At 43.3% G+C, this 120,970-nt stretch overlaps 2 protein-coding genes and 1 long non-coding RNA gene across 5 annotated transcripts; 1 reads left to right on the forward strand and 2 right to left on the reverse strand.

The window, feature by feature from the left end:
- Positions 1 to 15,846: 15,846 nt before the first annotated feature.
- LOC126986750 (snurportin-1-like) lies at positions 15,847 to 98,362 on the reverse strand. Of its 3 annotated transcripts, none has more exons than XM_050843129.1 (9): positions 98,342 to 98,362; positions 82,317 to 82,478; positions 80,403 to 80,496; positions 51,831 to 51,977; positions 36,448 to 36,636; positions 36,080 to 36,165; positions 35,622 to 35,803; positions 25,903 to 26,015; positions 15,847 to 15,974 (listed from the first exon to the last, which is right to left on the reverse strand). In XM_050843129.1, the coding sequence occupies exons 2-9, from the start codon at positions 82,469 to 82,471 to the stop codon at positions 15,879 to 15,881; spliced, it is 1,062 nt and encodes a 353-aa protein (XP_050699086.1). In that variant the 5' UTR covers positions 82,472 to 82,478; positions 98,342 to 98,362; the 3' UTR covers positions 15,847 to 15,878. The 3 variants fall into 3 exon arrangements, with proteins under 3 accessions (XP_050699086.1, XP_050699084.1, XP_050699085.1); XM_050843127.1 differs by lacking the exon at positions 98,342 to 98,362 and adding an exon at positions 97,691 to 97,867; XM_050843128.1 differs by lacking the exon at positions 98,342 to 98,362 and adding an exon at positions 85,427 to 85,449.
- On the reverse strand, positions 41,638 to 42,203 carry LOC126986752 (uncharacterized). The gene is made up of 3 exons (XR_007739931.1): positions 42,091 to 42,203; positions 41,915 to 42,046; positions 41,638 to 41,741 (listed from the first exon to the last, which is right to left on the reverse strand). It is a non-coding gene; the product is annotated as an uncharacterized LOC126986752 (long non-coding RNA).
- An 8,970-nt stretch (positions 98,363 to 107,332) lies between the features above and the next one.
- LOC126986753 (zinc finger protein 714-like) lies at positions 107,333 to 109,058 on the forward strand. Its single transcript, XM_050843130.1, has one exon. It carries the CDS (start codon positions 107,654 to 107,656, stop codon positions 108,563 to 108,565), a length of 912 nt encoding a protein of 303 aa, XP_050699087.1. The 5' UTR covers positions 107,333 to 107,653; the 3' UTR covers positions 108,566 to 109,058.
- Positions 109,059 to 120,970: the final 11,912 nt, after the last annotated feature.

Genomic DNA, 120,970 nt, shown 5'->3' on the forward strand with positions numbered 1-120,970 from the left:
GCAATGTAACTAGAGAATCAGTGATGAAATGTTGGCAACCTGTGACGGTGGAAGGGTGGTTATGTGTGTGTGTGTGTGTGTGTGTGTGTTGGCAAAGTGAGTGGTGGCGTCATGCGGTATCAACAGCACGAGGCCAGGGAAAAAAAAAAGTGGCTGTAGTGGTGTGATCGTGTTGTGGCGGTTGACGTCATGATGTCAATAAGGAGGTACATCTGTAAGGAGATGCTTCCTGCCCATTATTCTCCTTTACGGCTTACTGTCTTTGTTCTAACTTGGGCAGCCTATAACAAAATAAGGATTTAATATTACACGAACATAATTTTAAGAATAAGGGGCTCTTATTGGCAGGAAGACGAAGTATAGGACGGAAAAAAAAAATAATATATATATATATATATATATATATATATATATATATATATATATATATATATATATATATATATATACATATATATATATATATATATATATATATATATATATATATATATATATATATATATATATATATATATATATATATATATATATATATATATATATATATATATATATATATATATGTGTGTGTGTGTGTGTGTGTGTGTGTATTAAATGGATATCATATTAACAGGGGGCCTTGGGTACATAAAAAAAAAAAAAACTTATTAAATAAGGAGGCGTTATGACAAGCGGACTGCGGGATGAGTCACGGGGAGGGGAGGAGCAGTGTTTCGTGCAACAAAGTGGTGCAAGGGAAAGCAAGTGGGTGGAGTTGAGACTGTCTGCGGCGGGTGATGTCATGATGGGCGGAAGTCGGATGCGTTTTTCGTGGGGAGGCATAAGTCAATGCCACCGCAGAGAGAGGCTGCTGAGTAAACGGAGGCAGGCGTCTGGGGGAAGCTTGGTGTTGAGGATGACGTGGTGGGGTAGTAGCGTGGTGTGCCTCAGAAGAGGGAGACACTCACCTTTGTCAGCGGCAGCCAGCACACCGGAGCACCTTAGAGAGTAGTCGAGGGCGAGGTCTAGGTCGTTGCCATATATGAGTCTCACCACTACCACCCAGCGGGAGTTCCGCCGCACTACACACGCGCCAGCCATCACCACGGTGCTTCACTCCGTCCTCCTGCCGGATCCAGCAGGGGCTTGCGGGCCCACAGTCACCGCATCACCGCCTGCTGGCGTCCCAGTGAACGCCAACCGATCTTAGCTGTGCTCGCCGGAGGGCGGCGATGGAACACAGACTGCAGTAACACTGGCAAGGAGAACGGGAGTGCTCACCGACCAGCCACCACCACAACACTGAGAGTGAGAACACACCAGCAGGCAACCAATCGCTCCACCTCTCAAGTCCTCTACCACTCCCCTTGAGTGCCAAAGGCTGCTGGCGCCATCGAATGCCAACATCACGAGCCACACATTCTCATTCATTAACCCATAAATATCCCCATCAGCTCAGTTACAGAGGTTAGGGGATGACTATGTGAGTGAGGCAAGACCTGCCAGGATGCATGACCATGCCACCAAGCAGAACCACACAGGCCTATGTACATGTAGTTATGAGGCCCAGAGGGACACGTACAGGAGTGGGGACCGTGACGGTAACTCTCCGGGGAGGGGGTGATTGGCTCTGAATTAGCCGGTCGTCACTGTACGTCATGCCTCGGTATTGAATTGTTCAGTAGTTTGTTCTTGCTGTCTTTGGCGTATGTATTTGAATGTATCGCGTTACAGTGGAGGACGAAGAAAAAAAAGTGAAAAGTGTCATTTGCAAATTATTCGGTGCGCACCTCAACTACCAGCAACAATATTTGTCTACGAACATCAGCAAAACTAGAGTATTTCTTTCACAACTCCTTGAACAAAAATAACGCAATGCCACATAAAGAAAACATGGCGCTATGACATTTACAACTTATCATGACACTGCCACTCACTAGTTTATCATCCATTACTAGCTGTGAGGTATAACGGATTAATATCGAGCAACGAAGTCATGAGGACCGTGGATCTTCCTAACGGGGCTCTACAGTACGATTCTTCAAAACAGACCTACGTGCCGCTCCTCAGCATGGCTGTGCCGATGCCAAAAGCGTGACGCAGAGTGACGTTCGTCCGCTTGACAGCACTATTTATGAGTTGTTCTCCCACCCACCCCATATGCAGGCACGTGATAATCAAGGGGTCACGCCGTCACGATGCCAGGCACCCCCTGCCCCTTTCTTGCCTCAGGGTGGTTCAACATATGCCCGCCACTAAGCCAGCCTTGGAAACAACACAAGGGCAATGAGACGATGTGTGTGTGTGTGTGTGTGAGAGAGAGAGAGAGAGAGAGAGAGAGAGAGAGAGAGAGAGAGAGAGAGAGAATTTACGTAGATATTCAAACCACATGGGTCTTAAGGCCGGTCCAGACCGGAATCTTTGTATGACAACAGTGTATCCCAGACATTTCCCAAGTGTTTCGGGAAACCACTGGGATACATTTGTTGTTGTTAAAGATTTATCCGGGACAATTAAAATTACCCCTAGTATCACTAGGGGAACGGGCCCTTGCCCGTTCACACTGTGCCGACTCTGGGCCACGACAACACATGACTCTAGTCTAGGGTACACGAAGTCTTGGGTGTTGATGTGAAAGGGTCGAACATGTCTTGAAAGAGGTCTTGAGACTGTTGCCGAATGCTGCGCCGACGTCGTGACGGGAGTCTGGAGTCGTGAGGGTTAGCACGACATATGCTGGCAACTAGTTGGCCGAATGTCCCAGACAGTCGGCAAGACACCAAGACACCAACCCCCCCCGCCTTCTTGGAGCATGGGAACCAACTTGTCAAATGGAAAAGTCGCTGGGTTGTTCACAGTGTGAACGGGCCCGTTCACACTGTTAACAACCCAGCGACTTTGCCTTCTTAAGCCCGGGCTTAAGAAGGCAAAAATGCTCCCTCCCTGCGTGGGGGAGCACGGGCCGACTCTGGGCCACGACAACCCAGCGACTTTTGCTCCAAGAAGTGGGGGGGGGGAGGTTTTATTGGGGTCTTGGTGTGTGTGTGTGTGTGTGTGTGGGGGGGGGAGATTACTCCCTCGTGCACGAGGGAGCACGGGCCTTTGCCACAGGCGGCCCGTAGCAGGGAGCCGACAGACCGACTCTATCGGCGATCGAAATCTAGCCGACCAAGTCGGTCCGTCGACGAGGACTGGCGTGTCTCTCCGGGGTCTTGGTGTCTTGCCGACTGTCTTGGACATTCGGCCAACTAGTTGCCAGCATGTGCTAACCCTCACGACACCAGACCCGTCACGACTTCAGCGCAGCATTCGGCAACAGTCTCAAGACCTCTTTCAAGACATGCCCAACCTTTTCACATCAACACCCAAGACCTCGTGTACCCTAGAGTCGTGGGTAGTCGTGGCCCAGAGTCGGCACAGTGTGAACGGGGCTTTAGCCTAATAGCGGCCCGTAGCAGGATGCCGAGAGACCGACTCTATTGGCGATCGAAATCTAGCCGACAGAGTCGGTCTGTCGACGAGGACTGGCGTGTCTCTGGGGATACATTTGAATACCCTCGGGAAATGATGTTTCCTGTCCACACCTCAGGGTTGTTCTCAGTATGTCGGTGTGTGTGGAGATTGCTGCAATGGCCTCTGTATTTTACTTATTATTGCACTCAGGGGCGTAGCCAGGATTGCAGTTAGAGGGGCGGGCACAATTTTTACCAGAGTCTCTCAATACTGATAAGGATCTACACCAGTGGTTCTTAACCTTTTTCATCGTATGACCCCCTGAGACTCTCCAGGGTATTGCCGTGACTCCTGTAATAAATTTTGTAATGGTGACCTTTGTGTAAAGGTAAGGTAAAACAAAACTATATGAAGATCCTGATTTATAGAAAATATTACAAATAAAAGACCTTGAAAAATGCCACAGATCCCCTACAAGTGCTATTTAAAAAATCCATGAAACTAATGCACATAAAATAAAACCTACTTATTCAATCAGTGGAAGGATTTACATTGTTTTGCAGCCATAAGTAACATCAAAGCGAGGAGCCGTGCTCAACAGGCAACACCTCATGTCGCAGTCAATCACAAGTCTACTGCGTGCCTTCGTTTTCAGTGCCATCATTGATGAGAATCCAGCCTCACAGCGATAAGTCGAAGTCCAGTATGGTCAGTGCACGCACCGAAAGAAGAGGATAGTCGTCATTCAGTGTCGCCCAAAATGTCGATCGGAAGCTCTTGTTCAGAAAAATCGACTTTCAACTGAGTATCCTCACGAATTTGAAGAAATTCTACCTTCGCAGCAACATCAGTATCACAGACGGCACTGTCCTCCACTGAGAAGGGCCTGGAGATCCACGCATCAGTACAGCGGTCATTCAGTCCTGGAAAGAAACTTTCGATGGCGTCATTCACCGCTAGAAGATGAGCTGAGATCTCATCACGGAACCTGCATTCAGCTTCTGCCATAGAATCTAGGATAGTTGTCATCCGAGGGAAGAAAGTTGTGTCACTGTCCAGAGCTGAACTCTTTTCACGTAAAGTTGAATCTTACACTTGAATACTGTCAATTTGTCACGAACTGTGTGCAGCATTGCAAGGTTTCCTTGGAGTGAAATATTCAGGGAATTCACTTCAGAGAAGAAATCAGCCAGGTAGGCAACCTTTGTTACGAAACAGTCATCTTGCATCATTTCATGAAGATTTTCTTTCGAGGTACGACCTTGTTGCAACAGCATCGTTATTTCCTCTCGAAGTTGCAACACGCGATTCAGAACTTTGCCACGTGAGAGCCAATGTACCTCCGTGTGAAACAGGAGAACAGAGAAGTCAGAGCCCATTTCTTCACAAAGCACTTTAAAAATCTTTGAAGTTGTTGCGCTCCCTCGGATCTGGTTCACAATCTTCACAACGTCTGTGAGCACTTCTTGAAGTCCAGGTGGGATAGTCTTCATCACCAAAGCATAAAGATGAATCATGCAATGAGTGAAGGAGACATGCGGAGCGACATTCTTCACCAATCATGGAAGAAGCCCCATCTGTACACAGACCGACAAGTGCTTCCCAACTCAGCCCATGTTTAATAAGGAGAAAGGCTTCCAGGATTTTGAAAATATCCTCTCCACGAGTTGTTGTGGCCACTGGCTCAGAGTACAAGTAGCACCCTCTCGAGTTTCGCGCTATCCGAGTTTCGCGATCCACGAGTTTCGCGGTTAGTCCTAAATTCTTACCATCCCGACTTTCGCGCATTATCACCCCGAGTTTCGCGCTGCTTTAACACGTACGGGTCACGTCTACTTACCATCGGCGTCGCGCACGCTACCTTTAAAGGTAGTATATCACACTGGACGTTTCCTCCAAACATTGTGGCTATGGCAAGAGAGAGAGAGAGAGAGAGAGAGAGAGAGAGAGAGAGAGAGAGAGAGAGAGAGAGAGAGAGAGAGAGAGAGAGAGAGAGAGAGAGAGAGAGAGAGAGAGAGAGAGAGAGAGAGAGAGAGAGAGAGAGAGAGAGAGAACGGGAAGAGAGAATTAACGGGTCGTTTTGAAGCCACAGTTGAAGGCGGCTGCCTTACGATTGACTGACAGTTCTGAAAACATGCTTGTGATTCGCTGGGAGTCCAATGCCGTCATCGCCGACGCTCACCCTATCAGTGGCTTCACTGCCTTAAGGCGGTGTCACACTGGCCGTTTTCGTCCAACTGTTGGGGCTACGGGCAACGCCCGTACGCCCAACCGGGAGCGAGTTCACGGTTATCCGTAAGCTGGTGTCACACAGGGCTTTTTTCTTCCCACCGCGTTGGCGCCAGCTTGGGAAACCGGCAACTCCAACTTTTCCGGGTGTGCGTCACACACGGCCAAGGTCGGTTGCCCGTTTCCATATCCACAACGTAAACAAAGCACTTGCCCTGTATCAACATGGTGTTGTCTGCTAAAGTAAGGGCTTGCGCTGCCATTACCCAAGTTATGGACTTGCTGCTACAGTTAAATGGAAGAAAGAAACAGCTGTGGGTGTGGCGTGCCTGTGGGTCCTCCATGCCAGTTCTCATTGTCACCACCGCACGTGAGCGGCCAACATACCCATCTTGACTTCGACCACATAAACACGTGGATCGAGTAACAACACACACACACACACACACACACACACACACACACACACACACATATGCACGCACACACCATACTCATTAGGAACCATGGCAGATGTTTCTGACAAACAGAAATGACTTCACCATTTCTTGAGTGTGTTAGAACGTATATGGGATGTGGCTCACATGAACCAAACCTAGCTTTTGGCAAGAAGAGAGCAGTCGTCTTTAACACTGCTCTCTTCTTGCCACTGGGTGTGTTTGGTTTGTATGAACCACTCACCAAATAAGATCTAACACACTCTTGGAAACGGCGAAGCCATTTTTGTTTGTGAAAAACATCTGCCATGGTTCATGATGAGTCTGGTGTGTGTGTGTGTGTGTGTGTTGTTACTCGATGCACATATTTATATGGTGGGAGTCAAGATGGGTGGGTTGGCCGCTCACGCGCAGTGGTGACAATGAGAACTGGCACGGAGGAACCATAGACACGCCACACCCACAACAGCTTCTTTCTTCCATTTAACTGCAGCAACACGTCCATAACTTGAGTAATGGCAGCACAAGCCGCGGCAGCCCTTACTTTAGCAGACGACGCCATGTTGATACAGGGCAAGTGCTTTGTTTACATTGTGGATGTAGATATGGGCAACCGACCTTGGCCGTGTGTGACGCACACCCGGAAAAGTTGGATTTGCCGGCTGCCCAAGCTGGCGCCAACGTGGTGGGAAGAAAAAAAGAAAAAAACTCCACGGGTCGGAACAGATAAGCACTTTTTCAGTGTTTTCAATACCTCGAGTTTCGCGATCCTCGAGTTTAGCGCTATAACTTCGGAACGAAGCGAGCGCGAAACTCGAGAGGGTACTGCACTCATCCTTCATACCTTCCTTGTCAGGGTAGCGAGCATAAACAATAAGTTGGGAACATATGAACGCAGGAGTCTGCAAGAGGCCGGTAGGCCTGTACGAGGCAGCTCCTTTGACCCTAAGCTCCCCTGTATCTAACCCCACCTAACATCGCTGTCCATGAATTAATCTAGTCTATTTTTTAATGTGACAATTGTATTGGCACTCACCACGTGACTGCTAAGCCTATTCCACTCATCCACCACCCTGTTTGTATACCAATTTTTGCCTGTGTCCCTGTTGAATCAGAATTTATCCAGTTTAAACCCATTACTTCGTATCCTACCCGGTTCTCTTACCAACAAAACCTTATGAATGTCTCCTTTATTAAAGCCCTTCATCCATTTATAAGCCTCGGTCATGTCTGCACACACCCTTCGCCTTTCTAGAAAATGCAAGTTTAACTGTTTGAGTCTTTCCTCGTATGGCAAGTTTCTCAACCCATGAATCATCTTAGTCATCCTCCTCTGCACCGATTCTAACATTTTGATATGCATTCTATAGTAAGGTGACCAGAACTGAACCGCATAGTCAAGATGAGGTCTAACTAATGCTAAATATAGTTTGAGGAAGACTTCGGGGCTTCTGTTGCTTACGCTCCTTGAAATAAATCCCAGTACCCTATTTGCTCGATTTCTAGCTTTAATGCATTGTGCCCTTGGAGGGAGATCAGAGCTCACTAAGACCCCTAAATCCCTCTAACATCAAGACCTGCTTATGAGAGTGTCATTTAAGCAATAGTTATGTGAGGGGTTGTTCCTACCTACACTCAGAATACTGCACTTCCCTACATTGAACTCCATCTACCATTTATCAGCCCAGTCATACAATCTGTTGAGTTCACCCTGGAGAATACTAGCGTCCTGATCCGACTCAATTACTCTACCGATCTTGGTATCATCTGCAAATTTACTAACATCACTACTAATTCCTGTATCCAAGTCATTGATATAAATTATAAACAAAAGTGGACCTTACTGAACCTTGTGGGACCCCACTAGTAACACATCCCCAGTCAGATTGCTGTTCTTCAAGAATCATCTTCGTTGCTTCCAGAATGCAAGGCTTAATCAGATTTTCACCAATGCTATGAGGATGCTTGGTCTGCGCAATTTTTAGAGTAATTCTGTATGAAGCCTCCAGCGCGCTGCTTTGTTCTGACGAGCGAACTGACCAGTGGAATCGATGCGATTGGCCTTCAGAGCAGCTTCTTTTCGCTTTAAGTAGTCCAAGCTTTTGTCCATCAGTTGGCTATGGTAAGACTCAAAATGAACCTTCAGTTTGCTTGGCCTCATACTGTCATGACTCAAAACCTTGGTGCAACTGCTGCGCCTTGGGAGTCACAGCCAGGAGCGGAGACGATACAGAACACCCAACCTCGAGGAAGCTGATTTAGTGAGAGAGGGGATGTGAAGTTTCCAGTTGAGATTTTGAGTTAAGGATAGACTGAGGATGTTTAGTGTTGAAGAAGGTGACAGCTGAGTGTTGTCGAAGAATAGGGGATAGGTGTTTGGAAGATTGTGTCGAGTTGATAGGTGGAGAAATTGAGTTTTTGAGGCATTGAAGGACACAAGGTTCCTTCTGCCCCAATCGGAAATGATAGCAAGGTCTGAGGTTAAGCATTCTGCAGCCTCCAGTCTGGAGTCGTGTACTTCCTGCTGGGATGGCCTTCTTTTGAAAGAAGTTGAATAATGCAGAGTGGAGTCGTCGGCATATGAGTGGACAGGACAGTTTGTTATGAAAAGAAGATCATTGATGAATAACAGGAAGAGAGTGGGTGATAGGACAGAGCCCTGTGGAACACCACTGTTGATAGGTTTAGGGGAAGAACAGTGACTGTCTACCACCGCAAAGATAAAACAGCCGGAAAGGAAACTGGAGATAAAGGAACAGAGAGAGGGATAGAATCTGATAGAGGGCAGTTTAGAGAGCAAAGACTGGTGCCAGACTCTATCGAAGGCTTTCGATATGTCTAGCACAACAGAGAAAGTTTCACCGAAACAGCTAAGAGAGGATGACCAAGAGTCAGTTAAAAGAGCAAGAAGATCGCTCCATCCTAGGAGATTTCAATGTTCACCACCAGCTTTGGCTTTCATCCTCTTTCACTGACCAGCCTGCTGAACAAGCCTACAACTTTGCTATCCTCAACGATCTAGAGCAGTTGGTCCAGCACCCTACACGTATTCCCAACCGCCTTGGAGACAGGCCGAACATTCTAGACCTCTTCCTTACCTCTAACCCTTGTGCTCCTTCTGTCAAACTGTTCTCTCCGTTGGGCTCCTCTGATCCAACCTTATTTCTGTATCCTGTCCTATCGCTCCTGTACACCCTTTGGACCCACCGAAGAGGCGATGCTTCTGGCATTTTGCTTCAGCTCGGTGGGACGACCTGATGATGTACTTTTCCAATTTCCCATGGAATGATTATTGCTTCCAGGATAGAGACCCCTCTGTGTGTGCTCAGCGCATCACAGAGGTGATTGTCTCTGGAATGGAGGCATACATTCCACGTACTTTCTCTACTCCTCATGCTAAAAAGCCTTGGTTTAATCACGCTTGTTCTCATGCTGTCAATGACAGAGAGGCAGCTCACAAAAGGTACCAGAGCCTTCAAACTAATGCAAATTATGAACTTTACATTTCTGCCCATAATTATGCCAAATATATTCTCCGACTAACCAAAAACTCTTTCATTGATAGAAAATGCCAAAACCTTGCTTTCTCTAACTCTTCGTGTGACTTCTGGCATCTAGCCAAAACCATCTCCTCCAACTTCACTTCTTCATCTTTCCCTCCACTCCTCAGTCCTGATGGCAACACTGCCGTCTCATCTATCTCTAAGGCTGAACTCTTCTCTCAAACTTTTTCTAAAAACTCCACTCTGGACGATTCTGGGCATATCCCTCCTACTCATTCCCCCTCTGACTCTTTTATGCCTGTTATAAAGATTCTTCAAAATGATGTTTTCTATGCCCTCTCTGGCCTCAGTCCTCAGAAGGCTTATGGACCTGATGGAGTGCCTCCTATTGTCCTTAAAAACTGTGCTTCCGTGCTGTCACCCTGCCTGGTCAAACTCTTTCGCCTCTGCCTGTCAACATCTACCTTTCCTTCCTGCTGGAAGTATGCCTTCATACAGCCTGTGCCTAAGAAGGGTGACCGTTCCAATCCCTCAAACTACCGTCCTATAGCTTTACTTTCTTGTCTATCTAAAACTTTTGAATCAATCCTTAACCGGAAGATTCAAAAGCACCTTTCCACTTCTGACCTATCTGATCGCCAGTATGGGTTCCACAAGGGGCGTTCTACTGGTGATCTCCTTGCCTTCCTAACTGACTCTTGGTCATCCTCTCTTAGCCGTTTCGGTGAAACCTTTGCTATTGCGCTGGACATATCAAAAGCTTTTGATAGGGTCTGGCACAAATCTTTGCTTTCCAAACTACCCTCCTACGGTTTCTATCCTTCTCTCTGTACCTTTATCTCCAGTTTCCTTTCTGACCGTTCTATTTCTGCTGTGGTAGACGGTCACTGTTCTTCCCCTAAACCTATTAACAGTGGTGTCCCACAGGGTTCTGTCCTATCTCCCACTCTCTTTCTGTTGTTCATTGATGATCTTCTTTCCAAAATGAACTGTCCTATCCATTCCTACGCCGATGATTCCACTCTGCATTACTCAACTTCTTTTAATAGAAGACCCACCCTACAGGAACTTAACGATTCAAGGCTGGAGGCAATAGAACACATAGCCTCAGACCTTGCTATCATTTCCGATTGGGGCAAGAGGAACCTGGTGTCCTTCAATGCCTCAAAAACACAGTTTCTCCATCTATCCACTCGACACAATCTTCCAAACAACTATCCCCTATTCTTTGACAACACTCAGCTATCACCTTCCTCAACACTAAACATCCTCGGTCTATCCTTAACTCAAAATCTCAACTGGAAACTTCATATCTCATCTCTTACTAAATCAGCTTCCTTAAGGCTGGGCGTTCTGTACCGTCTCCGCCAGTTCTTCTCCCCCACACAGTTGCTATCCATTTACAGGGACCTTGTCCACCCTCGTATGGAGTATGCATCTCATGTGTGGGGGGGGTCCACTCACACAGCTCTCCTTGACAGAGTGGAGTCAAAGGCTCTTCGTCTCATCAGCTCTCTTCCTCATACTGATAGTCTTCTACCTCTCAAATTCCGCCGCCATGTTGCCTCTTTCTATCTTCTATCGATATTTTCATGCTGACTGCTCTTCTGAACTTGCTAACTGCATGCCTCCTCTCCTCCCGCGGCCCTGCTGCACACGACTTTCTACTCATGCTCATCCCTATACTGTCCAAACCCCTTATGCAAGAGTCAACCAGCATCTTCACTCTTTCATCTCTCACGCTGGTAAACTCTGGAACAATCTTCCTTCATCTGTATTTCCTCCTGCCTACGACTTGAACTCTTTCAAGAGGAGGGTATCAGGACACCTCCCCTCCCGAAATTGACCTCTGTTTTTGGACACTCCTTTGACCTCTGTTCAGGAGCAGTGAGTAGCAGGCCTTTCTTAATTTTTTTTATTCACACACTTGAACTGTCTCCTTAGATGTAAAAAAAAAAAAAAAAAAAAAAAAAAAAAGAATGCCCCTTGCGGAACCCATACTGGCAATCAGATAGAAGGTTAGAAGTGGAAAGGTGCTTTTGAATCTTCCGCTTAAGGATTGATTCAAAAGCTTTAGATAGACAGGAAAGTAAAGCTATAGGGCGGTAGTTTGAGAGATTGGAACGGTCACCCTTCTTAGGCACAGGCTGTACAAAGGCATACTTCCAGCAGGAAGGAAAGGTAGATGTTGATAGGCAGAGACAAAAGAGTTTGACCAGGCAGGGTGTCAGCATGGAAGCACAGTTTTTAAGGACAATAGGAGGCACTCCAACAGGTCCATAAGCCTTCTGAGAGTTGAGGCCAGAGAGGGCATAGAAAACATCATTTGGAAGAATCTTAATAACAGGCATAAAGGAGTCAGAGGGGGGATGAGTAGGAGGAATATGCCCAGAATTGTCCAGAGTGGAGTTCTTACAGAAAGTTTGAGCGAAGAGGTCAGCCTTAGAGACAGATGAGATGGCAGTGCTGCCATCAGGGTTAAGGAGAGGAGGGAAAGAGGAAGAAGTTAAATTGGAGGAGATATTTTTGGATAGATGCCAGAAGTCACGGGAAGAATTAGAAGAAGCAAGGTGTTGACATTTTCTATCGATAAAAGAAGTTTTGGTAAGTCGGAGAATAGATTTGGCACGATTCTGGGCTGAAATGTAAAGGTCAAAGTTAGCGGGAGTTCGAAGGCTCTGGAACCTTTTGTGAGCTGCATCTCTATCTTTAATAGCACGAGAACAAGCATGATTAAACCAAGGCTTTTTAGCATGAGGAGTAGAGAAAGAACATAGAATATATGCCTCCATTCCAGAGACAATCACTTCTGTGATGCGCTGGGCACACACAGAGGAGTCTCTCTCCTGGAAACAGTAAGCATTCAACGGGAAATTGGAAAAGTACATCCTCAGGTTGTCCCACCGAGCTGCAGCAAAATGCCAGAAGCATCGCCTCTTCGGTGGGTCCAGAGGATGTACAGGAGCGATAGGACAGGATACAGAAATAAGGTTATGATCAGAGGAGCCCAACAGAGAGAACAGTTTGACAGAGTAAGCAGAAGGATTAGAGGTAAGGAAGAGGTCTAGAATGTTGGGCCTAGTCTCCAAGACGGTCGGGAATACGAGTAGGGTGCTGGACTAACTGCTCTAGATCGTTGAGGAGAGCAAAGTTGTAGGCTTGTTCATGTATATATATATATATATATATATATATATATATATATATATATATATATATATATATATATATAGATATATATATATATATATATTTATATATATATATATATATATATATATATATATATATATATATATATATATATATATATATATATGAGGAGGCGGTGGCTGAACGGATAGCGAGACGGCCCCGCGTTTCAATCCCCGACCGGTGCCACCAAGCTCGGATTTTTCAGCCGCCGCCGAGTGGCTAAAAACTACCCACATGCTGTCCAGAAGACCACCTATCAACCCGGACTCTAGATTCTAGGATTAAAGATGAGCTCCGGGGAGGCAGCATGAGCCAATGCAAGATGGCGCCACTATAAACAGTCGCCTGCGCCAGAACGGGCTGGGCCGACCATCAGGCCCCACCGGGAAGAAGCCTTGGACCGACCATCAGGAATTCAGAATCCACCGGGAAGAAGCCTACCGGCGCAATAGGCCGAGACGTAAAAAAAAATATATATATATATATATATATATATATATATATATATATATATATATATATATATATATATATATATATATATATATATATATATATATATATATATATTTGGTATCAAAAGAAAGCAAATTAAATGTATTATTCATAAATAGGATGAAATAGGGTTGAATACTAAGTAAAATAAAAATAACATGTATAATAAGGCGCTTAATATAGGTTGATTTATATAGTGAAATGATTATATAAAAATAGCAACTTTTTATATAGATATCTTTCAATGGTTTTAATACAAGATAGTCAACATATTGAAGTCTTAATATATGAATTTTTATGCAGGTATATATTAATTTTTGTGGCGTCAGGAAGGTTTTTCATTGCGGCGCATGAAATGAGTTAGATTCAGCGATTGTTTATAGCGACTTATGGTCAAGCTCGAGCAAAAACTACTGAAGCTAGGAAGGCGTGCTTGGTGGCAAATGAGAGCTCTGTTAATACAGATCAATAATAAGAAAAAATGGAAAGCACTAAATAAATAAAAAAGTTATAAGCAAAAAACTAGGACGTGTCCAAATCGCAGGAAAATTGGCGAAAAACAAGCTATATTGTGACAGCTCGACGACAAACTTGGAATCGAGCTATCAAAAAATCCTTCGAGCTGGTCAAACTACATTGCAAAGAGGGGCTACATGCCAAATTACAGCCTTCTAGAGGCAATAGCAATGCCACACTAAACAAAAATGGCAGTGTCTGGAGTTCGTTAAAATCGCTCTCAAAAGGGTTTACCTTTTGAGCTCTAGCAACGAAACTACTGGGAGTAGGGAAATGTCATGCATCATATTGGAAAGCACATTGGTAGGGCTAAAGAATTTGTTAAATAAGTTTTTTGAAATTCCCCAAAAATGAGTGGGTTGCAAGGTTAGGAACTCAAAAAGTTTTTTTTCAGAGTTGTTTTTTTGCGAATTTATTCAATTTTTTAACCCTTTCGAGTTGTTTTTAGAGTCCGGTCGCTTATTAAAAAATATAGCCCTTTCATTTTGCCGTCGATTGATACCAAAAACATTTCTGTATCCCTAGAAATAAGGGAGTTATGGTGGTTCGCACCAAAGTGGTTGATTTTCCAAAATTCGAGGCTTCATGACAGGGCTGGGGCAAATTTCCGTCCATAGTGTAGGGTTCACTGTTATAGCATATAATCCTTGGTTCCATCATATTTCCGCCGCTCCAAACCACATGCCGAATTAATTTAAACTAACCAAACCTATCTTATTCTAACCTAACCTAGGGCAACAACCACTTAAGCTGTGTCAATACCGACACTCACAACCACTTGGCTACCTTCCATTACATTTACGTCCTGGGTTGATGCATAAGACCTTCTTGTGGTGTAAATACGTTCTTCATTTGAATGGGAACCACAAGGAAGAAAATATTTCATCAGCTGAGTTGAAAAAAAGACTACAATAACCAAAGGATGCGACAGTAGATAAAGGGAGGAGGGCGAGGTGGCTAGCAGATGCTTTGATACTTACCAGGCGCGGTTCATTCAAAAAACATTCTCGGTCGGTCCCCGTGGATTTCTGACCCTCTAACCTTGTCCGTTACATCTAAATCCGTTATAATTGGGTCTGTTATATCGAGGGTTTACTGTATATATATATATATATATATATATATATATATATATATATATATATATATATATATATATATATATATATATATATATATATATATATATATATATATATATATATATATATATATATATATATATATCTCTCTCTCTCTCATTACCATTGTTACGAATACAGCCCAGTAATAATATTCCTTCTGTTTAATAAATGAATGGTGTAAATGAAACACACTTTTTTTTACAGATTTAATAAGAGAAGGGGGTGGCAGCAATAGGGAGCCTAAAGAGCTAGAACTAATGACGGTTCACACATTCACATACTGGCAGAGGGGGATCAGAAAAATACCATGTGACTTCATTCTTGTCCTGCCATCCAATAGTCCAGCACATTTGATGATCCAGCACAAGGCTGACCAGCTGCAAACTGGATTAATGGACTTCTACTGTTATAATAATAACAGTAATAATAATAATAATAATAATAATAATAATAATAATAATAATAATAATAATAATAATAATAATAATAATAATATTACCAAGCACTGGAATTGAACCAATGCATTGGCACCATTGTCTGCCTCACCACCCAAGGGCCTAAAAGAAAGGAGGCAACTCACCCAGTTAACCTCCCTCCCTGGCCCAGCCCTTTTGGGATAACTATGACATTAATCTATCTGGTGTGGGCAGGTGACATACCAGTCAAGAACAAGTCAAGATGAATGTTACCCAGCACCGAAACTGAACCAATGCATTGGCGCCAATGCCAATGCATTGGTTTGATTCTGATGCTAGGTAACACTCAACTTGTCTTGTTCTTGACTTAATAATAATAATATAATATATATATATATATATATATATATATATATATATATATATATATATATATATATATATATATATATATATATATATATATATATATATATATATATATATATATATATATATATATATATATATATATATAATTCAAATAACTTAAGACCCTGATACCTCCATTTTACTTTCTTGTAATTTACTCTTAGTGGTTTTCTTATTTTTTTTCTTTTGGCCTTGAGCTGAAGAGACCTCCATCTATGAAACAAAATTCATAAAATCAATTAGAATAATATTCATAAATTTGCTACATATTGGTATATATACAATGATTAGTAGTTATGAGAACTGACAAATGAGGTTCCTAATTTTTTTTACAGCAAAGCAAGCAGCTTAGGGGAAAAGGCCTACTAAACATTGCTCCAGTAAAAGACAGCTAGAGTGATCAGAAGAGAGGGTCACACTCAGTTAAAGAGGTACAGTTGCGATCAGATGACAGTGGCAGCTGTGAACTGGTCTCCAGACAATATAATGTATGTAAACGTATTATACTGATAATGATAAACGTGTCACACCCATTGTGGATATATTACAGCCACACTACCTATTACAACACATATCGAAAGAATGATTCGTTCATTCATGTGAGACACACCAGTGTCTACCATACCCCTCGATGAACGTTCACACTCTAGATGATCAATAATGCGTCCTCGGAAGATTAAATGTTGTTCCCACTGTTCGTAAAAATATTGCCTGTGGCAAGACCTTGGCTCATGGAGCTGCCTCCTTCCTGAGTGTGAAGGTCCAACCACATCTCAGGTTAGTCACCCCCCTTTAATTACCACAACCACCCCCTTATTATCCCTGCTGTAGTGGGAACCTTTATCCCTCCCACCTGACTAGGATTTAGATATTGACGGAAGGTGAGGGATGATTGGCGTAACGGTTTATCTGTGATATTAAGGCTAGGTTACAGATATGCTGATAACCGTATGGTATATCTTGTAAATTGGCAAAGGATGTTCGGTTCACGATGATAAACAACAATAACAATAATCAAACAGAACACTGCATCAGTTTTGATACCCGTGTGTCTCACATGAATGAACGGATCATTTTTCAGATGTGTTGTAATAGGTTATTGTGGTTGTAATATATCCACAATGGGTGTAATATGTTAATCATTATCAGTATAACACGTTTACATGTATTACATTGTCTGGAAACCAGTTAGTCTGATTATTGACAATTTATCACTGGGTTTGTTTCGTCCAAGCAGATGACTGAATCTCGGTCCAGTTCACAGCTACCGCTGTTGTCATATACAACACCAGCATGTTGGTGGACGTGGTGGCCTTGATTCATCTGATCGCAACTGTACCTTGATACTCTCCTCTTGAGACCAAAATTAACCTAGTCATAGTAGAGTAACTGACCTCAAAATTGAATTATTTCTGTACTTGGTACCTGCTAAAATAGCCTGTATGGCACAGGAGAAAATACCAGTAGCCTAGGCCAGAGTAAGGCATACTGGAGGCAGATGGAGGATGAGTAACAAGAATATGCCCTGCATCATCAAGTGTGGAATTTTCAGAGCAGCTTGAGAGATGTGACAGCTGTAGAGGTATCAGAATTAGAGACGAAGGAAGAAATGAAACTAAAATTGTTGATATTTTTGGCTAAATGCTAGAAGTCTTTTGAAAAATTTGAGTAGGCGGCGGCTGAGTGGTTAGCTTGCTGGGCTCGCATTCACCACGCCTCGGACAACGTCGGTTCGAATCCCCACGCTACCACCTGGGATTTTTCAGTCACCGCCGAATGGCCTAAGACTACCCACATGCTGTCCAGAAGACCACCCATCAACCCGGACTCTAGAAGAAACCGTCCAGTGAATCAAGAATGAGTTCCGGGGGCAGCATGAGCCAAGCATAACTGGCGCCACCATAAAAAAAAAAAATTGCCTCCGCCACAACGGGCTTGGGCTGACATCTGGCCCCTGAAGAAAGCCTAATGGCGCTATAGGCGGGGATATATATAAAAAAAAAGACAAATTTTTATATTTCTCTATTATCCCTTTCTGCATGGTGGCACCTACAGTACCCGCAAAAAAGTATGTGGAAAATGCACGGTTTGTGGCATATGAGTGACCTTCCATGATAAGATAATAGAAGGCGGTCACTCATAGCATGGACCCACATTTGCCGCGTGATGCACTTTTGAGCCTCACGGTACCACTGATTTTTGTCACCGCCGAGTGATGCTTAAAGTGATGTCTATATCGGGGCATCATGAGGCCTGCTAGCCTCCTAGTTTACCCTAAAAGCAACAGGCTCTTTAAAATTCCTGTGAATTTGTTTGGGGATTGTTGGAGAGGGTAGCCTTCTCATTTCGAGACACTGACTACTCTTTCTGGGCAAAATGTGATGCTTTTTATTAACCTTTTCATTGCGAAGCGCTCACAATGAGACTATCCCCTCAGGCGCTCTCAGGAACTCCAGCGGGGGAAGGGGATCTATTTTAGCCGCTATATCTCAAAAAATATTCATCACACTTACAAAACAAAAACACCATTGGAAAGAGGAGGCCAAGATCTATAAGATTCGGTTATGTAAGCCTCTCCTGCGAACATACAGGCACGTTCAGGGGGTGTTTTTTGCTGTGAGTGTGCCTGGCGGTCGCAGCGGGCTTTTAGCACCACCAGCAAGTGACGCTAGTGCTCGCTCTTTTAACCTCTGTATCTCAAAATCTATTCATCAGCTAAAAAACAAAAAACACCATTGGAAAGAGATCTATACAATTCAGTAATGTAAGCCTCTCCTGCGAAAGTACAGGCACGTTCAGGGGGTGTTGCCTGTGAAGACGTACATTTATATGTGCGTGACGGTCAGCTGTAAGGCAACTACTGTAGATCTCTTGATGATGGGGTGCTGGCAGGGCAGTATTGCCAACTGCAAAATTTACAACTATTTGGTCAAAATATCAGTCATGTGATAGGTGAAGCTATGCAAAAATGTCGCTATATTGGTCAACAACATCCACCAGTTGCTCGTCCGTAGATTTTCCGTGCTGGGCTGACATGATTTTCCACCATATTTAGTGAAGAACCCACTCAATTGGCAATCCTGTGTTGTGAGAATTAGTGTTGGAACACTCTCATATGCAGGAGATTTGAGTGCGGCTGGAGCTCGCAGCGAGCGTTTAGCACCACCAGCAAATACACCTAACGCTCGCTGCGAGCGTTTAGCGATGAAAGGGTTAAGGAGATAGTTTTATTTTCCAGAAATGACTAAATGATTGACTTTTCAATGCTTGAGGTGCACACGCCACCACCACACCCCTACCCGTTTTGACCAGCCAGCACAGAGGACCCACCCCTTCCACCACCTTGTCCCATCCAACGCTGCGTATTTCCGCCAGCCAACACTGCGTGCTGAATAAATTTAAACTAAGCTAACCTAAATTAACCTACTTAATGAAGGGGCTTCACCCCCCTCCACCCCCCTTGTATTTTCCAAAAGTTAATCGTTACTGCGGGGACCCAAAAAAATCCATATTGTACTGTATTTGATGGTTTATAAGTTGCCCCCCCCCCCCCCCCCCCCTTTGGGCAGGCATTTAAAAAAAGATAAATAAACGGGTTTAAACTGCGAGTTTCTGGTGAAGATTTTTCGGCTGACATTCGTTGCCCTCCCCACTATCAAGTCCTTTTTAAAGTTTCATATGTACCCAGATCCTTATTAACCCTTTCCTTGCGTGCAGTGTGGACACGACTATCCCCTCAGGCGCAGTCGGGGAGCCCAATGGGGGGTCTCTTTTAACCTCTGAATCTCAAAAACTATTCATCACAGCTAAAAAGCAAAAACACCATTGGAAAGAGGAGGTCCAGATCTATAGGAGTCGGATATGTATGCCTCTCTTGCGAATGTACATGCACGTTCAGGGAGTGTTGAATGTTAACACTTAGGTCGGTGCGTGCGGGATGATCAGCCATATCGAGGGAACTGCGGACATCACTCCTTCAGATTCTGGCAAGGGAGCATTGCCAACTGCAATATTTACAACTATTTGGTCAAAGAATCAGTCAGGTGATAGGTGAAGCTATGCAAAAATGCCGCTATATTGGGCAAGAACATCCACCGGTTACTCGTCCGTAGATTTGCCAAGCTGGGCTGATATGATTTTCCACCAAATTTAGTGAAGAACCCACTCAATTGGCAATGTGTGTGTGAGATAAAGATATGTCTGCAACAAAAGACTGCAAAAGTTCTCACAGTAGAATTTCTTCTTCGTTACCGTATAATTTTGTTACCCATATTGTTTTCTCTAAAACCATCCATGTCCCAGAAAACGTATCCCTAACAACCTGCAGGGTTTACCGAAGTGCTGAGTTCTTTGCAACTGACCACAGGCTTGTTGTTGCAACACTCAAGCTTCATGTCAGGTCAAGAAGAATCTCGAGACACAACACTACTGTGTTCCATCTCAAGAGGCTGAAGGACCTGGCCTGTGCTCAGGAGTATGCAGTGACAGTCTCAAATCGGTATGAAGTGCTTGGCACCCTGGAGGACCCTGCAGAACTGTGGGATACCTTCAAACGTGAGACTCTGCAAGCTGCCAAGGAGTGCATTGGAGAGTGCCCGAGATCTAGGAGTGGCTTTGCCTCGGTGGAGACACTGGAGGATATTGAGGAGAGTTGCGCTGCCAGACTTGCTGGGAACCGGGACCAATACAGGGCTCTGTCACGTAGGACTAGAGCTCTCCTGAAGAGAGACAAGGAGAGGTATTTCAGGAGTCTCGCTGAGAAAGTTGAGGGCCATTTAAATGCGAATGACCTTCAACCTGCTTACCGAGCCCTGAAGAAGCTCCGCTCTAAGTCTCCCTCTCTGGTGAGCGCTATCCGAACAGCTGACAGCTGCCTCGTGTCAGACATGGATGGGCAGAGGGCTCGTTGGGCTGAGTACTTTGAGCAGCTGTACATGGCAGACCCTCCACGTGGGCAGCTTCCAGTTGCTGGGTTGCAGGTGGCGGATGCTGACCCACCCATTGAGGAAAGCCAACCCTCTCTGGTTGAGGTCAGAGAGGCTGTGGCCAAGTTGAGGGGTGGGAAGGCACCTGGCACCTGTAACATCAGTGCGGAGCTGCTCAAAGTTGGAGGTGAGGCCATGATCCGCAGGTTGCATGCTATCTTGACTGCCGTATGGCAGTCCGGTACCATTCCCCCTGACTGGAAGAGGGGGTTGGTTGTCCCTATCTGGAGAGGGAAAGGGGACCGCCAGGACTGCAACAACTACCGTGGTATTACACTGCTCAGTGTGCCAGGCAAGGTGCTTGCCCACCTATTGCTGATGCGAATTCGCAGCCAGCTGCTGAAGCTGCAGAGACCTAAACAGTCTGGGTTCATGCCTGGTAAGTCAACAACTGACTGTATCCTAGCGCTTCGCATACTGGTGGAGCACCGACGCGAGTTTCGACAGGGGATGCTTCCAGACTATGTCGATCTCAAGAAGGCGTTTGATTCAGTGCATCGTGAGGCATTCTGGGATCTTCTGCATATCCGTGGGATTCCTGCGAGGACTATTGGTCTGCTGACTGGCCTGTATTCTGGGACAGAGAGTGCTGTGAAGTGTGGGGGGGCTTGTCCAGCTTCTTTCCCATGAATGCGGAAGTGAGGCAGGGCTGTGTCCTTGCCCCATCACTTTTCAACACTTGTATGGACTGGGTACTGGGCAGAGTTGCAGGCCAGAGTCATTGCGGAGCATCCATTGGCAATACCAGGGTCACTGACCTTGTTTTTGCTGATGATGCAGTAATCCTGGTGGAGTCGCTGGAGGTTTTGGTGATGGCTCTCGATAACACAGTACAGTCTGTACATGCATGTGGCGAGGACGTTGAGATCTCAGAAAGTTTCACGTATCTTGGTAGCGTAGTTCATAACAACGGTGAGTCTGGCCAGGAAGTCTTACGACGGATTGGTCTGGCCCACAGTGTTTTGGACTCGCTCAACACGAGTATATGGCGTTGTCGGTACCTGTGCAGAAGGACAAAGACCCAGATCTTCAAGTCCCTTGTGCTCCCTGTCTTACTCTATGGTTGTGAGACATGGACACTAAATGGGGACTTGGAGAGGCGGATTGATGCCTTTGGTAACAAGTGTCTACGCAGCATCATGGGATATCGCTGGAATGACTTTGTGTCAAACCGGCGACTACTCCGTGAGACTGATTCGACATATATTACCTGCATAGTCCGTCAACGCCAACTCCGGCTATACGGGCACGTGGCACATTTTCCGGAAGCTGATCCTGCTCATTGGGTTGTCTCTGTAAGAGACAATCCTGAGTGGAGGAGGCCAAGGGGACACCCACAGAGTTCGTGGCTGGACCAAGTCGATAGATCCTGCCAGGAGGTACTCGGGTTGGGAAGGGGGCCTGCATGGAGACTCGCCCGGAGGGACCCCCGGGCTTGGCGTCATAGTGTGGGCGGGGCGACGCGGCCCCCGGCGTATGCCCCCATTGATTGATTGATTGATTGACAACCTTATCCCCTTGTAACATTGTCTGAAGGGCTGGGGGACCAGCATCTTGTGAGACCTGCGTGGGGGCATCCAGGCCTCAGAGGTCATCGACTCTGAGGTCTATACCAGCCTGGAGAAATCTAATCCAGGGGGTGAGATCACTTGAGACAATGCCTCATATTTTGCTGGGCCCCAGCTGTGGAAATTAATTTGTCTGTATATTTACTAGTATTGCACTATATTCTTATTATTATTGATTTAATGATATTCAATAAGAATTAAGAAACAGATTTAAAGACTTTAAAGTGGTTTGGTCACATGGAGCAAATGGAGGAGAGTAAGATGACCAGAAGGGTGTATGTGAGTGAGACAGAGGGAGGGAATGTCAGAGGACGACCTCCAGTGAAATGGAGGAATAGGGTGCAAGAGTACGTTACGGAGAGGGGTGAAAGATCCTTGAGAAACTTTGAGCAGGCAAGGAGGGAGTGTATGACTAGAGAGAGATGGAAACTCTTCTGCCATGGCCATCTCCTGGTGGGAGCTCCTAGGAGCAGGTGTCGATGAAATAATGATGATTAAGAGAAGATGGTGCCACTATAAACACTTGCCTGCGCCATGACAGGTTGGGGCCGACTATACCATCCAGGCCCCTCAAGCAAGCCTATCGGCGCTATAAGCGTAGACGTAAAAATAAAAAAAAAATAAATAAAAAAAATAAAAAAAAGTGGTAGTAATCAATACCACAGAATAATTAGAAGCGGTGTGAAGAGCGTTTCAAACATTATCAGAGGCTCAATTGATAATGTGGCATCCGCTGATGTGGCACCACTGGTTGACTTGGAGAAGCTGGAATCGCCAGCATGCTCTCTCTGATACTAGACTTTATAGTGAGAACTTCACGCCTACACAGTCAGTATAGTTGTTCTCATGTCTTGTGAAGTAGACCAGTTAAGTTAAGTTAAGTGACTGAACTCAGACCAAGCCTGGTCCTGCACCACAGCCTTCCACAAAATCGATCCAGAACCGCATGGACCAGAATCAACCGCCACCACCTCAGCATCTACCTACCTAATACCTCCAAGCCTTTCTCCTGGCACTCTGTGACTCAAAGCCAAGTACCAAACTAGTATTGGCCAATTCTATTTGGCTAAGCCTGAGGTAGGAGTTTGGGAGTCTAAAAGGTAAGTCACTTCCTTTGATTTCAAGAGGTGCTTCCTGCAAATTCAACTTAAAATTTTCTCCCATCTCCCTCCGCTCTGACTGCTTTCAGCCATTCAAAGTCTACCACACTGTTGTGTCCCATATTATCTTTTATCACTATTTTGATGCTTACTGGCCTTCTAAACTTGATAACTGAAGGCCTCCACCACTTCTGAACTAGACTTTCAACTCAAGCTCATTTCTTGCTGTCCAACTTACTAACAAATTTCAAGTTGTGAATTTATTTTTAGCAACACACTGGTAAGGCCAGAATCTTACAAACACCAACTCACCTGCGAAGTGCAAAAACCTTCCTCCCAAGAAATACCTTAGATATCCCTCCCCTTAGGCCTAAAGGTACATTATTTAAGGTATACTTATGTTTGGAGGGGTTTCAGTTAAGGTCGACTGAAGTGCTGGCGTTGCAAGCCAGCCAGTAGTAGAGTTAATATGTTATTGGCCACGTTGCTTGCTCCGTTCGACAGCAGACTGAGTAATGACTGAGGTGTTGCCACGACCGCGTCTCACAGCTGACTGAACCGCGGGGCAGCTCTGCTTGCCCTTACTTTACTGGACATTCCGAAATATTCTTTACAAGGTTAGAAGCAAGTTCCAATACCAACTGCTAATATCACTAAGTTATTTTACTTAATGGCGTATATTAATCTCGCTTTATCAGTCATGCCTTTCGGGTAAATTACTAAAGAGTTGATTACTAATGCAACCTCTGGGCAGTGAAGTATTGCCGTTATTGTGGAACAACTCAACCACCCAATTACCCATGTCTGCTCAGCTTCGCTTTCAGACCCCAGTTCATTTCCTAGACAACCCTTAATTCCTAAAAATCATTACTTTTCATCACTTTCACAACAACTCAACAGACTCAACAGAAACAGAATTTATATTAGTGTATTTTCTACTGTCAACAACATGGAACCAAAATAATAAAATTTCTTATTTGGTAATTCTAACTTTTGTTTTCTATGTTGGGGCAGCACATTGCAGGCATTGTATTCCTCTCACTTTTGTACCTGAACTGTCTCTGTATGCTATGATAAAAATATCCCTTTATCAATAGAAACTGTCATGTTTTCTTAAAATAATCCACATACAGTAATCCCTCGTCTATCGCTGGGGTTAGGTTCCAGAACCCCCTGCAATAGGCGAAAATCCGCGAAGTAGCGACCTTATATTTTTGTATTATTTATATATATTTTAAGGCTTTATAAACCCTCCCCACACTCTTACACACCTTTCCCACACTCCTATTGACCTTTCCCACACTCTTTTAAACACTTCCTACGATGTTTCGTCATTATGACGCAGTCCCAAAAAATGATTCGATAATTCTTGTTTCGACTTTCGACATTTGCTTCGTAAATACGAACTTCGCGCAGGAATTATAGTTTGTTGAGCGGGGCGGAAGAATACTCAGAGGACAATATGAGCGTAGCTCACTTCCTTTTTATCACAACTAGGTAAATACAGGAAAGGGGAAAGGGAGGAGAGGGACAGAGTGAGTCATGAAAAAATACAGATAGAGGACGTGAGAAGGGAGAACAAGGAAAAGTAGTGGAGGAAACAGGGAGAGATAGAGAGGATGAAAACAAGAAGAAAGGAGAAGGGTGTGGGGAGGGAGGGACAGTGGGGAGAGTCAGGTGAGGTCCTGAGGGAAAGTCAGGTGAGGTCCTGAGGGAGAGTCAGATCAGGACTTCAGTCAGGACATGACCTGACTCTCACTTCCGCCCCTCCTTCCTCACACCCTTCCCATTTCCCCTTCATATAATCTAATGGGGAAGGAGAAAGGGAGGAAGAGAGTGATAGAGGGTGTGATAAAGGGGGAAACAAGGGAAATGAGTGGAGGAATTGGGACAGGAAAAGAAGAGAGGTAGGGAGGGAGGGTCAGGTAAAGGTGAGGTAAAAGGGAGAGAGAAAAGGTGTGAGTGGGAGGGAAAGAGATTAAAAGAGAAAAACTGGGAGGGAGGTGAAAGGAAAAGATGAAAGAAATGAGAAGGAAGGAGAAAAATACGGGGACGGAGAGGGAGAAGAAAGAAAGGAAGTGGGAGAGGAGTGAACCAGGGAAAAGACTAACGGCGCAACAGGTGGCGACGGAAAAATGAAAAATAGGTAGGTGACGTAGGTGCTTATTTAGGTGTGTTCCGACTTACGTTGATTTATATCGTTTTCATTTTTTAGGCTAGAAAATGCTTATTATACCGCAAAAATATTTGAAATAATAAATATATAAAAATACCTATAAACTGCAAAATCCCATGATATAGCGAAAAATCCGCGATACAATACAATTTAAAAATCCGCGATACAATACAATTTAAAAATCCGCGATACAATACAATTTCAAAATCCGCGATACAATACAATTTAAAAATCCGCGATACAGCGAGACCGTGATAAGTGAACCGTGATATGGCGAGGGATTACTGTGTTATCAAAATGAACAATACTCACTTTCTCTTCATTCTTCTTGGCATTTCTTTTTTCTTCCCCATATTGTATGTGACTAGGGAGGTTAACATACTTCAGTGGCTTTTCCATTAGAACAGACTCAGGAACAGGAATACCTGAAAGAGGAAGTAGAAGCATCAACCTATTGCCATTATTAACCTCAAGTCAGTCCAAATAAACTCTAAGGGGAAAAAAAAAAAAAAAAAAAAAAGTCTTTTCCCCTTTGAAGCCTTGCTTTAAGAACCTTCTCATACAGTAAAGTCGCTAGTATCCGGCAACTGCAGGGAATCAGAGGAGCCGGATAAGTGGATCATATTTCTCTGTTCATCAAGTAATTCCTCAACTAGTTCCTTATACTTCCTCCCACTCTTCCTCTATGTCCCAATTTCCATAGTAATCAACGTATTATGTGGTACTTTGTCGAATGCTTTTTTAAATCAAGATATAGGCAACCCGCCCATCCATTTTTCTCCTGCACTATGTCAATTACTCTCGAGTAAAATCAGACCAAGTGGGTAACACATGATCTTCCTTGTCAAAAAACAAATTGGCTGTCACTTTTTAACTTTTCATTTTCTGGTTGGTCACCTCATTTCTTTTTGATTACTCTTTCGCATAATTTACAAACAACACTTGAGAGTGAGATTGGTCACTAATTTAGTAGTTTTCTCTGTCTCCATTTTTATGTATGGGAATCCCATTGGCCCTTTTCCATTCTCTTGGAACTGCGCCAGTCCTAACCGAGCAATTTATTCTGCCGTTAGTTGGATCTATCAGTTCTTCAATACATTCCTTTAGTACTTGGCCCACTATATCATCTGGTTCCACTGCCTTTCTGCCATCCAGTGACTTCATAGTTTAATAAATCATTTCTGTCTCTGTCTATGTTTCCCAATTTTTTAACTGTTCTTTCTCCTGTTGTCATGGGTTCAAAATCAGACTCTTTATTGAATACCTTTTGGAAACTTCTGTTTAACACTTCGCTGATCTTTTTCCCCTTGTCATATACCTGCTCATCATCCCTGATCCTTATTACACTCTCATTCTTCTTTAGTTTACTTTCAAGGTATTTAAAGAGCAATTTTGGCTTGTCCTTACATTTATCCAATGTGTTCTTTTCATAATTTTTGTTTTCCTCTCTTTTCTCATTCTTGTATATTCATTTCTAAGATGCTTTGCTCAGTGGCAGTATTGTAACCAATGAGGTTGGAGGTGTCACTGCGCAAAGCTAAGACGTTAGATTATTGGGAACCAGCAGCATCTCGCTGGACTACCACAGACACACTTGTAGTAGCCAAGCCCTACCCCGCCTTCATGTGGTGACCTCGTTAGTACACCACATTTTTCTTTATCTTAGTATTGTTTTGATGGTGTTTTTTGTTTTTGTTTTTGTTTTTGTTTTTTTGTTTTTTGTGGTGGTGGAACTGAAACAAAGTACCTCTGGTACTTTGTTTTAATGGGACTTTTTATTTCATCTTTCTAGCATTAATATGAATGGGATGAATGAGGAAGGGAAGAGAAGGGAGATAAACGAATTCCAGAAAGGAAAGATTGATGTATTAGGTGTGGGACACATTTGAAAGGATGTGGTGTGTGGGAGTGAGTGCAGGGAGAGGCTGTGGGAGGGTGTGGAGAGGGAGTAGTGTGGGCAGGGGTCGAGGGGGGAAGAGGGAGACAGGGATGTGCGTTATTGGCCTCGCCACGTGTGTGGGCAGGAGTGGATGGTGTTCATGACAGGGAGGATAGGGATAGTAAGGTATGCATGGTTGTGTGTATATGCACCAGTAAATGATAGAAGGATAGGTAGGAGTGAAATTAAGAGATTCTGGAAGGACTTAGGACAGTGTCTAAAAACCTTTGTAAATGAAAGAATTCTTGTGGTAGGAGATATGAATGCAAAAGTTGGAAGCAGGGAGATTGGTGGTGTGGTTGGGAAATGGGGTGTGGATGGAGTGAAGAAAAATGGACAATATCTTGTGGATGTTTGTGCTGAGTTGTTCTTGGCAAACACCTTCATCCAGCACAAACTACATCAGAGGTATACATGGGCAAGAGAGACATGAGGAGTGTTATAGATTATATAGCTGTGGGTACAAGGTTGAGGCAGGATGTAGTAGATGGCGGCAATGCAAAGGTTGTGAGAGGAATGTATGGTAGATCTGATCACTTTGTGGTAGTAACCAAAAGTAGGATGAAAGAGAAATGGGAATTCAGAGAGAGTGGGAAGAGGGAAAAGGGTAGGAAGGAACCAGCAAGTGAGGAATTGCGTGACAGTGACCACAGGGAGATGTATAGGAGGAAAGTGGAGGAAATACTTGGAAGAGCAAGAGCACAGATAGAAGAGAGTGTAGGAGTGCATGAGGTTTATGAGGTATATTAGAGTTCAGTGGTCAGGCCAACTGATGAAGTAGTCGGGTATAGGTCGTGTGGAAAAGGAAAGAAAGGGAGTGCGTGGTAGACAGATGAGATAAACGAGGCAGTTGAGCAGAAAAGAAGGAACCACAAGAAAATGCTAGAGAAATATGACAGAGGAGGTGTGAGAGAGAGAGAGAGAGAGAGATGGGAAAGGAAGCACAGGGATAGTAAGACGTTGGTAAAGAGGCGGCTTTGGGAAAGTAAAGAGAGAGTGGATGAGGTTTGTGGCAGGAAAATTTCAGCAAAATACCAGAACAAAAAACTTTTCTGGAGGCAAGTTAAATGAGAAATGGGGGGAGGAAAGAGTGACATTTGTAGCATTTAGAGGAAAGATGGGGTGCTTGTGAGAGGGAATGAGGAGGTAAGGGAGGTATGGAAGCAGCACTTTGAAACTGTAATGAATGAGAGTGTGGAAGGGAGAGCAGAAGTGACTAGTGTAGGAATAAAGATCAATGTGGGGCAGCCAGATCCACAGGGGAGGGTGGAGAGAGGTGAGATAGAGGAGGCAATGAAGAAGATAAAAGCAGGAAAGGCCCCTGGAGCTGATGGCAAAACAACAGAAATGCTGAAGTATGGAGGTGTAGTTGTGGAATGGATATCCTGGATATGTAACCTGGCATGGGAACAGAGTGAGGTGCCAGAGGACTGGAGAAAGGCTATTGTTGTGCCGCTGTACAAAAGGAAAGGGAGCAGAGGTGATTGTAATAGTTACAGGGGAATAAGTCTACTGAGTGTGGCAGGAAAAGTGTATGGAAGGGTTTTAAATCAGAGGATGAAGAAAATAACTGAGAAAAGTGTAGGCGATGAACAAGGGGGTTTAAGGAAAGGGAGGGGGTGTGTAGGCCAAATATTTGCACTCAAAATGTTAGTTGAAAAATACATAGAGAAGGATAGGAAGCTGTTTGCTGCATTCATGGACCTGGAGAAGACGTATGACAGGGTTGACAGGAAGGGGTTATGGGATGTTCTACGGATATATGGTGTGGGAAGGCATTTGCTGGAGGGGATCAGATCCTTCTATAATGATGCAAGTGCCTCTGTACCCGTGAATGGTAAGTTGAGTGAAAGTTTTAGTGCTGGTGAGGGTGTGAGACAGGGGTGTGTGATGTCACACACCCCTGTCTTAATGTGTACATGGATGGTTGTATGAGAGAAATGAAAGCCAGAGTGGGGGAGCTTGGTCCAAGGCTGAAAGTGAGAGGTACGGAGGAGTCATTGGTGGCAGGCGTGTGTGCAGATGATACAGTATTGTTGGCAGAGAATGAGGGGATGCTTCAGAGGATAGTGGATGAGTTTGACAGGGTGTGTAAGAGGAGAAAGCTGAGAGTGAATGCTGAAAAGAGTAAGGTTATGGTATTTGAGAATGCATGAGAGCAGGTCACTGATTTTGCAAATTCATACAGTTAGAGCAAAGAGCAGAACGAAGTGAAGGATAAGGCTGGGGGAGGAGGGAATGGAGAAGGTAACTGAATTTAAATATTTAGGGACTGTTTTATGTAAGCATAGAAGTATGGAAGGTGAGGTGAGGGCAAGAGCAGTGAAGGGCAGACAGGTGGTGGGTGCATTGGAGAGAGTTATGAAAAGGAAGAAGTGTGAGCATGGAGGTAAAGAGGGGAATAAAGAATAGTATTATCCTGCCAACTCTGTCATATGCGTCAGAGACGTGGACATGGAATGCAGCACAGCAATCGAGAATATGTGCAATGTAAATTATTTATATAAGAGGTGTGTGTGGTGTTTCAGGATGGGATGGAGAAAGTGATGAAAGCGTGTATGAGCAGTTTGTCATGGGTGTGACAGCAAAAGGAGTGGATTGTGGAGTGGTGGAGTGGGTGCGCTGAGATGGTTTAGACACGTGATAAGAATGGGGGAGAATGAATTTGTGAAAAGTGTATGTGGGGAGGATTGAGGGAGGGGGTGTCAGTGGAAGATCACCAGTGAAGTGGATCAATAGAGTGAGTGAGTATTGGAGCGAGAGTTGGAAGTAGCAGGATCGAGTGGGCTGAGAAGTGCCAGAAAAAGGGAGAAATGGAGACACTTCTGCCACGGCCACCCCCTGGAGGGAAGTTCCCGCGAGGGAGCAAGGAGATGGAGATATAGGATAAATAGATTTATATTTTTCTCTGTTGATTTTATTCTTTCTTCTTTTCCAAATTCTCCATGCTCTATCTCTATTGTGTTTGGCCTCAAAACCTCTTGCATTGAACCATTCCTTGTTCCCTTCTTCTTTACTACATAGAATGGCACACATTCATTTACTCCATTATACACCTAAAAGAAATACAGCCATACCTTGGTTTATGAGCTCAATTCGTAACAGGATTTTGACTGCAAACCAAAAATCTCATAACCCTAAAAGAACAAACACTGTAGTGCTGAAAACATAAAGATTGCACACTAGAGCACAAACATAAGTGGATACAAGGATGTGAGTGCTACCTCTGCAGGTGTACAACGTAGACTGAAACCAAATTCCCATTGTTTTCTGCTCTGAGCGCTCTCGTCTTACGGCGAACAAAGGGAACCCACGCTTGCGTCTTCGACTCACACAAACAGGATGCTCATACATTAAGTCATCGCTCATAAACCAAGGCATTTTTAGTGATTTTTTTTGCTCGTAAATTAACACTTGTAAAGTAAGGCACTCATAAACTGAGGTATTACTGAAGTTGTACTTCTCATGCACACACTTAAATTGGTTCATCGCCATCCAGTTTCTACTACTTAAAAGAGCTATTAATTCTTCATACTTTGCCTTGTTATATTTTCTCTTCTTATTTTTATGTTCTTTAACTCCCTGGGTGCCAAGCATTTTTTGCAAAAACCTTCCCCTGGTGCCAAGCATTTTTTGCAAAAACCTTCCCCTGGTGCCAAGCATTTTTTGCAAAAACCTTCCCCTGGTGCCAAGCAAATTTTGATTTTTTTTTCTTTTTTTTTTGCAGAAGAGTGTTCAGAATGATTAGACAACACATAATTGATACATTTTACTACTCACCTCTTATATTTTTCATGATTTCTAGGCACCAGAAGTTTATATTTGGAGTGTTACATCCCGTAGACTTACTCACCCCAGGGAGCTCGTCTATCACCATCACCATATAGATGTGCCTTTTGGCCTGAGAGGCAGCAGAGGGTTCTAAAACCCTCCTTGCTTGGGCATAATGTGAGTGACGAGGAGTCGGCACCTCACTTTCCTCACCACTCGAGCGACCACTCTGACTATATATATATAATCTTTATCAAGGTCAGTATCAGACTCAGTCACTCACATCACTATCCGTGAAGTCACTAGGGGCCTCCTCAAGGGCACGAACAAAGTTGGGCGTTCGTAAAATATGCTTTACGCGGTGAGACATCCTCCCTGCACTGCAGTCAGGTCAGGAAAGGGTGTAATGTGTATATTATAATGTATATGTGAATGTACCCGTACCCTCGGGATCCCTAGAGGCTTGGTGGGGGGATGAAGATCAGTGACTGGGAGGGGTAAAGGATGAAAAGTGTCCTGACAAAGTAGAAAAGCTTCTCAGTCAAAATAAGTCCACGGCAATTTTTCTAAATTGCCACCATAAATAAACAGTGCTGGCACACAGCATGCGCCTACCCACAGCCATAAATAAACAGTGCTGGCACACAGCATAAATAAACGGCGCTGGCACACAGCATCGCCTACAACACAGTCGAAATAAACGCGCTGGCACACACCATGCGCCTACCACAGCCATAAATAAACGGCGCTGGCACACAGCATGCGCCTACCACAGCCATAAATAAACGGCGCTGGCACACAGCATGCGCCTACCACAGCCGTAAATAAACGGCGATGGCACCCAGCATGCGCTACCACAGCCGTAAATAAACGGCGCTGGCACACAGCATGCGCCTACCACAGCCGTAAATAAACGGCGCTGGCACACAGCATGCGCCTACCACAGCCATAAATAAACGGCGCTGGCACACAGCATGCGCCTACCACAGCCGTAAATAAACGGCGCTGGCACACAGCATGCGCCTACCACAGCCATAAATAAACGGCGCTGGCACACACCATGCGCCTACCACAGCCATAAATAAACGGCGCTGGCACAGCATGCGCCTACCACAGCATAATAAACGGGCGCTGGCACACTGCTTGCGCATCCCACAGCCTTAAATAAACGGCGCTGGCACACAGCATGCGCCTACCACAGCCGTAAATAAACGGCGCTGGCACACCATGCGCCTACCACAGCCATAAATAAGCGCGCTGGCACACAGCATGCGCCTACCACAGCCTTAAATAAACGGCGCTGGCACACAGCATGCGCCTACCACAGCCATAAATAAACGGCGCTGGCACACAGCATGCGCCTACCACAGCCATAAATAAACGGCGCTGGCACACACCATGCGCCTACCACAGCCGTAAATAAACGGCGCTGGCACACACCATGCGCCTACCACAGCCGTAAATAAACGGCGCTGGCACACAGCATGCGCCTACCACAGGCGTAAATAAATGGCGCTGGCACACAGCATGCGCCTACCACAGGCGTAAATAAATGGCACACAGCATGCCTACCACAGGCGTAAATAAATGGCGCTGGCACAGCATGCGCCTACCACAGTAAATAAATGGCTGGCACACAGCATGCGCCTACCACAGCCGTAAATAAATGGCGCTGGCACACAGCATGCGCCTACCACAGTCAGAATAAATGGCGCTGGCACACCGCATGCGCCTACCACAGCCGTAAATAAATGGCGCTGGCACACAGCATGCGCCTACCACAGGCGTAAATAAATGGCGCTGGCACACAGCATGCGCCTACCACAGGCGTAAATAAATGGCGCTGGCACACAGCATGCGCCTACCACAGCCGTAAATAAACGGCGCTGGCACACAGCATGCGCCTACCACAGCTGTAAATAAACGGCGCTGGCACACAGCATGCGCCTACCACAGCTGTAAATAAACGGCGCTGGCACACACCATGCGCCTACCACAGCCGTAAATAAATGGCGCTGGCACACACCATGCGCCTACCACAGCCGTAAATAAACGGCGCTGGCACACAGCATGCGCCTACCACAGCCGTAAATAAACGGCGCTGGCACACAGCATGCGCCTACCACAGCCGTAAATAAACGGCGCTGGCACAGCATGCGCCTACCACAGCTGTAAATAAACGGCGCTGGCACACACCATGCGCCTACCACAGCCGTAAATAAACGGCGCTGGCACACAGCATGCGCCTACCACAGCCGTAAATAAACGGCGCTGGCACACAGCATGCGCCTACCACAGCTGTAAATAAATGGCGCTGGCACACAGCATGCGCCTACCACAGCTGTAAATAAATGGCGCTGGCACACAGCATGCGCCTACCCACAGCTGTAAATAAATGGCGCCTGCACCCTGGGGGTTACTATATTGACATTTTTCAGCTTGGTCAACTTCCAGAATTTCATGGTCACTTTTCCAAATGGGCATTCATGTTTTACCTCTCCTGATATCTTGATCCCTTTCGTAGTGTGTGTATTTTATTTACCTATTTGTAGTATACAGGGCCTGAGCTCAAGCTCAAACAGTCCTGTCTCCCAATCTATATTTGTCCAGCTTTTCCTTCATTTTATGGACACTGCCCACTTCAAATGTCTTTGCCAAGTCCATTCCTTGTATCCACACTCCTGTATGGAAAACTGAACTTCTTTAGGTCTTTCAAACAAGTCCCCTTTCTCAATTTCTTGCTGTGTCCTCTTGGTTGCCTCCTCTCTTCCATCTCTATTAAATAATTTCTATCCAACACGTCCACTGCACTCATATTCCTGTACAACGCTATCAGGTCTCCTCTTTCTCTTCTTTCTTCCAGTGTTGGTAAGCCCAGTTCCCCCAATCTAGTCTCATTTGACAGACCTAATAGTTCTGGTACTATTTTAGTCGAAATCTTTTGAATCCTTTCAAGTTTCCTTATGTCCTCTTTCTTGTGAGGTGACCAGACAACTGCTGCAGACTCTAGCCTTAGTCTAATCAATGTTGTTATTATTTTCTTCATCACGTCCCCATCCAAGTAGTGCGAGAGCAACTCTAATATTTTGCAGTGGAGTATATGTTTCTCCAAATATCTTGTATATACTTCTCAGGTGTCAGTGGATCTTGTATTATAATTCTTAAGTCTTTTTCTTCCTTCACTGTGTTGATGACTGTCCCTTCCATCTTAAACACTCCACTGGGTCTATTTTTACTCTTGCTCATTTTCATTGTGTGACACTTCATTGAACTCCATTTCCCATTTTTTACTCCATTCATGAATCTCATTTAAATCTTTCTGCAGTTTATTACAATCATCATCATCTCTTATTTTTTTAAGCAGTTTGGTGTCACTGCAAACATACTCATGTAACTCTACTTTTTCGGCATATCATTTATATATATTAAAAACATTATTGACACTAACACTGATCCCTTTGGCACTCAACTTGTGACCTTTCTCCAATCCAATTTTTCATCTTTTAACATGGTTTTCATTTCTCTGTTTGTCAAGTAATTTTTCATCCATTCTGTCATTTTTCTCCCCAATCCTCCTCTATGTTCTAGTTTCCACAGCAGTCTATTATGTGGAACTTTATCGAATGCCTTTTTAGGTCCAAAAATATACAGTCTGCCCATTCGTCTCTCTCCTGCACTATATCTATTACTCTTGGGTAAAAACATATTAGATTTGTGACACAAAATTTACCTTATCTGAATCCAAATTGACTTTCATGTATTATCTTCTCTCTTTCCAGATGGTCTACCTACTGTTTTTTAATTACCTTCTTGCACAGTTTGCACATTACAGAAACCGGTCTATAGTTCAGCGGCTTTTGTTTCTTTCCGCTCTTATATGATGGGATCACATGTCCCCTCTTCCATTACACTGGGACTTTTTTGTCTTAATCGAACAACTTATAATGTCATAAATTGGTTCTAGTAACTGTCCACTGCACTCTTTCAGTACTTTGTGTGTGTGTGTGTGTGTGTGTGTGTGTTGCTAACCTGATGTGGATACATTGAAGCAGTCAGATTCCCCAGCAGAACTATATTGAAGTCGAGGCTCACACCGCAACCTGAACTTTAATCTTTTCTTTTGTTAGTGGCAAAGGTAAGTTTTCTGAAGAGGAGATGTAGGTCCCTCCCTAACCAACCCATATCAGGGATTGAACTTGCTAGCAGTAGGCAGGGACACAGGGCCCCTGAGGATAAATTCCCCAACCACACATAAAACAGGAAGTATTAATAGGAGGGAGAAAAAAAGAGAAAAGGGGTGTAGGGTGAAGGAATCACTCACCAAGAATCTCTGGAAACATGTAGCCCTTGAGCCAGCCTACGAGTGGTGTTGTGCCATGTGTATAATGGCTTTCCTTATGGTAGAATAGGATGCCATCCAATGGCACTGAGAAGGGCATCTCCTCTGCCATCAGCCTCTGTAAAGTCTCTGGGGAACAGTCATAATAAGGCACTCTTTGAAACCTGAAATAAAGAAAAATCAATTAGTACCTAAAGGTGATAATTATCAGAAAATAAGTATATTCCGCACACAAACTACCTACTATTGAGAGTAAAATTCTGCTATTGAGACATACAGTGAGATGATACGTATGTATATCTGAAAAGATTATGTGTTATGGAAGTAGCCTCAGGTATTCCTCAATGGATTGTGTATAGAGATAAATGGTTTAATTAAAAAGAATTACTTCTTTGGTTAACAGATCAAAATATGATTAATAAGACCATCAAGCAATCCACCTAAAAGGGTTGAGGCGAGAAGTTTCCTGCACCTCCTGGGCCTCCTCTTCCATCCTTGACTTCAGCCACTCAAGTCGAAACTGTGTCTGTGAGAGGTGAACGTGGGAAATCAATGAACACTGGATAGAAAAACAGCAAAGAAGCAGCAATAAAAGTTGTTGCAACTATGAACACTAGGGATGCTCATGGTTATCTTTAGTTCTTATTTTTTCAGTTAAGATGAAACAACAACAAAATAAATAACACACATCACAAAAGTTCATCAGTGTTTGCCAAGTCAATCAGTTTTATTTCTACTGAGAACAATTCCTGTTGATATTACTATATAGACAGAAAGAAAGTAACTAAGAATCTAAGAAACTATTCACCTCACTTTCTAAGATGGATTGGTTGAGCCACATGATGAGGTCTAGGACATAGTAAGTCTTGTTCACCTCAGACCAGATGCAGTCAAGGAGAGCAAAGCCTCGATTGCATATGTGGCGGTTCCCTCCAGGAAGCATAGTTGGAAACTCCCTCACCATCACACCTGACTTGGCATATGCCCGAGTCCTGCCCTGCCAAAAAGGAATACACTCAGGTTATTATCAATTCTATCATAATAACCTTGTAAACTAAGTTCCACTGTAGAAAATGAAAAATCATGACAACAATCTCCACTTTACAAAAATTAACTGGCTCCTGAAGGTATTTTGGAATAAAATGTTTTCCCAGGTCCATCTTTATTCTATGCTGACACTGCATCATTTAACAAGATTAACCCTTCCATTTTAAGGCGAGCGATCAGTTCATAAAGTCAGAAATCTGAGCATCCTAACATTTTCTATTTTCTTGCATCATGTTATAGGGGGTCGGGAAACCACTTGTCATCCTCTGTGTATTGAAGAAGTCCCAAGAAAATACTTTTTATTAGAATAAATAACCAAAAGATAAATCAGAAAAGAAAGCGTGTGTTGGTTTGTGAGTGGTTAACTCGAAGACAAAGGGAGAGTGTGTTACAGATTGCTACCATTAACCCTTTCTTTGCGCGTGGTGCAAGATGTGACTATCCCCTCAGGCACAGTCAGGCAGCCCAATGGGGGATCTCTTTTAACCTCTGTATCTCAAAAAAAAATTCATCACAGCTAAAAATCAAAAACACCATTGGAAAGAGGAGGTCAAGATCTATAGGAGTCGGTTATGTATGCCTCTTGTGAACGTACATGCACGTTCAGGTTGTGTTGAATGTTAACACTTACGTCGGTGCGTGTGCAATGATCAGCCATATTGAGGGAACTGCGGACATCACTCCTTCAGATTCTGGCAAGGGAGTATTGCCAACTGCAATATTTACAACTATTTGGTCAAAGAATCAGTCAGGTGATAGGTGAAGCTATGCAAAAATGCCGCTATATTGGGCAAGAACATCCACCGGTTACTCGTCCGTAGATTTGCCGCTCTGGGCTGATATGATTTTCCACATAAATTTAGTGAAGAACCCACTCCATTGGCAATCCTGTGTTATGAGAAATAGTGTTGGAACACTCTCATATGTGGGAGATTTGAGTGTGGTTGGAGCTTGCAGCGAGCGTTTAGCACCACCAGCAAATACGCCTAATGCTCGCTGTGAGCATTCAGCAATGAAAGGGTTAAATGCTACAAGAACATACATAACAGTGAGGACCCAGACAGGATGAGGCAGTGGCTACACTTGGACAAGACTCAAGTCCAAGACCTGCTCAACCTGATTACTCCAAGCTTATCTAGCTTTGTGGAACTCATTGTGGTACTGGAATAAATACGCAGATAGCTACTGAACCTATCAGTTGACACACTCTTCTTCTTCTTGTGACCACTACTTACCGACCTCACGAGAAAATAACCAACATGCTGGTGACTGAGTTTTGCCTAGAATTTTTATGAGTTTCCCATGAAATGCAGCCAACTTTAAATCTCTGTACAAAATTCTTGAGAAACTAGCGGTTGGGTGGATCGATTTTACACTTTTTTCGATTTCCCTATTCTAATAGTGACAAAAACTTGCGCATGCATGAGAAAATAGCCTCTGCAAAATCTTAGCTTAATTGGTAATCATCTTCTGCCCCCGGCAGAGCGATGAAAATCATACTTTAGTAGTAAAAACGTCTTTTCTTTAAATTTTAAAAATATTTCAAAATGCATCAAAATTATTTCTAATAGCTACGAAGTTGATGAAAAAGAACTCATATGATCGTTTTTCCAAGCACGTTGTCCTACGTTAATATCTTATGCCCCCGGCAACAACGTCAAATGTGGAAAAAAAAGGTAATTCTTTGTAATTTCCAGATCGACTCTTTGGCTTAAATAATGCATTTATATATTTCCCACAGCATTTATATTATTGCATAGGCAGGAAAATATATGCATGTACGTCGAGCTTTACCTTTTACAGCCCCAACCACCACCATTCTTTTGGCGACATTCAGAAGAGCTGACCTTGAAACGCACGCACTGAGCTGCGCTCCTTCAGTTACCCTTTCATTACGTTGGAAGCAGGCGGGTGATTTGCAGCTGTCTCCTTGAGTACTTAGAGTGCATGTGTGTGTGTGTGTGTGTTCATTGGCTTACTCTCTCTGCTCGTATCTTCGTTTGTTTTTCTCATAACTTTTTATTTTGTTACGTAGCAGAATAATACATTATTCCTTAATCTTTTCAGGATGGCTACCGCTTCAACTAGGACATCAGTTACATGTCCAATATTTGGAGCAGGAAAAGATTTGCAACTGCAATGTTGTCCCACAAGTGAAGATGTGATGCAATACTACCATCATGTGAGACTTGAGTTGAGATCATCCGAAAAGGAACCTACATTCAAAGACATCGGTGCAGTGGTCACGGAGAGACTGGAATACTTATGGAAATTAGCTTCCATTCCAGCACTTTCGAACATTCCTCTTACTACCTTTGGATCACAAATTTCTTTTTTAAGCCTTTCATCTACTGCCACAAAATCAATCAATCCTTTTTGTTCATTATCTTCTCCCCTCCTCCATGTGTATCGGTGGATATTCTTGTGCTGAAAGAAGGTGTTCGCTAGGAACATTCCCCTCTCAGCACAGACATCCACCAGGCACTCTCCATTTTCATTCTTCCCAGGTATCCCCCATTTTCCCACCACATCCATCACACATTCATCACCCACTTTAGCATTCATATCTCACATCATAATAAGTTTCCTTTCTTTCTCAAAACTCTTCAAACATGCATTCACTTCTCCCCAAAAAGCTTCCCTTTCTCTCAGTCCTTTTTTACTTTTCACATTTACTGGTGCATAAATACACATCCATGCATACTTTTCTAAACCTACTTTTCCTTTCACCCACACAATTCTTGATCCCTTCCAACCATAATCAGTCACACCATTCCACACTCTTTCAGACATCACAATAGCACATCCTTCCTTACTCCTGCCTCTATACTAATGTCAGGACCCAGAAAACGAGGAAACAGAGGAGTGAGATATACAACTGTGTAAACACCTGACAGGACAAACACTAACAAAAAGGGTGACATATATATAAGTGTAAACATCTCAAGTACAAAAGAGGGGAAACAACGAGGGTAAAGGAAAACAGATACCCAGAGAGGAAAGGCAGGTATACAACTGTGTAGACATCTGACAGGACAAACACTAACAAAAAAAGTGACATATATAACAGTGTAAGCATCTCAAGTACCAAAGAGGGGAAACAACGAGGGTAAAGGAAAACAGATACCCAGACTCAGATATAGAAAACAGATGCCCAGTGGGCGTGGTCAGAAAGTGTGAACAACCATTGAAAAAGACTCTGACCCGTGACGTCAGTTGTGGCGACATGTTATGAGCCAATAATTTAACAGAAAAATCACTGTGGGAGTGTCTTAAGACTGACTCACGAATAGCAGGAGAAGTAAAATAATACAACATAATGAGCGAGCAGATGGGTGTGACAGGAAGTATTGGCCATTGGTTATGTAAAGAATTAAGGGCGTGTCAAGGATGTAAGTCCGCCTAAAGCAAAGAAAAATGTGGCCTAGAAATCAGTGGTATGGGTAGACCGAGCTTGGTTCTCGCCTCAAGCAGACCTCCTGCTCACCCAGCTGAGAATGGCTGTTGTGATCTTAATCGTGAGTAGAAATTCGAGAATCTAAGGGAAACCGATTGTATTGTCCTGGAGATTATAATGTAGGAGATGTGAAGTAGGATTGTGAGTGGGACAGGATTGTGATTATTTGTTTGCGATGTAAAGCAAAGGTAAAACCACTGGGTGTGGTAAAATTGGGTGTTTCCATGACTTGTAGTAGATTATACTATAGGAATGTGTTATTAGGATTTTGTGAAGAGAGTACATAATGATTGTGATGTAAGCAGAGAGATACAAAACACTGCTTGTGGAACGACGAGTGTTATTATTATTGGCAACAACTGAGCACATATTGTAGTATTATGTTTAAGACATGTCGTTTGTCATATGTTGCATCCATTGCTGAATATGCCAGTGTTATGATCGTCTGAGCATAGACTATTGCGTAAGGCAATTACTTTCATTTAATTTTAAATAAATGTATATTTACTTTTTCCCTTGTTTATCCCCGAACACCAGTCTCCAATAACAACTTAAGCCGGATCACGCTACCAGGGATACGAGACGGTGAGATCATTTATGGAGTAATTAATGAGTGATAAAAGAGTTGATTTAATACAAGAAAAGAAGGGTCTAAAACTGGCGGCAGCGGTATAGGGATAAATAGGGACATGTGCTTACAGTGCTTTTGTTTAATTTACTCTGACGAGAAAACGCCTCTTATTTTCATTAAGCTTTGCTCGTTTTAAGTGGCGGAAATAATAGTGACGATTTAATTATATAATTAATGGTTCTTCCGGAGGACATGGACTTTGACGATATGGTAATGGAAACTCTGGCCAACCACTGTTGTTCTGTAGTGCAATGGGTAGCACACGCGACTCAACCGAGAATTCATGAGTTCCTTCCCGGGCGGAGTGGAGAGGGATGGGCAGTCTCTCTCCACCCGCGCCGTGATCCACTCCTCAGTGAGAGGGTGTCAGGTGACAGGCAGCGGCAGCGTCCCGCCTCTCAGGTTTGTTTGTTTTAGGATTGTTACCCCAGGATGGAGGGGAGCACGGGGCTCTACGCCTCACAGGGTGGGGGTGTGCCGCGGCGGGCATGCAACCATAGAGTGACTTTATAAAGGCCTAACCCGCGTCCCCCAGGTAGGAAGTGTAGAGTATGATCTAGAAAAAATGTGAAATACTTAGAAAAGTGTGAGGTATGGATAAAAAGTCATGAATGAAAAATAAATAAATGAAGCATATGGACAATAGTGTGAAGTATTAAGATAAATGTGTGAAGTAAGAGAATCAGAGGAAGAGGAGGCCAGGGTAGTGCCCCCCTCAGTTAACTCCTACAAATAACATTAAATAAACAAATGAAAATAAATAAATAAATAAATAAATATGCACACTTGCAGTGGAAAAAACGGAAAATGAGCGAAGAACAAAACAGGGAGTAACCTTTAATATAATAAGATGAAAGCTATAACGAAGAAGGGAGTAACCTTTAATATAATAAGATGAAGGCTATAACGAACAAGGGAGTAACCTTTAATATAATAAGATGAAGGCTATAACGAACAAGGGAGTAACCTTTAATATAATAAGATGAAGGCTATAACGAACAAGGTAGTAACCTTTAATATAATAAGATGAAGGCTATAACGAACATGGCGTAACCTTTAATATAATAAGATGAAGGCTATAACGAACAAGGAGTAACCTTTAATATAATAAGATGAAGGCTATAACGAACAAGGAGTAACCTTTAATATAATAAGATGAAGGCTATAACGAACAAGGGAGTAACCTTTAATATAATAAGATGAAGGCTATAACGAACAAGGGAGTAACCTTTAATATAATAAGATGAAGGCTATAACGAACAAGGGAGTAACCTTTAATATAATAAGATGAAGGGTTTAACGAACAAGGGAGTAACCTTTAATATAATAAGATGAAGGCTATAACGAACAAGGGAGTAACCTTTAATATAATAAGATGAAGGCTATAACGAACAAGGGAGTAACCTTTAATATAATAAGATGAAGGCTATAACGAACAAGGGAGTAGCCGCCTCACATAAATATAAGGAAAAGAAGGCTATAACGAACAAGGGAGTGACCTTAAAAATAATGAAAAGAAGGCTATAATCAACATAACTCAAGAGTAACTTTGTTAGGCAGATCGCACTACTCATGATAATACATATGCAAAAGTGGCAGCACTCCTAGAAACAGGAGCGTGTGTGAGTTTTTAACGGATGAATTTATTAAAGAATTAGGGCTCGCAGTAAATAACTGTGAAGCGAAACCCGTGAATATTGTCTCTGTGCAAAAATACCATATTGAAAATGACGGTAAAAGACAAGTTAATATGGAAGGAAAAAGTAGTTTCCAAGACTTATTGATAACACGCGATGTAGATTTGCCGACTCATATTGTGTTGAGTACTGATTTGTCGTGTAGCACGAGATTATTTTGAAAACATTGCAACTAAATGAGGAACAAAAGAACGAAGCTTAAAACTGATAATAGAAGGGGAAACCATACAATTATGCCAGGAAAAATATGTCTTATATCTAGAGGTGAAGGATCTTAGCTAAATGTAGATGAAAATGAAGAAGGTCTCACTGAAAATAAGGCCGAACGTTGCCAAGCAGCGGAACCTTTGCAACTGCATGCATCTGTTGCAGGTTACATAACGCTAGTGACGCAACTACAGGCAAATGAAGCTTTATTTGAGCCTTGTGTTAGTACTCCTCAGGCTAGAGTCTTGTGCTCAGGGATAGTAAAGTTAGCCCCTTCATCTGACAATCAAAGATCTTATGTCACTGTGCCGTATTTGAATATTGAAAGTGAGTGTAAGGATAGATGATAATGCAACGTTAAGATTTGTGAAGCCTGTCACTCATGAGCTATACGCTGATCTGCCACAAGTATCTAGTGTACAGACCGCTGACACAGCTAAAACAGACTTGAAGCCCACAGAGCTTGAAGTAAGGAAGAAAAGCCTCTATCAAATTGTTGACGCTAAATTCCCAAGTGAAGAGAGAGAATTAGGTTTTAAAGTCCTTAATAGATAAATATATAACAGTGTTTTCCACAGAACAAGAACCATTAACAGTAACGCCCTATTTTTTTAAGCACCATCAAGCAAAACACTGATGAAGTAGTGTACAGGCGTTCATATAACATTCCTATCAGTTATCATGACAGAGTAAATAAACAACTTATATCGCTCCAGCAACAGGGTGTAATTCGCCCTTCGCGATCACCCTATAATGCCCCACTTATCCCAGTGCAAAAAAACATGGAGTACTACGACTTTGTCTGGACTTCCGGCACTTAATAAAACAATACGGGACGACCGGTACTCTCCTAATATAATTACCATACTCAATCAATTGGGAGATAGTAAGTTTTTTTTTATGCCTAGACTTGAAACAGGGTTACCATCAAATCCCCCAAGATGAAATCAGCAGAGAAAAGACGGCATTTTCTTCTCCAGCAGGACATTGAAATTTACTTCCTCCCTTTGGCCTTAAAACAGCCCCGTCCTGCTTCAAGAAAATAATAAACACTGTCCTTACAGGACTATTAAGCAACAAGGTTCAGGTGTACCTTGATGACATAATTATCCTGGGCGATATATTTTCTAATCACGCAGATAACTTAGAACAAATTCTGGATCGCTTAAAGGAAGCCAAACTGACTCTTAAGATGGAGAAGTGTAACTTTTTTAAGGACAAAGTAGATTACCTGGGCCATGCCATCCGCTCAGAGGGAATAAGACCTCAGTCTAGCAAGCTGGAGGCCATACAAAACGTCCTGGCCCCCCAAACTGTTCATGATTTACAGTCATTTCTTGGATTGACTAATTATTATCGCAAATTTATTGCAAATTATTCACAAATTGTTGCTCCTTTTCTAAAGATTTACAAAGGGAAGAAAGGTACACAAAAAATAAATAAATAAATAATTAAAACTCCACTCATATGGACGGATGAAACAAAAATTGCGTTCTCAACCCTTAAGGATAGAATGCTTGGTACAGTCACTCTACGCATCCTACTACAATACTGGTGGAGTATTGCAATAACAGGATAATGATGATAAACTAAGACCTGTATCTTTTTTTGTGAGAAATTGAATACGGCAGAACAGCGGTACAGTATAGTTGAACGAGAGGCTTTAACTGTAATTTATGGGTTACACGTAAACCGCCCATTAATACTGGGTTACCCTGTTGAGATCCACACGGGTCACAGACCTTTAGTCTGGTTGTTACAGGTAGCTAGTCCCAACGGCAGGATAGCTAGATGGCAGACTCTCATGAGTGAGTATGGTTTCACAATCAATCATCTGCCTGGCGAGGAAAATAAAGTAGCAGATTTTTACCAAGGAAGAAGGCTCAACAGGACACTGAAATTGAATTAGAAGGACACGCGATAATGTTTGTGGATGGGGAACAACAAAACCGTGGAACACGTGGATAATGAGGGCAAGGTATTGCACTAGTGCAGAAAAGACACAGGCGCCGAAAAATTAGAAAATAAAATACATGATATGTATGGACCTGAATAGTGAGTGTATTGGCCACACACTTGACTGGAGTATTCAGGAGATTAGTGAGCTGCATGATGAGCAGCCAGCATATAAGTATGCTAAAAGAAGGAAGCCCCAAGAATGAAAATTGAGCAAAGACTCAGAGAAAAAAGGCATAATGTGAGATGCCGCCCCTGTTAGAGGTACAGGTGGAAAATGTGTTATATTGTATTGAAGATGGGCATAATCTGAGATGCCGCCCCTGTTAGAGGTACAGGTGGAAAATGTGTTATATTGTGTTGAAGATGGGCATAATGTGAGATGCCGCCCCTGTCAGAGTTACAGGTGGAAATAAATTATGTGTTTTAGTGAGTCCGTACGGAGAAGCCACTTAGGTGGTGATTCTACCCCCCAAGTATTTCCAAGGCGATAACTCTGGCTCATTCGTCGCCACTGCAGGGCACGGAGGAACCAAAGTTACGTTATGTCGGTGTAGAAAGTTCGCTTTCTGGCCTGGAATGAAACGGGATGTAGAAAATTATGTAAGGAAGTGCGTCATGGTAGTCGTTTTAAAAGTGAGTTGGGAACTTGCACCCTGCTCCTTGGCGGCAATATCCAGACGTCACCGCTCCTTTTGGAAGAATACACATGGACCTTGTGGGTCCCATGGGTGTATCGGACAATGGGGTTCGATACGTAATGCCCATAGTTGATGTTTTTAAAAGGTATTTGATTATAGTACCCTTACGGAGTAAGGAAGCCCGCGAAATGGCAAGGGCGTTGTACGTGGATGTTGTTTGTGTACACGGTGTTCCTCAGACAGTTGTTACAGGTCAAGGTTCAGAGTTCGTTAATTCCGTGATGCAGGAGATAAATTGGAAGCTACCTGTGCGACACGCGAATAACGGCTTACCATACAAATGGAAATGGAATAATAAAGCGCGCAAATTATATTGTTGTTAACATTTTGAGGAGAATGTTCTAGGAAATGTGTCCGATTGGGATATAATGCTACTTATAGACATCTTGGCCTATAATGCTGCGTATTATCGCACCATAAAGGAGTCCCCATTTTATCGAGAGAGACAGAGAGAGGATTTTTAGAGATCCTCCTGTACCTACACTGTTAGAAAAAAATTCAGCAGCCCTGGTATGATATTTACTCCTATAAAGAGGAAATGGCTGTATTTGCAAGGAACGTTTATGATACTTACTCCTATAAAGAGGAAATGGTTGCAATTGCAAGGAAAGTTTATGATATTTACTCCTATAAATAGGAAATGGTTGTAATTGCAAGGAAAGTTTATGATATTACTCCTATAAATAGGAAATGGTTGCAATTGCAAGGAAAGTTTATGATATTACTCCTATAAATAGGAAATGGTTGCAATTGCAAGGAAAGTTTATGATATTGACTCCTATAAAGAGGAAATGGTTGCAATTGCAAGGAAAGTTTATGATATTGACTCCTATAAAGAGGAAATGGCTGCAATTGTAAGGAAAGTTTATGATATTGACTCCTATGAAGAGGAAATGGATGTAATGCAAGGAAAGTTTATGATATTGACTCCTATGAAGAGGAAATGGCTGCAGTTGCAAAGAAAGTTTATGATAGATGCCAGGTTTACATTGAAAAAGGTAGAGAAGAAATAGAAAAGTAATACAAAGCTACAAAATCAAAACTATCAACGTTGGAGACAGTGTTCCTAAAATGAGACCACAAAGAAAAGTAAATAAAAAGTTGTAACCTGTTTTTGATGGAGTCTACAGGGTAATAGAGAAGATCAGTGATATAATGGTAAAAATTAGGAACCTCAGGACTAGTAAGGTTTCAACGGTCCCCACAGATAGAGTAAAAGTCCTTCATGAAGATTGCATCGACGTGCAGCAATGTCCAACGATTAGGCGAGCATACCCTTTAAATCCAGAGACAGACACTGATCTATTCTTTGCATTGCTCAACCCTGAAATCGCTGAGAAAACTTCTTCCGAAAATAATGACTCGTAGCGGAGAGGTGACTGCTACTCATGACACATTAAATAATGTTCGTTCTACAACAGCAATAAACAGCTGATGCACAGGCCCTACCTTCTCAGGTTACTCCCAAACTTTCAGAGCCACCTCGGCATAGATAAAGCCTTCGCTCTTCGACGGTACAAGAGTTGCCTAATGTAATGTCAAAACTAATACGATATAGAACAGGAATAATGTATAAGGATAAAAATGCAATAATTGAGCGGAAATATGACGAAATAAACAACAGATTGATTTGACTCTTTCGGTGTACGACTCATTGACACAACAGGAGTCCCCAACACGTGCTGGCCAAAGTTTCACACCAACATACTCTCTATATTATAGTCCTCACAGACAGAGACTATAGTACCGTTTAGCCTCACAGAAGATGTTTTAGCTGCATTATATAAAGCACGGATTTTAACTGCTTCGTTACTTGAAATGTTATTCAAATGTCACCTGAGTATCCAGCTGTAAAAGCAATAAAATACACACTCTTTAATTTTGAAAACGAATTCAGTTCATTGTTGCATCATCTAAAAAAAGTTTTAGGCTATGTGATGACTACTATTCAAAACAAGCTCATGCTTCTATGAATTATAGAGAAAAGAAAAAAACGGGAAATAATTTTTTTGAGGATCCTTGTCTAATAACCTATTTGGTACCGCGACCCAGGCTCAAGTTGATGCTATTCATGAAAAAATAGAGGACTAGAGTCATTAACTGAGAAAGATTTTATATAGTTAAATGTTTATTATGGAAAACTCAACATCATTAAATAATATGCATGTCATGCAATCTGCCTTTAACAGGCTATATTCAGCTGTAGATGTATTGAACCAAGTTGTGCGCCATTTTAGTATAGACTATGGCATTAGGAAGAGAAAAAAGCTCCTACAAGAATTGTTATATTTTGACTTAGCATTGAGACACATAAGACCAGGTATACAAGATTTATATTTGAGTCTGCAGGCTCCCCTGCAAACATACATAACTCCAACCATTATGTGAAACAAACAGTTGTTCAGTACATTAAAGGAAGCCTAGGATCGGCCTCCAGGTCTTTTGTGCCTTGCAGTTCTTGATTTTTTAGCTCTATATAGGGATGTAATAACTGTGTCCTCCAGGACAACGGCTTTGCACGATTCTCGTAATTTCTATTTCACCAAACCTTTGCGAGGAGATCCGATTGACACCTTTGATGTCTTTCGAATCGACTCCCTTCCATTTTCTGTGCAGAATAGCACTTACTTTCTTATGTATAGTGTTGATTCAAGATGTATTGCCTTCAGTGAGAATAGGAAAATATATTTTATGCTTTCTAGTATAAACCACTGTAACAAGAATAACCATATGTTAGTTTGTCCTCCCACAGGCCCCGTCCATGAGGCTAGTGACGCAGCCTCTTGTGAATCGGCTGCTTTCTTGAAACATGAGTCAGTGATCAACCTCTGCCACACAATAATCTTGAAAACATTTCCCCATATGTTTATAAAAGGTCCTGGCTACTGGACCTGTTCACTTGCCTCCCCCATCACTCTGACACTCACATGCCATAACCTGTAAACAGACATACTGTCAGCCTGACGGATAATGGGATATTGATGCTTCGGCAAGGTTCTCTTCGCAGTGCTGAGTCCATCCCCCTACAGGAGCTAACAGCTGGCTTGCAGCCCCTAAATTCTGTGGTCGAGCCGGATCAGCCTTTCCAATCCGCAATCCATTGGTGGATTGTCTTCGCCATTGTCGTGATCCTGGTTCTTCTGCTGGTAACGTCTGCCGTGGGGTATTCCTATGTCCTACGCTACGCACGACGCCGCCTAATTCCAGACTCGAACCAACTGCAGACATTGCAAGGCGTATCTTCTCCACCAACACCTGTGAGATCTCAGGGGCGAGATCTTCCGGAAGGGGAAGTAATGTCAGGACCCAGAAAACGAGGAAACAGAGGAGTGAGATATACAACTGTGTAAACACCTGACAGGACAAACACTAACAAAAAGGGTGACATATATATAAGTGTAAACATCTCAAGTACAAAGAGGGAAACAACGAGGGTAAAGGAAAACAGATACCCAGAGAGGAAAGGCAGGTATACAACTGTGTAGACATCTGACAGGACAAACACTAACAAAAAAGTGACATATATAACAGTGTAAGCATCTCAAGTACCAAAGAGGAAACAACGAGGATAAAGGAAAACAGATACCCAGACTCAGATAGAAAACAGATGCCCAGTGGGCGTGGTCAGAAAGTGTGAACAACCATTGAAAAGACTCTGACCCGTGGCGTCAGTTGTGGCGACATGTTATGAGCCAATAATTTAACAGAAAAATCACTGTGGGAGTGTCTTAAGACTGACTCACGAATAGCAGGAGAAGTAAAATAATACAACATAATGAGCGAGCAGATGGGTGTGACAGGAAGTATTGGCCATTGGTTATGTAAAGAATTAAGGGCGTGTCAAGGATGTAAGTCCGCCTAAAGCAAGAAAAATGTGGCCTAGAAATCAGTGGTATGGGTAGACCGAGCTTGGTTCTCGCCTCAAGCAGACCTCCTGCTCACCCAGCTGAGAATGGCTGTTGTGATCTTAATCGTGAGTAGAAATTGAGAATCTAAGGAAACCGATTGTATTGTCCTGGAGATTATAATGTAGGAGATGTGAAGTAGGATTGTGAGTGGGACAGGATTGTGATTATTTGTTTGCGATGTAAAGCAAAGGTAAAACCACTGGGTGTGGTAAAATTGGGTGTTTCCATGACTTGTAGTAGATTATACTATAGGAATGTGTTATTAGGATTTTGTGAAGAGAGTACATAATGATTGTGATGTAAGCAGAGAGATACAAAACACTGCTTGTGGAACGACGAGTGTTATTATTATTGGCAACAACTGAACACATATTGTAGTATTATGTTTAAGACATGTCGTTTGTCATATGTTGCATCCATTGCTGAATATGCCAGTGTTATGATCGTCTGAGCATAGACTATTGCGTAAGGCAATTACTTTCATTTAATTTTAAATAAATGTATATTTACTTTTTCCCTTGTTTATCCCCGAACACCAGTCTCCAATAACAACTTAAGCCGGATCACGCTACCAGGGATACGAGACGGTGAGATCATTTATGGAGTAATTAATGAGTGATAAAAGAGTTGATTTAATACAAGAAAAGAAGGGTCTAAAACTTCTCATCTATCCCCGTCCAAACAACCCCCCCCAGGCACACCCTCCCACGTGCCCTCTCTACCATCACTCACACCAGTTCCTCGAATATGTGTTTCGCTCACTCCCAACACATCCACTCTACCATTTACAAAATTTTCAATCATCACTCTCCTCTATTCTTCACCACCTAAACCATTCACATTAATAGACACCAGTCTCATACATTCCTTTCTCTTCTGCTGCCCTCTGGCCATCGCTCCTGCCTCTAAAAACTCGATAAAAGTATTAGAGGCCACCAATGGGTGGCCAGTCCAATGTGGTGTTATGGAGGCTAAAAGGATTAAAACAAAGCAGCCGATGGTCACTGCCCCCCTCCCCGCTGGTTCTACCCCGCAAGGTATACTAACAGTGCGCACCATGTGAAGGTGAGGATGGGGTAGGCTACCTTCCCAGTCAGAGGGTAGCCGTATTGCTCCTTTCCCAACACCCTAAAGAAAGGAGCTCTACGCATAGGCAGCAGAAACGCACCTCGGATGAACCTCATTGGTTACGATACTGCCACTGTGCAAACATCAACATCATTGATGTAAATCAAAATCAGCACTGGGCCAAGAACTGAGCCCTGAGGGACACTACTAGTGACAGACACTTAAAATACTATGACCACATGGCATATCACAGAGAGGCCACAAGTGAAATGGATAGCAGAGTTGATGAGTGTTGACAGGCAAGGGATTGAATGTGTGGAATTGGAGAGCTGGAGAAGGTAGAATGGGGGGCCTTCCAAACCCCCTGTAAGTAGGGAGTAGTGCTGTATCATCCAGTTCCCTGGCATGGAGATGGAAATACAATATCTTATTTGGTCCTTTAACCCCCATGGCGTCGGAACATTTCCCACCCGTGACCCCCCCCAGCGTCGGCACTTTTCAAATTATTTTTTTTTGCCCATTATGTAAGAAATGCTGAAAAAACATATGTTTAAGTCATGAAAAGTGTCAAAAATGACATCTGAGTCACGGTGTGTGTCGTAAATTGTCGCGTCGTATATGTACGACGCCGACGCTGGGAAGGTGACTCAGCCTGTGTCGTACATGTACGACGCCGACGCTGTGAGGGTTAAAAGGGCCATGAGGCAAAGTACTGATATATCACTCAAATAATTGAAATAATTTTGTATGAAAATATAGCGGAAAAGAAAGCATTCCTCACTTTATCCTATTCCTTGGAAAATAGAGCCATTGTTGGGAAAAGCTGGCAACTCCAATTTCTGCTCATTCTCTATTTATAAACATAATGCAAATGCAAATGAAATCTGGCTCCCAGTGATGTCTGTGTGACTGCAGACTGTATAAATAACAACTATCTTTTGTCTGTGTGATCATACCCTCCTGTCTTTGAGGGTGGGGCTTGGCCTTGTTAACACAGGACTGTTTCTGAGTTACCAAGTACAAACATTCATTTAAAATATATTTTCACCAAAAGATGAAAGTGACTCAGTCAATATACACACTTTGTTAAATCACTAAAATGGTCACACATCACTGGATGCCTGATTTCACACACCTTTGCATCATTAACAGAGGGCTACCAGAAATTGAGGTTGCTAGGTTTTCTATAGAATGGCTTTGTTTTGCAAGGAAAGAAAGTGCTTTCTTCTCTGCTATAGTTTCATAGAAAATTATTTGAATTATTTGCATGAAATATCACACTTCTTTGCCTCACAGCCCTTTTAGAGGAGAAAATGAACTGCTGCATTTTTGTCTCCTTCACGCTTGGGAACAGGGTAGTGTTGCCCTCAATCAAAATTCAGCTCAGAGAGTTCCCAATGGAGAATTCTGCATTGACTCCTCCCTGGTAAAAGTTCTCATGTGAGAGAGGGCATCAGAGATTTAGATAGATAAATAAAATTTCCAAGTTCTCTAAAGATGAGTGTGGTCAAAATCTTACCCTGGCAGCCATGACAAGGCACCTTTTCCCTACAGGGCAGGGAACAGCCAAGTGAGTGTGGCAAAAATTTTCAGGTACATCCACCAGCCACTCACTCAACATTAAGAAGTTCCTGAACTTCTTGGGGCGTGCATAACAGGACCGGACCTAGGGGAAAATAAGGCATGATTACACACTTTTTTGAGAAAATCACTGAAAAGTTTCAAGAGCAAATACAGACTTTACAATAAATAAGTGTAGAGATATGATGGGCATATTAAATGAATTGTCAAAATAATTATGTTTTGAAATTTTCCTAAAATCATAGCAAAACTTTACCAACACTCACTGTCTTATCAGATAGCTGAATTAACACTTCATTCATATACTACTTCATGTATTTTTTTTTTCAGTGTATGATGTTCCTTATGTCCAATGTGTGTAGTGGATTCTATGAGGATGCCACAACATATGATGTTGTCATAGCACATAGTGAGCTGGTAATTTATGTCATAACACCAAAACAGACGTCCAACATAAATAGGAAAAAAGCTGACTACTATATGACTATTCAAGGATAAAGATGGCAGTGCCAATTGGTATTATGAGACCTCGTGCAGAGAGGGAGTGCCAGAACTGGGAGAGATGAAGACACTTCTGCTGTGGCCACCCCCTGAAGGGAAGTTCCTGTGAGGGAGCAGGGCATCGGAGACACAGATAGATAGAAAGCACGGAAAAATGGGGTGAATGACAAAATACACCATTTTGATTAAATTATGTAGCACAATTTTCACCCTTCCTCTGTCATCTAAGCATGTTGCTTACCCAAAAACACCACTGAAATTAGGGTAAAACGTCTCATGAACCAAAGTGGTAGAAGCTCTCACTGGCCCGCTGAAACAGCCTAAGTGAGCTAGGATGGAGTACTGAGGTAAACTCTCCGGGCCAGCTGTGTGTGGTGGCCGATATCAGTTCTTCGTGATGTACTTGATGCCAATAGTGAAATATACTGCTTTCTTAATGAAAACAACACTAAAATAATTACTTTTATTACAGACATTGTTACCAGAATTACCATTATTGTCATAATTATACTGACTACCATTATACACATTGAACTTCCATGATCCCTAATTATTAGTATTGGGCACTAATTATTGGTTTTGGGTGCTGTAAATCACTTCATTAAGAGAAAAAAAAGTGATTTGCGGGAAGGGAAAACAACCAGTGTAATATTTTAACATTCAATGTTATTTTTTTGTTTTGCTTTTGTTTCCAGATATAACATGTGCTTTTTCACCTTGCAACAAGATTTTTTTAAAATGATGCTTCTAGCTTTAGTAACAACAAAAATTATTATAATTTGAGTTGAGCAAACTTTGAATGAGTTTTCTGTTGTTTTAAAAATGTCGCTTAAGCCAATTCTCCACACAACGCCTCACTATACAGCAGGATCACACCACAACCTCTGAAGTAGCTTTCTTGACAACATCAGTGTGTTAGAAGAAATACCAAGTTTCTACCATAACATTGGAATTCACTCAAATAATAGACATTTCACTGGAAGGAGGAGTCTGGGTACAGTTGGATTTGAAAATCGTAGAACCTCTAGATTGGTGTCTACTGCCAGATGTCGGTTCAATGGCAAGAAAATCAGTCTGATTCAAACAAAGCCACCAACCAACAAGCACACCAATAGCTGTAGTGACCTGGTCATGACCTGACCTGAGTGGATGGCTGACATCTGATGCCTAACCCACCAACTCTCTCTCTCTCTCTCTCTCTTTCTCTCTCTCTCCCCCCCCACGGTCCACACACACACACACACCGACCACCGCTGCGTGTGGACGTGGGAGGACGAAGCTCCTGAAGGATATTTTAACAATTTTAACTATTTTACCTGGCAACTGTGACATACGGTGGAGGGGCATTGCTGGCGCTGTTCCTGGTTGGAGATTTTGATGAGGGGTGCGGAGGGCTGGAGGAAAGTGTTAATGGATTGAGGGAGCGAAAATGGAAAACCGTACCGAGAACGAGACGAGTGAGGCGCAGTGTTCGTTTACGCCGCCATCATGACAATGACGGTGTACTGCAGACTTTTTGGGCTTTGAGGAAAATAACAGTGAGCTGCAGAATAGATTATTGCAGAGAAGAGTGAAAGGGTTGGAGAGTGATTTTGAAGTGGTGATGAAGATGGTGAGTGAATTGAGAAGGGAGAGAGAGGAGGACAAGAGAAAGATAAGTGATTTAGAAGCGAGGGTGGTGGAACTCAGAGATCAGCTGATAAAGTGCACTGAGGGGGTGAAGGTAAGCGTGGACTCGATGGAAAAGTTGAATAAAGAGCGGAATAAGTGAGAGGAGAAGCGAAATGATGAAAAAGTGGAAGTGGAGAAATGATGCAAAGGGGGAGAGCGCAGAGCTTTAAGGAGATTGTAGAGGAGCAGCTGGAAGAGAAGATGGCTGAGAAGGTGGTGAAGGTGATCAAAGAAAATGAGGCACTGGTAAGAGGCACGGTTGACAAAAAGAAGAGCGTCATTCTGTTCGGCGTCAAGGAGGAGAAGACCCTGAGTAAATCTGTGAGAGAGAACAACTTGAGAGCTGCAGTGAGGATGGTCGTGCAAAGGGTACAAGAAGAGGGAAGTGACCTGGTGAAAGAAGCAGATGACTGTCATAGGATTGGAAAATACAATGGCGAAAAAGATAGACCAATTAGAATACGATTTAAGGCACAGAGGGAAGCAGAAGAGGCCCGGGTAGGAGCTTGGAAGCTGGCGGGAGAAGACGACACCAAAATGATGTGGCTGAGAAAAGATCTGAATGAGCAAGATAGAGATAAGTTGAATGAGCTTAGAGGTGAGGTTTGTGATTTAAATGAGAAGAGATCGGAAGAAGAGAAGAGGGAATTTTTTTGGAGAGAAATGAATGTGAAAGTAAGGAAGTGGTTCGCAGGGATGAGAGGAAGGAGAGAAAGAGTCTAACAGAAAAGGAGGAAGAGTGGAGACTTACACGAATATAAATGGAACAGTTTCATCGTGGATAAGAGTTTAATGACTATTTGAGAGACAAAGAACCTGATATTGTGGGGCTGACAGAAACTAAGTTGAGTGAACCAACTGAGGTGGTGGGGATTGGAGAAGGTGCATACAACATAATGGAAAAGAGACAGAAAGTTAAAAATGGGAGGAGGAGTGATGTTGATGGTAAAAAAAGTCATCAAGGTGGAGGAAGTGACTGAGGGTGAAGGCTTGGTAGAGGAAATGAAAGGGAAAATTGTGGGTGCTGAAGGAAGAAGGAGGCATTATGTAGTAGGGTACATTACAAGAAACTGTGAGTTGCCTGGATGGAATGTTGAGGAAGTATGAGAAAGTGATTATAATGGGTGATTTCAACTGCAAGGAGGTGGAATGGGAGGATTAGCAGATGCAGGGAGCAGACGAGTTGTGGGGAGGAAGACTCCTACAACTGGAAATGGAACATGTGCTGACTCAGTGGATCAAGGAACATACCAGATTCAGGAACGAAGGCGAGGCATCAAGACTAGACCTGGTATTTATTAAGGAGCCGGAAATAATAGAAAATCTCAAAGTAGATTGTCCAATAGCAAAGAGTGACCATGCGGTTGTGGAATTTGAAGTATCAGAAAAGAGAACGATTGACCGAAAGGAGCATCACAAAATTGGAAGAAGCAACTACTGTAAGGCAGACTTTGTTAGCATGAGAACTTTTTTTGAAAATGCAAATTGGAGTGGGCTGTACAAGGCCAAGAGTACACTCAACCCTCGATTTGCCGGACCTCCATTTGCCGGATTTCGGATTTGCCGGACAAGAGTCCGTGGGGTAAAAAAAAAAAAAAAGTCCGGGACAAGTCGATTTCAAACTACCGCGCCAGACAAAGTTCGCAAATCGGGCACTAGATGGCAGCGCGGGCAGACATACACGTCTAGTACTGGACTGTACACAAGTCTGCCGCGTCACACGAGTGTTGTGCTTACGTGCTTGTCGTGGATACACCTCTTCTTCACAACGATGCCACCCAAAAACCCACCAAAGAAAGTAACCAAGCGTACAGCTAAACCTGTGCACCTTTCTGTGTCGCAAAAACTGGAACTTTTACGTAAAATAGATCTACAGTAAGGTAAATGCTAATAAAAAAAACAGTACAGTACCTGTATATAGTATATGTATGTTGTATATGTGCATGTTGTAGAAGGTAATATATTATATTACAGGACAGTATAGGACAGCTATGCGAGGTGTAGTCCGGGGTTCCCCGGACATATATAGGGTAAAGTCCGGCAAGGGGGTAGACCCCCGGACATTTTCCATTGCCGGACATTTGCCATTCCCGGACAAGCCTTCCCCCCTTTTAGTCCGGCAAATCGAGGGTTGAGTGTACACAGGATAAGTGGGAGGAGTTTTTAAAACTATACAAGGAAACCGAAAACAGAAATGTCCCCAAGGTAACCAAAAAGGAAGTAAATAAAAAGGAGTGGTTTAACAAGAGATTCGAGACAGCTGGAAAGAGAAAAAGAGGAAGCTTGGAAGAGATGGAGGAGACGAAGAAGAATCAACTCACGGAACGATTTCAAACTAGCAGGGAATGAATATACAAAGGTTAGAAGAGAAGAAAAAAGGAAGTATGAAAAAGATATAGTATAGTCGACAAGTGCAAAGACCAACCCAAACTTTTCTATAAACACGTGAACAGCAAATTGAAGAATAGAGAAAAAAAATTGATAAACTGAAGATTTTTTTTTTTTTTTTTTTTTTTTTACAGCAAAGGAGACAGTTCAAGGGCACAAAAAAAGTAAACATTAATAAAAAAGCCCGCTACTCTGCTCTAAAAGAATCCAAAGAGGTGGCCGAAAGATAGGTCAGTTTCGGGAGGAGAGGTGTCCTGATACCCTCCTCTTGAAAGAGTTCAAGTCGTAGGCAGGAGGAAATACAGATGAAGGAAGATTGTTCCAGAGTTTACCAGCGTGAGGGATGAAAGAGTGAAGATGCTGGTTAACCCTTGCATAAGGGGTTTGGACAGTATAGGGATGAGCATGAGTAGAAAGTCGAGTGCAGTGGGAGGGGGGAGGCATGCAGTTAGCAAGTTCAGAAGAGCAGTCAAGGAAATATCGATAGAAGATAGAAAGAGAGGCAACATTAGTAAGTAGGAATTTAAGAGGTAGAAGACTATCAGTATGAGGAGGAGAGCTGATGAGACGAAGAGCCTTAGCCTCCACTCTGTCCAGAAGAGCTGTGTGAGTGGAGCGCCCCCACACATGAGATGCATACTCCATACGAGGGGACAAGGCCCTTGTATATGGACAGCAACTGTGCAGGGGAGAAGAACTGGCGGAGACGGTTCAGAACTCCCAGCATAGATGAAGCTGAATTAGTAAGAGCTTAGATATCATGTTTCCTTTTTAGATATTGTGTTAAGGTTAGACCGTGGATGTTGAGTGTTTAGGAATGTGATAGCTGGGTGTTGTCAAAGAATAGGGATAGTTGTTTGGGAGATTGTGTCGAGTGGATAGGTGGAGAAACTGTGTTTTTGAGGCGTTGAAGGACACCAGGTTCTTCTTGCCCCAATCGGAAATAGTAAGGTCTGAGGCTAAGCGTTCTGCAGCCTCCAGCCTTGAGTCGTTAAGTTCCTGAAGGGTGGGTCTTCTATTAAAAGAAGTTGAATAATGCAGAGTGGAATCATCATGAGCGTAGGAATGGATAGGACAGTTCGTTTTGGAAAGAAGATCATCAATGAACAACAGAAAAGAGTGGGAGATAGGACAGAACCCTGTGGGACACCACTGTTAATAGATTTAGGAGAAGAACAGTGACCGTCTGCCACGGCAGAAATAGAACGGTCAGAAAGGAAACTGGAGATAAAGGTACATAGAGAAGGATAGAAACCGTAGGAGGGTAGTTTGGAGAGCAAAGATTTGTGCCAGACCCTATCAAAAGCTTTTGATATGTCCAGCAATAGCAAAGTTTCACGAAAGCAGCTAAGAGAGGATGACCAAGAGTCAGTTAACCCTAAAGGGGCCTGGGTGGTCATCTACAACATCCACAGGACCGGCACCTCAGCACCAAACACAAAATAGCCTATATTCACACACTTGATTCTGCTGAACTACAATGCAATAACAAATTACTTTGTCGTCATAGTCATCATCAACTCTTCTTCTTTTTAATTATTGCATGAAAACGTTTCTATGTGCTGTGGTTTTGGAGAAATATTGAAGAGGAGAGACTTTTGGAGTTAGCGAGGCTCTTGCCCGCTCTGCGTTCGTTTCGCTTGTGTGGCCTTGACTAGTGCGTAATGAAAACGGATGCCCCCATGCTCTAATTCTTATATATAGTCAATACTCTAAGCTTTCTCTATGTAACACAGTCTTGTGATGTGTGGTTTGGGAGTCATTGTAGCATACTCTTCTCATTCTCGTGTTGCTCTGCTGGGCTCGGCAGGGTCTGTCAGGAAATCGGACGCCAGAATCCGTGTCAGTACGCCTGTCCATCATGAGAGCGGGCAAGATTCTGAAGCCGTAGCCTAAACATATCTCTGGCAGTGTTGCCAACGAATGGTCATCGAAAATTACCGAAAAGTAAATAAATTTAGCGAGAAAAAAGCGTATAACGCCTGGCCCTTCCGTGGAAAAGCGGCTATAGCCGCCCGCCTTTAGGGTTAAGAAGGCTAGGAGATCACCAGTAGAACGGAACCCATACTGGCGATCAGATAGAAGGTCAGAAGTGGAAAGGTGCTTTTGAATCTTCCGGTTAAGGATTGATTCAAAAGCTTTAGATAGACAAGAAAGTAAAGCAATAGGACGGTAGTTTGAGGGATTGGAGCGGTCACCCTTCTTAGGTACAGGCTGTATGAAGGCATACTTCCAGCAAGAAGGAAAGGTAGATGTTGACAGGCAGAGGCGAAAGAGTTTGACCAGGCAGGGTGACAGCACGGAGGCACAGTTTTTAAAGACAATAGGAGGCACTCCATCAGGTCCATAAGCCTTCTGAGGATTGAGGCCAGAGAGGGCATAGAAAACATCATTTTGAAGAATCTTTATAACAGGCATAAAGGAGTCAGAGGGGGGATGAGTAGGAGGAATATGCCCAGAATCGTTCAGAGTGGAGTTTTTGACATTTTCTATTAATGAAAGAATTTTTGGTTAGTCGGAGAATAGATTTGGCACGATTTCAGGCAGAAATGTAAAGTTCATAATTAGCATTAGTTTGAAGGCTCTGGATGGAACTATGTATGAGGACCCAGCAGAGATGGCCGAGGTGATGAACAACAGCTCCCACAGAGTCTTCACAAGAGAAGAAGAATTTGTACAACCACCGGGCCAGGAAAGAGGAAGGGTTATGCAAGAGATACAGTTAACGGTGCAGGAGGTCAAGGAAAGTTTGAACAAGCTGGATGAAAGGCGACGGGGCCAGATGGAGTATCAGGGTGGATTTTGAAAGAATGTAGTGAGCAACTTGCAGAGATTGGGAAAGAGCAAATAGTACTGATTTTTAAGGGAGGCAAGAGAGAGGACTCACTGAATTACAGACAGGTATCACTCACTAGTGTGGTTGCGAAGGTATGTGAGAGACTGGTTAAAAACAGGTGGTCGGATTTCTTAGAATGTGAGAAAATTATCTTGGATTGCCAGTTTGGATTCAGGAGAGGGAGATCTTGCATCACCAAGTTGTTGTGTTACTACTCAAGGGTGATAGACTTAATTCAGGAGAGAGAAGGCTGAGCGGATGGAGTGTACAGAAGCCCGCCACCGTTCACGGGTATTTGCTTACGCGAAACTCCTGTGATCGGTGAATCCATGATCGATGGGACTACATAAGCAAATAGAGAAAATAGGGTTTTGTTCTGCCATCTTGATCGAATAAAACAAAGTGGATTTCTAAGGCATTTCTAACCATTGTTATATAGTTTTATATACACATAAATCACAAATTAAATATGGACTGTATTATTTAACACTCACTCTGCGGTTGGTTGTGATGAGTGTGAGTGCGTACACCGCGGTGGTTGGCAGGCAAGTGGTGTTATTGCGGTAGTTATGTTGGAAACTACGAAAAAATGCAATGTGATGAGTATGATAGTTTGGCAACACTGCGCTCAGCCCGTGGCAACAGTGTTTACTGGGCCCTTGAAAGGTAAGAACACCGCATTGCTCGTCTTCCAACCCGCCATCAAGTATTAGTGAATTCTCGTCTCTTCCCTTTGTGTTAATATTCATATGTATATCCATATACATCCAATATATTATTAATTAATTCGAGTGTTTGCTGGGCCCTTGGAAGGTCCATTTGTTGCTGTTCCCGGCGGTACGCCCATACAAACTTTATACCCATTACCCCTCTGCCACTGTTGCAGTCTCCGCCATGTTTGTTTACTCCTCAAAGCAGTAGCCTCAAGTCTCTAAGAAGGACCGGTTCTGGCAGGTCCCAGTAAGTATCAAGCATTTTAAATGTAAAATACAGGTAACTCTTGATTTACGTGAGTATTGTGTCCTTGAAGAGGTCGCGTAAATCAAAAACAATGTAAATCAAACAAGAGGTAGGTTTGTATCGAGAAATAAATATTCACTTCATTTAGAGGAGAGAGAGAGAGAGAGAGAGAGAGAGAGAGAGAGAGAGAGAGAGAGAGAGAGAGAGAGAGAATATCCATATCACCGAGATATCCACTCAGGCACCCAGTCTCAGCCTCACTCGTGTGAGGAAGAAATGAGGGACACCATGAGCGACTGGCTAGTATTGGTACTGGTACCGAGCAGTCTGGTACCGGTACCGTACCGTATAGCTGGTGCCGTTAGTATTGGTACTGGTACCGGTACCTGCCCACCCCTATTGTTGAGTAGCGTGGCAGCGTGGGTACTGTATTGTTGTTCAAGTGGCATGCAGGAAGAACTGAGCTCAGCTGTGTGGCCGCGGTGCCGTGTGAGTCCAGTTGCGTGAGACATCTGGTGGCCACTCCATAAAATATCGTGTATAAGTGAAAAAACGTGTAAATTAAACATTTTTGGGGATTTTGGACCCCGCGTCATTTAAAAAACGCGTAAACCAAACTCGCGTAAATCGAGAATTACCTGTATTGGGATTTAGGGTCGTTTTCACAGTCACTTTTCTTTATTTTGATTGATACCAATGAGCGACGATCGCCACTGTACTATTTTCACGTGAAACTGACCGATGGGGTTGTGGCAGGTGAGGGATTAGTCCCGGCCCACACCTAGCCACACACCTGGATCTGGATCTGGATGAATAATGTGCAGGGCACCCGTACAGGTGCACAACACTCAACACCTCTCGCTTCCTCTGCAGCCACCACTACCCCATCGGCCACTTTCACATGGAAATACCGTAGCGGCGATCGCCTCTCATAGGTAATGATCAAAACAAACAAAAGTGACTGTGAAAGCGGCACTTAGTAAGAATCAGACTGCGTATACGCGAGTTTTCATCCATGTCTGGTGGGGGTGTCACAAATACCATACCCGCGTATAAGCGAATCCGTGAACAGTGAGGCAGTGAAGGGCGGGGGGTTTCTGTATTTGTATTCAGTGTTTCCATTGTAGTGTGTAAAATAATAATACACAGGAAGTCTTCGAGTTACAGTGTATACAGCTTACAACCACTTGCACACTCTCGAGGGGCCTCTTGGTTGGCTGCAGCCCGTTAATTGTGGAGGTGAATTTTATTTATAGTGGCTGCCGTGATGTATGACTCATAGATTATGCAGAAAAGGATGGGCAAGGTTCCCACGTGTGGCACCATTCTTTGTTTTCAAGCTAATACTTTGGAGCATGGTGCATAACACCCCCTTGGCTAGTGGGGGTTGGTTAGGGAGGGTAAAGTAATACTAAAAATAGAGAAAATACGAGTTGGAGGATGGTGTGGTGGAGGTAGCGAGGATGGCGGTGAGGTGCTAATCCTCACTACAGCCCTTGGGGTTGAAAAGCCCAGCACTACTACCCATTGTTTACCATCTGCATTATCATCGGCACTACACTTAGTTTATGGCGGCTGGCACGTGGCGCACTGAGGGTGGTAACTGGTAAGTTTATCATGATGCCTGGTGAAGCGGGCGGGGTGAGGCGCGTCGGGGGGCAGGAGGTGGCAGTGGCAAGGGTGGTGTGGCAGGGTGTCGCTAAACTCACTGAGGGTGTTCTGGTGCCTGTCAGAGAGCCTTGGCAGACTCAGGGTAGTCTTTTTTTTTTTTTTTCCAACATTCCACCTAGGGCACCAATAGGCTTGCTTTCTTGATGGGGCCTGGTGGTCAGACCCAGCCTGGTGTGGCTCATTCTGTCCTCCAGAACTCATCTTTGATCCTCTTTTTAGAGAGAGAATCTAGAGTCTGAGCTGAGAGGTGGTTTTCTGGACAGCATGTGGGTAGTCTTAGGCCACTCGGCAGTGACTGAAAAATCCCAACCCTCGGGATTTTTCAGTCCTCGTGGACACCACCACTCAGCCACTGCCTCCTTTCCAAGATGTGGTAAGCAAGGCCTAAAAGAACCCTGCATGCCCACTTCTGAACCCTCTCAAGCTGCTGTCGTTGGGTGAGGGCCAGAGAGGATGATCAGTCAGCCAAGTAACAAGATTAGGATGAAGCCCAAGCTCAATGGCCTTAGTAATGACAGCAGTGTGGTCTACAAGGTCAAATGCTTTCCTGAAATTAACATAAGCTGGGGCAAGGAAGGTATTGCACTAGACCAGGTGGCTGTGTATGAAGTCCAGGAAGCAGACCAGGCAATGAGTGGTGAAGGAATATGTGGCACTCCCTGCTGAAATGAGGTAAGCGACACAGGGATCAATCTTGAAATATCACTTGCCTCGCATCGACCAACTCTTCAGGCATTCTGAGGCAACTCTTCAAGCTAAAAGTCAAAGACGTTTTGGTATTAAGGTCAATTTTTTCACACATATGCCTCAGAAAAATCCTGAAACTCCCAACTTCCATCGCAATTTTCTTCTTTTCTTGTGGGTGTCACTTCAGCAGGGAGCGACACATATCTCATATTACCAAACTGTTGGGTGTCAATGAATATACTTCTATCATTATAAGCCCAGTTAACCCTTGGAGTACAGGTGGCGACATATTTCTCTGGATGGTGTGCACGGGGATAATTTAGACATTTAAAAGAGGTGGAAATGGTGTCTTTCTTCTTTGCAATAACTGTATATTCATCTAGTACATATGGTGCTGTAATAAAACTTCTCTTCTAATAATAATAAAAAAGTTATGACAGCCGAAAATATTGCGCATTTTCTCGTGGCCGTGATGTGTCGCGTGGAAGCACCCCACTCTCTCTCTCTCTCTCTCTCTCTCTCTCTCTCTCTCTCTCTCTCTCTCTACCTACTTGCTCCTCCCTCCTCTGTCAATGTCAGTACCATAGCAGTCATCAGAGTCACTGTCACTTTGATTCGCCCGCGCTCTACTTCCGCCCAGAGCAGAGGAACTGCTTGATGCATCACGAGACATGACAGATGTATTCCGAACAATAGTGGAAAATGATCTGTGGCCTTCGGTAGGGCACGCGCTGAGACGAATGAGTGTGTATGGATGCCAGATGCCTCCACCATTCTTCTGAGTCAAGAACTGGTGGTATATTTGAAACGTCGGGAGCGTAGAGTGTGATGATTATATATATGATCCCCTTACGGGTGGGGCATGTGGTAGCGCACTTATATATACGATCGCCGTAATCTAAGGGTTAATAATGAAGTCTTCACAAATGAGTTTGGGGATGGGCGTGATGGCAACTGGCCTGAGACGGTTAAGGGACTTCTCTTTCTTCTTCTTCATTTATAGTCCATCTCCCATTCTTGAGGTTGGACTTGCAATGATCCTCCTCCATCTTGCTCAGTCCAGTGCTAATCCTTCCTATATTTCTAATACTTCAAAGTCTTGTTTCTCTCCATGTTCTCCTTGGTTTTCCAACTGGCCTTCTTCCAGGTACCTCCATTTTCTCCACTATCCTCAACACTGCACCCTCTGCCTCTTCTACTCACATGTCCAAACCACTGCAACCTTCTCGGTCTCACTCTCTCCTGTATCTCTTTCAAACCACATCTCTTTGCCACATCCACAATGGACACCCTGACCTGCCACTTCACTCCAGCCATATATATCTCAGCATCCTTCAGTCACATTGTCTTAGAATATCCTCTACTCCTCCTGTCATTGCCAATGTTTCCACACGCTCCACCTAGTGTTTTGTTCAAGATGTTGGTCACCCCTCACATGCCTTCCTCTCCTCCTGCCCTGTGGCCCTGCTGCTTCCCAACTCTTCATTCCCTTCAAAGATGCCTCACTTTCTTTTCTTTGATTTCCTCCAATGGTCCTTCCACTTTTGCCATTTCTTCCAGTTGGTATTCATTTTGTTTGTTTAGTAGATTTTTGGAGTACTCATTTCATTTCTCCATGATTTCCTTCTCTTCTACTTTGATCTCTTCTCTTTTGTCTTCTGCATATTTTCAAAGTATTACATCTTGTCTCTCTCCTTTCATTTGCTTGCTCTTCCCAAACAGATCTTTTAGTGATTGCCACCTCCTTTTTTGCTCATCTTTTCTTCTGCTTGTATGTTTTCTGCTGGTCTCTGCTCCACTTTTTTGTAAGCCTCTTTCTTCTCTCTTATTACCTGCTGAACTATCTCACTCCACTGACAAGACTATGTGCTGGAAGTTTTAGAGATGGAAGTGCTGTAGGAAATTTTCCAGTCACTTGAGCAAGTGTGTTGCTGTAGGGAAGCAATAATTTTAGAGTAAAGGGGAGTGGCAAATTCTAGGTGGGATTCCTTATAAATTTTGATTGGGAGGTCAGTGGGCATAATGGATCTGTGTTTCTATAATTTTTGTAATTTCTTTTTTTTCTATAAATAAATAAATAAATAAATAAATGAATAAATATATATATACAGTCGTTCCTCAAATAGTACGGTTTCGGTTTTATACAGATTGTCATGGAAGAATTTTTTTAGGATTTTTAAATTTCCCGCTCGTCACACCAAGAAGTCATGGCGTGAGTGGCAACACTGTTCTACCAAAACACCTGCTGAAAGCAACCCAAAGCATTCGAGATAGGTGTTCACCCTGCAGAAGAATTCAGATTTAGGAGAAGTTACGTTTTTGGGATGAGTTACGTTGCAGTAGGGAGAGCATACCACGTGAATGAGAGCAGTGTTCGCTGTATCGATCGGGTTCGGGTTCGGGAGGTAGTTGTCCCTTTCGGTCCCAACTACAGCCTTTGAAACGGCTTACTCCCTCTTGCCACAGTAACTGCCAGTGCTCCAAGAGTGCGGCAAGAGTGGAGATAAAGGCCTCGAAAACCCTCGTCGTTGCTATGGTAACAGCGTCTCACTCGCAGCAAAATGGCATACGCTGATCTTCCTGGCGACGTTTAACATGCATTACTAGCTGTCCTGGCTGACGAACTCCTTACAACAGAAGATGAACAGGAAGCTGCAGTGGTTATGGTGGCACAGAGAGGTGAAATGCACGAAGCACGAAGCACGAAGGCGCTCCACCTCTCAAAGCCGGGAGCCAGCAAGTGTGCCGAGTTGGCAACTCGTGCTGCCGCGTCATGCGTTTGAGAGCACTCGGAATGTTCCAAGAGTCCCAATTCCCTCTCTCAAACACAGCCCAGGGGTGTTTCTAAGGGGGGAACTAATTGTATACAGATATTCGAATAGTACAGGGATCCTGGGTCCCTAACCCCCATACTATTTGAGGGACAACTGTATATATATATATATATATATATATATATATATATATATATATATATATATATATATATATATATATATATATATATATATATATATATATATATATATATATAGAGTAAAACCCCAAATATCCGAAATGGTCGGGGGGAAGCCTCTGTCTGATAAGCCGATTTTTCTGATAATCCGGATTTATGGCCTCAATTTTGATCGCCGCCAGTTTGATCGTCGGCATTGTGTCTTGCTTTCGCTTGGATGAATATCACTTTGATCTTGCACCTTGGTTCTTATTTTCTCATTAGAACACATGTAGCAAGTATGGACGGACCATTAGCCAGGATGGATGCCGCCGACTGACGATGTAAACAATGAAACCAAACAAACACACGCTACGCTAAACAAAGTAGTACGCTTAAAAGATGTGATGTAAATGTTTTATTGTATGTTTGTCTGTGTGTCTCCTTGTCTGGACCAGTGTATGTTGATACTTGTGAGCGTTGCAGATCTGAATTGTGAATGTTGCAGAGTGCGATTGTGAATGGTTGTGCAAGCTTGCAAGTGTGACCTTGATGCATCGTGCAGGTGGAGACACAGTATGATGACTCATATTATCGCGCAACTCGTATGTTGGAAGGGGAATGTGGCATGGAGTGGAGAGGGGAGTCGTGTTTGTGTCGTTGTCTTGAGAGTACGGTGTGAGAGTAGTCGTGCAGTAGTTTGTTCGTTCGCGCACCTCGCCCTTGCTGGGGCGAAGCGGCCGTGGTGTTGTTGAGAGTTTGTTTAATGTTTTTTGTCTAATACATTAATCTATTCGTTACAAGCTATTTCGGCAATACGTATTAGAAAGCATATTCATTTTAACTGTTCTTATCAATTTTAAATGTGTTAATATAGTACATATGTAGTTACTTTTATTTATTTTTGATGTTTTATAACGTTTTAGTATAGAAAAAATTTTTTAATTGCATTATCCAGATCAATTTCGGATAATCCGGTTTTCGGATAATCCGCTTAGGATAATCGAGTTTTACTGTATAAATATATATATATATATATATATATATATATATATATATATATATATATATATATATATATATATATATATATATATATATATATATATATATATATATATATATATATATATATATATATATATATATATATATATATATATATATATATATATATATATATATATATATATATATATATATATATATATATATATATATATATATATATATATATATATATATATATATATATATATATATATATATATATATATATATATATTTTTAATGACTGAAATGAGACAAGACCTTGTTAGACAACAATATGTAATCAACACTCACCCTGGGGTCAAAATTTAGTAGCACAGAAGACCCAAAAGTAGCCCAATTTGCGATAAGTAGCCCAATCTGGCAACACTGCAGTGTGGCGGCGCGTGAATTTTTTTTTTTTAGGATAATGTTGCTATGAGAAAATCTCGACCAATAGCAGTCGTCCCTGAGTGAGCTGCTGGCCAATAGAGGCTGTAAGCGTCACAGTCTAGCCGTGGCGTCACTCAGGAGCAACCTAACGTCCATTGCCGCCTCCTCCTCTCTCCCCCCACCTCTCTCCCTTCCCCCCTCCTCTCTGCCTCCCACCGTCCCTCCTCTCTGCCTCCCTCCTCCCTCCTCTGCCTTCCTCCTCCTCTCTCCCTTCCCCTCCTCTCTGCCTCCCTCCCTCCCCTCCTCTCTGCCTTCCTCCCTCCTCTCTCCCTTCCCCCTCCTCTGCCTCCCTCCCTCCTCCTCTCTGCCTCCCTCCTCCTCCTCTGCCTTCCTCCTCCTCTCTCCCTTCCCCCTCCTCTGCCTCCCTCCCTCCCTCCTCTGCCTTCCTCCCTCTCTCCCTTCCCCCCTCCTCTCTGCCTCCCTCCCTCCCTCCTCTCTGCCTCCCTCCCTCCCTCCTCTCTGCCTCCCTCCCTCCTCTCTCCCTTCCCCCCTCCTCTCTGCCTCCCTCCCTCCCTCCTCTCTGCCTCCCTCCCTCCCTCCTCTCTGCCTTCCTCCCTCCTCTCTCCCTTCCTCTCTGCCTCCCTCCCTCCCTCCTCTCTGCCTCCCTCCGTCCGTCCTCTCTGCCTTCCTCCCTCCTCTCTCCCTTCCCCCCTCCTCTCTGCCTCCCTCCCTCCCACCTCTCTGCCTTCCTCCCTCCTCTCTCCCTTCCCTCCTCTCTCTGCCTCCTCCTCCCTCCTCTCTGCCTCCCTCCCTCCTCTCTCCCTCCCTCCCTCCCTCCCCTCCTCTCTGCCTCCCTCCTCCTCCCTGCCTCCCTCCCTCCTCTCCCTCCTCCTCTGCCTTCCTCCTCCTCTCCCTTCCCCCCTCCTCTATTTAGCATATCACTGAATATGACTGCGAATAAACCGTTGGTGAGACCGCGAACGGCAGGGGTGACTGTATATATATATATATATATATATATATATATATATATATATATATATATACACTACCCTCTCGAGTTTCGCGATCCTCGAGTTTAGCGCTTAGTCCTAAATTCTCACCATCACGACTTTCGCGCATTACTGCCACGAGTTTCGCGGTGCTTTGACATGTCTGGTTCACGTCTACCTACCGTCGGCGTCATGCGTGCTGCCTTAATTAAGAGGCGGTGTCCAACCACTGGGGCTATGGGCAACCATGGTTGCCTGTATGCCCAACCGGGAGCGAGTTGTTGGTTGTCCATATGAATGGAAAACAGTCGTGAGTACGAGTGTGGGTACGTGGGTACCGAACGGCTGCATGTAAACAAACAGACGACGGCAGTGGCTGAGGAGCAGTGGAAGATGGCCCACCAAGAGACTCGTAAAATGGACTGGCAGAGCTGCTTTGTTTACTACTTGATTAACAAGATAAGAGAACACCCTGTGCTGGGGAACCACAGTCCAAAAAACTTTTTTGTATATGTCCCGGTGTTGTTTTCCTCTTCTTCTTCTTCTTTTGACCTGTAATGCATGGCAGCGACGGTGAAAAGTAACAGTGGAAAATAGCAAAAGGGCATAGAAAACCAAAATCAGGGAAAGAAAAGAACAGAAAAACACCTAAGTTCAGGGTGAAGTGTATTAGTGCGCACTGTGAAGTAAATAAGGGCCACTTTCACAGTCACTGTTTGTTTTGATCGTAACCAATGGCGGCAATCAACGCTATAGTTTTCCACGTGAAATTGGCCTATGGGGTAGTGGTGGCTGCAGAGAAAGCGACAGGTGTTGAGAGTGTGTGGTAGGGTGCAGGGCGAGGCTAACCCCGCAGCCGCCACAAGGTGCCGTTGTAAAGGCAATACCTCCGACACCATCACATCACATCACTACCCATCGGCCAGTTTCACGTGGAAATACTAGAGCGGCGATCCCCGCGACTGATAACGATCAAAACAAACAAAATTACTGTGAAAGTGGCCCAAGTGCATGTTGTGAAGTATAAAAGTGTGGAGAAGGAAAACCTAAGCAGCGATACAAAGCATTACAAGTCAAAAGAAGAAGGTCCACTATACACTGGCCGGTGTTGCGAGAAATATTTTCCCGATGAAATTAGTCATTCTGCTGTCCACCATGCATGCGCGCTGTGGGAATACACAGCATTAAAAGTGCTTATTTGCCTGGACTTGTTCTTTTTTGTCCGCTTGTGATCTTTGTGAGCGGTGAGGGAAATATGGAAGCAGTAAGCAAGTTGAACCTCTCTACGAGCTAATTTGCGATTGCGGCGGCAGTTTATGTTCAATAGGCATTGACAGTCAATCATGATGTTAGTGATTTAATGATTTATAACAGAAAAAGTTAGCAGATTATACCATAACACACAGAAAACTACCAGAAGCTATAGGTTTGTCCAACTGTACCACAGGTGACTGTGAGCAACCGCCCTTACTTTAGCAGATGACACCACGTGGATCACAAGCGTGTATTCAGAACTGCCAGCCAGTTGTAAGGCAGCCGCCTTCATCTGCGGCTTCAGAACGATCTGTTCTCACTTCCCATTTTCTGCCTATTACTATTTTGAGATAACAGGAGAATAAAGTTGAAAAAAAATGTGATATCAAGGGAGTAAAGTCGAAAAAAAAAAAGTTTTTTTTTTCCATGGGCCAGAACCAATAAATGCTTTTTCATGTATTTCAATACCTCGAGTTTCACGATCCTCGAGTTTAGAGCTATACCTTCGGAATGAAGCAAACGTGAAACTCGAGAGGGTATGTATTTATATATATATATATATATATATATATATATATATATATATATATATATATATATATATATATATATATATATATATATTATTTATTCATTTATTTATTTATTTTTTGCCTTTCAGCCTATGGCACCAGTAGGCTTTCTTGGTGTGGGCCTGATGGTCAGCCCAGCCTGTTATGGTGCAAGCATTTACAGCATATGCTATATACTGCCTATACTCTCAGCGGGCCTCCTGAGCATGCTCCCACACAGCTGCCCTGTCCATCCCAAGTCCCTCCCAGCAGGATTGGCTGACTTGCCCCAACCAAGAGTTACATGGGTGTCCCCTTGGTCTCCTCCACTCAGGGTTGTCTCGTACAGAAACAACCCTGTGAGCAGGGAGGTGCGCCACGTGCCCATATAGCCGGAGTTGGTGTTCATGGACTAAGCTGGTAACAGGCCTTGAATCAGTGTCACGGGGTAGTTGCTGGTTCTAATGATACCCTGTAACCCTGGAAAGGCACTTGGTACCAAAGGCATGGACACGCCTCTCCAAGTCACAATTCAGTGTTCATGCCTCACAGTCATACATAGCAAGGGCCAATTTCCCAGTCACTTTCTTTTATTTTGATGGTTACCAATGAGCGGAGAACGCCACCACCACACATAGCCATCTTTAGCGGCGTTGTTTGTCTCAATCAGTACCAGAGATTGGAATCTCTGGTAATAACGCAGGTCTGGTAGCCGGGTGGGCTCCCCAAAGGAGCTAACCAATGCTATAATCCTTTATAATTCTCAAATAACAAATTCTTGCCCTCAAGTGGTTATATTTCTTTAAATAAATGTAAAAATATATAAAATAATACAGCAACACTTTGCAGGGCTTCGAGGATAAATGACATGAGAAAAATTGTAGAAGAATTTGAATGACATGGTCACTTCAGCAGCTGGCCAGCAAAATGTTCTGAGAACTTCTCTACTATTATCCCTACGACCATCACAACAGGAAGTACACGACTCCAGACTGGAGGCTGCAGAACGCTTAACCTCAGACCTTGCTATCATTTCCGATTGGGGCAGAAGGAACCTTGTGTCCTTCAATGCCTCAAAAACTCAATTTCTCCACCTATCAACTCTACACAATCTTCCAAACACCTATCCCCTATTCTTCGACAACACTTAGCTGTCACCTTCTTCAACACTAAACATCCTCGGTCTATTCTTAACTCAAAATCTCAACTGGAAACTTCATATCTCCTCTCTCGCTAAATCAGCTTCCTCGAGGTTGGGCGTTATGTATTGTCTCTGCCAGTTCTTCTCCCCCACGCAGTTGCTATCCATATACAGGGGCCTTGTCCGCCCTCGTATGGAGTATGCATCTCACGTGTGGGGAGGCTCCACTCACACAGCTCTTCTGGACAGAGTGGAGTCTAAGGCTCTTCGTCTCATCAGCTCTCCTCCTACTGATAGTCTTCTACCTCTTAAATTCCGTCGCAATGTTGCCTCTCTTTCTATCTTCTATCGATATTTCCATTCTGACTGCTCTTCTGAACTTGCTAGCTGCATGCCCCCCTCCAGCTCCCTGCTGCACGACTTTCTACTCATGCTCATCCCTATACTGTCCAAACCCCTTATGCAAGAGTTAACCAGCATCTTCACTCTTTCATCCCTCACGCTGGTAAACTCTGGAACAATCTTCCTTCATCTGTATTTCCTCCTGCCTACAACTTGAACTCTTTCAAGAGGAGGGTATCAGGACACCTCTCCTCCCAAAATTGACCTTTCTTTCGGCCACCTCTTTTAATTCTTTTTTGGGAGCAGCGAGAAGCGGGCTTTTATTTTTTTTATTGTTTTCTTTTTATTTTTGTGCCCTTGAGCTCCTCCTTTGTTGTAAGAAAATAAAAAATAAAAGGGGGGAGCTCCCCAATCACCATCACCATATAGAGGCCCGTCCAGATGAGAGGCATTTGCCCGCCGTGCAAACACTGTTATCATATCATACTAAGCAGCGGGATGACGTCATAAGCACAGAAACAAAGGAAACAAATCTGGCAACAAACAGTGCTATCAGATGTTGCTGTGTGCCACAGTCTCTACTCCGTTCACCGGGCAAAGACTGGCGGGCAAACTTGTGTCCACATGAGGGGCAGTTGCCCGCCGGGCATTGCCTGATGATCATATATTCCTCGCTTGTTTAGCAGGGTTATCAGGTCGAACAGTTGGTGGAGGGTTTTTGCCACTACCAGGCGCACATAGCAGACCGGGCACTCCAAGTGCAGGCAGCGGCCGATAGCACAACCGGACTGAGAGTAGCACAACATGGGCTACAGCAAGGATGCTATCTATATAGGTCAATTAATTGCACGGTGGCTGTGCCACCGTAGAGCCATAAATAAACGGCTGTGCCACCGTAGAGCCATAAATAAACGGCTGTGCCACCGTAGAGCCATCACTAACCGGATGTGCCACCGTATAGCCATAAAGAAACGGCTGTGCCACCGTAGAGCCATAAATAAACGGCTGTGCCACCGTAGAGCCATAAATAAACGGCTGTGCCACCGTGAAACCATAAATAAACGGCTGTGCCACCGTGAAACCATAAATAAACGGCTGTGTCACCGTGAGCCATAAATAAACGGCTGTGCCACCCGTGAAACCATAAATAAACGGCTGTGCCACCGTGAGCCATAAATAAACGGCTGTGCCACCGTGAAAGCCATAAACGGCTGTGTCACCATAGAGCCATAAACGGCTGTGTCACCGTAGAGCCATAAACGGCTGTGTCACCGTAGAGCCATAAATAAACGGCTGTGCCACCGTAGAGCCATAAATAAACGGCTGTGTCACCGTAGAGCCATAAATAAACGGCTGTGTCACCGTAGAGCCATAAATAAACGGCTGTGTCACCGTAGAGCCATAAATAAACGGCTGTGCCACCGTAAGCCATAAAGCGGCTGTGTCACCGTGAGAGCCATAAACGGCGGCTGCCACCGTAGAGCCATAAATAAACGGCTGTGTCACCGTGAGAGCCATAAATAAGCGGCTGTGTCACCGTGGAGCCATAAATAAATGGCTGTGTCACCGTGAGCCATAAATAAACGGCTGTGTCACCGTGAGAGCCATAAATAAGCGGCTGTGACACCGAAGAGCAATAAATAAACGGCTGTTCCACCGTAGAGCCATAAATAAACGGCTGTGCCACCGTAGAGCCATAAATAAACGGCTGTGCCACCGTAGAGCCATAAACGGCTGTGTCACCATAGAGCCATAAATAAACGGCTGTGCCACCGTAGAGCCATAAACGGCTGTGTCACCGTAGAGCCATAAATAAACGGCTGTGCAGAACCATAAACGGCTGTGTCACCGTGAGAGCCATAAATAACGGCTATGTCACCGAGAGCCATAAATAAACGGCTGTGTCACCGTGAGCCATAAACGGCTGTGTCACCGTGGAGCCATAAATAAACGGCTGTGTCACCGAGAGCCATAAATAAACGGCTGTGTCACCGTGAGAGCCATAAATAAGCGGCTGTGTCACCGTGGAGCCATAAATAAACGGCTGTGTCACCGTGAGAGCCATAAATAAACGGCTGTGTCACCGTGAGCCATAAATAAACGGCTGTGTCACCGTAGAGCCATAAATAAACGGCTGTGTCACCGTAGAGCCATAAATAAACGGCTGTGTCACCGTAGAGCCATAAATAAACGGCTGTGTCACCGTAGAGCCATAAATAAACGGCTGTGTCACCGTAGAGCCATAAATAAACGGCTGTGTCACCCGTGAGAGCCATAAATAAACGGCTGTGCCACCGTAGAGCCATAAATAAACGGCTGTGCCACCGTAGAGCCATAAATAAACGGCTGTGCCACCGTAGAGCCATAAATAAACGGCTGTGCCACCGTAGAGCCATAAATAAACGGCTGTGCCACCGGAGAGCCATAAACGGCTGTGTCACCATAGAGCCATAAACGGCTGTGTCACCGTAGAGCCATAAACGGCTGTGTCACCGTAGAGCCATAAATAAACGGCTCTGACACCTTAGAGCCATAAATAAATGGCTGTGTCACCGTAGAGCCATAAACGGCTGTGTCACCGTAGAGCCATAAATAAACGGCTGTGTCACCGTAGAGCCATAAATAAACGGCTGTGTCACCGTAGAGCCATAAATAAAGCGGCTGTGTGCCGTGAGAGCCATAAATAAACGGCTGTGCCACCAGAGAGCCATAAACGGCTGTGTCACCGTAGAGCCATAAATAAACGGCTGTGACACCGTAGAGCCATAAACGGCTGTGTCACCAGAGAGCCATAAACGGCTGTGTCACCGTGAGAGCCATAAATAAACGGCTGTGTCACCAGAGAGCCATAACCGGCTGTGTCACCGTAGAGCCATAAATAAACGGCTGTGCCACCGTAGAGCCATAAACGGCTGTGTCACCGTAGAGCCATAAGCCATAAATAAACGGCTGTCACCGAGAGCCATAAATAAACGGTTGTGCCACCGAGAGCCATAAACGGCTGTGTCACCGTGAGAGCCATAAATAAACGCGGCTATGTCACCGTGAGAGCCATAAATAAACGGCTGTGTCACCAGAGAGCCATAAATAAATGGCTGTGTCACCGTGGAGCCATAAATAAACGGCTGTGTCACCGTGAGAGCCATAAATAAACGGCTGTGTCACCATAGAGCCATAAATAAACGGCTGTGTCACCGTAGAGCCATAAATAAACGGCTGTGTCACCGTAGAGCCATAAATAAACGGCTGTGTCACCGTAGAGCCATAAATAAACGGCTGTGCCACCGTAGAGCCATAAACGGCTGTGTCACCGTAGAGCCATAAATAAACGGCTGTGTCACCGTAGAGCCATAAATAAACGGCTGTGTCCCCGTCGAGCCATAAATAAGCGGCTGTGTCACCGTGAGCCATAAATAAACGGCTGTGTCACCGTGAGCCATAAATAAACGGCTGTGTCACCGTAGAGCCATAAATAAACGGCTGTGCCACCGTAGAGCCATAAATAAATGGCTGTGTCACCGTAGAGCCATAAATAAACGGCTGTGTCACCGTAGAGCCATAAATAAACGGCTGTGTCACCGTAGAGCCATAAATAAACGGCTGTGTCACCGTAGAGCCATAAATAAACGGCTGTGCCACCGTAGAGCCATAAATAAACGGCTGTGTCACCGTAGAGCCATAAATAAACGGCTATGTCACCGTAGAGCCATAAATAAACGGCTGTGACACCGTGAGAGCCATAAATAAGCGGCTGTGCCACCAGAGAGCCATAAATAAACGGCTGTGTCACCGAGAGCCATAAATAACCGGCGGTGCCACCGTAGAGCAATAAATAAATGGCTGTGTCACCGTCGAGCAATAAACGGCTGTGTCACCGTAGAGCCATAAATAAACGGCTGTGTCACCGTAGAGCCATAAATAAACGGCTGTGCCACCGTAGAGCCATAAATAAACGGCTGTGCCACCGTAGAGCCATAAATAAACGGCTGTGCCACCGTAGAGCCATAAATAAACGGCTGTGCCACCGTAGATAAACAGTGTTGGCACCCTGGGGGTTAAGGCCTTCTGGAATCCCTCTGCATCTTGGGATCATTACCTGGCTTTTCGTCTTCCAATTAGATTAATTTTTTTGTGCTTTGAATGTTCTTGAATCACTTCAAAGCACTTCATAGCAAACTCTCGCTATAACGAACCAATTGGGGGAAGGGGGTGACATTATATCTGAGAGATCCGAACTTCTGATATATAACTAATTTTGTTCATTATGAGCACAGTCACCTCTTGATTAACACAAGTTTAAACAGCACGTTTTTTTATTTAACACGAGTTTATATTTAAGGAGATACGATTAACTAACGTGATATTTTCGATTTAACGTGCGTTTAATCGATGACGTCACGCTCACCCACGCTACTTCTGGGCAGGGATCCACAAACGTGCTCACTAACTTCAAAAGTTGGAAAGTTTTGTTTTGTCGGCACAACATTTGTGGTCATATACCGGAGAGAGACAGAAGGGGAAGGAATTATAGGAGACGGGAACAGATCCCAGGAGATGGGACACAACCCCCGATTAATACCTGGTACCCATTCACTGCTGGGTGGACAGGGGTGTAGGGAAAGCCGCCCAAATTTTTTCACTCCACCCATCAAACCCGGGCTCTCTCGGTTGTAAGCCGAGTGTGCTAACCACTGCACCACGAAGCCCCCACACTAACTACGAACTAACATAACTACGCACTATTGATTTAGCGACCGACGTTAACTTCAGATCCACAAAGCAACCCTTACATTGTAGTTAGAGGCACCTAGGCTGCTGATTGGTTGATGACGTCATTGGCCTTGCAACGAATCACAAGCATGTTTCTTTTCTTTTTTCTTTTTTTTTTTACAACAAAGGAGGCAGCTCAAGGGCACAAAAAAAAGGAAAACAGTAATAAAAAAAAGACCGCTACTCGCTGCTCTTAAAAAAGAATCAAAAGAGGTGGCCGAAAGAGAGGTCAATTTCGGGAGGATGGAAGTTGTGGATCAGTATGCTGGGGGAGAAAAGACCTCTGTGATAGTGAAAGTGACTTTTTCAAGCTTTGAAATCAGTGTTAGTGGTGAAGACAGTGACATCAACAACATTGAACTCCAGCCCCTCGTCTTATCAGGAAGGGTGAGCCCCGTTATTGTGCAACCTCAGTTTTGGGCCATTACGGTGATGGAGTAAGTGATACTCAGGCCCCTGAAAATGCATCCCACCACCCTTCAGGTTATCAAGCTGAAAACATGAGGGTAATGAAGGGGGTTTGTAATGGGGTCGAGTGCGTGGAGGAGAGGGCTGCTGCCAACCACAACATACACAGTGCTAAGTGACCTAAAAGTTATTGCGCTTCATCACATCACCACGGAAACACCACATGACGTAGAAACTTCGGGTTTGAGGCAGATTGAAGAGGAAGGATGGATTAAGCGAATGCTTATAATCTAAAGCTACTGGCTTAGGTAGAGCCGTGAAATTTATAATAGATAGTGACCAATTTTCGGGAGAGCGTCAGAACGCGGGGTGAGGAGGGACGATGGCCAACGCAAGTGTCAAGTGTTGAAAGTGAAGTACAAATGTAAATAAAATGAGAACGTGTGTTTTTGTTGTTTCTATGACCTACCAATGTATTAATAATGTGTTTCTTTAAGGTTAGAGTAACAAAAAACCCAAAATAGGAAGACTTTCCCAGTGTCCAGGAACATAACCCCCCCCCCCCATTACTATTGTTTCTTATGGGGATATTATGTTTAAATAATGTGATTTTAAATAACACAACATCTCCAGGAACATAACCCTCGTGTTAATCAAGAGGTGACTGTACAGTGCTGCCTCATTATTGCCGGGGGTTAGGTTCCTGAAATACCAGTCGATGCCTAAAACCGTCAATACTGATTTTTGTCTAGTCGTGTAACCTCCTGTTTTTCTTTCTATCCCACCAACCACTTATATGTTCTGAGCAACTTACTTGAAATACTTCTTAGATATAAATTCCTTTGGTAATAGAAACAACTTAATACAGAAACAAAAATACTTTTATCGAAGAAATAAGTATGAAAGGAAACTGGTTGATGCATGATTCCATCTGGCCATGGCGGCCATGCTGGTACCCTGCCGACTGGCCCAGGCTCAACGTAATGGCCGCCGCATCGTCATCATCGTCCCTATTTTCACCCTATTCAAGTTCATCAACATTTTCTTCCACACTGTCTTCACCAGCAAACCGAGCATAGAGATGTCTGGCTTTTTCCCAGATGAATATGGAGTCTAGCAGCATGTGTCGGTGGTTTAACCCTTTCAGTGCGACGACGCATCACCGTATGGAAAGGGTTGATCCTCTTCGAAACCTCTTAATCCTCTTCTAAACCCCTTAAGAGGAAATGGAAGAGGATTAAGAGGTATAAAAGAGGATTAATCCTTTTCCATTTCCTCTTAACCCTTTCCTTGCGTGCGGGACGGGACGCGACTATCCCCTAAGGCACAGTCAGGCAGCCCAATGGGGGTCTCTTTTAACCTCTGTATCTCAAAAACTGTTCATCACGGCTAAAAAACAAAAACATCATTGGAAAGAGGAGGTCCAGATCTATAGGAGTCGGTTATGTATGCCTCTCTTGCGAATGTACATGTACATTCAGGGAGTGTTGAATGTTAACACTTACGTCGGTGCGTGCACGATGATCAGCCATATTGAGAGAACTGCGGACATTTCTCCTTGAGATTCTGGCAAGGGAGCATTGCCAACTGCAATAATTACAACTATTTGGTCAAAGAATCAGTCAGGTGATAGGTGAAGCTATGCAAAAATGCCGCTATATTGGGCAAGAACATCCACCAGTTACTCGTCCGTAGATTTGCCACGTTGGGCTGATATGATTTTCCACCAAATTTAGTGAAGAACCCATTCAATTGGCAATCCAGTGTTGTGAGAATTAGTGCTGGAACACTTCCATACGCTCACAGTGAGCGTTTAGCACCACCAGCAAATACGCCTAATGCTCGCTGCGAGCGTTTAGCAATGAAAGGGTTAACCCTTTCCACACTGTGACGGCGACATCTGCATCACGTATTGAAAGGGTTAAGTTCTCAATCCAAATGTTCAATGTCTTCTCCATTTTCAGAAGGGCATCATCTCTCACATGCATTGTTACTTTTGCTGAAGCAGCTGTGCTCAAAGCTGGAGCATCTTTAACCCGCTCTGACATGCATAGTTTTTTTTAAATATGTACCGCCAGTCTGCCGGCTTTTGTTATTGGTTTTCAATGGTCCAAAACCAAGGAAAATGGGTTCAAGCAGGAAACCAAATCTGAAAAGTACCCTGTTGTATGTAAGTTTTGATTAAAGAAGCGTCTCTGAGCAAAAAAAATGACCTTATTTTGGCTGACCACGCAACGGCTGAGTCAAGCCAGCTGCGTGAGTGGCATCACATACACAAAGCACAGCAGACTCTCGGATGACTTGGTCAAAATTGGCCTTCGAAACTGGGTCAAATTTGGATGATATTTTTTAATTTAGCATAAGCGGTCGTCGTTTTTTGATGCGATGTTGTTTTACGGTACTGTGATTTGTACAACCGTCCAGGTTAATGTCTTTTTCTCTTCGCTTAATTTCACGAGCACTGGATTCTTTCATGCCATACTGACGACCAATGGCAACATAGCTCATTCCACTTCTTACTTTGTTTAGCAGAGAAACTGCATTAACACAGTGAAAATATCCCATAATGAACACCACTGAGTGGACTGTGGACATGAAGGTAAAGTTAACCCCACTCACACTCGTGACTGTCGGAAACGCTTTTAATCAACTCCTTTTGGCACATACGGTGTATATATACATCAGAGAAACTGCGTTAACACAGTGAAAATTTTCCATCCCTGTGACCTTTCAGCTCATCGGTGGCATAGTTGGTTTGCTGCCCTGACTTCTACTCAGAAGGCCCGGGTTTGAACCCCAGCACTCAGTGGTGTTCATTATGGGTTACTTTGTTTAATATTTCGTTCTTTTCTTCCAAGGTGAGCACTTCTCTTGCCCTTTTAGCTTTCTTCTCTCCACTTGGAAGATCACAAGGGTGCTTAAGAGCCATGCCATTGAGTAGGACGAAGGACGATAACGTAGCTGTAGCCGTGAACGTTGTTGGAATGAGACACACGTGGACTTGTCGGAACGGCAGGAACATACCCTAAAGGAGCAGCCAGTGACGCCTGGTGGGTGGCGCAGAAACTAGCTAGGAGGCGAAAAATACAATTTTTTTTTAGCATCAGATAAATCCCGTCTATAATCAAAACCGTCTTAAAAATAAAAATCAATAATGAGGGGGCACTGTGGAAAGTGTGTTATTTTTTACCATTTCCAAATATAACAAAGCTTATTTATTAAATTAGATGAAAGTTTATGTACTTATGTACATACATTCATCGCAAACACTACACCCATACTACAGGGAAATTAAAACTAATTACGCATTAGACACTATGTTATGCTGACCAGCGAGCGTGTACATACTCGCCCCGCCCGCCACCCAACATACCGGTAACCCCACAATTACTAAACTTGTTGGTAAATCCCCGCACACACTGGAAAGGCAAAATTGTTTGTTAAAGTTGAAATTCATTATATCGTGGCTCAGAGAAGCAAGGGTTTACTGTACATTATTTATGATAGAAAGATCAGAGCTCCTTCTAGAGATGCAGGCTATCCAATATCCTGCCCCTACATGGGAAAATACATCACAGGAAAGGAACCACCGTTAGCCACCAAGTGTTGTGGGGTTTCATTTCTTGAAGCATATGAGAAATTAATTTATTTAAGAGAATAAATCTTTTCCCAAATATTCCACCAAAAATTTTTACCCGTGCCTCAAAGACAGGAAGGCAAACACTAACCAAAGGGATCTCTATGGCTTAAGGCCTTATGGAGTCTTTTTCTGCAACTAGGGTCTTTTAAAGCAGCATTGTATTTTAAATACATGTATTTAATGTTAAGCAGATAAAATTTTCACTAATAATGGCATTTTTCAGGCACCAATGTAAACAATACTGGCAAGATCCTACTGTAGTGGCTTTTCCATGTCAGTTGTCATTTAGAGCCTAACATTACCCCAAACATTAACAACACAGAGCAGCTTAATCAAATTACCTGTTCACACTCCATGTCATCATTGTTATCATCCGTCACATCACTTGAAGCTTCATCAATGTTGCGGATCAGTGACAACAAGTCATATCGGGCCCTGGACAAACAAAATTGTCAGAAATTGAAGTTTTCACTCTAATATGACTATTAAGACTTCAGCAGTAAGATATTCCAGCAGTTTACAGAATGGCAATATGAAATACCAATAGCTGGTACAAGTAATTCAGACAGATGAAACATACTACAGGTAATGATCAATAATATTAACAGTATCCATTATTCAGTGATGAGGTCAGAATATCCAATTTGATCTACAGTACCCTCCCGAATTTTGCACTTACTTCGTTCCACAGATCTTGCGGATCGTGAAACTCGGGGTATTGAAAACACTGAAAAAGCGCTTATTTGTTCTGGCCCGTGGAGAAGGTGACTTTTTTTCCCACTTTACTCCCTTGTTATCTCAAAATACTTAGTGTAAATAGGAAGAAAATGTGAAGAGAGAACGGGTCGTTTGGAGGCCACAGCTGAAGGCAGCTGGCTGCCTTACAATTGGCTGACAGTTCTGAAAACACATTTGTGATTCGCCGAGTCAAATGACATCATCAACAATGCTCATCCAACCAGCGGCCTCTAACTATGACGAAACGAAAGCTTTGTGAATCTGAATTCAACGTTGATATTTAAATCATCAATCCGTAGCTTTTTCCGCGGGCTATTAGCGCACATCTCTGTGAATCTCACCCCAGCACACGTGAACACAGTCACCCAACCACTAGTTTCTCATGAATTTTGTAGAGAGATTCAAAGTCGGCTGCATTTCACAGGAAACTCATTGAAATTCTAACCAGAAACTCAGTCACCAGCATGTCGGTTATTTTCTCGTGAGGTTGGTAAGTTGTGGTCACAAGAAGATGAAGAGCGTGTCGGCTGATTGGTTCAGTAGCAGTTTATTCCAGTACCACAATGAGTTCCACAAAGCTAGATAAGCTTGGAGTAATCAGGTTGAGCAGGTCTTGGACTTGTCTTGTCCAAGCGTAGCCACTGCCTCATCATGTCTGGGTCCTCACTGTTACGAACGTTCTGGTATCATTTAACGGTAGCAAGCTGTAACAAACCCTCCCTTTGTCTCCGAGCTAACCACTCACGAACTAACAAAAGCTTTCCTTTTATTTTTTTATTTTTCTTCAGCAAACACCACAAAGCAAACTCTGCAATGCCTGGATCCATTGTTTGTTTTGCTCTTCAACTGATATATCCCAGAATGCAACATTCCTCCATGTGGCCAAACTTGAGGATAAATTTGAGACAGAAAATCCTTGGAAAATAATTTTGGTGGAAAATCCCTGAGAAACTAGCTTGTGTGACCATGCCTGCTGGTGTCACACTGGGCCTTTTTCCTCCAACCATGTTTGCGATAGGGATGACCGGCAACTCCAACTTTTCCGGGTGTGCGTCACACACGGCCAAGGTCAGTTGTCAGTATCCACAACGTAAACAAAGCAGTCACCCTGTATCGATTAAATAGTGGACGAAGCAGCTCTGCCAGTCTACGCGTCTCTTGCTTGGCCATTTTCCACTGCTCCTCACTCCTCAGCCACTGCCGTCGTCTGTTTGTTGACATACAGCCGCATGGTTGCTCATACCCCCAACTATTTTCCACCCGTACGGACAACCAACAACTTGCTTTTGGTTGGGCCCATGGGCAACCGCAGTTGCCAATAGCCCCAACAGTTGAAGGAAAACGGCCAGTGTGACATCGTCTTAAATACTCGTGTGTGATGCCGATGATAGGTAGATGTGACCCGTACGTACATGTCAAAGCAGCGCAAAACTCAGGGCGATAATGCACGAAAGTCTGGATGGTAAGAATTTAGGACTGAGCACGAAACTCGGTAAGGTACTGTATTTCAAACTCACTCCTTCCTGGCCTGCAGAACCATCTTGCGTCGTTCATCCTGGGAGGACCCAGTGGCCTTGACCTTGTAAAGGGCAAAGTGGGGATGCTCAGCATGGGGGTTGTTGGGGCAGGATGTCACTTCAATCCCACCAAGACTCGACAGCAAATCCTCCATGGTGGATCTATAAAAGAGGAAGACATTCAGCCCTGAGGTAGTTAGTATAACTGTAGAGCAGCAGTCCCACAAACCCCTAGTTTTAATTCTACATGAAGTTCTCTGAGATGGCAAGCACTGGCAACATATTACACCTAACCAACAAATTTTGATAAAAAAAAATACATAAACAACTATTTATCAAAATTCCATTGGTTCAATATTCCAGTGGTACAAACTTTGAAGGCAGGAAATTATAATCTGAAAAATACCAAGTCAAATTTTTCAAGGGCACAAAATTATCATCTGAAAGTATTATGATAAAACATCAATTGAAATACTGGAAATACTGTGATGCAAGGCTATCTCAAATATCAGCTATATGATTCACATGCAATGAATAATTGAAATACCATTTATATGCACTTGCAGAGGCAGATGTTTTTCATGTACCTGAAATGAGATAAGTAATTATAGGTATGAAGAGGCCTTTGTTCGTTCCAATATGATCTGACAATAGGCTGTTTGATAAAAGTTTTCATGTGTTTGTATGGTATATTGGCAGTGCATATTGGCATGCTTGGGATTTATATAAGGTGTAATGTTTTTTTGCATACATAAACATTCAAATGTATTATTGCAAAACACAGGTGAATATTTATCACAAGATCATTTTCTGTGGTTGTAAATTTGGAGAGGCGGTGGCTGAGTCGTCAAAGTAACGGCCTCGTGTTCAGGGTTCAATCCCCGGTGCCACCAAGCTGGGATTTTCAGCCGGTGGCTTAAAACTACCCACATGCTGTCCAGAAGACCACCTATCAACCCGGACTCTAGATTCTAGGATCAAAGATGAGCTCTGGGAGGGCAGCATGAGCCAATGCAAGATGGCGCCACTTTAAACACAAGCCTTGGACCGACCATCAGGATTCATCGGGAAAGCCTACAGGTAGCAACAATAGCAAAAAAAAAAAAAAAAAGATACTTCAAGTAGGCTAATTGGTAGTTTAGGCTCAACTGCTTGGTCGTTCGAGACGGACTGATTCAGCAAAGCGGAGCAGTTAGTGAAGCAATTGAAATAACGAGGGAGCCAATTTCGGCAACGCTCAGGCAGTCAGCTGTTGGCTTGGGACAAGATTGGAGGTATGCTGGCGTTGAGGGAGTCTACGTGGTGACTTGGGGTCATCGCAGTGGATTGGTTGGCTCTCGGCGATGGTGTGATGGTTTTGCTTCTTGGGCCATTGGCTGCGTTGTTGTGTTCCCTGTCTGGTCCTGGAGGTTGGCCGGTTAGCTGTGGGCTTGCCGGGCGCCCGGTTACTACTGGTTGGTTGTTTTCCATTCATGCTGACTCTCTCTGTGTCATCAAAGGTGACCACCCTGAAGGAGGTGAGTGAGGCGGTGTTGTTCTTTGTTGCAGTTTATTTGACCACATTTTCACTCAATCATTAACCCCCTGGCCGTGGATTTCCTACCAGAAGACATCACCGAGCTACAGGAGTGGAGCAAAAAGTGGCTGCTACAATTCAATGAAGAAAAAAGTAAAGTCCTGCACCTTGGGAGGGGAAATTCAGCATACCAATACCACATGGGAAACACTCCACTACCCACCACAGAGGCAGAGAAAGACCTGGGAGTATATGTTACCAGGTTACCAGAGAAGGTGAAATCTGTGCCAATCACAGTAATGTATGTGTGCCACTTCTACACTCATGAGTGGACGGATGGAATGAAACTGACTTACAGTTGTAGAATACAGAGTCTGAGCTACACTCATGTGATCTTATCTCCAAATCTATCTTTGTCCACATTTTCTTTAAATTACCACACACTCTTTGCCTCCATCACTTCTTCTAATTCATTCCAAGTATTTCTATTTCCATTGGGAAAACTGTACTTTTTTGTCATGAAGATCGCACATCAAAGCACAAATGCAATCGGACAGGAGTGCATGGGTGCTATTTCTAAGAGTTTACAACGCAGACCGAGACTAGGGTCTTGCCACCCTTTCCTTACATTACGGAACGCCATTTGTTCCGTATTTGGCTGTCTGAATGGTTAACCCTTAGAGTACGGGTGGCGAGATATTTCTCTGGATGGTGTGCGCGGGGAAAATTTAGACATTTAAAAGAGGTGGAAAAGGTGTCTTTGCAATAAATGTATATTCATTTAGTATATATGGTGGTGTAATAAAACTTCTCTCCTAATAATAATAAAAAAGTTATGACAGATGAAAATATTGCACATTTTCTCGTGGCTGTGACGCGTCGCGTGGAAACACCCCACTCTCTCTCTCTCTCTCAATGTCAGTACCATATCAGTCATCAGAGTCACTGTCACTTTGATTCGCCCGCGCCCTACTTCCGCCCGGAGCAGAGGAACTGCTTGACGCATCACGAGACATGCCAGATGTATTCCAAACAAAAGTGGAAAATGATCTGTGGCCTTCGGTAGGGCGTACGCTGAGACGAATGAGTGTGTGTACAGATGCCAGATGCCTCCACCATTCTTCTGAGTCAAGAACTGGCAGTATATTTAAAACGTAGGGAGCATAGAGTGTGATGATTTTATGTATGATCCCCGTATGGGTGGGGCGTGTGGTAGCGTACTTATATATACGATCGCTGTAATCTAAGGGTTAAGCAGATAAAATTCAGTATTTTAAAACTGTAGTGAGCACATTTTTCAGTGAGCCATAAAACTAGTCCATAAAATTATGTTTGTCAAGGGTCGTCCTGAAATACATGTAAAATACGCGTCGTAACATCTCTCCCCCCTTCCTCCTGTCTTCACCAGCAGCGGCTGTCAGTCATGGCAGGCTAGAGAAATTTTAGGGTTTCCATTCGTTCTTTAAATTATGGATTGGTTCTGTTTTGCAGAATGGAATGTTGCATTCCTTATTTTTTTTAACTGAGACTATTCCCATTGTTTTCTGATTTGAGCACTTTCGTGTTGTGGCGAACAAAGGGAACCCACAGTCACATCTTCAACTTGTAAAAAGAGACACGCCAGTCCTCGTTGAAAGACCAACTTGGTTGGCTAGGCTGACGTAAGCCAATACAGTTGATCTATCGGCATCCTCCCCTCCCCTTCATGAGCTGTCACCCGTCAAGGGTCTGTGGTTCCCACTTGGAGGAACGTATGAGCTTCACCCTGACAGCCTCCATATAGCCCGTGTCCCCACCTGTGAGGTGGCGAAAATAGAGAAAAAAAAGAAAGAAAGAAAAACGCATCATGTCAGCATTAAAAAACTTTCAGATTTTGGAATTTCTGATAAAGGATTCTCAACCTGTATTAGAGTTCAAAATATTTGGAAATGAGAATTGGTGGTTGGAGAGTGCAGTGTTTACTTCAGCTCTGCAATGGTGTGAACTCTGCCTTGCCCCATCCGCTGCTGCTGAGTGAATATCCAACCATTTTATGTTACATTTCTTTCCATATATTTCTATGTAGTATTTGTTATGTAAAGAGATGTATATTTATCATATTTACTGTATACATGAAGAAAGTGTTTAAAAGAAGCATAATAACAACATACAAAACTCTATAAATAAATTTTATTATTTTGTGACATCTTGATCTCTGAGGCAGGGGGAAAATAATGCAAATAAGAATTACAAGGAAGTGACACTGAGTAATCGCATAGAATTAATATATACACCTATGGATTTGTAATTTTTTTGGAGAGCTTTTCAAGCGAATAAAATCAGTCCAAAAACAATACAACCTGACATGAGCCTTTTCTTCACCCAAAGTTGACACTGTACAAGTCAAAATGACAGGGCTACCTCATCTTGAAGGCCACTACAGTACTTTTGAAGCATCTAAGTATTAATTTTCATTATAAGAATAGTGCAACTATGTAATGTATGAATATGTATTCAAGTAGTGGTACATGTTACAAATGGGTTGAACACAGGTTACTTGTGTTCAAGCTTTTTTCTTTCTAATTCTGGTTCATGGCTGTCTAATGTTTGTTTGTTTGTGTTGTTACTCACAATTAACCAATGAGCTTCATTGTTAAGGACACATACTGCTTTATATGTCATGTATTCACTCAGTGGTATCACAAAGACAGGTTTGAACACAGGTTACCATTTCAAACTTTTTTTCATTCGAAATTTAGGTTATCATTCTGCTTGTTCATTTGTGTGTTAGTCTCAAGTAGCCAATGATCTTTGTAGTTGAGAACACATAATTGTACTCAGCCAATTGCAATGCACCCTATAGCTGTACATACATGGAGTGTTATAGTCTGTTTCATTCTATCTGTCCACCAACAATGCAGGAATTTTAATAGATGTGGCACCTGCACATTTCTAGTTCATGCATGTGTGAAAATCAATTGTTGTAATAGACATTCAAGCTTATTCTTCAATAATATATTTGAATGATTATATATACAAAAAAACAACTCCGTCATTTGCATCGGTAATCTAACATACAAGCACATGAAAAGACAAGCTTGTATCAAATAACATAGTCACATCATGCTCAAATGATCAATGTTTTTTTAATTTATTTGATTGATAGCTCATTCCAGGCAACGCCAACGGGCGTCCGATGGTGTCACACCGTTAGTCCTCTTCTAAACCTCTTAACCCTCTTCCATTTCCTCTTAATCCTCTTCTAAACCTCTTAAGAGGAAATGAAAGAGGATTAAGAGGAATTTAGAGGAGGATTAATCCTCTTTCATTTCCTCTTGACCTTTTCCATACTGTGACACCGACGTCTGCATCACGGATAGAAAGGGTTAAAAGACATCTGGCTCTGCAAGTGCAAATAAAGGGTATCTTAATAATTTACTGCATGTAAATAACGATTAATAATGGAAATAACATGAAACAGTAAATATTAACTGTTGAATGCAATGCTAGGCTATTTCAAATATTAGGCTACTCATGTTATTTACATGCAACATTTCAAAATTCCTAATGTATAGACACTTGCAGAGTTGTATGTCACTTCATGTATGTGTATACCTGAATGAGATGAAATATGAGTATCTGAAAGGCTATAGATTGTTCGAGTATGATCAGATTACACTGTTTGATATACAAGTTGTTCCTTCATGTGCTTGTATGGTATATTATCGATGCAAATCTTCTGTTTGCAGTTCATATACGATGGCTTGAAGGTTTTTTTGTATACACAAACATTCAAATATATCACTGAAAATATAAAGTTGATCTTCACGCAATCACGAACTAACAATGCGCAGATGCCACAGCTACGTTCCTGAGTGGACAGACAGAATGAAACAGACTATAGTGTTTGGTCGGTGCTTGGGTGGTTGCATGGTCAGTGTAAGCATGGATGTATGCTTTGATTGAATTTGCTTACAAAGATGATGAAGAATCTTTGAAATTTCTTTGTGATCACGGTGTGCTACCTTCTCATGTAGTGTGTGAAAAGTGTGGACACAAGTGTGTTTATCGTCGACAGAAAACAATGGCAGAGCACAGGTTTAGTTGTCATTCCGAAATCCAAGAAATGGCACTTTTTCAATTTCTGTAAAAGTGAGGAAAGTGAGGGAGTCTGACATACAAACCACTATTGTGGATGATGGAGTATGGGGGGTTAATCATTCTGAAAACTTTATTGGTCCAGGTGACCTCGAGGTTCATACACAAACAATGAGGGTGGTATTGCTAGACGGGAGGTCAAGGACAAGTTCCTTCCCATGAAGGCGAGGCGAGGCTAAAATATTGGAACATGGTCGAGCGTCGAGGACAAGGGTACCCCCGTATCTTCGTCGAAATCATGATTTAAATTGTTATTAGAATTTAGGCAAAGTGTAGGAAATACAATAAATTATAAAATGAAATTTCGTACGAAAATACCCTATTAGGCAGGACACTAGTTTTTTACCTGAGAACAGTACCTATTCCGCGTTTTACTCGTTCAAGAAGATAACGACGTGACGACAACAAGCTCCTCCCCGGCCAGGCGTCAAGCGGAAGAGGATGGCTGCCACCACCACTATGATTCATCATGCATACGCAGGTAAGAAGAAGAGTATTTTCCCGGATGTGAATGATTTTTTAGTGATTTTAGAGTGGCAGGACACGTTAGACGGGATAAGGCGTGTATACAACTTGCTGGGAGGCTGGCGGCTGGCTTGCCAACCACAGCCCTCCTAAGACCCAACAAAATTTATTTTTACACCCGGGTAAGGCTGTATGACAGGATGTATGACCTAATCATTCGTGCTTGGCAATACTACAGTGAGCCTGCTGCCAGTAAACCTCAATGAGTATGAATTGTGAATGCTATGAACTTGATCAAGGAAGCAGCCTTCACCACTGAGCCTTTCCACCCCAGCATGGCCAATAGTAATATTTCACAGCATTATGGTAAATAAATACATTTACCAGCCAAGTCAAAGCTTATATTTAGATAGACTTTGATGCAAAAGTTCCACATCAAATGAAAATAAACCTCAACCCAAAATATTTTGGTGAAACAATCCATGTTTTTAAAAGTTAGTTTGTGTATTTTGAGTTTTCTTCTTAGCAAAATTCATTATATTAGGCTATGTAAGTTGGTTTAGCAAGTACCTATATAGTGTGTACACCTAGCACTTGGCAGAGTGCAGTTTATGGTATCTGGTAAAAACACTGGTGTGCCTCTTTTATTTTTATTTTTTCCACGATTATTTCCCTCACTAGTAAAAGAGTTGCTACATTAACATGCATTGTTTTATTTTAGGTTGTACTGTTTATCTCATGGGGTTTGATGTGACTAACAAGAGTGAGAATTTGATGGGCCCAATGTCTGCAGAGCCGCAGGCAGCCGTCCACCCATACTTCTATCTGAAATTTCATTTGGAAACTTTATAGCCATTCCAAGACAACTGAAAGTTAGGAAAAGACTTCTAAAAACAGTTTAGAAAACCAGTTTGAAGAGCACATTAATTATATTACTCTTAACCAACTTTAGCACACACACATAAAAAGAAATAGCAATACTTGGAGGGTAGGATAATTGGGGCATTTCACTGCCCCATAATGTCAGGTAGTCATACATATGTACATGATTTCAATAATTGTGTGTGTGTGTGTGTGCATTTTCATTTAGTAACATTATTTATATTCACAACACATTACAAATCTGGCCAGACAGAAGACCACGTAAAGATCATACAAGATCATTTGCTGGAGCAGGATGGAATACTATACACATCAACATCAGACGTGTAGAGGCTGAGAATGTTGGAAAGGCCTTTGTCCTGCAGTGGACTAGTAATAACTAATGATGATGAGTGGATAACACAAGGTTTGAATACCATCTTTATTGCAGAGAGTGCAACAATGGCAGCCTATAGACACCTTCATGGAGTGATTAATTGGGAGAGAGGAGAGAGGTGGCCACCAGGAGGCAGATCTGTATATTGAAGACCCGTGGGGATCCCTTTTAAATTTACTCCCAAGAGGCGTTCATCTATTACAGCCCCAGAATTGAACATAGCTTTTATTGTAGAATATAATTAAAATCCTATGTTGTATATACTTCAAGAAATCAAAATAACTAAGATATTGCTTACACAGCCTTTTCACATGCCCTTTTCTTGAAACCAAACACTGATTATGTAAACATCAACTTGTATCAATGAAAATATCACAAATAACATTACTTACTGACAATGCTAATACAAATTCTGTTAATAATAACCTGAACACCACTTTAATGGAACGCAGTGATTATCGTCCCCAACTACAAATCTGAGGGCCTTGGTTCAAATCCCGGCCTAGGCAGTCGACATCCAGCTCACCCAGCTGTTCATCCTTCCTTTCAGGATGGTCGGTAAATGGGTACCTGGGAAAACTTGGGATAGGTAAACAGTGGTAACACGGATGTTGCATTGGACCTGTGTTGAATTAATGGGTTCTCTTCTAGTTGTATAAAAACAAATATATTATTCTTTCAGATGCACATCTTAAGTAATACTGTATATCGTCACTTTATCAGTTTTGTTCTTGACCACTCTGCATGCCTCCCTGGTGAAGTGTTCAGGATGAATTTAAGCCATGAATACCCAGGCTTGGGTTTGGATTCCAGACTGAACAGTTTGGGCACAGCTGGTTATCTTCTCTTTCAGGTAGGTCAATAAACAGATGCCCAGGGAAGGTGAACTGGTAACCAAGATGCTGCACTTGCCGTGTGTACCCAGGGTAATGAGTTCTCACTCATCACAGGCTCAAAAGCTAATGAAAGAGGTGAGCACTGATGCCAAGTGGTCAGTGTGTGGGCATGGTAAACCCCTGGACCTAGGTTCAAGTCCCACAAAATCATGCTGATTTTTCAAGCCATCGCCGAGTGGCAGAAGATTACCCACATGCTCCCCAGATCTGCAGTCAACCCAAGCCTCAGTGAGTTGCATTCAAGTGGGGCATTGGGGGGCAGCACGAGCCAAGCAGTTATATATCATGGTAGCCACTATAAATAAAATTCACCTGTGCCACTATTGGGCAGAGACTGTCCAAGATGCTCCTCAAAAGAGCCCTCCAGAGTTAGAGGCAGCACCTAAAAAGGAAAAAAAAAAATCTCATCCCGTATAATACTTTTTTTCTCATTCATAACTCCCCAAAGCCTCTATTCCTGTCTGTTCTTCACTGTTTTTGCTCTCACCTCTCCTTTCATACTTCCGTAAAGTTTGAGGCATACGCAATAGCTGTACGTGGCCCCGGTGCTCATCTCGGTACCATCAGCCCTTAAGCCTGTGGTGGGTGAGAAACTATTACCCTGAGACACAAAGCATCTGTGTTTACATAGAACTGTCACCATGATAATATTCGGCATCACATTCTTCAGACCACGTCTATAACCTCGCGTATATGACGGCAAGCCTCTGTGAAGGCACCCAGCTGCTGCTGCAACATCTCCCTCTGTAATGTGGTTTATCTGCTCCTAATGATCCTTTTTTGTCTGTTTGAGGTCACGATAAATTTCCTGCTTTTGACAACAGCCCCGATATTCATCATCGAATCTCCTCCTTTGTTTTGGGGCACCATGAAAAAGTGGAGGCTACAACACCAACAAATGTGTTTTGATATGATGCAGAAGGTACCAAAGAAAAAGCACAGTCCATGGTTGTAGAGGAAAAGGAACTGGGTTGTAAGGATGAAGTGGGAGTAGAAGGTACTGGATCACTTGAAGTGAACTGCTTCGAAGTTCCAGCAGCTGTGAGGATCTCTGTAGGTGGCAATTTTCTACTCACAGCCATGGAGAAAAGATACATTGTTATACTTATATATGAAGGACAATAAATGCTATGACTCGGGAAATCCATCTTCCTTTCATACACAATGTTAATTTGTTTTCCTGTGATTGAAAAAAAAGCCTATTCTTGCAATGAAGGCACCATTGCATACTAATGTAGATAATATTAAATAAATCATCTTTAATCCTAGGCGGGTCCCCTCAGTATTTTTTTTTTAAATGAGTATATCTCATTTAGTACGAACTGAAATATATATCTCTTGATCTAAACCAATCTGAGGAAAAATGAAAATTGATAAGGAGGATAATGATAATAATAATGAAAATTCCATACAGTTAGAAGAAAGGTCACTAGTATTGGGATCACCCCCTTTATCAAGTGGATGCTCACCATTTAAGGAGACTGTGTCAAAAACACCCTTGCCCATGTGAAACTCTTCAGAGATAGTAGGGGTGACTGCATCATGTTATTCAGTTATGTTGGGCGGCGATGGAGGGGGGCCCTCACCAGTCTTCTTTAACTTATGCTTCTCTCTTCCTGCTTCAAGCTGCAATCAAACATTTGTTAATACCACATTAATATGTTTGGGACAGATTGAATTATATCTAACAAAATATACTGTTTGATTGAATATTTGAAAGAATCAAACCTAAACTAACTTACTGTTTGATTGAATATTTGAAGGAATCAAACCTAAACTAACCAGGTTACCCCATTCTCAAGCTTGCAGGGTAGGCATTGAAAAAAAAAATATTGAAAAACAGTACTGTATTACTAATCTAAATGAATTTATTATTCTAGTGTTTGTGTTAGAGATAGGTTTACTATTCAACAGGATGAGGTACGGTTGTTAAGTTTGAAAATGGCTCTTAATCAATGTAGCAGTAATAGGTTACTATTTTGTCTGTGATTGTTAAATTATCAGCATGTGTAAAAGCTACAACTGCTATATACATATTGATATTCTATGTATATATCTTTCCCTTTGCCTTAGGGGTTAAATTCAATAACAATGAAAAATGTATGCACTTGTAAGTTGACAAAATTAGTTGTAGCCTATTATTAACTGATCATAATTAATTTACATCCTGAGAACACATGATTGATGTAATTTTTGTTTCAAAAGGCTAGCACTTTATCATTTAAATCATCATTTATAGAGGAACACATGATATGGAAGCATTTTTTCTTAAAACGTGCTGCAAGAGCAATTCGTAATTCACAGTAACTGTATTTAACTATATGACTTAAACAAAGTGTATCTCCTTTACTTATTTCAATTTGATGCGGTCAAAACTCCTGTTTCAACTCCTGTGATGATCTGGGCTCCTTTAGCTGGTGGTGCACGCCGTAAACCATCCTTGTTATATCGACCTATTATTTTCATATATTGTACTGCCATGGACATTGGCATGTCCTCAACTATACATATTAGGCCTTTTCTTGACTGATGTAAGCGGTGTGTTTCCTGGTGGATCTGGAGGTAGGGGCAGTGTAGGGATGGTGTGCAGACGAAAACTATGGGAAATCCGGGCCGGCCCGTAGCCAGCTGATCCCGATCAGGCGTACCAACACCTAGATGCAGCGGAGGCTGCATCTCAATACCATTGAGGGACGAAGTAACTTTGCCTAGCTGTATGGTCAAACGACAGGAAAAGACGCTAGCCTTCGCATCTAGCAGTACCACCCTAAATGCCTCTGGAGGGATGTTAAAAAGTGGGTAAAGTGCCCTGGCATTCGAGACATCTTCCTCCGGTAATATATCTGCCAATACTTGTTGCTAGGCAGTTGCGAAGAAGGCAGAGGTACATAACTTTTTACAGGAAGCAGTATGGCTGTGCTCACCAGTCTGAGAGAACCTCACAGCAGAGTGGAGCGCCAGTCCCATCCTTTAGTGGCGATTTTTTTTCCAGATGAAGATGTGTCTGAAGTCAGTCCATCATGGCATCATCAGTAATGTTAGCAATAGTAGGAAATGTCATATGTGTGGTTTGTGATATATATTAAAAGACAAAAAATCCCCAGTATTTTGGTACTTTTGACCGTTGATGGAGTTTGCTAATTTTATTGAGCTTATAATATGAATCTCTCTATTGTGAAACATTTCATTTATGCAGTTTCTGATGCAAATTACTTGTTTCATCATTAGGTTGATTAGCTCAGGAGTTTAGAATGTGACAACAGATTTAGTTTAAAGAAACTCATCACTCTTATGTTACTGGATTGTATGTACAATCGTGGGACACAAGTGATGACACACTGTCCACTGAGTTTCGTTCACCAGCCCCGACTTTAAAATATATACACCGCATGGAAGGAGGCTAATGTTCAGATATGTCACTGCATATACACTCTCCATAATTTATTAGATATGAATTTGTCAGTTGTGCACACTGATAACAACTTTTAAATTCGCGGACGAAAATGTCTCTTTACATTTCGTTCAAATTTAGTCAGGGGCAGCTAAAGTTGTTTACAACGCTATTATACATTTGAATAAATGTTGTATTCATTCCTGCAACGTCCTCGCTAAGAAAATACGAAGAAAACATTGATAACGTGCACAAAAATTCTGATATGGTTTAAAAATATATAATAATACCACCGTTTAACTCTCGCTTGACAATGTTATGCAATGACGTCATCGACCATACCAGGCGGCGCATTTAAGAAACTAGTAGGCTACTATGAATTGAAATGAATTACAAAGCTATTATTTTGCATTTGAGAATACTAAGCGATTCATTTGCATTTATGAAACTAGGCTATTACTTTGCATTTACGAATACAAAGTTATTATTATGCATTTACGAAGACTAGGCTATTATTTTGCAGTGACTTTTTTTCTTAAGAGAAATTAATCTCTCTCTCTCTCTCTCTCCAGAATGCACACTGGCGACCAAAGCCAAGCAAGTATTTAGCTAATGGAATGCTCACAATTTCGTAAGAAAAATCCTTAAATAATATCTCTCTCACACCCACACACACTCTTTGATCCTTGCACACACTCACACACAGACACACATACATCTTATATAACTCGAATGCAGCTCTGCTGGATAGTTGCCGTCTTTCGCTAGCGGTGTCCGAAACATTTTGGAAACTGTGTCAACACTTGTGTTCCACGACTGTACATGGAGTTAGGAGATTGTATATATGTGGCATTAGCAGACTGACAAAGTTTACTTACATTTCCTAAAAAATGATGTTGACGGGAAGGGGGAAGTGCTTGGTAGAGGCAAAATGAAACATTTCCAACTGTTTTCATGGTAATCTTCATCTACCAGAATCAATGCTTCAACCTCCTCATCGTATTGTCTGAAGCAAGTAGGGCTACACAAAAAACATGCGAGTTTGCTACAGATTCGTGCCTGGCCATCATGTTTGTTCACACACCCAGATTCAAGGCTCCATTTTTCAGAATTCGTCTACTTGTGTTCCATTTAATGTGCACAAACCCAGACCTAGTTAACCTGAACCTAGTTCCAGATTTTGTGTCTAAATGGAAGAGGCTATAAATTCATCACAAATTCATTTGTCAGTGTGGGAGTAAGAAAATCCCTAAATGTAAGGATTTGGGGGGATTATTAAGGAAAGGGTAGCCAGTTAATTCTGAGAGACTGACTGCTTATTTCTGACAAAATAGGATGCTTTTTATTCGAGAAAGTTATATTTTCCGGAAATCACTAAATGGTTGACTTTTCAATTCCTGGAAGGCACCTGCCACTGCCCTGCTCCCACCTGTTTAAACCAGCCAGAGTTGTGGACCCATCTCTGCCACCACCCCATCCAATCCTGCACTGCATATTTCCACAGGCCAACACTGCTTGCCGAATAAATTTAAACTAACAACAAATTAGGGATGTACCGATACCAAAATTTTGACCGATACCGATACCCCAATATTTGACCGATACTGATACCTGTGCATTAATTTTTTTATACAACAATTTCAGCAGCTAAAAGGCAATATCAAATGTTAAGAAAAAAAAACTACTCGTTTTTCCACCATAGAAGGGAAGAAAAAAGAAAGTAACCAGTGGTGGCCTGAAAAAAGGTGTCCATAGATCCGTAGCCAGACGTGCTGACCACTGCACCACGGAAGCACATATTAACCCTATATGGCACGGCGAGGCAGCAGTGCATGGTTAACCCAAGTGTTAACACCCATCCCCATGAGTTTTGGCAAGGGGCGAGGGAGGAGGCACCTCGTGAGGTCTAGGCGACTCAGCAAGATTAGCTTTACCTTAATTGCCGTACATTTAGGCAGCCCTGGCAGCGTGCCCCGTTGCAGGGAGACCGTCTGACTGACTGAGGCAGGCAAATGAGGTGAGTGAAGGGGTTCCGCCAATCCCGCGCTGAAGCGGTAATACTTTATAAGAAGTCTGCCTCCCCCTTCGCCACTCCAGCCCCTACCCCTAAGACAAGCCTGGGGAACTGTGGGGAACCGGGGTTTGGGGGGGGGGAACCCAAAATCACTGAAAAATGGGCTTCCAAAATTTTCCTAGAAAAAACCCTAAATGAAGGAAAATTCCCTAGTCTCGAAAGTAAGGAAAGTCCCAACTTTATAACCTAACAGCCCCCCTCGCCCCCCTTGGACCCCCCACATGTATGATGTGCCGGAAAATCGTGTTTATTTTTTTCGGTGGGTGAGCACATTTAAACTACTCCAACCGAACTTTACGACCTGCTAACGAGGGGGTTCGCCCCCCTCGACCCCACTCCTGACCAAGGGGGGCTGCGCCCCCCCTGGACCACCCCCCCGCTTCCAAAATTTCCCTAGAAAAATCCCTAATTTAACGAAAATTCACTACATGGGGGGGGTCCGGGGGGGGCACAGCCCCCCCTACCGGTCGTAAAGTTCGGTTGGAGTAGTTTAAATATGCTCCCCACCAAAAAAAAAAAAAAAAAGATTTTCCGGCGCATCATACATGTGGGGGGGGGTCCAGAGAGGTGCGCAGCCCCCCTTGGTTAGCAGGGGGGCTGTTAGGTTATAAAGTTGGGACTTTCCTTACTTTCGAGACTAGGGAATTTTCCTTCATTTAGGGATTTTTCTACGGAAATTTTGGAAGCCCATTTTTCAGTGATTTTGGCTTCCCCCCAAACCCCGGTTCCTCAGGCTTGTCTTGAGGGGTAGGGGGGGCTGGAATGGTGAAGGGGGAGGCGGACTTCTTATAAAGTATTACCCAAAGTAATATGAATCTTATTGTTTAAAGTGATGAAAATTAAATCACAGGAAATTCCAAGCTATGTAGTATTATGATAATGGGTAAATACCCTTTTCTAATATTTTTTCAACAAATAAGAAAATCCAATTTCTGTTGAACAAAATTATTTGCAACGAGTGACATGCGACGTACAAACTCCTTCAAGTATCGTTAGTATCGGCAGAAAATCAGCCGATACCGATACTCTTAAAATGTGCCGATACCATTGATACTGATACATCGGTACATCCCTACTACAAATATGTGTGTTATGCACCTATACAGGTGCCCTGCGCATTATACATCCAGATCCAGAACCTAACTTAACCTAGCGTAACCTAACCAATGAAGGGGCTTCGCCCCCCTCAACCCCTTTAACAGAGGAGGCGCCACCCTCGACCCCCCTAGTGAGAAGGCTTCACCCCCCTCATCCCCCCCTTCTATTTTCTGGAAATCATTTGTTACTGCATTGCATCCAGGGTATTTTTCCCCCAAACTCAAAAACTATGTGATTGCAAGGCATTTTGTGATAACGCCGCATTCCCAGGTCCCCAAGCTTGTTGTGTGGGAGAGAGGGAAGTGTGGACAAACACTAGAATTTTACCCCCAATTCTTCCAGCTTGCCCACAAAAATACCACCATTGCCACAACAAAGGACACCTCTCAGAAAAAAAAAACATCAGTTCCGGGTGAAGTGTATAAGTGTGCAGTGTCAAATAACTAAGTGCATGGTGTGAAGTATAGAAGTGTTGAGAAGGACCTAAGAAGCGATAAAAGCGGAACAGCTCATAAGAAGAAGGAGGAGGAATAGCCTACCTCAGAGTGCAGCATACAGCCCTTGTGTCAAAACCTCTGATACTCTATGTGCTACCGTTGGGAGACAGCCACTAGGGAGAGGCGTCGAGCTGCTTCAGATGAAATTTTGTACCGGAGTGTTAGCAGCGGCACACTCTCTTCTTCTTCTTCTTTTGACCTGTGCCGCTTTGTATCGCTTCTTAGGTCCTCCTTCTTTCCTTCCTCTTTTCTTCTTTTTCACTTCTACACACTCTTCTTTTCAGTATACATCATTTTCTTAAGCACTTCATCCTGAAAATGTGCTAGACGTGCTGTGAAAATCTGCTACCTCTACCCAACATGTGCTAAATGTAATAATAAATTATGCTAAAATTATGCTGACTCGTTTTTAGCTAAACATAATGAACCGAAAGATATATTAAAACAGTGCATGTTACTTAACACACTTTAATGGAAACACAATTTATATGCAGATAACTTGATTGATTGATTGATTGATAGTTTATTGTTGCAGGTAAACAACAAGGGAGAAGGGAGGAACATGCCATCCCAACCCCCAGGCAGGACAGTGTGTGATTATACAACTATTAATACATGTGTAGGTAGCACCATGAAATTAAAAAGATACAATGGTAGGAAGGAAAGCACAACAAGGGAGGGGGCAGTACCTACCCTTGGATTGCATCACAGACCAGCTGATGATGACAATTGGAACTCAAACTATGCAAACTATACAAAATTACCCATTAAAGTCGGATTTCAAGAAAACTTTTCTCAAGATAAAACTTAAGTCTTCAATTGGTTAAGTTCATTACTATTTACCGATCATATATTACGCCACTGAGGGAATATATTCTTACCTATCGACTTGATCATGTCTTCTGAAGGCTCAAATTTTACGCACTCACTTTAGTCTGATGCCCTCTCCACTTACAATTTAATTTGCCAAACTGCTGTTTTTGAGCCTGTTTCTTTTCTCTGTCTTTTTAAAAGTAACCATTGAAAATATTCTCTCACAGTATGCATTAGATAATGGTATGGTTAATAATGCTTTAGCAAGTTTGGAGACTATATATAGTGGGTATTTCCGTGTGACATATTTTAGACCAAAAGACTTCGATCAGTGTCAGTGGCAGCATTCTGTGAGAGAATATTCGATCTTTGCATCATCACCTCCATTCATCATCCAACTTTTGTTCTGTTGTTTACCTGCAACAATAAACCATCAATCAATCAATCTTCATCTCTAACAATTTCACTGCCAAGGGCTGGGAGAAACCTCAAGCCTCCTGTGACATCAAGATCAAGACCAAGATCAGGCCCCGAGATTTGATTTTCTCTTTTCTATTCTTTCGAAACACGAGAAATTAATCAAGACAAGGAGAGGGTGTTCCCCGGCTGCCTGGGACGTGACGGGAGAGCCAAAGAGGTAGAGTTATTAACACATGCAGCCGTGAACACTTTTTGAAGAGGCGCTGTGGGATTACTTGTGTTATGTGTGTCTTCCTCAGGGGTAAAGGGGGCTTCGTGGTGCAGTGGTTAGCACACTCAGCTCACAACCGAGAGAGCCTGGCTTCGTGGTGCAGTGGTTAGCACACTCAGCTCACAACCGAGCGAGCCTGGCTTCGTGGTGCAGTGGTTAACACACTCAGCTCACAACTGAGAGAGCCTGGCTTCGTGGTGCAGTGGTTAGCACACTCAGCTCACAACCGAGAGAGCCTGGCTTCGTGGTGCAGTGGTTAGCACACTCAGCTCACAACCGAGAGAGCCTGGCTTCGTGGTGCAGTGGTTAGCACACTCAGCTCACAACCGAGAGAGCCTGGCTTCGTGGTGCAGTGGTTAGCACACTCAGCTCACAACCGAGAGAGCCCGGGTTCGATTCCCGGGCGGAGTGGACAAATTTGGGCGCCTTTTCAGATACCCTACACCCCTGTCCACCCAGCAGTGAATGGGAACCAGGTATTGATTGGGGGTTGTGTCCCGTCTCCTGGGATCTGACAATAATTCCTGGGATCTCCTATAATTCCTTCCCCTTCTGTCTCTCCGGCATATGACCACAGATGTTGCGCCGACTAAACCAAACTTTCCTTTTCTCAGGGTAACAATGGATAACACTCACTAGTTTGGTTAGGGCTTAATTAAGGTGTGGAATGGTGGAGTTTGTGTTTCCCCATGTGGGTGGGTGCTACTTACTTCCCTGTGTGCATGTTAGTTTAACCCGGTAGCAGTGGGGATCATGTTTCTTAATGGTCCCTCCAAACGAGAAAAATGAGAAAAAATCACCCCTCACACAAACCATTTCAAAATATATATCAAAGCATTTGTGATCAGATTATGTATCATTTATATTGGGTGGTTTATGAATAGGCACAAACTCGGCGCAAAAATATTTGGACTCCCATATCTCAAAAAGTACTGGTTCAATCTTCCTCAGGTTTTGATAGTAGGTAGACATACATGTGAACTATATAGTATCCAAAATTTAGCCCTCTGTGTGCAGCATTTTTTGAGTTATGGCCAAAAAACGGGATCAATAATAAGTAAGCGAAAAATTATTTATATTCAAGTATTTTGATAAGTTGGGAGACACCACCAAGCCTGTGCTCTGCCATGCCATGCTATCTTAAGCCCAAATAGCCCTATCTTGACTTAGTGAATAGTAATGAACTCGGCACAAAAAAAATTTGGACTCCCATATCTCAAAAATTACTGGTTCAATCTTCCTCAGGTTTTGACAGTAGGTAGACATACATAGGAACTATATAGTATCCAAAATTTAGCCGTCTGTGTGCATCATTTTTTGAGTTATGGCTGAAAAATGGGGATCAATAATAAGTAAGCGAAAAATGATTAATATGCAATTATTTTGTTAAGTTGGGAGACACCATGGTATTATTCTAGTGTTTGCCCATACTCACCCCTCGCAACCAAAATTGGCTAGGGGGCCATTGAGACTTCGGGGAATGTGGTGGTGAACATGAAATGCGTCGCAAATGCATAGTTTTTGAGTTATGAGGGGTTGAAAAATACCCTAGATGTAGGGAAATTCCTTTCAATTACTTAGATGTAGGGAAATTTCATACATTCTGTTTTTTTTTTTTATAACGTACGGAAACCACGCAAGGTAATTAATGAAAATCACTCCGCACCACGAAAATATGATATTACGCCTCCATATTGTACTTAAGGGCATATTATACATACGGACGATGTGTTTACATGGCAACGCCATTGCAATATGAGTAGTGTTGCCAACGATCCGGTTAGCAATGGTACGCTATGTTAGCGATGGTACGTTTAGTTAGCGATTAGCCCACGCATGAGACCAGGTGTGCCACGCGTGGTTATTTATTTATTTATTTTTTTGAACATGCACCTTTACCTAATACTATTTCCAATGGTACGCTAGGTTAGCGATGATACGCTTAGTTAGCCATTAGCCCACGCATGTGAGACCAGGTCCACCACGCGTGGTTATTTATTTTTTTTTTTTTAGAACACGCACCTTTACCTAATACTATTACTTATGGTACGCTAGGTTAGCAATGGTACGCTAGTTAGCCATTAGCCCACGCATGTGAGACCAGGTCCACCACGCGTGGTTATTGTTTTTTTTAAGAACACGCACCTTTAAGTGGGGGGGTCCAGGGGGGGGCGCAGTCCCCCCTTGGTTAGCAGGGGGGTCATAAAGTTCGGTTGGAATTGTTTAAATATGCTCCCCTACCCAAATACCCTGAGTTCACGCAGGTCCCCCAAGATTGTTGGGGGAAGGGTATTAATTCGGCTTCTTTACTTTTAAGGGCTTTGTTTTTTTTAACTATGATATATGGAGGCGTATTATCGTATTCTGGAGGCGCGCAGTCAATATCCACAATCACCTTGTATACTGGGAATACGAGCCCATGAAGCAGATTCAAAATCCGGTCAGTAAGGATTCACGTGTTCGAACAGCTCAGGCAGGAGGTTCGAGAGCCTGCACTTCCTGCACAAGCTGCAGTACTGTTGAAGGCGCAGCGTTGGACGGATCCCGGCTTGCCGGTGGTTTTACTTGTGTCAGTGATAAACAATGAAGATACACTGTGTTTGGTGTCACGGACTCTACTTGGAGTACAGAAACCTTGCGATGAGGTGACAACCTACTAGAGAGGGCATGAGTGTGGTGTAAGCGGTTTATGTGAGCACAGATGGCCTCCAGTGCCACGCCAGATGGTGAGGTGAGCATTGTCTGGTGGGTTCACTACGCTTCTCTCCCAAAACAAGCCTGGGGATCCACTGAGTGCGTGGTTTCCGTATGGGAAACACTAAATTCGTCGCAAACGCTTATTTTAGTGGTGGTGGGAGGAAAAATTCCCTAAATTTAGGGAATTTCCCTAGATCTAGGGAGTTTTTATCCCCCCTCCCCCCCATTAAAAAAAATACGCGAATGCGACGGATTTCGTGTCCCTCACCCGAAACCCCGCATTCCCACCAGGTCCCCAGGCTTGTATGGGGGGGAGAGGGGAGTATGGGCAAACACTAGAATTTTACCCCAAGCCTGTGCTCTGCCATGCCGCGTCTTGACCAAATAGTCCTATCTTGACTTAGTGAATAGTAACGAACTCAGTGCAAAAAAAATTGGACTCCCATATCTCAAAAACTACTGGTTCAATTTTCCTCAGGTTTTGACAGTAGGTAGACATACATGTGAACTATACAGTATCCAAAATTTAACTCTCAGTGTGCAGCATTTATTGAGTTATGGCCAAAAAGCAGGGATCAATAATAAGTAAGCAAAAAATTATTAATATGCAAGTATTTTGAGAAGTTGGGAGACACCACCAAGCCTGTGCTCTGCCTTGCCATGTTATCTTAAACCCAAATAGCCCTATCTTGACTTGGTGAATAGTAACGAACTCGGCGCATGATCTGAGTGCAAAAAAATTTGGACTCCCATATCTCAAAAAGTACTGGTTCAATCTTCCTCAGGTTTTGACAGTAGGTAGACATACATATGAACTATATAGTTTCCAAAATTTAGCCCTCTGTGTGAAGCATTTTCTGAGTTATGGCCGAAAAACAGGGATCAATAATGTGGCGCTATCCAGTTACCGGTGAAATTCGCCATGTCTGTAGTAGTAACAGTTATAGAAGTAGAAGTGGTTGTCTTTCTTTCTCTTTGTTTTGCTTTCTTTCTTTATTTCCTTCCCTCTTTCTTCCTTTATTTTTCATTCTTCTTCTTTCTCCTATTTGGGTTTTTTTTCTGCATGTTATACCGTATCTACAACTTCTGTAATAAATTATAAGTGGGAAGAGTTTTACAATCTGTGATAACTTGCTAATAAGCCAATGAAGTAGTCAAGACAAATACAAATTCTAAACTATTATTTTGCATTTAGGAATACTAAGCTATTATTTTGCATTTAGGAAACTAGTAGGCTATTATGCATTTAGGAATACTAAACTATTATTTTGCATTTAGGAATACTAAGCTATTATTTTGCATTTAGGAAACTAGTAGGCTATTATGCATTTAGGAATACTAAACTATTATTTTGCATTTAGGAATACTAAGCTATTATTTTGCATTTAGGAAACTAGTAGGCTATTATGCATTTAGGAATACTAAACTATTTTGCATTTAGGAATACTAAGCTATTATTTTCCATTTAGGAAACTAGTAGGCTATTATGCATTTAGGAATACTAAGCTATTGTTTTGCATTTAGGAAACTAATAGGCTATTATGCATTTAGGAAACCAATAGGCTATTATGCATTTAGGAATACTAAGCTATTATTTTCCATTTAGGAAACTAATAGGCTATTATGCATTTAGGAATACTAAACTATTATTTTGCATTTAGGAATACTAGCTACTTGCTGAAAGAGAGATGGAGTTGTGATATATTATTCATTTTTATATATATGTACTTAATTTTTATATACTAATAGTTTTTAACAGCACCTCACAGGCTCATTCTCATAGCACCATAAAAGTTTATCCTTGTATCTTAATATTTGTGTTATATCATTGAGGTATATTCATCTCTGTTACAATTTCGTAGGGGTTATAAAACACAGTACACATATTTTACTACATTTTGCCATACTCCGGAGTCAAACCAATGTTTCCTGATGCAATGTTAACGTGGTAGCAGCGACGGGCCAAATTTGTGGCTTTACCGTGTAGCAGCGACGGGCCAAATTTGTGCCATGATATAACCCACAAAAAAATAGATGATACATAATCTGATCACAAATTCTTTTTTGTAGGAGCAGCGAGTAGCGTGGGTTTTTTTTTATTATTGTTTCCTTTTTTTGTGCCCTTGAGCTGTCTCCTTTGTTGTAAAAAAAAAAAAAATATGTATGTTGAGACCCAGCCCAGCGTTAACAAATTATTGTACTATGACGATTGGATTTATCATTTTTATGCTCCAAGACGGTCGTAACCACACAAACAACGATAGAAAATTAGAGTTAGCGTTAAAACTGTTATTCATTGATGTTGGTTTGTTCTTTTGCTATAGTTATCGGTCAGAGACTAAGGGCCGCTTTCACAGTCATTTTGTTTGTTTTGATCGTTACCAATGGCGGCGATCGATGCTATAGTATTTCCCCGTTAAACTGGCTGATGGGGTAGTGGCGGCTGCGGGGTTAGCCTAGCCCCGCACCTTGCCAGACACTCAACACCTCTCACTTCCTCAGCAGCCGCCACTACCCCATAGGCCAGTTTCATGTGGAAAACTTTAGCATCGACCGGCGCCATTGGTAACAATCAAAACAAACAAAACGACCGTGAAAACGGCCCTAAAAAAACTCAATGCCATGATTACGATTATTTGGCAACACTGACCCAGCCTCACCTCAGGTCACTCCAATTGTTTTGGTTCCCTACCCCCAAAATTGCCAGTGATCGCTAGCTACTTTAAGTTGTCCGCTGCGATTGACACGGATTTGGTGGTCACTGGTAGCCTGGTAACACATATTCCCAGGTCTTTTTCTGCCTCTGTGGTTGACAGTGGAGTGTCTCCCATGTGGTATTGATATGCTGGATATCCCTTCCTAAGGTGCATGACTTTTACATTTTGCTTCATCTAATTGTAGCAGCCACTTTTTGCTCCATTCCTGTAGCTTGGTGATGTCTGCTTGTAGGACGTTTGCAGTCAACGGGTTAACTAGAACTTGGTCAGGGCCTGTTGAAGTGATGAGGACTCACACACTCTAAAATCTCTCACGTGATAAATCATGATGCACTTTGCCTATATTCTATAAGACATTGATCCCAAATGTTTATGCTAACATTTTCAGGTGAATTGGTGAGAAACACTCTACCATTCCGTTATTACAAGCTAAATACTCGCAACAAAGCTTACACCATTCTCGCATTGTTTTCTACTCTCCTGCCGCATGTATAGCTAGAACCATTTTTCCAATAGTTTCCACGAAGACTAATGTTTAATCTGGCAAGTACTGAACAAAATCTAGTCGGTAGAACTCGTGGTAAACGATATTTAACCCTAAAAAACTATTGTTGTCCTGAATCCCGGCATGGGGGGATAATTTGCGTCGCGGAAGGAAATCTGTTAGACATACGGTGCTATACGGTCGTCACATTTCAGTTAGCATTCTGCCCTTGGTGCGTGAGGTACGTTTGTTTTCCCGTGCTTAACCCAGTAGCAGCGACGGGCCAAATTTGTGGCTTTACCGTGTACCAGCGACGGGCCAAATTTTTCACATGATATAAACCCCCTAAAAAATAGATGATGCATAAACTGATCACAAATGCGTTGATATCTATTATGAAATGGTTTGCGTGAGTAATGATTTTTTCTCCTTTTCGCTTAGAGGGGCCTTTAAGAAACATGATCCCGCAGCTACGGGTTAATTCCTGAACTGTTCCCAATTGGCTGGAATTCTGGATACGATAGTAATTATGACATATCAAGTATAACGCAGGCAATAGGGCTTCCCAGGCTGGAACATTTCGGGGGACGTGTGAACTCCATGTGCGGCACAACTCAACACACTCAGCCAACACTTCCTGGCGCTGGTGCCTTCATTAGGGAAATGTAGCGTTTTTTTAAAGTTTCACTTTTTTTGTGTTATTTTTGGGCAATATGTTAAGTTTATAGGTCATAGAATTATGAATGACCACTCCTCTGCACTCTTTTTAGAAGCAGTGAGTAGCGGCTTTTTTTTCATTATTGTTTCCTTTTTTTGCCCTTGAACTGTCTCCTTTGCTGTTAAAAAATAAAATAAGAAATAAAATCAAGCATGGAGGTAAATTGCCAAGCAGTGTACACTTGCTCCGCATCATGAGTCATAACGTGTGTGAATATTACAGCCACGTGGCATCATGTAAGAAACTATAGTGTCAAGAAATGGCGATGGCTGAGAGCTGTCGTCGGGGCTGAGCATTACACATGCAAGCAATGGCTCAGAGCCGTCAGCGGGGCTATACAGGTTAATGAATCCCACTTAAATTTGAGTAAATTAACACCTAACAGTGAGTGGTGGAGGGTGTCGGTAAAGGCCAGTGTCCTGCAGTACTACAGGTGATGACGGTCACATATGAGGTGATTCACACACACAGTGATCATGCATGTCAACCCAGCCACCAGTGTCCAGTCCAGTACCGTGGTGTGCAGGTGTGTCGCTGAGGAGTCAGGAAGTGCACAAGTAGCTACGGCTTCTTACTGTGCAAATAAGTGGTCAGTATGAGTGAAAGGGGAAAAGTTGGGGTTCTGTAAGCACACTCCAATTAACCTACGTTATGATGAGTTGGCACAACAAAACTTTGCTTAGTGAACAGCTTCTCAGCGATATAATTGTTTGTTAAGGGGGCTTGCCTGTACCTTGATGGAACATGTGACCTAACACATCTCCCACACACCAGGAAGGACTACTGGCCATGCTGGGAGAAGGACAGTGCCAGTGACAGCACACCACTCTGTGTCTCCTGACATCCACTGCTGGTGCTGGTGCTGATGTGAGGGTCTGAGGCAGGCAGCACAGGGCCAGGACACAGCACACCACTCTGTGTGTCCTGACATCCACTGCTGGTGCTGGTGCTGATGTGAGGGTCTGAGGCAGGCAGCACAGGGCCAGGACACAGCACACCACTCTGTGTCTCCTGACATCCACTGCTGGTGCTGGTGCTGATGTGAGGGTCTGAGGCAGGCAGCACAGGGCCAGGACACAGCACACCACTCTGTGTCTCCTGACATCCACTGCTGGTGCTGGTGCTGATGTGAGGGTCTGAGGCAGGCAGCACAGGGCCAGGACACAGCACACCACTCTGTGTGTCCTGACATCCACTGCTGGTGCTGGTGCTGATGTGAGGGACTGAGGCAGGCAGCACAGGGCCAGGACACAGCACACCACTCTGTGTGTCCTGACATCCACTGCTGGTGCTGGTGCTGATGTGAGGGACTGAGGCAGGCAGCACAGGGCCAGGACACAGCACACCACTCTGTGTCTCCTGGCATCCACTGCTGGTGCCAGTGCTGACGTGAGGGTCTGAGGCAGGCAGCACAGGGCCAGGACACAGCACACCACTCTGTGTGTCCTGACATCCACTGCTGGTGCTGGTGCTGATGTGAGGGACTGAGGCAGGCAGCACACCACTCTGTGTGTCCTGACATCCACTGCTGGTGCTGGTGCTGACGTGAGAGTCTGAGACACCTGTTGTGCTCAGCCCTCAGTGTCCTTTCTCCTTAGTGGATCCTTCCCCTTACCTGCGTGCTTGGTCCTTGAGTGTAGTGTTGAGGAAGACTTGCTGCCCCCTCTCCCTCAAGGCTGGCCTGCAGCCTGAGTGGCCAGGAGCAGCGGAGCAGACTGTCACTGGTGTGAGGACCAAGGCCTGATCAGAAGGACCACCACCACCGTGCTGCTGCCTTCTCCAGCCATAAAGGAAGGGAAAGGTTGAGTGTCAGGACTGTAGGACAATTTGATAGGGGAGAGGAAGTTCATCAGACACAGCCTTGCACACACTGGTTCAGGAAACCATGAGAGCCAGGAGTGTGAGAAAAGCCTCCCTGGGAAGGGTGACTTTGACTAAGACACTCACTCATTCTGCTGAAAGAAATCATGATTGTGCAGTTTGTGGGGAAAGTTTCAGCAAGAAGGGTAAACTCAAGACACACAGCCTTTCACACACTGCTGAAAAAAATCATGAATGTGAAGTTTGTGGGAAAAGATTTTATTATAAGTGTCACCTCAATACACACACCCTTACACACACTGGTGATAGAAATTATGAATGTGAAGTGTGTGGGAAAAGATTTACTCAGAAGAGTACCCTCAACAGACACATCCTTACACACACTGGTGAGAGAAATTATGAATGTGAAGTTTGTGGGAAAAGATTTATTCATAAGGGTCACCTCAACACACACATCCTTACACACACTGGTGAAAGAAATTATGAATGTGAAGTTTGTGGGAAAAGATTTAATCAGAAGAGTACCCTCAACACACACATCTTTACACACACTGGTGAAAGAAATTATGAATGTGAAGTTTGTGGGAAAAGATTTAATCAGAAGACTCACCTCAACACACACATCTTTACACACACTGGTGAGAGAAATCATGAATGTGAAGTTTGTGGGAAAAGATTTAATCAGAAGAGTAACCTCAACAGACACATCCTTACACACACTAGCGAAAAAAATCATGAATGTGAAGTTTGTGGGAAAATATTTAATCGGAAGAGTAACCTCAACACACACATCCTTATACACACTGGTGAGAGAAATCATGAATGTGAAGTCTGTGGAATAAGATTCTGTTTAAAATCATACCTGAAGAGACATAGCATAAGACACACTGGTCACAAAGGGTTCAAATGTGATGCTTGTGGAAAGCGTTTCATGACCAGAGGTGAGATTACTAAACATGTGAAGATTCACCTCTGAGGTGTTGTGTTGTGCTGCTGTATGTGGGAGAGAGTATGCAGTGCAGGGCAGCATTGACTACATTGAAGGACAGAAAATATAGCCCAAATGGGGAATCAAGGCAGGTTGTGTGTGTGTGTGTGTGGGTGTATTTACCTATTTGTATTGACCTGTTTGTAGTCTACCGGGCCCGGGCTAAGCTGTAATAGTAGCTGTAATATCTACATTCCTTTTCCTTTCCATCATTTGTTGGGGACTGTACGCCTCCACCACCTCTTCCCGCAAGCTGTTCCATGTGTTAATGAGATAGCCTGCCCTCCTTGTATGTCAGTAAATGTGATAAATGAGATAGCCTGCCCCCCTTGTATCAGTAAATGTGATAAATGAGGTAACCTACACCCCTTGTATGTCAGTAAATGTGATAAATGAGATAACCTACACCCCTTGTATGTCAGTAAATGTGATAAATGAGATAACCTACACCCCTTGTATGTCAGTAAATGTGATAAATGAGGTAACCTACACCCCTTGTATGTCAGTAAATGTGATAAATGAAATGATCTACACCCCTTGTATGTCAGTAAATGTGATAAATGAGATAACCTACACCCCTTGTATGTCAGTAAATGTGATAAATGAGATAACCTAGACCCCTTGTATGTCAGTAAATTTGATAAATGAGATAACCTACACCCCTTGTATGTCAGCAAATGTGATAAATGAGATAACCTACACCCCTTGTATGTCAGTAAATGTGATAAATGAGATAACCTACACCCCTTGTATCTCAGTAAATGTGATAAATGAGATAACCTACACCCCTTGTATGTCGGTAAATATACCTGTCTATGTAGTGCCTGTAGGCAAAGTAGTCTGTGACAAATGACAAATATCTGTTGAAATATCAGGACTATAGTTATGTTAATGAGATGAGATGGATGGATCCTTTTTTTTGCCTCCTAGTGTATGAGTTTCATGTATCAAGGAACTATGCATTTTTAACTCCTTCACTTTCTCTCCCTCATAACCCGTCCACTGCGATTGGCACGAATTTGGCTTTTACTGGTAGCCCGGTAACATATACTCCCAGTTCCTTCTCTGCCTCTGTGGTGGATAGTGGAGTGTTTCCCATGTGGTATTGGTGTGCTGGATATCCCCTCCCAAGGTGCAGGACTTTACATTTTTCTTCATTGAATTGTAGCAGCCACTTTTTGTTCCATTCCTGTAGCTTGGTGAGGTCTGACTGTAGGAAATCTGCAATCAAGGGGTTAAGAAGATCAGAGAGTTTTAAGGTTTCTGCCCCTTAGTTCCAGGGTTTATTTCCCTAAGTTAAGCCTTCAGTAAATATTTAGTAGAGGTTTGCATCATTTCTTGTGGATGCTAACATTTTTTACCTGTACGGAATTTTATTATGTTAACAGAGTTCTAGTTATTTCTCTATGAAGTGGCAGAAATACACAGCTGCTGGGAAGCATTGCATTGTTACAGTCACAGCTTCATGTACAAAAAATATTAGTATTTCCACAGATAAATACCCAACTCCCTTCAAAAGCTGTTTACCTGTAAGGGATTATTCTAGGCAACAAAAGTTAAATTAGGTTAGGTAAGACTGAGCTAGATTAGGCTAGATAAGGTAAGATTAGATTAGGTTAGGTAAGTAAGAGTTCAACAGATATTAACTCAATTTGCCTAACCTCACTTACCTCATAATCTAACCAAACCTTTTATAATACAAGGTTTATGAATATGAAGCTGTACACTATAAACAAGCTAAATTCATATATAGCTGATTTAGGAAATAAAAGTAGTTATGCTTCAGTACACTGTGTGGTATCATTTGCCAAGTCATCTTCCCATTTTATACCTGTCACTCTCCTGCACCTGTGTATTGGTTTAACCCGGTGGTAGCAGCGGGGATCATGTTTCTTAACCGGTCCGCTGCGATTGGCACGGATTTGGCTTTCACTGCATGTAGCCTGGTAACTATACTCCATGTCTTTCTCTGCCTCTGTGGTGGATAGTGGAGTGTTTCCCATGTGGTATTGGTACCATTAATTTGAGTACCGGTAGTAACGGTACCGAAAATTCAGGTACCGTTAGTACCGGTACCGGTACCAGTACCCGAAGGAGTATTTTTTTAATCTATGACTTCTGATGAAATTCCCAAATAAATTTCCTGTAAAGAAAACTCTCTCTCTCTCTCTGAAGTGAATATTTATTTTTTCGAAAAAAAAATAGCATGTATAGTTATTATGGATGTACTCGATCATAGTCTAATAACAATAACAATATTTATTAGCAACCTAAAAAAGAAAAAGAATCGGACATGAAGAATTATCCAATAACTCCAATAAATAAATAAAATAATAAAATAATGGAAATGGGAGCTGTGATGGAAACGGAAAGCAGGACAAAATGGTGGGAACTTGGGGAGACGGTCAGCGGGGCAGTGACTCAGCGTCTACACACAGGGCCCTTACCACATGGAGGCGGGCGAGCGCCGAGCGTCACTAAGATCCAAACGGTACCGGTACTAGCGGCAATGCGCAGTGCCGAGTGATCATGACGCTTCCCGGCACCCGAGTGATCATGACGCTTCCCGGCATCCGAGTGATCATGAGGAGTTACTGGATAATTCTTCATGTCCGATTCTTTTTCTTTTTTAGGTTGCTAATAAATATTGTTATTGTTATTAGACTATGATCGAGTACCCATATCACCGAGATATCCACTCACTGAGTGGTGATCTCCCTCTCTCTCTCTCTCTCTGAATAAAGTGAATATTTATTTTTTCGATAAAAAATAGCATGTATAGTTATTATGGATGTACTCGATCATAGTCTAATAACAATAACAATATTTAGTAGCAACCTAAAAAAAATGGGACATGAAGAATTATCAATAAATCCAATAAATAAATCCGAGCAATCTGGTACCGGTACCGTACCGTTTAGCTGGTACCGTTAGTACCTGCCCACCCCTAGCCGTGGATGGCCTCAGATGCTTTCTGTTCCTTATGGAGACGCGTCCGCTGCCGTCCAGTCTGACAGCATACTGTCTGTGGGGTTTGGCTTCCACCACGAGGCCCGTCCGGTCCCACGGGTTAATGACTGGTTTTGGACCCTCACACGCGTACCGGGCGATAGGGGCGGGAGCCTCCTGGGTGTGCTGCTTGCCTCCCGGGCGTTGTTGTCTTCCGCCATCTGCACCTCTCGCCTGCGGAGCGTCCAGCCCCACTGTCTGTCAACCATGAGCTGCCAGCGGGCCGTCGGTACTCCGTCTCGCAGCTGCCTGCCCGCTGCGAGCTGGGCTGGGGACCTGTCTCCTCCTCTTAGCGGGGTGTTGAGGTACTGTAGCAGAGCCAGCGCCATCCTGTCAGTGTCGAGGTTGCCTCCGTCGCCGGTGTTGGCCATGATGAGCCTCTTGGCTGTCTTGACGGCGACCTCGGCCCTTCCGTTGGATTGTGGGTATGGGGCAAAGTACATGCGCACCGACACGCCCCACTTTTTCAGGAACTCCATCATCTCGTCGCTGGCCAGGTTCGTGCCGCCATCCGTGGATACTTGCTCCGGGGCCCCCCAGCGGGCGAAGTATCGCCGCAGTTGCGTCTTGATTCTCTGGGACGTGGCGCCGTGTGGGAAGTGAGCTATTTCCAGCCAGCCGGTAAGCCTGTCGGCGTAGGCCATGTACGTGTGTCCTTCGTGCTGGAACATGTCACTGAAAAACCCTGAGGGCCAGCTTGCTCGCTGGATAGGTAAACTAGAGCAGCATCACTACACTATTGTGCACCGATCTGGGCAAACACACGGTAACGCGGACAGCTTGAGCCGGCGCCCCTGCCTACCTGAGTGTCAACATTGCCTCCAGAGGGAAAGCGTCCAGAATATGTGCCGCCGCACTACAGTGGGACAGACAGCGGAGGTGCACCCACAGTCAGATGGAATGGTGGAGAGGTTTAATTGGACGTTGGGCCAGGAGTTGGCTAAGCAGTGCAACAATGATCAGTCTTCATGGGATCAGAAGCTGCCTGCGCTTCTCATGGCCTACAGGTCTGCCGCCCACGAGACTACGGGGTATTCACCGGCAAAGCTGATGTTTGGACGTGAGCTGCGATTGCCGGTGGACCTACTGACAGGAAGGCCTCCTGGGGAAAGCCTTCCAAGGGACGCCTCCAGTTTTGCCCGTCAGCTAGAGGAACGGCTGGAAGAGGTGCACCATCAAGTCCGTGGTGCCTTGAAGTTCTCCGGAGAGGCCATGAAGCGCGGTTACAATATGAGGGCAAGCCACGTTGACTTCAAGGAAGGAGACCAAGTCTGGCTTTACAACCCGCAGAGGAAGAAAGGACAGTCTCCGAAGTTACAGAGCCCCTGGGAAGGCCCTTACACTGTGCTAGAACGCCTCTCCGACGTGACTTACCGAATCCGGAGAACGGAAAGGACCAAGCCGAAAGTTGTCCACGTCAACCGCCTATGGAGGTACCACGGTCCGGGAAACTACACCTGGAACAACTACAGACACCCAGCAGCCGACGAAAACGCAAGGGACGTCCAGGACCGAGAGGAGGTCGACGATGACGTAGGCCTTCTGGACCTTTCAGCCGAGGGAGATAACCTCCCGGCTTCGGCAGATGTTCCAGGGACACCCCAAGAAGCGGACGACGACGAGCCGCACCAGGAGACAGACGCGCAGGAGGCAACGAACAGAAGACAGAGACAACGCAGGCGTCCACAGCGATACGACGATTATATGTTTTTGATTAATTCTCTTATGTTTGTACATAGTTAAGTGTGTGATCGGGACGATCACAATTAAGAGGGGGGGATAGTGTTGTGCTGGAAGCTTCCCCCGGCGACCATAGGCCTCTAGAAGGCTCCGGGAGGAACGAGCAGGGGGGCGGGGAACAAGGCGAGCCGTCCGCGCCCCGCGGGGCGCGGCCAGACACCAGGCGGGAAGTGTTGCCAACTCGCATATATTTTTGCTACATGTTCTTGTATGATCTAAAATATACTGTAACATTCTAGACTGTACTGTTCTGGATATATATAGGAGAAGAGGGCGAGAGAGTGCTAGTCCCAGTCATAGTAAGCTAGTGGTAAGTGAAGAGTCAGAGTGAAGTGTACTACTAAGGAAGAACATTAAACTACAGAAACTGTGCAAAGTGTTTACATATCTCCCTCCCACGGAGTCTCCTGACGGTGACACGGAACCCAAGTAACACGTCCGGCATAACAATATTATAATGTACATGTGTATGTATGACTGTACGTGTGGCGACACCCGGTCGGTGTCGCACAACTGGATGTTTAACAACACGTCGTGCTTTTGGCCGTGGGAAGCTGTGATGAACTGACACAAGGATCAGCAAATGATGACTTTCATCAGTCGTCATCAACCGGAACCCACACCCTTCCGGACGAACTACAAGCAAATAAAACGGGCGAACAACGCGGAGAAGGGAGAGAAGACGGGTGACGGGCAGGCGAGCGGCTGATGAAAGTCATCATTTGCTGATCCTAGACCCTATAGTGCGCGCCAGCTAATTTGGCCCGTGAGAGGGAGGGCCGTGAAAAATGCTCAGATGTCAAGTGAACGTATTTGGCTTTAATTAATGTGCGTCATTTAAAAAAAAAAACTTTTCAAAAGATATAAACACACACTAATATTATTTTAATTCAAACTGCAATGAGCTACACAGTGTACTGTTACTTATATATTTAGGTTATTATAAAACGGTGGAGAAAACGTGACAACAGTGTTCAACAGTGTTGTCGGGTCACGACCTCACTGACTCCTCCTCTGGCCACTCCCTGTTCCCTCGGCCCAGCCCGGCATTCCACTTCCATCCACCACAGAGGAAGCATGGCAGCTCATCCAAACCATCACTCGTCTCACTTACGTAGTCAGGCAAAGGACATAAAGGAGATAAATCTTTATCATGAAGTACAAAATCTGTTAAAATTCGGGACAGAGAGAGAGAGAGAGAGAGAGAGAGAGAGAGAGAGATGGGTGGGAGCTAGACCCTGTTGGAGGCGGAGCGACAGATATGTGGCACCGCTTTAAGAGCTTAATGACCTAGGCTTTCCCGTGAAGCTCCTCCTTCACGGGCCAAAATAGCTGGCGCGCACTATAGCGGCAATGCGCAGTGCCGAGTGATCATTAAGCTTCCCGGAACCCAAGTGATCATGAGGCTTCGCGGTACCAGGTGCCGATACCAGGTACCGGTACCTGGTACCGCGAAGAATCGATTCCTCGCGGTACTCGGTACCGGTACCTGGTACCGCGAAGCCTCATGATCACTTGGGTTCCGGGAAGCTTATTGATCACTCGGCACTGCGCATTGCCGCTAGTACCGGTACCATTTGGGTCTTAGTGACGCTCGGCGCTCGCCCGCCTCCATGTGGTATGGGCCCTGTGTGTAGACGCTGAGTCACTGCCCCGCTGACCGTCTCCCCAATTTCCCACCATTTTGTCCTGCTTTCCATTTCCATCACAGCTCCCGTTTCCATTATTTTATTATTTTATTTATTTATTGGAGTTATTGGATAATTCTTCACGTCCGATTCTTTTTATTTTTTAGGTTGCTACTAAATATTGTTATTGTTATTAGACTATGATCGAGTACATCCATAATAACTATACATGCTATTTTTTATCGAAAAAATAAATATTCACTTCATTCAGAGAGAGAGAGAGAGAGAGAGAGAGAGAGAGAGAGAGAGAGAGAGAGAGAGATTTACATAGAAAATCAGACCACACAGACCCCATGGTCCAGACTAGGTGGTCTGTCCTTCAACCTAAGTGATTTTACATTAATCAGAAGGCTCCTAAACGTTGCATTTCTGCTCTAGTTGATATTAAGTTGAAGGAGAGAGAGAGAGTTTTCTTTACAGGAAATTTATTTGGGAATTTCATCAGAAGTCATTAAGAAAACAAAAAACCTCCTTCGGGTACCGGTACCGGTACCGGTACTAACGGTACTTGAGTTTTCGGTACCGGTACTACCGGTACTTAAATTAACGGTACTTGCCCATCCCTAGTGAGTAACTGACAAAGGTTCGCCTCGCGGGTGCGGGCGCGGGCGGAAAACATCTCGTACATTCAACATTTTCTATCATGTTTTTACAGACATCTATTAATCTTTTACGCACAAAATAAATATTTTGAAATATATATCACAAATCGCATAAACTATAATGTGGCACAGTAAACTGCACCCATATATACTCATTTTTTAAAACACGAAATTGACTGTAGAAAAATATGAGTATGAGTTTGAAATATTTGATTGATTGATAGTTTATTGTTGCAGGTAAACAACAAGGGAGAAGGGAGGAACATGCCATCCCAACCCCCAGGCAGGACAGTGTGTGATTATACAACTATTAGTACATGTGTAGGTAGCACCATGAAACTAAAATGATACAATGGTTTATCTAATAAACGAAAAATAAAAGCTAAGTTTCTAAAAGTAGTATGAATGTCAGATGATAAATAAGTTAAACAAACTCTTAACTATTAATTACTGTTGATGATGAGGCCATCACTGATCGATCTCTATATACATAGGCTACCCGGAATGGAGCCAGTGTTTCTGGAGAAAAATTGCATTATACAATATGTTTTCACTGTTTTATTAAACTTAAATTTGTCTTCTGGGGAGCATCAGTATAATTCTTCCACTCATGTCTTAATTCTGCAATAATTGTAGTGGCTTGTATAATGATGACTGGACTGATGTATGAATAACCCAATCGGGCCGAAATTCGATTACCATTCTCATTCCGGTGTTGTAAAAAGTAATAGTTCAATATCGGCCCGATATCACTTTAACACCAATGGGCCGATGTAGGAAATTTATTACGGATAGGAATCGACACAACACTTGGTTTCCGTCTTCCCAGCGTTCCGCTTTGGGGCCGTCGTTTGTCGTTATCGGCCCGATACTGCAATGTTTGCTGGGGAGCGGCGATCGCCGCTACCAACAAGAATCCGCTTTCACAGTCGTCTTTCGCGGCGCTGTTTGTTTGCATCAGTGGTCAGTACCAGAGATTGGAACCTCTGGTAACGGAGCTCTGGTAGCCGCGGGGGCTACCCAGTGGAGCTTACCAATGACATTAATTGATAAATAATACAAATTCTTGCTATCAAATAGTTATATTATTTCTTTATATAGATGTGAAAAAAATATTAAACAATACAGCAACACGTTGCACGGCTTCAATGGTAATATGAGAAGTAAAATAGAAGAATTTGAATGACATGAACTCACTTCACCTGCTGACCAGTAAACGTCCTGCTGAGAATTTCAATTTGATTGATTGATGGTTTACTGTTGCAAAAGTACACAACAATTAAAGAAGGAAGGACTTTACTTTAATACTTGTCACCATTATTCACCTGTTATGCCTCCTTGGTCAAACTCGTATTATTCTAGTTAGCTTAATATGTATGCATCGGGCATATATATATATATATATATATATATATATATATATATATATATATATATATATATATATATATATATATATATATATATAGATATCTCACGAAATCAGCCCTTTTAAGTAAAGAATAAATGTGAAGTCTGATAAATAAGTGTGAATAATGAATAAATGTAATTAATATAGGTGAAGAATGTCTTGCTGACATCTGCTAATATAAGAGAACTTTAATTAATACTTCTCACCATTATTTCACCTTTTCCGGCTAGGAAATATTAGGCTATCAGCAGATTTGAGCGGTGTATCAGCGAGACACTCCACGTTCTTTCATCATATCTATTCTTCACAATTACTCTTTATATTTATTCTTCACGTTTACTTTTTGTACGTTTATTTTTCAGGGGGAGGCCGGCAGGTACCGCCCCCTTCCCTTGTTGTGCATTCATTCCTACCATTGTATCTTTTTAGTTTCATGGTGCTACCTACACATGTACTAATAGTTGTATAATCACACTCTGTCCTGCCTGGGGGTTGGGACGGCATGTTCCTCCCTTCTCCCTTGTTGTTTACCTGCAACAATAAACTATCAATCAATCAATCATATTACTCCTTCATAATCCTCTGCTCAGCTGATGTAATGCTGACATTTCCCGCCGCTCCGGCATACCAACACTGCCGAATCATGCGCCTTCGTCTTCTCATGATCGTTATCACGCTGGTAGTCGCCGATACCACGAAAATAGCAACTGTGAAAGCGGATCGAGGCGATGGTAATGCCTGTTACCAGGATGGTGGGCCTTTGATTAGGGTGCGTACCAGACGACTGTGAAAGCGGCCCTAAGACCAGGACCAAGACGAAATGTAAATAAACGAACTTTGAGTGTAGCGCGCGAGCCAGTGTTACCAAATTTAGCATAATTTTTTTTTTTTTTGGGGGGGGGGCTATTTCGTTGGGGATATACCCCAAGGGAAGAAGGCGGTGCATGCCGCGCAACCACCCAGACGTCTGGTAGAGAGATGCCAAGGAGGAGGCCCAACAACAGGGCTGAGGGTGTCGGAAAGAGCCCACCTTTCCACTCCCATGGCACCGGACAGGTCTCGAACCCATACGTTTCAGCACCCCGCCGGAACGCAAGGCGGAGACTCTACCACGGGAGCACGGGAGCCCCACTAGACTCAAATTAAATATCTAGCATTATTTCAAGCACAATTGATCTTTTAGCATAATTTTAGCACAATTCTGATTTGTCTGGAATAAATTTTAGCATATATCATTCTTTCAAACTCGGTTTCATTATTTCATTTAAGAGGGACTTAATTGCGGCCGGAGTACCAATCAAATATTTGAACGGTTGCTTCAGTTTCTGGTAGAACTGGCCATTCAGCTTAATTCAGCAGCGCTTACTTCGATCTCAGTAATACAGTTCTCTCTGATATCTGTTATGCTTGATCCTGAGGAAATTATGCGTGGAAGTAATAATATGTCTGTTGCAAATATCAATGCCAAGATTCCTGAAATTGTTAGAGATGAAGATGAACAAAAGTTGGATGATGAATGGAGCTAGGTTACTAATCCTAATTGATGATGCAAAGAATATTCTCTCACAGAATGCTGCCACTGACACTGACACTGAAGTCAATTGGTCTAAAATATGTCACACAGGGAAATACCCACTAGTCTCCAAACCTGCTAAAGGATTATTAACCATACCAGTATCTAATGCAGACTGTGAGAGAATATTTTCAATGGTTACTTTGAAAAAGACAGAGAAAAGAAACAGGCTCAAAAACAGCAGTCTGGGAAATGAAATTGTAGATGGAGAGGGCATCAGACAAAGTGAGTGCGTAAAATTTGAGCCTTCAGACGACATGATCAAGTCGATGGGTAAGAATATATTCCCTCAGTGGCGTACGTAATGATCAGTAAATAGTAATGAACTTGACCAATTGAAGACCTTATAAGTTTTACTTTGAAAAAAGTTTTCTTGAAACCCGACTTTAATGGGTAATTTTGCATAGTTTGCATAGTTTAAAGGCGGCAATTTACACCTGGCAATTCCTGGTCAGCAATACAGCCGCGACGATCTAGCGGCTAGGCCAGCTGGGTGCTCCCGGGAGCAAGTACGTTCACACGTGGGAGGAGCCGCCGGGAGCATCAAGACGTAAACTGCTAGTAAATGCAAGGGCATGAAATCATCACAGACACCTCAAAATGCTGCTACCATATATTAACCCTAGATAGGTAATCTGGGGGTGTCAGACACCCCCAGCCATCGTGCTGAAGCAAGTTTTCCTCTTCCCGCCACAAAGATGTGAAAGAACGCCGCACTGCGAGTGTTTTCTAGTCATTATGGCTTTAGTCTGACGAGAGAGAGTGGGCATCATCGTCACTCTTATCCCCAGGCAATTCTGTGGTTGCTCTGGGGGCGCAGGACGCCCCCAAACCCTAATATTGTAGCTAAATTTTCAGGGACAGAGAAGGCCGACTTATTGTGACAAAACTCGAATTTCTGCGAACACACTTGCTTGACTATAGTGTGTGAGCATTTCTTTTGGTAACTGTTGCTCTTGGGATGACGTGGGGATGACCAGCACCCCCATTGACCGTAAACTGTGGATTGTGTACGCTTTCAAGTGGTGTCCCATATACGATTTTTCTCGTTTTTGGTCTTTTTTTGTGAGGGAGATTTTCATGACGAAATATGTATAACAATGGTTCTTGAAGTGACTATTATAAAACTAGAGTGACTATATAATATTTTACAAGTGGTTACAGGGCGTTCTGGTGCCGATAAATATGTATATATGCACAGTGAATATATGCCTTTTTTATTGGGACGTGGGGCCCATATATGTGGGGGGGATGAGGAAAGACCCTGGGGAAAAGAAGAAAAGGAGGTGTTACTTCTTTCCCAAAAGTAATGACACCAAAGTGAAGTCCGCCTGTGCCTCTTAATTACTGCGTCCCCATAAGTGGACGCGCCACAGCTACCTTCTCTGCAATGACTGCAGGTAAGACCAGGTAAATATCATGAAAATATGAACCAAGGTGTTTTTAATGCCTTATTTGGCATATATCTTTATTTTCATCCATTTAAATTCACTAATATATGGGTTTATAGGCGCTGAAAATAATAGAAAAGAGATTACTCAAAAAAGTGAAGAAAAAAATCCCATTTTTCAAAACACTTTTTCCACTATCTTCCAACAGGGTCTGCTGGCTGCTGTCTTCAAGGTGGATTACCTCATCCCTCCACTTAGAGTTCCTTGACAAAGGATGCCCCTGGGTCACGGGATTATTGTAATACATGTGTTTTAAAAATGTCACTAAATAAATGAGAAAGTTTTTGGAAAATATATTTTTCAGAATTTCAAAGTTATGTTTTCAACTAAAATAGAAGTTGAAATTACAGAGGAGGCCTTAAACATCAAGTAACTAGTTTAAGTCTTTCAATAAATTCGTTACCTGATTTCCTGTGGATTTTATTTCCCTTGGGGTCCAATCAACCCCCAAAGTATGGAAAGTAGCAGCATTTATATGATTACCTGTCTAGGGTTAAAACCACAATAAGTTTGGTCCATTAGCCTAATATTGTAGAAATACTTTAAGCAAACGAGTTTTATCATAAGTAGTATTGACTGATTGATTGATTGTTCATTGTTGCATTTAACAACAAAAGAGAAGGGAGGAACATCCCATCGCAACCCCCAGGCATTGCATAGTGTGGTTATATAATACACGAAAATAATCGTTCCTTACCTCCTTCGATATCTCGCAAAGAGATTAACATTTATTGTAATGTTGCTGCCACTCTCTCAAAAGTTGTTTTGCGTAGACTCAGCTTCTCATACAGCTTATCTTGTGGGTCCCACAAGTATCTATGCTGCCTCACTTCTTCTAGCAATGCCACCTCGGCCTCCCGGCTCCAAATCTTGTTGCCTGTATCTGTCATTTCTTGTTTTATTGTCGCCGACATGTTGT

This window comes from Eriocheir sinensis, chromosome 62 (genome assembly GCF_024679095.1).
Source record: "Eriocheir sinensis breed Jianghai 21 chromosome 62, ASM2467909v1, whole genome shotgun sequence".
Lineage (NCBI taxonomy): Eukaryota > Metazoa > Arthropoda > Malacostraca > Decapoda > Varunidae > Eriocheir > Eriocheir sinensis.

Bases quoted from the DNA above. Each gene is read 5' to 3' on its own strand.
- LOC126986753 (XM_050843130.1), top strand. From the start codon at position 107,654: ATGAGAGCCAGGAGTGTGAGAAAAGCCTCCCTGGGAAGGGTGACTTTG.
- LOC126986750 (XM_050843129.1), bottom strand. From the start codon at position 82,471: ATGGAGGATTTGCTGTCGAGTCTTGGTGGGATTGAAGTGACATCCTGC. The intron at 36,166-36,447 runs GTGAATAGTTTC...CACCTCTCACAG, and splicing joins AATCCATCTTAGAAAGTGAG to ACACAGTTTCGACTTGAGTG. The intron at 26,016-35,621 runs GTGAGTGATTCC...TTCCTCTTTCAG, and splicing joins CATGTTTCCAGAGATTCTTG to GTATTCCTGTTCCTGAGTCT.